At 38.2% G+C, this 144,179-nt stretch overlaps 2 protein-coding genes and 1 long non-coding RNA gene across 3 annotated transcripts; 1 reads left to right on the forward strand and 2 right to left on the reverse strand.

Moving 5' to 3' along the window:
• Positions 1 to 32,833: 32,833 nt before the first annotated feature.
• LOC117064623 (zinc finger protein 474-like) lies at positions 32,834 to 59,635 on the reverse strand. The gene is made up of 3 exons (XM_033178641.1): positions 59,547 to 59,635; positions 35,753 to 35,933; positions 32,834 to 33,001 (listed from the first exon to the last, which is right to left on the reverse strand). Exons 1-3 carry the CDS (start codon positions 59,577 to 59,579, stop codon positions 32,850 to 32,852), a joined length of 366 nt encoding a protein of 121 aa, XP_033034532.1. The 5' UTR covers positions 59,580 to 59,635; the 3' UTR covers positions 32,834 to 32,849.
• Positions 59,636 to 59,785: 150 nt separating this feature from the next.
• Positions 59,786 to 71,383, forward strand: LOC117064624. The gene is made up of 3 exons (XR_004429560.1): positions 59,786 to 59,922; positions 69,905 to 69,985; positions 71,086 to 71,383. It is a non-coding gene; the product is annotated as an uncharacterized LOC117064624 (long non-coding RNA).
• Positions 71,384 to 72,455: 1,072 nt separating this feature from the next.
• On the reverse strand, positions 72,456 to 96,853 carry LOC117065962 (zinc finger protein 474). Its single transcript, XM_033181448.1, has 2 exons — positions 96,132 to 96,853; positions 72,456 to 74,239 (listed from the first exon to the last, which is right to left on the reverse strand). Exon 2 carries the CDS (start codon positions 74,025 to 74,027, stop codon positions 72,939 to 72,941), a length of 1,089 nt encoding a protein of 362 aa, XP_033037339.1. The 5' UTR covers positions 74,028 to 74,239; positions 96,132 to 96,853; the 3' UTR covers positions 72,456 to 72,938.
• Between the last annotated feature and the right edge of the window lie 47,326 nt (positions 96,854 to 144,179).

Genomic DNA, 144,179 nt, shown 5'->3' on the forward strand with positions numbered 1-144,179 from the left:
ATGCTAACTCTTCTAAAAAATTTCTCAGGATGGGGTGGCAATGAAGTTTGCCTGGCGACAGAGTGATTTAGGAACAATGCATGGGGTTTTCTTTCTGCTTGGAAACTGGAAAGATTGTTTTTCTTTATTTTTTCTGTTACTGGTAAATTTTATTAATAATATCTAAAGTATTAGAAATCTTTGGATCTGATTATGATTCTGGTCCAGAAAATGTGTAATCCCCAATGAAGAATATGTTAAAAGAGCCCACTCCTTTCCAAAACTGAATTCATCAGATGTTAGCATATGGACTGGCTAGGAAACGTCCCTTCACCCAGCTTTTTTCACTTAAGTCATACTTTAAGAGTAACTTGTTTCCTTCATCAGTCACGGTCCTTGCAAGAAACAGCTGCCACATCAAAGCATACAATTTGAGGATTGTTTAAAAAAGAGACCATTTACAAAGATATAGGTAAGACACAGAGAAACCACAAGGGATGGTGTAGTACTTGGGGTAAATGATAGTAGGTAACCACTTTCACCCTAGTCCTAAGGGGTTCAGGGGAAGAAACTGCTACTGGAACAGAGAAGAAGAGAGAACTGGGTGAAAGTCTCCCCTTAAGAGCTGGGATCCTCATTTAAAGAAAATGGCCAGCCCACCGCAACCAGCAAAGAGGAAATATGGGAAACAAATGTCTGGACCTCATTCTCCTCCTTCCCTGGGTCTCCTACTAGTGTCCCCACTGGCCAACCCTACCAACTCTCCCAAGGCCAGGGAGCCCAGTGATCCCGTGCTTAAGAGATGTAGCGCATTTATTTTAAATCAACTAGTATTTATGCAACAGCTACATTTGAGGAAATTCCCATTTCCATAACTTTATCATACACATGAATCGAAAGCCAAGGATAATTGTCCCACAGAAATTTCATCTCTAGGTTGTAAGGGGTTGCTATGATGAAGTGTAAATAACTTGAAATTTGCAATCATAACGTGTGTATTCCAATATTGGCTTCATCACGTTTGAGTCGTATAACTTTGAATGAGTCACTTCTGATTCCGGGTACTCAGTGGTATGTATCAGAATGGTGATGATAGTCATACGGTTTTTTACTTCTGTCACAGAATCGTTGCTAGTACAAAATTATCTAGTGTATATAAAAATACTGTATGAACAATAATAAACTTTAATTTTAATTTGCTTTGGAAAATTTCCTCTGAATCTATGACATCTTTCCTTCTTTACAAGTCAAACTTTCTTTTTTTGAAAAGGAGATACTATTGTCAAAGTTGTTTGGTCATTTAATAGTTTACAAATCTGTATTTTATGGAAGCAAATAAGTGCCCAGAGTGTATACAAAGACTTTCCCCAGGGAATTTTCAATTTCTTCCCTTACATCAAGTACATCTTACAAATAATGTCATATATAGAAAGAATGCTTTGCTCATTAATTACATGCAGTTACCTTCAGAGAGAGGGTCTGACTTGCCAAGTATACTACAGATCTGGCTTCAGTTGGGGAAGCAAACTGATGATGAAACAGGCATTGCATTAAGGACCTTTGGGCATTGTCTTCCCAGCTCTCTCCCTCTGAAACTCTGAGTTGGTTCCAGAGGTTATGGAAAGTCATGGAAAGTGCAATATATAGGTATTTTGGGATGACTGTTCTGGGAGTAGTCCAGCAACAAGGGAGGATTCTAATTTGGGAGACTTTAACAAACCTCTCTCACAAATACAATAGATAGACAAAAAAAAAGTATGATTATATAGAAGATATGGAAAAAACAATACATCTAAACAAACAAATATGCATTTGTAAAAAGAACTTTTTTTTTTTCAAACAGAGAAGGTTCATTCAAAGTAGTTGATCAGGTATTCAGCTAAAATAAAATTTTAATAAATCCCCCAAATCAGAAAGTATAATGTCACATCTTCAAACCGGAATGTAATAAAATAAAATTTAAAATTCCTAAAGGATAGATAAAAAGAGAGAAACCAAGATGAGAAAGTCAATTCACTTAGAAACTTGAAAACACACACAGGATAATAATTTTTTAAAAATCTAGGTTTAAAACTATATAGTAAAATAGAAATTAAATTTAAATAAACTAAATGTTATAAGCTCATGAGTGAATGGAAAAAAATACACCTAAGGAATGTAAGAGAGAACACAAAAGATAGAAATATGAACTAATTAAATAGGAAATAGAACACGATAGAATACAGAAGTAACGTAAGTAAAGTAAAAGGTTGCTGTATTAGTTCGTTCTTACCATGCTATAAAAAGCTACTTGAGACTGGGTAACATATGAAGAAAAGAGGTTTAATTGAGTCGCAGTTCCACAGGCTGTACAGGAAGTATGGCTGGGAGGCCTTAGGAAACTTAAAATCATGGCAGAAGGTGAAGGGGAAGCAAGCACATCTTCACACGGCATATCAGGAGACAGAGAGCAAAGGAGAAAGTGCTACACACTTTTAAACAACCAGATACGCTAAGAACTCACTCACTATCATAAGAACAGCAAGGGGGAAATCCACCTTTATGATCCAATCACCTCCCACCAGGTCCCTCCCTCAACATTGGGAATTACAATTTGACATGAGATTTGGGTGGGGACACAGAGCCAAACCATATCAGTTGCCTCTTTGAGAATGCCAATAAAATAACAAACTTTTGGCAATCTGATTAAGATTTTTTTTTTTTTTTTTTTTTTTTTTGAGGCGGTGTCTCGCTCTGACGCCCGGACTGGAGTGCAGTGGCCGGATCTCAGCTCACTGCAAGCTCCGCCTCCCGGGTTCACGCCATTCTCCTGCCTCAGCCACCCGAGTAGCTGGGACTACAGGCGCCCGCCACCTCGCCGGCTAGTTTTTGTATTTTTAGTAGAGACGGGGTTTCACCATGTTAGCCAAGATGGTCTCGATCTCCTGACCTCGTGATCCGCCCGTCTCGGCCTCCCAAAGTGCTGGGATTACAGGCTTGAGCCACCGCGCCCGGCCCTGATTAAGATTTTTTTAAAAAATTAGATTAATAATAAAAACAAAACTACTAATTCAGGAATTTGTAAAACGATAAGAGAATATTTTTACACAAAGTAATTTTAAAAAACCAAAATAACTGACATTCCTAGAAAAGTATACATTAATGAGGTTTGCATCAAGAAATTAAAAATCAGAATAAACCAGTACCACAGACAAAATGGGAAATATAGTCAAAAGCCAGGTGCAGAGTATTTTATGAGTGGATTCTTCAAAATCAGACCAGGATACTAAAAGAAGAGAACACAATAGACTTCTTATAAAACTAGATGCAAAAACATTAAATAAAATATTAACACTTTTAATGGAGAATTTCACTAAAAAATAATATATATCATGATCGAAAGGGTTTAAAATAGTACTGCTAAATATTGAAAAATTAATAAACAAATAAGTCAATAGAAGAGTATAGAGCATCCAGAAATGCGTGCATGGGTATAAATATAGTTTATATTAAAAGAAGCGATTTCAAATCTGTGAGAAAATGATGGGCTAAGCAAAAAGTTGTATCAGAACAACTGAATAACCATTTTTAAAAGTTAGATTACTACTTCATACAATATTTACTTTTTCAAATTTTGTTTTATTGTGGTAAGAACAGTCAAGGTGAGGTCTACCTTCCCAGATTTTTAAGTGTACAATGCAGTGTTGTTGGCTATAGGCACAATGTTACAAAACAGATCTCTAGAACTTGTCTTGCTTAACTTAACTGAAACTTTATGCCCGCTGATTAGTCATTCCTTATTTCTCCTTCCCCCAAACTGAGCCCCTGGCAACCACCATTCCACTCTTTGATTCCAAAAATTTGTTTATTTTAAATACCTCGTGTGAGTAAAATTATGCAATACAGCAGATCCCATGAATGTGGGCTGTCTTTCCATTTGTTTGTGTCTTCTTTCTTTCATCAGTGTTTTGTAGTTTTCAGAATGCAAGTCTTTAACCTTCTTAGTTATGTTTACTCCTAAGTGTTTTATTCTTTTCGATGTTACTGTAAATGGTATTGTATGCCTAATGTCTTTTTCAGATAGTTTATTAGTGTATAGAAACACAATTGATTTTTGAATGTTGATTTTGTATCCTGCAACCTTACTGAATTTGTTTATTTTAACAGGTTTTTAATTGAGGATTATTTATACATAAGATTATGTCATCTACTTCATTACTTGCAATTTGCATGTCTTTTATTTAATTTTTTCTTGCCTAATTGTTCTGGCTGGAACTTCAACACTACATTGAAGAAAAGTGGGTAGAGTGGGCATTCTTGCCTTGTTCTTGACCTTAGAGGAAAAGCTTTTAGATTTTTGCTGCTGAATTGATGTTAGCTGAGGGCTTATCTTATGTGGCCTATGTCTTGTTGAATTACTTTCATGCTATTCTAAGTTGGTTGACAGTTCTTATCATCAAAGAGTGTTAAATTTTGCGACATACTTTTTCTGTATCTATTGAGATGATCTTATGATTTTAATCCTTTTTCTTTTAATGTGGTATATCACATTAATTTGTTTTCATATGTTAAACCATTTTTGCATCCCAGGAAGAAATTCCACTTATTCAGGGTGTGTGATCCTTTTAACATACTGTTGGATTAGGTTTACTAGTATTTTGTTGAGGAGTTTGCTTCTATATTTACCAAGAATATTGGCCTGAAATTTCCTTTTCTTGTGGTATCTTTGTCTGCTTTGGTGTCAGGGTAATGCTGGCCTCATAAAGTGAACTTGAAAGCATTCCCTTCTCTTCTATTTTTTGGAAGACTTGAGAAAAATTGGCATTAATTCTCCTTTAAATGTTTTGGAAGAATTCACCAGTGAATCTATCTGGTCCTGGATTTTTCTTTGTTAGAAAGTTCTTGATTATCAGTTGTATCTTCAAACTAGTTTTAGGTCAGATTTTCTATTTCTTCATAAATTAGTCTTGGTAAGTTGTATGTTTCCAGGAATTAATCCATTTCTTCTAGGTTAACCAGTTTGCTGGATATATTTGTTCATAGTAGTCACTTATGATCTTTTTTTATTTCTGTGGCATTAATTGTCTTGTCTCCTCTTTTCTTTCTGATTTTAAGTATTTGAACCTTCTCTCTTCTTAGTTAGTTTGGTTAAGTGTTTGCAAATTTTATTTTATCTTTTCAAAAACCAACTCTTAGTTTTGCTGATTTTTTTCTATTATTCCTCTATTTCATTTATTTCTACTCTAATTTTTGTTTTCTTTCATCTCCTAATTTTAGGCTTAGTTTGTTCTTTTATTTCTAGTTCCTTATAAAGTTGGCTTGCTTGTTTTCAATATTTCTAGTTTTTATTGTAGATGTTAATTGCAGTAAATTTCCCTCATACTATTGCTTTTGCTGCATCTCATATTTTAGTATGTTGTGTTTTCATTTTTGTTTGTCTCGAGGTATTTACTTTTTTTCTTTTTGATTATTTCTCTGACTCAATGGTTGTTGAAGAGTATATTGTTTAATTTCTACATATTTGTGAATTTCCCAGGTTTCTTCCTGCTATTGATTTCTATTTTCAGTCAGAAAAGATATTTGGTGTTATGTTAATCTTATTCAATTTGTTAAGAGTTGTTTTGTGACCTAACATGTGCTGTATGCTGAATAAAGTTCTGTGTATGATTGAGGAAAATTGTATTCTGGTGATGTTAAGTGGAATGTTTTCTACATATCTGGTAGGTTCATTTGGTCTATGGTGTTGTTTAAGTTATCTGTTTATTGATCTTCTGTCTGGATGATCTATCCATTATTGAAAGTGGGGTATTGAGGTCTCCTACTATTATTATATTACTACTTATTTCTTTTTCAACCTGTCAATATCTGTTTTATATATTTAGGTGCTCTAATTTTAAATGCATATATATATTTATACTGTTATAACTTCCTGGTGGTTTGATTCTTTTATCATTATATAATGTCTTTCTTTGCCTCTTGTGACAATTTTTTACTTAAAGTCTATTTTGGATAATTTAAATATAGTCACCTCTACTCTCTTTTGGTAACCATTTGCATAGAACCCCTTTTCTCATTCCTTCATTCCAGTCTATATTGTCCTTAAATCTAAAGTGGGTTTTTTAATAAATAGCATATAGCTGTGTTTGTTCTCATTTTTAAAAAATCCATTCAGCTATTCTGCATATTTTGATAGGGGAGTTTATTTCATTTGCATTTAAAGTAATTATTGATATGGAAGGATTTACTATAATTATTTTGTTAATTGCTTTATGTTTGCCTTATTTTTCTTTCATCTGTCTTTTCATCTCTTGTTGTCTTCCTTTGTGTTTTACTGATTTTTTTGTACAGAAGTGCCTTGAATTTTTCTCTTTTCCTTTGTATAATTTTTATTTAAACATATTTTTATTTTAATTTTTTAATTTTTATGGTTACATAGTTTCGTATAGTCTATTCTTTGTTTTGTCATTACCTTGGAGTTACTTAAAATATCTTATAGTTATAACGGACTATTTTAAGCTGATAACTTAAATTAAATCACATACAAAGTTGATCAACACATCAAATTGATCAATAGAATGAAATGCAACCCTGAAATAAATTCATGTATGTGTAAATATTTAAAATAAATAAATAAATATATAAATATATATTCGATTTATACTTAAAAGTGGCACTTCAAACAAGTGGAAAAGTTATGTACTATACAATAAATGCTCCTTGGACCATTCATCATCTATTAAAAAAATCAAAGTCATCCCATGACAAAACCAAAAAACAAAAAACGAAAAAGAAATTTGAGAGGAAGAAGTAGGTAGTTGTGGTTTAACGGGTATAGAGTTTCAGTTTTGCAAGACGAAAATATTATGGAGAGTGGATACACAACAATGTGAAAATATTTGACACTGTGACACTACTAAGTTGTGCATTTCAGAATGGTTAAGAAACATATTTTATCACAACTAAAATTTTTTACAAATAAATTGTATTTGGACAACTAAGTAAACTTAAGATAAAATAAACAAACAAAACCAAAGAACTTTGAAAGTGCCAAAAGAGACTATATATAATAAATAAATGTGTGTGTGTGTATGTGTGTATTTCTCCTACCTTGTGGTGAAAAAGACCTTATTGAACAAAACAGAAAATGTATCCTGGTGAAAATACTAAAGTTTTTATCTATATAAAAATTAAAAACTTTTTGGGTTTTTTGGTATTGGCATAGCACATAAATTCATTATATTTTGTTCCTCCCACTGATTACAGCTTTAAAAACTCTGTAGAAAATACGAAAAACAACTACCTGTAGCCATATTTGGAAGAGAATCAAATCTTGGAGAAGCGGCTACACAGAGACGGTTCTCATTTTTTTCTCTTTCCTCTTGTGGGTCTGCCCTATTGGTAGGCTCTGGCCATGATCTGCTGTGGCAGAAGCAGTAAAACGCCAAGAAATATCCCACATTTCTGGCCAGAGGAAGGAGGAAAATGAGTTTCCAGAAGCTAGAGAGTGAAAAGAGAATTTCAGAATGAAAAGCTGATGAGGAGCAAAACAGTAAGCAAGCTATGGATGATGAGAAAATATTGGCAAAACATATATCAGACAAATAACTTGTATCCAGCATAATGAAAGCACTCATACATCTCAATTATAAAAACTGAAGACCCAATAAGAAAATGCGCAATTTGAAAAGTTACTTAGCAAAAGAAGCTACACAAAAAATGGCCAATAAGCACATGAAATGATGCTCAATATCAATGGTCATCAGAGAAATGCAAATTAGACTCACAATGAGATACAACTATGTACTCACTAGAATGGCTAAAACTAAAACTGACCATACCAAGTGCTGACTGAGATGTAGAACAACTGAGACTCTTAGACTACTACTGGCAAGCACATAAAATGGTATAATTACAGTTGAAAAGATAACTACTGAATATGAACCTTCTCTGTTGCCATTTATAGTAATAGTTTTTAAAGAGTATATGTTTGCTCTCCAAATACTCAGTTTCCATTCCCACTCAAGTCAAGTTTTTTTTTTTACCTTTATACTTTCACCTAAACCTTCCTTGCCAAAATGACCAATGACCTTCACAATGGTGAAATTAGCAGTCAGTTTTCCGTCCTCATTTTCATCAACATCTAATTTGACATACATGAGCACTTCTCAAAAGGTTTTCTTCACAAGGTTTTGGAATACCACACTCACAGTTTTCTCCTACCATACTATTGTGTTAGTCTGTTCTCACACTGCTGATAGACATACCTGAGACTGGGTAATTTAAAAGAAAAAGAGGTTAAATGTACTCACAATTCCACATGGCTGGGGAGGTCTTACAATCATGGCAGAAGGCAAGGAGGAGCAAAATCATGTCTCACGTGGCAGCAGGCAAGAGAGAGCTTGTGCAGGAGAACTCCCATTTATAAAGCCATCAGATCTAGTGAGACTTATTCACTACCAAGAGAACATGATTCAATTATCTCCACTTGGCCTCGCTCTTGACTTGTGGGGATTATTATAATTCAAAGTGAGATATGGGTGGGGACACAGACAAACCATATCAACTGTCTTCTCCTACTCAGTGTCCTTGCAGGGTATTCTCCCATCCCGAGCTCCAAAATGTTGGAGGATGCCAGGGCTCAACCCTGGACCTCTTCTCATTTCTATTTCTAATTATTTCCTAAGTGATCTTATACATATCTTGGCTCCCTAATTTAAAACTTACCCCAGACTCTCCTCTGTATTTCAGATTCATATACCCAAACTTGAATGTGTAATGGGTATCACACATTTAATTTTTTCAAAAATTAACTTTTTATCTTCCTCTACCTCACCTCCAAGTTCTCAGCTCAATAAGTGGACTTCTATTCACCCAGTTGCTCAGGTCAGCATCCTAGAAATTTTCCTGACTCTTCTCTTCTTTCAGAACTTACATCCAATCCATCAGGAAATCCAGACAGCTCTATTTCTACAATATATTCTCAAAATGACTACTTCTTGCCACTTTTACTACCATCAACTTGGTCCAAGCCACCAACATTTCTCTTTCTAACTACCTGCAATGGCCTCCTGGCTGATCAGGTCACCCTCTTCCACTCCTTTTTTTTTTTTTTTCTCAGAGAGGGTCTTGCTCTGTCACCCAGGCTGGAGTGCAGTGGTGCAACCTCAGATCTCTCACTGCAACCTGTGCCTCCCAGGCTGAAGCGATCCTCCCACCTCAGCCTCCTGAGTATCTGGGACTATAAGCACATGCCACTGTGCTCAGTTAATTTTTGTATTTTTGTAGAGGTGGGGTTTCACCTTGTTGCCCAGGCTGGCCTTGAACTTCTGAACTCAAGTGATCTGGCTGCCTTGGCCTCCCAAATTGCTGGGATTATAGGTGTGAGTCAGTGCACCTGGCCTACCTCTGTTTCTTTATAGTTTATATCCAAACAGGAGGTAGAAAGATTCCTTTAAAATGAAAATATTATCATGTCCCTCCTCTGCTGAAAATTCTCCAGTTGTTTCTCATCTCATTGCAAAATAATTCCAAGACTTTACCATGGTCTTCAGGGTTCTATCTAATCGGATTCCTGGTTCCTCTACTGTATTTCTTTCTTCCATAGGCTCACTCTTTTTCAGACACTCTGACCTGAGAGTTCCTAAGTCAGGCCACATGTGTTCCTGTCTTAGAATTTTTGCAATTGCTGTTTTATCTCAAGGTCTTTTCCTCCCGGTCTTGTAGCCTTCTTTCTTTTCTTTATATACTATGCTCAAATATGTCTTCTCAAGACACTTTTCTAATGAGCCTGTCTAAATTGAACCCTCAATATCCCATCACTCTTAGTCCCTTTTCCTATTTTGTTTTTCTTCAAAAAAATTTATTTTTGTGTCCCCCTTCCATCCCTTCAATGAAAGTCCCAAGAGTTCTAGGATTTTCTGTGTTTTACCTACTGCTATATTCTCAATATCTAGATAGTGTCTGGAACATGGTAGAATTCAAGAAATACTTGTTTTTTGTTGCTTTAAGAACAGCACTATTAGGCTGGGTGCAGTGGCTAACACCTGTAATCCCAATACCTGGGAGGACAAGGTGGCCAGATCACATGAGGCCAGGAGTTCACAACCAGTCTGCCCAACATGGAGAAACCCTGCCTCTACTAAAAATACAAAAATAAGCCAGACTTGGTGGTGGCACACCTGTAATTCCCGTGACTAAGGAAGCTGAGTCACGAGAATTGCTTGAGCTCAGGAGGTGGAGGTTGCAGTGAGCCAAGACTGTACCTCTGCACTCCAGCCTGGGCTACAGAATGAGACCCTGTTTCAAACAAACAAACAAACAAAAAGAACAGCCTTATTATTTTCTAAAAAGTATTATATGGTGCACTTTCATTCTGAAATATGTACTATCTCTCCCTGTTGGGGTAGGAGTATACATGCTGCCCATGGAATTCAGGCACAGCTATTGTCACCTTCTCTATGCAGAAGCTTTAAGAGCCTAAGCATGTTTCACCATGTCTTCTTTGCTCCTCTGCCACAATAACCAGCAATGTTCTAAAGAGAGGCTTCTTGCAGCCTGAGCCTCATAGAAAATGCTATGGATCAAAGCCAAAGTCCATCATAGCATGTGTGGTAAATAAACTTTGCTGTATTAAGCCTTTGAGATTTTGAGACTGTTCATTTTCACAGTATAATCTATCATTAGTAGTCCAGACACCCAGACAACTATGGACAAAGGGAGGGTCTGAGAGTACCTAAGACATATTTGACATATTACATGTTTGCCTGAGCTGGCTTTCCCCTAACAGTCTAGTGTTTGCCACCATAACATTTTTTTGAAAAATAAAAATTATAAAAAGCACTGGGATATTTATTTGGACATGATCAGAGGTCAATATTTTATTTCCTCATGTTTTCAGGAAAACGAGGAAAAAATAACCAAAGTGTCTTAAGAATTTGAAAACTATTTATCAAACAGGCACACCTTGCAATTAAATGCAAGTCTTATTAACAACACTGATTCCAAAGTTGTGTCTCAGGCTGATGGAACCTGAATCCTTGAGACTTCATATCTGTGTCTTCAAATCTGCATTATTTTAAAAGTTTCCCAACTGACTCTGATGAAGCCTGGTCAAAAATCAGTGGTTGAGATAAACATCTCTCTACTTAAGACCCTGGGAGACACAGAGTGACATACACACCAACAAAAGCCCTTAGTCTACCCTACTGAAAAACCCATCTAAAGATATTCTTTCATAACCTCTCATTGGATCAAAACACTTCAAATTGCCAATGGAAATTTTTGCATATGTAGGATAACTTTCTCTAGAAGATGTCTTTGCTTTACTTTCAGTTGTCATTAAATGGAAATGGTTGACTCTATACAAAATTCTCAATGCAGTTTCACCTAGATCCATCTTTGTAGAAATAGGACTAAGAATACCCTCACAATATAGTACGATTGTTCTCTGTTTGGGAAATGTGAGACTGACTTTGACTCAGGAGAACTTCCTTCATTAATACAATATGAGGCAATTGCTTATATTATTTTATAAGAGGTAATTCAGGTAAAGTAGTAGCAATCACCAAGACTCCTACAGGAAACACCACGATTTTATTGCTAGATGTCAGAAATAGCCAGTGTTGGATGTGAAGAAAGAAATCAAACACCCTGTGGATATTTCTAAATGTAGACAATATAATCAATAAAGTCTTGCTTCTGTTATACAAAATAGCTTTTTTACCCAATCCATATCTTGCCCATAGTTCTCTCCCTCATAGGATAGAGAAGTGAAAGAAAAGGCTGCAGACGTTTGAACCTTTTATTTGACCTTGATGGCAGGAGTGAAAGTCTCGTAAAGTCAACATGTTGAAGGAAAGGACGATTAGAGCGTTGGAGAAAACATGCTTCTCTAACAATGCTATAAAATAAAATCAGAAACCTTATACTAATTTGTAATGTGTTTGCTTTTAGGAACAAGAGAAAATAATATTGAACAATCCCTCTCCAAAATGAGCTGTGTAGTAAGGGTCACCAAGTCAGAAGCAATAGCTGAAAGCAATGTGGTTTGCTGGATTGCAAGGATCAGTTCTGTATGCCTTGGCAGCAAGCCTCAACCTCAACCAGATATACATGCAGCATTTAGAGGGAAACAGATAAACATCTACCATCGCTGACAGATGAAGAGAACTGGTCTACCACATCTTGGCTTCTTTACCTTCATTTTCAGTAATGCAAACACAAATGAGACTTTTCTTTCCCATGAAGTAACTAATTACTAGGTAAGTTATTTCAAGTCTTAGCATTACTACAAAGAAAAACAAATTCCTTTCTGGCACCACCTCAAAAGAAGAATTTCAATTGGATTAGTTTCCTTTAATCTAGATGAACATAATAATACCTTTTTTTTTTTAAACATCCTTTCGTCAGATCCATTCCTCTCCCATCCTTTCTTCATTCTCACTTAAAAATAGTCTTTGTGACTCAAACACTCATGTTTGAATTATTTGGAAAACTAAGGCAATAAATACAAATCGCTTTACATGTATACAGGGAGAGAAAGGTATGATAAACAGAATATTCCCTAAAGATATGATAAACAGAATATTCCCTAAAGCTCTCGAATACCAGTTGATCCTGTTTTGTAAATTTTTTGCTCAAATCAAACCTATGAATTGAATGAAGTGAGAGTTGCCTGTTGAAAGTTTTATTTAGATTCTAACTAACCATTGCTTTATATGTGTTTTTCCCCCTCCCTTATTTCAACTGGCTTATTTTATAAATTAACAGATTAGGCATTTGTCATTGCAGGGTGTAGTCACCTAAATGCAGTCTAAAACATTGCTTGGAAAAGTGAGAAAATTATTCCAGGTATTAAGTCTTTCTTGTAAGTAAAGCCTGCCTCTTTTTTTCTCAGATTCCCTTCAGCTTCTAATTCCTACATAATAGCCAATAAACTTCTCAAAGATTGTCACTGAAGCAATTTTTTCTTTCTCTAGAGATCTTCATGAAACCTTTCAAAAATCCAATTTACCCAGGGTAAATGTTCTTTTATTTGGGTAAAATTGTGAAGAACATGTATTTTAGTTCTTATTTCTTGTTTACCTGCTAGATACAAGCCAAAAAAAAAAGAAAGAAAAGAAAAAAAAGCTTTACCTGCTAGATCCAAGCCAAAAAAAAAAAAAAAGAAAGAAAGAAAAGAAAAAAAGCAAATGAGGATCTCAATTTCTCAGTTGTTCAAAAATTTTGTGTTATTTGCTAACTTGTGCTACTTTTGATATTTGATAATAAAAAAATCCCCCATTACATCATTTTGTATCATGCTTCATATATTTCATAATATTTACTTCCTTCATAGTATTTGTGACGTATTAAGTAATTTTATGTAATTATTTCTAATATTTTCTGCCCTAGTAGTCTATAATTTCCATAAAGACAAAAGCTATGTTTATTTTATTCATCTCTGTGAAAAATATTTTTAAAGTTAATGCATAAATTGATTGGCATAAGTGAATGTGTCAGAATGACTGGCCCAATCTGTACAATGGGAGCAGACACACCTTTTATGTTATTGCTAAACAAAAATGGTCCTGGTCATTTACAGGGTCTTAATCCTTAGTCTATGGATCAAAGGTGTGATAACATTTAGAAAGTTGTCTGAGGGTTGCTTTTTTGACATCTTTTAAGAAAGTTTCAGAAATAATGATTCAAGGAGAATGCTGATGGAGTGCAGCTATTTTTGTACACACATGACAGAATAAGTTTTTTAGAATTTGAGAAAGCTGAGGGACAGGCTGAGCATATATAGCATTGCAGTGGTCAACACATTCAGAATGCTGGCAGAAGACACAAGACTCCTGCACAGAGGTGAAGAATAGTTTATTACACATAACAATAGCAGTAACAACATTTCTGTGCTGGTCCTTGAGCCCCACTTCCTGCAGGTCAATGTGAGAAGAGCCATAATACACCCACACTCACCGTGGATTATATTACAGGATGGGAATCTCGAGCTCAGGGAAACGGAATCTTCTGTAATGGCAGTAAGCATGCCTGCCCTTTGCTTTAGAGGGAAACATTATATAAACATTTAAAAAACTGTGGCCAGAAAAAAAGACAATCAGTACACCTTTTGCAAGATGTTCAGACAAGTGAGACACATGGAGAATTGTCCCCCAACACCCTATCTCCGGAAGGTGTTCTCCCTGCCAAGGGCCTTTATTAAATTAACTGATACCAAAGATGCATACAGAGATATCCTCTAGTATCGACTTGGCTCTCACACATGCTGAGTCAGGAGGGTGGAATAAGGTGAGCGAAGACTTAGAAAGCACATGTCCAGCTAAGAAAGAAAGGGAGCTGGTGAATACCCCTTCTATCACCTGGTTCTAATGCATTTGGTAGGAGTTAAAGATTGATGCAGAAAACAGGGCTGAGAAAGACCCCAAAGATGCTATTCTTCTCTCTTGTCAGAATATATTATCATTTGGGGCAAGCTAAATCACTTCTCTTTCATTCCTTCTTATCTGAAGCTTATGAAAGCCAAAATAACCCTTTCAAAGGCTACTTAATCTCTGCTTAATATGCAGCTTCTTTGTTATCCTCAAAAGCCGAGAAAACACAAGAGCAAGAGTTCAGATATGTCAGGGGTTGCAGGGGTGAAGGAAAGCAAAGGAAAGCCATTTGTCACCTGTCATGTAGGGACCCAGCAGTGCTGACACAGAAGTCCTGTGAATCTGGCTTACTCCTGTTCTTGCTAATGCATTTGTGCTAAAATGAACAATAGTTTCAAGGTTTGGAGTAGAAGAGAGCCTTAGTTGTCCAGGACAATTATGCTTGTTATTTTTATTTTTTAAAGCATTGTCTGCCTTTGTTCTTTAGAGTGAGGACCCTTTCCATAAAACAGGCCCTCAGGGCACAGGTAATAAGTGTAAAGGTTTGTTTTGCAGAGAATAATAAAAAGATCTTGAGGATTTATAAACTGTTCCATCCATCAGAAACTATGTAGACCTGGCATTTAGAGTGAATTATTCTTATTAAGCAAAAACTGAGAAAATTGCTTAAGTCTCACCAGAAGGTACCTGCAGTCTATCAGATACTAAGACACTCTATAAGCTGTAAACTTAAGAGAAAAGAAATTGCATGTCCGCGTGGATGTCTGCAGCAAGATGAATGACTCCAAAGAGAATGTATCCCAGCTTTGCTCCTCGGTCTGCTTGTGCTGGGTGGTTTTTTTCCATTCTTATCCTCTAGAGAACTTAAGGAGGGCTTTTGCAAGGGTTACAGCCCAGGAAGAGGTGCCCCTTTTCATTTCTCTGGTGATATCCCTCCCAGCACCATTTCCACCATCATATACCACATGCAAATATATTCAAGGACTTTTATAGAGTGCCAGGCATTTTGTGGAGCAGTCTACATGAATTATTTTTATGAATTTCTAGTAACAATCTCATGAGGTAATGTATTAACCTCGTTATACGGATGTGGAAACTGAGAGGTGGGGAAATTAAGGAAACTAGCCAAAGTCCCATAGTTGTAGTGATAGATATGGGATGTAAACTCAGAAAGGCTGACTCTAGAACAGATTCTTCTAACCCCTTCATAGTGCCACAACGTAGCTCTGCTCTCAGAAGTCACAGGATCACCTTAATTAGAGTTACAAAGGACTTTTAATGAGCAGGCTTTTCTCATTATGGCCACTTGGTTCTCCTAATTTTCTCAATTACAAATTTTAATATTTTTACCCTTTTCTCTTTTACATTTTTTTCTTATATGCCTGAATTCACAAAGCCTTACCATTTCTAATTCTTAATAAATGTGCCAATACACCCCTTGCAGTATTTGGCACAGGGTAAAGGCTTAAGAAATGTTTTTTAGCTGAGCTTAGAATGCAGATCATTCCAATCTTACTGGGTTCATTTGTGCCAAAACCATTCATTGTACACATTCTGCCTTAGGATGTTTCACCTTTCTTCTTTCCTCTGAACAAATTCCCACATTTACACTTTATAGCGTCTGTTCCGTCAGTCTGGGAGCACCAGTATAGCATGCCAAGCTCACTTGAACTAGTGGCACTACTATACAAACATGTTGGAAGAGTCATCTTTTTTTTCCAGAGTTTTTATTTAAGTGTTCAATCAACACTTCCAGGACAGCTCCAGCCAAAACAATCATTTCCTAAGACTCCATTGACAATATGTATTAGATTTTCCTATAGTTTTTGTCAAATGAATATTATCATAATAGTAACTGGCATGTCAGACATTATATCCTGGTACTTCCAGTGTCACGAAAACCGTCTTTAAGACGATAGTTAAGAAATCAAAAGAAAGTTGGGAAGAAAGAAAATGTCTTACTATTATTCTAGAGAAAATATCTTAAATGTTATGTAAGTTCTGCCTAGAAAAGTTACCATGTCAATAGTCAACAATTTTCACTGATCAGTATTTTCTATAGTTTGGGGCAGCTGTGCTCATCTCTTCAAATGAGGATGAAGTCTTCCCTTCAGTTGCCCATTCCTTCACAATCCCAGTTTTGTATTGTAAAGGATTACAAAATGCTGAGATTTTCCTCCAGAAACCTAGAAATCACCCTTACCTCTGGCTACTCCTGAACTCATCTGTAGTCAAATAATTCTACTTTAAGTTGAGCCGAAAAAGGAATTTCACTTTCTTTTATTCATCAGACTTGTAGTTTAGCATCTAAGTGGACTTCGAAATAGCAGACACATTCCAGGCAAACGTTCTGGGGTCTAGATAGTGGCATTGCACTGAAGTGCTGCATAGACAGCAGCACTGGCAGAATTCTTGAGAGCAATATCTGCCTTTCCAAATATAGTATCTTTGCCTCTACCTAGCCTTGATTCCATTACCCAGCCCCAATCCTTCCCAGACTCTCGTTCTCTTTTGAGAAGTCATTCGTGACTCTCTTTTATTCCTGCCCCGACAAGTCGAAGATCTTCCTGGCTTCTGTGACCCTCGATTAATTTGTTTCTTCCCTACTATCTGTTGCAGAGCAGACTTTGAGGTGGAAATTTGCATGCAGTAAGTGTTGAGCCTACTTTGGGAATCCATAGCTATGGAGAAGTGATAGAAGCAGATTGGGCAGTGAGATATGTTAGGCTGTGATGCCATCACAACAGAAATTTCTGATTTATTCTGTAGAGTGCCCTGAAGCTGGGATGGTCTTGCAGAACCATTCCTCTATGGAAGCAAGAGGGCCCAGCTTTTATAACTTAGTATCAGTCAGTCATCGGATATGGCTGTCTCTGGAATGGAGATGAGACCTTGGGCCAGGTGGCTTTCTTCAGCTGTGGGCAATTTCTGGAGTGGTCACAGCTGAGAGACTTCAGTAGGCACCAGTCCCAGCAGTTGGGAGAATGAGGACTTTAGTCTCGAAGGGTGGATACTATGACATCCACTATCCACTTATTTTTCTTTCTCTTCTCCAACATATGTTTTTCTTCCAGTCTGACCTATCTCACTGACATTTATAGTCTTACATCCGGAACTCAGGACCCTGAGTCTTTATGACAGCTGTTTCACGGGCCTTTCTATCTAACACTGACCTGGGTCTCTTTCTCTAACTCTTGAGATATTATCTCTTCCTCCTGTCCCAGTGGTTTGCAGCCCTCTGAGCGCTCTGTTATCTGAATGCCTTCTGTATGTTGCCTACATTAGAATTGAAATATAGAATTTCTTAGTTGAAGCAGCAATGTCACTGGTTTGTGTACCAGGGGATAGGTGTGGACAAGATAAGAGACAGGTGTATTTGTTTCTTTATTTTGGTTTATATTCTCCTTGCGAGCAAAGACCATGGTTTTAATCTCCTATGTTCTCCACAATGTATGCAGAGGGCTATGCATCTTGAAAATGTGCAGTATCTTTACAAAAATATGTAAGCACTTACTTTGCGCCACGTAAAATTCTAGGGATTGACATTTCAACGGTAAATAAGATAGATGAAGACTCGACTCTCAAAGGAGTTTACAACCAGTTTATTAAAAACTAGAAGTCAGTCTGCTACTTATTTTATCTTGACATTTGATTAGTCATTATCTAGAAATAGCAATACCATATTCATAAAGAAACTCTAATAGTCAACTGTTAACATCTTCCTTACATAATGAAGTTATGCTATGGCAATAAATTGGCTCTGAAATCTCAGCGACTGAACACAATGTATGTTTGTCACCCTCATACCCTGGTGTGGGCTGGGTGACTCTTCTGCATCTTGGAGGTATACCATTTGAAATACGTGGCCCCCAAGTTTTCCTCATCAGGGAAAGAGAGAGCTCAAAGGCACACTGGCTCTTAATTGCCTCCATCCCTCTGCTCCAGTTCATTGGCTATAATTAGGCACATGGTCTGAAACTAACTTTAAGGGAAGCTGGGAAATGTAAACGAACAAATAAATAAGCAGTGAGCACTAATTGTCTGTGCCATAATAGGCAATATTTGTTGAGTAGTTTTTTATGGCAATACTGTTCTAAGTGCTTTACATGTATTACTCACAACCCCATGAGGTAAATATATCAATCTCATTTTACAGATTTAAAAAAAAAAAACTGAGGTACAAAAAAGTCAAGTCATTTACTCAAGATCCCACAGGTAGTAATTGATGGAAGTGGAATTTTAAACTCAAGCTCTAAGCTCTAAAGACTATTGTTTCCATTAACTATACTTTAAAAATGAAATTTAAAAAAACCCAGTAGAAATTCCTGTCTCCTTTCTGGACAGATCTTTGAGAAACATTGTATAGAATAATCTCTTCTTTCGGTTGGTATGATCTGGAAATACTAATCCAACCTAGTATAGAAGTTTTCCTCTTCCAGATTCTCCTAAGTTGATAGAGAAGAAGTTCTTCTTATGAGTAACATCTCAGTTTTCTCCCTGCTCTGCATGAAAACACTTGGTATTTTAAATTTTTCAATCTTTATAACAGTCATTAATCGTTCAAGGATTTCAGTGAGCTCTCTTTGAACTAATAAGCTGGATGAAAGTCAGCCAAAAGCCTTACTATTAAGCTGAAAGCTATTGGTGATTAAAATTGTATTGTCACTCCCCACCTAAAAAAAAAGATCCTTACAATTAGCATATTCAGAGCCTACTAAATCATATGTGTTCTTTCTAAATAGGCATCTTTAGTGATGTGGGAAAGCAAAGCCCTTCTCAAGGGCTCAGATTTTCTGTACAAGCTTTCATTCCTCCTACTCCACCCTGAATCCTCTCATCCTTATTTCCGTGAAAACAAGGTGACCATAGATAATTGAAATTAGGTTTGCCTTAATGATGCGTTAAGAAGAGAGATGACTTAAAATGCCTGGACAGAGGGAAGAGAAGAGCCTCTATTGCCACCTACTGGGCTCCTTGTTTTTATCAGCCTATCCAGTCTACCATCTCTGGTTTCAAATCTCTGGCCTGGAGCTTCTTTTGCAAGCTAACTGCCCTCTGACACATGTCAATCTTTCGGTTTCAGTTTGGATGGAAAAATGTTTATGAAAAAGAAATTAACATTTTAGCTTTCAGCATCAACTACTCTTTAAACTTACGTTAATTTATAAACAAGGATAATAACTAACCACTCCTCCATAGCCCTCAGTTGCTTCCAAGTGTTTTTCATTAAACTTTTTTTTTTTTTTTTTTTTTTTTTTTTTTTTTTGAGATGGAGTCTCGCTCTGTCACCCAGGCTGGAGTGCAGTGGCCGGATCTCAGCTCACTGCAAGCTCCGTCTCCCGGGTTCACGCCATTCTCCTGCCTCAGCCTCCCGGGTAGCTGGGACTACAGGCGCCGCCACCTCACCCGCTAGTTTTTTGTAGTTTTTAGTAGAGACGGGGTTTCACCGTGTTAGCCAGGATGGTCTCGATCTCCTGACCTCGTGATCCACCCGTCTCGGCCTCCCAAAGTGCTGGGATTACAGGCTTGAGCCACCACGCCCGGCCGTTTTTCATTAAACTTAAGTGAAAACATTTCTCAGGATGCAATTTTAAGAGACTGTTATTAATCATATGCCTTGATTAGCCTTGAACAGTGGAATAAGTAAACTGGCTGAATAAAAATTATTTTCTTCTTTCTGAATATCCTTATTTTACAAGCTGAGTATGGCTGAAGGTTTTGGTTGCCTTTAAAAAGTGAGCTATGTGAAGTGATTTTCCAACTGTATATTGATTTGCAATGATGCCTAGCATATAATTTTATATGGCTTTATATTTTAACCACTTGATTATAGGGAAGATATTGATATGGACACCTTCAGGGTCTAAGGCAAAATGTTTCAAATCTTTTCTAGAGCACTTAAGAGAATAAACAATTTGATAGCAAAGATTTAAGGAATGAACAGAAGCCCTTAGCACTTAGAAAATTTCATGATATAAAGGTTTTACTGTTCTCAAATTCTTTACTCTCTATATATTCATGGTTGCTCAGAGTTATCTGAAAAACACACATGACTTTTAAAAGGGAGATGCCAAGGGTCCCACAAAAATGTGCAAAAAGATTGAGTTATTGATAAAACAAATTAGCATGAGTGGATGAGCAGAATTCAAGATTGAAGATTTATTATTTAAAACATAGATTACATATTGTGTTCCTGAGTAGAAAGAGTCCATATTGAAAAGATGCTGATTATTACTAAAAAGAATATATTAATATGATTCAATACAAATCAATATACTAGAAGAATTTTGCAATGTTATTTGATGAGCTTGATTCTAAAATTCATCTAGAAGAAAAAAGGAGTAAGAAGAGCCAAAAAAAAAAAAAAACTTTGAAAAAGAAATTGGACTTTTCTACACAATATAAAAATGTACTCTAAAGATATAATCATGTAAGCAGTGTAATAATGTTGTGGACTTGGGAAAATAGATCAAAAGAACAGAATGGAACATCCAAAAATGAACCTATTTATATATAGGATAAATTAATAAATTATACTAGAAAATTTCATTGGGGAAAAAGTTAGATCCCTAATATGCACCTAATAATAATAATAAAATTTCAGGTAGCTAAGATCTAAATATAAAAACTAAAAATTGTTAGAAGAAACTTAGGAGACTACAGTTTTGGAAGGCTTGAAAAGGCTCTTTAAGCTATACATTATAATCAGAAAGCAGAAAACCAAAGTCTAACATTTTACTACATTGAAATGTGTGATTGACTCTAGGACTTCGGTTAAGACAACTTGTCTTCCACATTCAAGGTTACCTACAGTGAGATTGGAGGCTCCCAAAGCTCCCTTAATCCTGCACCACACTTTACACTTAAGTCTAGAAAGGAAATGATTAAGCACCAAATGCCCCTGAAGCTAAGTGAGGCCCCAAATGCTCTTATTTAAGCCTCCCTGTTACTGACCCACAGAATAGTAAGTGCTCTCTGAACACTGCCTCCCTCCCAGCATCCCTCCTCTCAACATCTCCACCTGGTCCTAGAAGGAAGCTTCAGTTAGAACTGAATAAGCATTCCTTAAAAGACCCCCAGTACTAATCTCATTGGGAATTATATCCCCATTTAATTCAAGTGCCACCAGAAATTCTGGCTTCCCGGAGCATTATGAAGCCTCATATCCACAGACAGATCTGTAAATTCTCTCGTCTTACATTGCTCAAACTTCTCCCTTACCTCCAGCTGTGTAATTTGCAGAGCCTAGTGCAAAATAAAAACGTCGGTCTCCTCGTTAAAAAATTATTAAGAATTTCATGATGGTATCAGCAAAACATTAAAACCAGCATGGGGCCCTTCTGAGCACAGGGCTCTGTGTGATTACATAGGTTATACACTCTGAAAACCAGCCACGCTCTCTACTCCCAACCCCTTTCTTTATTGCCTTACGGCCTGTCATCAACCAAATCTCCCGTGTCCTCAATTTCTTCTCTAAATGTTTGAAAAAATTATCTTAATCTAAATAAAACTCAGCTTTCTTTTGAGGACACTGTTGAGTTCCCATATTCCACACCACAGGACCGAGGGATGGAGTGGGTACCCTCTTTAGTCCTCACTGCGTTTCCTTTTTGGAACTTTTCCTTCCTTCTTCAAAGATCGTTTCTTTCAAGTCCATGCCACCATCTAGACCCACTATCTCTCCTTGTTGAAGTCATCAACACATCGCTCCATTGTCCAGCTAGTACGTGACACCTCATAGGACCTCCGTAAATATGTATTGAGACAGTTAACACTTTCTTGTCTTAACTTGTACATTTTTTTAAACTTGATAGAACACAAATTCTACTCGTCCAACTGCCTAGTAGGAGCAGGCATACTCTAAGCAAAGTATCTGTTTTGCCTGAATACACCGTATACTTTCTGTTCACAGTATGTGAGTATTTGCATTCTATATGCTGTGTAAGTTTCTCATGAAACTAGCCAAAATGTGGCCTGTTATTAAGTCAACTTGATATTTATATCTTAAATATTTATGATTATTTCTTTAAAAAGTTGGGAGTGGGGAGATGAAGGAATCATTTGATATAACTTCAGAAGAAATGCATGCTCCTTTTACAGTTCGCTGAAGTCGTATGAAAAAAAGAGAACCCATCAGCTTGTTAATGCCTGTGCCTGCACCCTGAGGATTTCTATTTCAACACTTCCAAATACTGCCCTCTTCTGGCTAGAGAGTGCTTATTATTAGAGTTGTATGAAACGAGCCTGCTTCTGAGAAGAGAAATGGAATGAATGAGGATAGAGACAATGCGATTGTGAGACAACGAAATTAGAAAAAAAAATATGGGAGCAAAAATGGGAAAGGTAGATTTATAAACTTCCTAATCTTTAGGCCCACCCACACTATTCCTGTAGCGGTCATCTTGTCCAGTGATCTCCAGAATGAAAACAGACAAGTCAAACAACTTGTCTGACTTGCCTTAGTACCTGTGGAAAGTTAGGGGCTTGAAAGAAATGAAGCCATAACTGCTCTGATCTTTTTGTTGTCGACAGCCCTATCCTTTCCTGTATACAGACCTTGTTCCTGCCCTTCATCCCTGCTTCAGCTGTTTCTCTGATCTGCTGCCCATTGTTCGTTGGGCTTCCAGATAACCTGCACACACAGCATGGCCACTCTTAGATACCCCAAGAGCCTCCCCTTATAACCCAGCTATGTATGGGTTTTCTTTCTATCCTTCATTGCTAAAAGGTATATGGAATTGCTTCAGCATCTTCTGCATCTGGGTTCCTCAGCTCTCTGGAAAATACTGCATTGGTGATATAAGAGGAAAATGAAGCAAGTAAAAAAAGAGAGGAAGAGAAATAACACCTTTAACTAGAGCGAGTAAAACATTAATATTGACAACTTTTTAAAAGTTGATCCCACGTGCATTTGGATTGCACATTCCATACAGTCTAGAATACTACTATACTTTTCCTCCCCATGGTCAATGTCACTTACCAGCATGTAGGCTGCAGAGCGTCCCACCATGTTTCACTTTACAGCATCTAATGTACATGCGAAGATACATGCTAGTGTTCACCAAGAGGCTGCTTATAGCCAGAGGTGAACACCACAGGTCCTGGAGGACAGCCTGGAGAGCCAAAGGGATTAATGTGTTAGCACATCAATAATGGGCACATTGGTTAGGAAATTGTGGTCTAGAAAATACAACAGATTAAGGCACAGTAACATGCATTATCAAATTATCAGGAAATCCTGTGGACAAACCCAGAGAGTTCCAAAGAAAAACAGGCCAATTAGAGTGGAAACAAAACGTATCCAACCCTGCAATTCATGGAGTATCCCACAGTTTCTATGGGTTTTTTCCTTGGGGTGTCTTCTAGCACCCCTGCTGCCTCTACCTTCTCATCCTTTCAGGGTCAGATCCAAATTCCCTCTGCAGTGAGGTTTTCCTAACAATTTCAGTCCTCCTATCTGCTTTGGCTGCAGGAAGTAGAGCCCTTACAACACCATTTGGTACAATTACACTAAGTCTTGGGTTGTTCATGGATTTTTTTTTTTTTTTTTAAAGACAGGGTCTTGCTCTGCTGTTCACGCTGGAGTGCAGTGGCATGATCATGGATCAGTATAACCTCCAACTCCTGGGCTCGAGAGATTCTCCCACCTCATCCTCTTGACAAGTGGCGACCACCACACTTAACTAATTTTTTAAAAAATTTTTTGTAGAGACAGGGTATGACTTTGTTGTACAGACAGGTCTTGAACTCCTGGGATCAAGTGATACTCCTACCTTGACCTCCCAAAGTGTTGGGATATTTTGTTTGCACATATTTAACCATATATCCGTGTTCTTTGGCCTTCCATGGTCAGATACACCTTTACTAGCCAAGAACAACAACGACAACAACAAAAACCCACCAAGATCCAAACCCTTGTTGGATGATGTCAGGAATCCTAGTTCTCTCCTCAGGTGACTCTGAGGATTTCTGTAGAGGATGCACCTACCTTGGCTGTTGCTTGCCATCTGTTGCTTCAAACTGCTTTTTTGCATGTTTCATAAAGTTTCATCAGCATAGCTAATAATAGGCCAGAGTGAAAAATAAAACTGTACTGAGGGAGTAAGATAATATTCAGAATTAGAATGCAGAAAAGGAACACTTAAAACTTGGTAATAATGACCACTGCTCTTAAGTCTACTGGTCTTATCCCAATGTAGAGTCCCACCTGCTGTCTCATCTCAGTCTATATTGCTGATATGTTGCTATGGCTTATGGTTTCAGTCCCTTCTCATATAGGTGGACGTTCCTCTTGATCTTGTGCTGAGTCCAGAGCTCCAATTTCTTTCTGTCAGACTCCAGACAGAGGACGAAAAACTAATTTACTTCATAATAATTACCCAGAGTTGGAGCTCTTTCCACTCCAAAGGTGGCCATTCGTTATTCACATTCTTTTGCAAAATTGTCTCTCTCATCTTGGCCCCAATGAGACTTCTCATTTATGAGACTAAACCCAAGATTAAACTTTGCATAACAAAACACCCCTAAAAGTGTTTCCTCAAACAAATACATTGATTCTCTCTTCCAAAAAAGAAATGATGCTCCTATGCCTAATATATGAAAATGGCTGCAATTTTTTAAAGTTTCACACTTTTTGTCTTTATTTGCCAAACTTGTCTGGCAAGACAAGTTGTTCTTGATGGCAGGAACAATGCCCAAATATTATTGGTTTTCTGTAAGAGGGAAAGTGGTCCCTAAACAAGAAGCCAGAAATAGATTCATGTTTGAGCTGCTTGGAGACACCATTAATTAGTCCCCCAAATTCTTGTGCACCACTCCTTCCTACGGCTGCAGAAAGAACACAGTTCTCATCCTTTCTTGCACTTAGGCACTACCATGTGGCTGAGATTCAGCCAAGGAATGTTAGTGATATGAGGAGCATTTCTTCCAGATTGGGCCTGTACAAAACTGCCAAATGGTCAACTCCTTGATCTTTTCTTCTGGAAAGGCTGAAAGGAAAGCCCTCCACCTCCCCCACTCCCCCACAACTAGGGCAAGTTTTGAGTGCCTCATATGGAATGTTGAAAATAAAAACTTCATCAGCCTAGGACCCTGACTGATTTTATGAGAAAGGGATAGCTTACTAAACTGCTCACTTGCCCAATGCTCTTTTTAGTGCAAGAAATAATTTTTTATCTTCTTTAAGCCATTATACTCTTTTGATCGTATTTATTGCAGCAACTAGCTTGTCTCAATACAAGCTATAAATGGATACCCTATAGTCAGAGAAGCCCCTACTGAGATGGAAAGTTAGCACAGGTCTGTGTGGTGGGATAAGGCACACCAGTGATTAAGGAGAGGCTCACTCCCTATGCCCTCTCAGCCTCCATTTCAATACTACGTCTAAAATTCCACCACATGGATTTCATTACTTTGGATAAAGACATAATACTTCCAGGAATCTTCTTTTAAAATAACTATCACCTGAAAGAGATAGCACATTCAACCATGATCTTCCATGAATCTATTAGCATAGATGAGTTTCTCAGATGTCTTTGCAAGGAAATACCTAGTGAAAAGTTGACAAAGGGATACAGGCAATAAAATGTTAAAGGGAAGATTAGGGGAGATGAAGGAATATCTTTATCATGGAGCGCTTGAGTTTTTGCTCCAACAGAAACAATGGAGCTGTTTTTACTCCACTGCGCAGAGGTAGGCAGAAGGTGGCAATGGAAACTGCAGAAGAAACCTTGATGGGGAAATTGATGCAGAAGGTTCAAAGACAGGAGATGAGGGCATTGAAGGTAAGTTTGATAATATAGATGAACTCTGGTCCTCCAATCAGGTGCTTTTGAATACCCTTTGTCTACCCTGTAAGCAGTTATTTTGATGGTCCAGGCTACTTTTTAGAGCTGTAAATGTCTCCTTAGGAAAGCCCCAGTGAAAATCTTAAGAGAATTTAGGAATTTGCTCAAAACATATGTGCATTTCCAGAGCTCAGATGTTTTAATTATTTTTCAGTCAGTGCCTTATTGAGAGGTTCCTATAACTGCCTACCATTCCTGATTATGCAGTTATTATCTTCTTTCTGTAGCTAATGGAAAGGAATATGACTTCTAGTACAGACCGGTGGGCAGGGTAAGGCCATGGAGCTATTGGTGCCAATAGTCAATCATCAAATAATTCAACTGCATTTGTCCATTTATTATTACTTTAAAAACAAGTATATACATATGACAGAATCAGCTTTGTGATTAAGAATATTAAAGTCAGTATTTTTCTTTACCATAACATCAGTAATCTGCAACCAAAATTTATATACACTGCAAAATAGTTGTGTATTCAATGGTGGCAAATCTTGGAGCCAGTTTTTAATAAGGGTATCTGCCCCTCCAGAATGTTGTCTAGTTGCTCTCTCACTAAAACAAGCTGTGGAGGTAGCCAGTAACCTTTATGGGCTTGAGAGCTCTATGCCTCTGATCAAGAGGAGATTTTATTGGTCTTACTTTACACCACATAGATGCATCTTGCACTCATTGTCTGTGGTTGCCATAAAAAATTACTACAAACTCAAACAACACAACTGTGTTGTGGCTCAAACAACACAGATATTCACACAGTTCTGTAGGGTTAGAACTTCAGTCCTAGGCTCACCTGTTGCAAAACAATGTGGCATGGCTGCATTTCTTTCTGAGGCTCTGAGGGACCATCTGTTTCCTTGCTCATTCCTGTTCTTAAAATAATTTAGTTTGCCACTTGTGCTTGTGGAACTGAGGCTCTTGTTTCCTTGCTGGCTCTCAACTGAGGGTGGCCTTTAGCTCTGAGGGGCTTCTCTTACTTCTCATACGTAGCTCCCTGCAGCTCAGAACCCGCAACAGTGTTAAACCCTTCTTATGCTGCCATCTCTCTCACCCACCTTTTGCCTTCTTTGACTTTTTAGAACTCATATAAGGTTTCCGCATCTCAGGGTCCATAACTTAATCATATCTGCAAATTTTCTTTTGCCATTTAAGCTCCTGTGTTCACAAGTTTTAGAGACTCTTATCTCACTCACAGTAAACTTATGACCATGCTGGCTTAATTTCATGTTCCTGTAAGTAGGACTGAAAGGCATTGTCAGAGATACCCTGGAATCTTGGGATCCCAGCAACCCCTCCCTGCCATCTTCATCTTCCTTTTAATTAAAAATAGTAGTAGTTGGAATTTAAACCATTCAAATTCAACCTCAGTGGATGTCAACAACTAAGTTTACCTGGATGTAGAGAACATGAGACTTCATTATACTTTTCTCAATGAGTGTATCTGTTTTATAACAAAATTTTAAAAGAACTTAGCAAAAAGGTCAACCATCCTGTGATAACCCAGCAGTGTTTTTCCTGGTATATATTCTCTCCACAGCATCCAGTTTGGCCTCTACTGGAAACTTCACTGATTCTCATTTGCGTGGTTTCCTCCAAGTGCAGAAAAGCTTCGTTTTTCATATCTCATCACAGTGCTCACAGAGAGCAGGCAGGGCTAGCAGAAACAGGCACAGCAGTTTGAGTGGTCCAGACAGTGAGTCAATATGAAAGTCATAAATGATAAGGGAAGTGGGACCATTGCCAGAGGAGGGAAAGGACCTCTCAGGAGTGGGGAAGGAAAGGGCAGGACTTCCCGCTCTGACCTGATATGGGATTTAAGCCATATGAGTTGGTCTCAGAAAGGAGTATAAAGAAGAAGTGCTACTCATGCCAGAAGTAAATGAATACAGAAAGATCAAGTGCTGTTATAAGGTTTGCAAAGGAGAGGACTGGATATTTATTTGCCATATATATATATAGCTTACAAATGGTACTGATTATCAATAGGAGCTTCCTTTTTCATAAAGACTCTCAGACTCGTGTTCCCCAAGCTGTTAGAGCAGTGCATCAGGGAGCCATCCTTGAGACCTCACTTAGAAATACTTGTTAGAGCCGGGAGTGGTGGCTCATAGCTCGCGCCTGTAATCCCAGCACTTTGGGAGGCCAAGGTGGGTAGATTATGTGTGGTCAGGAGTTTGAGACCAGCCTGACCAACATAGTGAAACCCTATCTCTACTAAAAATACAAAATTAGCCAAGTGTGGTGGTGCATGCCTGTAATCCCAGCTACTCGGGAGGCTAAGGCAAGAGAATCGCTTGAACCCGGGAGATGAAGGTTGCAGTGAGCCAAGATTGTGCCATTGCACTCCAGCCTGGGCAACAAGAGTGAAACTGTCTTAAAAAAAGAAAAAAAATACCTTTTAGAAAATACTATGATATATGGAGCCAACAAAGAGTCCAAATAGCCAAGGCATTCTTAAGCAAAAAGAACAAAGCTGAGGGCATTGTGCTACCTGACTTCAAACTACACCACAAGGATACAGTAACCAATACTGTATGGTATTAAAACAGACAAATGGATGAATGAAACAGAGAGAGAGCTGACAAATAAGTCTCCACACTTACAATCATCTGATCTTCAATAAAGTCTACAAAAATAAGCAATGGGGAAAGGATTCCCTATTCAATAAGTGGTACTAGGATAACTGGCTAACCATATGAAAACGATTGAAACCGGACCTCTTCTTTACATCATATACAAAAATCAACTCAAGATGGATTAAAGACTTAAATGTAAAACATAATACTATAAAAACCCTGAAAGATAACCTAGGAAATACCATTCTGGACATAAGACCTGGGAAAGATTTCATGACAAGATGCCAAAAGCAATTACAGCAAAACAAAAATTGACAAATGACACCTAATTAAAAAAGAGTTTCTGCACAGCAAAAGAAACTATCAACTGAATAAACAGAATCTACAGAATGGGAGAAAATGTTTGCAAACTATGCATCCAACAAAGGTCTAATATCCAGAATCCATAAGGAACTTAAACAAAACTATGAGAAAAAACAACTCCATTAAAAAGTTAGCAAAGGACATGAACAGATACTTTTCAAAGCAAGGCATACATATGACAAACAAGTATATGAAAAAATGCTCAGCATCATTTATCATTAGAGAAATGCAAATCAAAATCACAATGAGATACCATCTCACACCAGTCAGAATGGCTATTATTAAAAAGTCAGAAAATAACAGATGCTGGCGAGGTTGCCAAGAAAAGGAAATGCTTATACACTATTGGTGGGAATGTCAACTAGTTCAGCCATTGTGGAAAGCAGTGTGGTGATTCCTCGAAGAACTTAAAACAGAATTTCCATTCTACCCAGCAATTCCATTATTGGGCATATACCCAAAGGAATATAAATCATTTTACCATAAAGACACATACACATGTATATGTTCATTACAGCACTATTCACAATAGCAAAAACCTGAAATCAACATAAATGCCCATCAACAGTAGCATGGATAAAGAAAATGTGGTACATATGCACCACGGAATACTACACAGCCATATAAAAGAATGAGATCGTGTCTTTTGCAGCAACGTAGATGGAGCTGGATGCCATTATCTTAAGTAAACTAATGAAGGAACTGAAAACCAAATACTACATGCTCTCACTTTTAACTGGGAGCTAAACAACAAAAACACATGGACACAAAAAGGGAAACAACAGACACCAGGACCTACTTTAGGGTAGAGGGTGAAGGGAGGCAGGAGGGAGAAGATTTTAAAACACTATCTATCAGATACTGTGCTTATTACCCGGGCGATGAAATAATCTGTGCACTAAACCCCCATGACACACAGCTTACTTATATAACAAATTTGCACATGGATCCCTGAACCTAGAATAAAAGTTTTGAAAAAGGAAATACTATAATGAAGCTACCTAAAGAGCCCCCATAATGGATCTGAGAGATTGACATGCTCACTCAGAGTAAGAGATTTCCCCTCTCCATGCCCCTGACTAGAACATTCTTGTTCAGCCCCCTTCTGGTAGGACGGACACTAAAAGTTTGATGTTAATTGAATGCAAATGAGCATCAAGAGATCCTGGAATTCTTCCTATAACTTTGACTAGAGGGGAATTCAGTTAAACTTTGCTCAGTGCCAAGTAACAGAATGGCGAGGAAATTGCATTGTTGTTGATGCCTGTAACAGCATTACATCCCACACCCACCAATAATGGCCTGGGTTAGTGTAGACTTCCTAGTACCTTCATCTAGTATCTGCTCTTTATAATCTAAAACAGTATCTATGGGAACTATTTCAAGGTTTGAATTCATAGTTCATGGAGGTGCCAAGCATTGTTAAAGAAATTATTTTGAGAGTTACAAAGAGCTGTGCAGATGTGAACACACTGTGGGAGGGACATTGGCAGAGAAGGTGAGTGCTTTCCCATTAATAGAGAGACTTTAATGACTTGCCTTGATCACAGACCAGAACTCTTGGGTTGATGTCATTATAACTGAGCTTGCTCCAGATTTAATTCCATGGAACATTTGTAGGCCAGCTGAGGTGGAGCCATCATGGAATCTCCATACTCAGCACCTTGATGTGTCTCAAGCTGGCTCACAGTTCCTTGTGGATATGATGATTTCTACAAGAGCTTGTTCTTTTCAACCACTTCAAGAACTCACAGACTTAATGCTTCATACACATAAGGATGTTGGGCTTTTAATTTTTATTTTTGTCACGCTCAAAAGTCACTTATTATGACCTGAGTGGCAACTCATTTCATGGGTGAGGCCAGAATTTTTTATATTCCCTGCTACTTGATTTCTGAACATCAGCAAAATGTAGAAGTGTCTTTTGAAAAACCTAACACTGTCCACTTCAAGCTTGTTTTCACCTCAGTCTAAGTTAAACCCAAACCAGCAGCAGAACTGCACATAGGCTAAGATTCCCATTTGCCTTTGTTACTTAAATAATGTACAAAATGTTTCAGATTTGTCAGCTCAATTGTGTTAGTATGGATAATCTTATTAGTGATGAAATCCAGCATACATACAGCAATGGATGAGTGTGGAATTGGAAGTCCAGCACTCCTGAGTTTGCTACCTTCACTATTCCTTAACTCAAGCTCAGTGTGACCTTGAGTTAGCTATTTAGACCAAATATCAGTTTTCTGATCTGTAAAATAAAGATAATGATATCCTTCTGTCGGCTTGACATGAGGTGTATATAATGTAACATATATGAAGCACTTAGCACAGTGCCTGACCCACAGTAAACTCAACATCTATTTGATGTTTTTGTCATTTTGGTTAATAAGGTAAAACAACTAAATCATCAACTATGAGTCATTAAATGCCATGATTTTTCACAATATTTTTATTTGAGGGTATCTAAAGACTTTTAAAAAGTTCATCTCTTGCTTCCTTTGAAGCAGGCAGAAAAAGGAGAAAGATTTGCCCAATTATCCTAACCCAACCCTGTGTAATAAGTAGAAGTATGATCAAAGTATTAGGTAGAATAAATTTGCCTGTGCAATTTGGATGTGACTATGCTGTGTAAAGTCATGAATGTGAGGCTTGCAGGAACCCACTGGATCCAGAATGGCCCTGGAATTCCGCCATAAAATGAACAAAGATCTCAAGCAAAACCACTGGGAGTCCAGGCAAAGCAGCACAGCCTGGGGGAGCAGAATTTCCTGGGCAGAGTCCCTCCCTGACCCTGGCGTCCTCCCAGGAGAGCCCCACCTCGATTAATACACATTCAAGGACTCTAAAATACTAAGCAGTTTCACAACCCACTTACCGTGCATGAGCCTTGGGTGGGGAGGCACAGAACTTTCTGGCAGGCATTTAGACCACAACAATAAAACACCTATAAACCCCTATGACCGCATAAAGAATTCATGCTGGACTTCTAAAGAAGGAGGGAGCTAGCCTCCACCTATTTTGATGAATTGTATTGCAGCAGTCTCCTGACACATGAGGCTGGCAGTGGCTCTGAAATATCTTGTAGCATTTCTTGCCATTTGAAAGCGAGAATGAGTTAGATATGGTTCCGGTACTTTGAGTTCTCAGCGATGTTTTGAATGTCTCTGCTGTTGAACAATCTTATAGAGAAAAGAACTGCCCCAATCAATAACTCAAAAAATGTCCCTGGATAAAAGGACATGTGGAATGACAGGTTATTTCAGAAAGCTCAGGGAGAGGAAGGAATCCAGTTCTTCCTGGGATTAAGGAGTTGCCTGAAGTTGCCTTTGGAGCCCTTGTGCACTGAATAAGAGCCCTAATTGTGAAGTTCAAAATCTTGTTCAGGAAAGAAAATGGAAGAAAAACGGGGACGGTTGGCTCTGAAATTTCTTTTAGACAAAATCTCAGCTCTGATGAGAAGCAGCCTGCTTGTAAATCTGCCTGACAGAAGTGTGAAATGGTCCCCAGCGTGCCTATGCACATGCAGCTGCTTGTTAAAACCAGAGCATTTGCCCAACTGTATAATAGTGAGCAACGCTTACAACACCAAAGCGCTGAGCTGGGCCTCCCCTGCTAGACCAGCCCTTGGTCAATTGCAGTTTTCCTTGTTTCCCTTCGTCACCTTCTTTTTCTCCTTCCCACCCTATCCCAATCTCTTTCAAAGGGATTAATTCCTGTAACACTTTAGTAGAGAGAAAAGCGCTTTACTTGGCGGCTTTGGGTTTACAAGATCGTTGGTGAACAATCAGTCTGTCTGGCAGGAAGGTACGCCCACAAACATTACAGGGAACCAACTGGCTCTGGGCACTTGTCCAAGCAGCTTCATTTAAAGCATCAAGATCATAGAAGCCTTTGGCTGGAAAGTTAAAGGGAAAAAGCAAAAGGAAAAAAAAGGGGAAAAAAATACCAAAAACAAAAAGGAAAGAAAAAAGTAAAATGGATCAGTTTTTATTCGGGAGAACCATATTCTAATTTCTATGGAAAATATTTTCAGGAAATACCTGTTCACTGAGTATTTTAAACAAATCATATTACTTTTGCCTCCAAAAAAGAAAGGGCTGCTCGCTCTTTCAAGGGTTGAGTAAAGTTAGCTGGGAATCAGACAGAGGTTTTCACTCTTTGGATTTTAAAAAGGAAAGACATTGTTTTACATGTTATGATATGCATTCTTCACTAATTATTAACATCTTTGCATATACATCATTATTTTGCAAATATAACTTTTGGCCTTCTTTCAGTTGACTCTAAATATAAGCTTACAAAGGGGAATCAGCATGTATTTGTATTTTCCTTTTCTGTAATTCTTCAGTGGAATGTTTTTAGAAGCCAAGACTGACAGTTGAGAGTGAATTTAAGATGAATTGTATCTTAAACACTTATCATCTCTTCATGGTCATAAACTCAGATATTCTTTAAGTAATCAAAGTGGAGAATGCAAACAGAATAATCTGACAAAAAGATGTGTCCTTAAGAAAATAACAAAGACAGATGAGAAATGTATGATCTTCATTGGCAGAGCATAGGGAAAAAAAAGCATATGGCTTTATTTTAGAGAAACAATGTGGGATTTAGCTTTAATAAACCTTAGTTAAAATAGAATGACTTTAGTACATTAAACTGACTATATCTTAGAACCACTGAAAATAGGCCCCCAAAATGTAACAAGGCACTCAGAAACATATTACTTAGTTTTTATCTTTGGCAAAGCATAGATTACTTCATTAAAGCTTAGGCAATTCACATACTATTTCTATCTAATGGTTCACACAACCACAGTGAACCTTAAATTTTTTAACATGTCTGCTCCTAATTCTTACTTTTCTGCTCCATGGGAATTTAAATCCCAGCAAAATCTAGTATTTCTTCTTTGGATAAAACATACGTCACTGTCTATGTGGGATATGAATGTGTATTTTGAGTGCTTTGAAAAATGAGAAAAGAATGATGCTGACTTTCTCGTTACTCATATGAGTTTTAAAATGAATTCAAAAATTCCAGAGTAGTCATTGACTCTCACTTGAAGGTGATTCATCACATTTCTAAGTGTTTTTGCATAGGGCTTTGATTTCAGATGAGGAAGAGGGGTTAGTTGAACCCCATGACTATAATGAGTTCATGAGATAAAAATGGTAATGTGAATTATTTTTACCTAGAGAGAAAGGGTATCTTCAGAGATAAATAACATGGGACTGAGAGGAAGACAATGCAGTTAGAGGACCTATCTTTTCCATCTGTAGGCAGTAACAGAATGGTGAACCACCAGGGCTTTCAGACTAATCATTCCTCTTACTTCTAGCCTTCTGGTAGTTATGGTCAAGCAGAGAAAGTGATAAAGATCAGAAGGGAAGGAAACAGATTTTGACACCAAGTGAGAAATGCTGGAAAGAGAGTTTCAATGAAATAAACAACCTGTTTGTGGAAAATTCTCTTATTTCAGTAGCTGGTTGTTTTCATCTTCAGCTCTTTTCCCACCTGTATGTAAAGTCCTCTTTTTGGCAAGGACTGTGAATAGCTAGGATCTAGCAGGATCTAGAACTTATCATACAATCTAGGCTCTACTTTGTGGGTTGTTATAAAACTCTCCTTGTGTCACATCTCTGACACAAGTGCCTTGGACTAATTGACATTAAATGACCCCCCAAGGTACTTTTCAGCATTGCAAATCTATGGTTACATAGGACAATGCATAAATTGAAAGATACTCCTCTTAAAACCAACATCGTCCTATGAGATGGTTTAGGGGATCTACTGAGAAAATGACAATGGTAAAAATATGATAAGTCTGAGCTTGCATAGCAAAAATATTTTCTTAACTATTCTCACACCCTAAATGAATAAGCATGAGGCTTTGTGATGAGGCCAAACATGGCAGTGTAGTTTCAGTTTCATTTGGTTTGCACCAGGCTTTACAAATGATTAAATGCAAAAAATTCTGGAAACTTAAAATAGATGTCTGGATTTCTAGTTTGTTTTGTGTCATTGAAAGATATGAGTACATTGGACTAAATTTCTTAATGATAACACCAGCTGGAACTGGGCAGCGGCTTGTCTCCTTTAGAGTGATCTGATGCTCCACACCTCATCATAGTCCTTGCCTCCCCTTTGTTGTACACACGGACCAGTTTACTCAATGTCATAACCTGACTAGTGGACCTGGTGAAAATTCAAGTTTCGTACCCCTGCTCTATGAACACCAAGACACATTCATATTTGGAAACATGACTTTGGATGTTCCCAAAGGTTTTTTTTAAGTTTCATATTTTTTTAAGTTTTATTTATTTTTATTTTTAAAATATTTTATTATTTATTTTACATTCAAAGGGTTTGATGATATATGAAAGAAACTTTTGGGAAATAGAGCAAATTCCTATAGGTCTCTCTCATGCACAGTGTTGCCAGGACATAATGTCTTTATGTCTCAGCATCGGAAGATAATACTTTGGATAGGCATTCCACAACTGTTTTTCTTATTTGTCTTTAACCAAAGCAGGAAATGTTGCTGATTTTGGTCGTTTGAACAAGTAAAAAAAGAGAATACTTCTGCTCTTATTAGTTTAGAGAGAAAAGTCTCCCCTTATGCACTCAAATATTTTTTCTAGGAACTTACCAGTAATGGTCCTGACTTCTGGTTTTTTAGGTACTGGTCTCCTTAACTCTTTAGGCAACAAGTTGTTTTCATTATGCCATTTTTTCAGGCATTGTGGCTCATGAATGCTAATAGATTTCGTTCCATATTCACGACCACAAATGTAGCAAACAACTGTTGGTGGACGCCGTATCATTGTTGGCTGTAAGTAACATAAAATAAATCATGAGTGAACTCCCATTCACAATTGCTACAAAGAGAATAAAATACCTAGGAATACAACTTACAAGGGATGTGAAGGACTTCTTCAAGGAGAACTACAAACCACTGCTCAGGGAAATAAGAGAGGACACAAACAAATGGAAAAACATTCCATGCTCATGGATAGGAAGAATCAATATCATGAAAACGGCCATACTACACATACTACTAGCATTTATAGATTCAATGCTATCCCCATCAAGCTACCATTGACTTTCCTCACAGAATTAGAAAAAAACTACTTTATATTTTATACTGAACCAAAAAAGAGCTCATTAACTAAGACAATCCTAAGCAAAAAGAAGAACAAAACTTGAAGCAGCATGCCACCTGTCTTCAAGATTACAGTAAACAAAACAGCATGGTACTGCTACCAAAACAGCTGTATAGACCAATGGAACAGAACAGAGGCCTCAGAAATAATGCCACACATCTACAACCATCTGATCTTTGACAAACCTGACAAAAACAAGCAATGGGGAAAGGATTCCCTATTCAAGAAATGGTATTGGGAAAACTGACTAGCCATATGCAGAAAACTGAAACTGGACCCCTTCCTTACACCTTATACAAGAATTAATTCAAGATGGATTAAAGACTTAAACATCAGACCTAAAACCATAAAAACTCTAGAAGAAAACCTAGGCAACACCATTCAGGACATAGGCATGGGCAAAGACTTCATGACTAAAACACCAAAAACAATGACAACAAAAGCCAAAATTGACAAATGGGATATAATTAAACTAAAGAGCTTCTGTCCACAAAGGAAACTATCATGAGTGAACAGGCAACCTACAGAATGGGAGGAAATTTTTGTAATCTAGCTATCTGACAAAGGGCTGATATCCAGAATCTACAAGGAACCTAAACAAATTTACAAGAAAAAAACAAACAACCCCATCAAAAAGTGGGCAAAGGATATGAATAGATATTTCTCAAAAGAAGACATTTATGCAGCCCAAAAACATGAAAAAAAGCTCATCATCACTGGTCATTAGATAAATGCAAATCTAAACCACAATGAGATACTGTCTCATGGCAGTTAGAATGGCAATCATTAAAAAGTCAGGAAACAACAGGTGCTGGAGAGGATGTGGAGAAAAGGAACACTTTTACACTGTTGGTGGGAGTGTAAATTAGTTCAACCATTGTGTGTGGAAGACAGTGTGGCGATTCTTCAAGGATCTAGAACCAGAAATACCACTTACTCAGCAACCCCATTACTGGATATATACCCAAAGGATTATAAATCATTCTATGATAAAGACACATGCACATGTATGGTTATTGCAGCAATATGCACAATAGCAAAGACTTGGAACCAACCCAGATGTCAATCAATGATAGACTGAATTAAGAAAATGTGGCACATATACACCATGGAATACTATGCAACCTTAAAAAAGGATGAGTTCATGTCCTTTGCAGGGACATGGATGAAGCTGGAAACCATCAATGTCAGCAAACTAACACAGGAACAGAAAACCAAACACCCCCTGTTACCACTTATAAGTTGAACAATGAGAACACATGGATATAGGGAGGGGAGCATCACATGCTGGGACCTGTTGGGGATGGTGGACTAGAAATACCTAATGTAGTTAACGGGTTGATAGGTGCAGCAAACCACCATGGTACGTGTATACCTATGTAACAAACCTGCACATTCTGCACATGTATCCCAGAACTTAAAGTATAATTTAAAAAAAAGAAAAAAATCAGTTAGATAAAGCTTAGATTTGGAAATCATATTTTAAAATTATATCACATTTAAGTTAACTGGAAAATCAATGTGATTAAAAAAATCTCCACTAGTCGGGTGATGTTATCTTTTTGGCAATTAAAAGATTAAACTATATTATTTGAGTACTTGGGATTGGGGTGAGGACATGGGCTTTGGAGGAAATAAAAAAGAGCTAACCAGAATTCTTCATATTGATACTATATAAATTATATTTTCTCATTTAATAAATATTGATCGATTGCCTTCTGACTATTATATACAAGTTACTATGCCGGGACAATACAAAGATAAATCAGGCATAACTCCTCTTCTCAATAACACCAGGCTCTAGTACACCCATATATCTGAGAGGAAAAGTAATAAATGTCAGTAGAAAGTTTATAACAGACATTGTTAACACTATTATGCCTGCCCACGTTGGGATCATGTCAACAACTTTCTACTGCAAGCACTTGTGATTCTTTGCTTTTTTTTGATCGGGAGGAGGCTCTGCCCACAGCAGAGCAGCTCATCAATTGCCGATGAGACTCAGCGAATATATATCCAGCTTCCTCACCAAGGTTGATTCCATATAGTTTTCCAGAAGTCCCCAGAGTGACTGGACCACAGTCACTTGTTAACACACTAGCTGGGCTTTGTTCTCTTCACTGTCTCTCTTCCTATTCCTTTACTGTGGTATCCTGAGATCACCTCCCAAATAAACTACTTGAACTTAAATTCTTAGTTTTCTTGTTCTTAGGAGAACCACATCTATGAGAGAGTTAAGGATAAGATGCAATAGGGAAATTCAGTTTCTGTCTAAGATATAGAAAAGCACAAGAATCATTGTTTCCACCTAAACAATGAGAACAAATTGAATAGCTTACAGAATCATAATTTTTGAGTCCCCTGGAGACTCAAAGTTGCAAGATAAATAGAGGAATTAAAAGGCCTACCTAAGTTTGAAGATAGATCAATAGTACCAAGAAAAAGCCTCCAAGCTCCAAACTTTATATGAGACATAATTGTCTGCCACAAGAAAAGGGCAGAGTAGCTGAGTGTAAGCCCCTCTAAGGGGCAGGCATGCAGGGACCGTCTGTGTATACTCTCCTACCCACCAAGTCTTACACCCAGTGATAGGAGGTAACAATCTGACACTGGGGAGAGGATTGGGCATTGACAGAACCCTCTACCATTTTAGTAACACAGGGCCTGTCTAAATCTGAGGATAGAGCTATAGAAAAGCATTGCACAGAGTACAAATAAAATTTATAAATCCAAAAAGGTAATTTAGGGAAGGAGAAAAACATTGATTTTGTTCTGGATCTGTTGAGTTTGACATAATTGTAGAATTTAAATAAATAAATCCAGCCAAAACAGGAAATACAGGCCTGCAAATTCAGTATTCATTTATTTCAGAGCTATTCACACAGAAAAAAAAAGTTTAAAACCATGAAAATTCTATAAATAGGAGTATATAAAGAATATATGGAGAAAAATTATTGGGAGAATAGTTATAGTAAGGATATTGGACAAGGGAAATTCTAGCTAGAAAACACAGAGAAATGTTCAAATTTGCAGTTAAAGAAGCAGGGCATGCAGACAAAAGATTCCATTCAGAATTCTGGAAACATTTCTGGTTTCCAGAAATATGTTGTCATCAACGCTGTCAGATGCTACAAAGAGTAATGAGGGGCTGAGAAAAGGCTATTAGATGGAGTTATCAGTGGATTCCATAGCAGGGACTTTGAGAGATTAGTTCCAAAGGAGTGGTCATGGTAAAGGCTAAATTGTTAGGAGTTAAAAATTATGTCGAGGAGAGAACAACACACTTTCAAAAAACTTGCAGAAAAGAAACTTGAGAGATAAGCAAAGTAGAAGAAATGTTTGTTTTGTAGTTGTTTATAGAATAGGGATGCCTTAGGTAGAGAGGAAAAGATTATAGGTCCCCAATAAAATGGGATAATTAAAAATCACAGAGGAGGCAGTAGAAGATGAGATTAAGGGCATAATTGGAGGTGTTAGCCTCTGAGAAAAGGGAAAAAAGGAAAGCTAGAGAAAGGGAAAACGTGTTTGCAGAGAAGTGAGGAATTGGTGGAGCTCACATAAGTGGACTTAGTCTTCTAAGTATAAGGCAAAGTGATCTTCAGAGAATGAAGAGATTTGAATTCTGGGAAATAGAATAGTGAAAGATGCTGGGATTATGCACTCTGGGGAATGTAGTAATGATTCAATTAGGGAAGAATATTCACTGAATAATGGAAAAGACCTAGTTACCTGAAGCTGCAAGAAACTTTGTAGGAATTAAATGACTTTTTTTCAATATGCTCTTTAGTAGCACCAGGTGACATGAAAACAGAAACAAATTAAGCTGATTGTGTGGTCTCCTTTGGGGAAATAAAACTAGGTAAATGTGTATGTCTTATGATCAGCCTACTTTTAACTATAACTATTGAGACTTTCACCTTGCACAGAGCAATATCAAAACCAAAAGGAAACACATTTATGATTTCTGCTTACCAGACATAAAAAGAGATGTTAGGTGAATAAATCCACAGTTACATAGACCAAGCAAAAAGGGAAAATAAAGTGACTCCCTGGATGATTGAAGTTTTATAAAAAGGGTATTATTTAAAGTGGAATATTTTATTCTATTATTCTATACTAACTTATGCCAATAAACTGTCTACATTTATCAAAATAACTAAATAGTTGTTTATCCTTCTTTTCTTAGCCATATAGTGGGTTCTAACAATTGAAAAGTGACATTAAAAATATTTGAGAAATTCAAGAAAGACCTAACAGAAAGTACAAAGCATAAGCAAAAATTTTCAAGACATTTAAATGTTTCTTACTATTTTTTTTACATGTTTATTTACTGGAAAGGTTAATTAAATGCAGATTTTTAGTTTAAAATGAGAAGTTATTCTTTTTACTTTGAAAATAGTGAATTTAATAAAATTCCACATGGAAAGTATGAGCCAAATCCAGTATTTAACCAAGCATATAAGCAAAATAAACGGCATGGGTCAAAAACGAAGACATTTGTGTCACCCTGTCAAAAGATTTCCTTTGGAAGGAAAGTTAGAAGAAAACAGGCAGACACAGAGATCAGAAGACATCTACCAAACAACTGAAAGGGATGTGGGAGAAAATTAATACCATGAAAAGACGAAGATGGTCTATAGTATATTTTCTAAAGCTTGTCCCATGCTCTGTATTTGTGGTTGAACTTCAGTTGAACCTGCAATATACTCCGTATTCTTATGTTTTAAGCATCTTCCTCCTAAGCCATGCTCTAGTGAAGCACAAACAACCCAGCCACAGCAGAAGAGAAAAATACATCCACATGGGTCTGAACAGCGATAAGAAGACCTATTTTATTTTTCACTGATTTTACAATTGTCAGTCTGAAACTTCCAGGGAAAGCTGAGCAATCTCCAAGTTGTGGTTATTGCCACTGCCCCAGCTGCCAAGGTTTTCCTGTTTGGCCTCTTTCTCCAGTCCAGGGGTTTCCTATTTGGCGTTTTTCAGATAGAAGTGGATATGTGGGGGATGGAAAGAAGGAACAGAAAGAAGGGACTGTAGCTCTGGTAGAAACAGCAGAAGGCTCCCTCTCAGCAAATGCGCAGTCTGTAGCTTTCAGTGGCATGGCATAACAGAGTAAGGAGGGCAGTGGAAGGGTGGCTGAGGAGGTTATGTGAGAGCAGGGGGCCCTGTCTATGGAGGCCCTTGCCAGGACCAGCCAACTTCAGGAAAGTGTTATCAAAGGAAGGCACAGAGGAAGTCGATAAGTCTGAGGTTGCTGAAGAGCAAAGAATTAGGTCAACAGTTTTCCTGTAACATTTCAGATAATATTTTGCTGGTGTGGCATTACTTTTCGAACACCAAGGTAAAAGACATTTTTTACAAAAAGTTAATCACTAAATCTATGTAAGTGTGCATAAAAGTCTATCAGGGCTCATTACAATTTTGTTTTGGTCCTCTCAGTTTCCTGGGAAAATTGATTTAGGCTAGATATAGGCAGGCACTTGAACACTTTAGGGAAAGCTTTTGACTTGAATCCACTAACTTTTCATATGCTTTCAATTATTTTGCTGGCCACTATTGGAATTATCATATTATTTTCCACACAGCATCTTTTTCTTTCTGTTAATGTCTTTTCTCTGTCAGGAACACTTCATGTTCAATGTTTTAGGCCAGGTTTGTGTAACACAGAGGGAAGTGGATATTTAACTACTTTTATCCTAATTATTGTATATATCACCTGGCATCCATCCATTCATTGTTACTGTTTGAAATTGTCATAGTATCACTATTGAAGCAGGGGAGAAAGATTAAGGACCAAGAAAAGAGACTGAATTGTTGGAGAACCTTAAGAGAGGTTTGGATAAAAGAGGAATGGACATAGTTTTTTCAGAAAACCAAGACTAGAATACCTATATTTCAGATAGGCTCAAATTTCTCTAGATGACCTCTCTGATAGTACAGGCTAGAAGGAAACCACTGTGAAATACACAATTCAATAACTAACAGAGTTCACAGAAAGAACTATGACAACTGGTCAGAAGGAAAAAAATATTCCTAGCGCTAAATTTATTGCATGAATTTATGAATTTTAATAAAAGATATAATGAAAACTAAAATGGAAGTCATTACTAGCAGTTTTACAAAATATCAGAAACACTCCACATTTGTTTATTTCTTTTCTTTTCTTTTTTCTGAGACGGAGTCTCACTCTGTCGCCCAGGCTGGAGTGCAGTGGCGCGATCTCTGCTCACTGCAAGCTCCACCTCCCGGGTTCACGCCATTCTCCTGCCTCAGCCTCCTGAGTAGCTGGGTCTACAGGCGTCCGCTACCACGCCCAGCTAATTTTTTGTATTTTTAGTAGAGATGGAGTTTCACCGTGTTAGCCAGGATTGTCTCTATCTCCTGACCTCGTGATCCGTCTGCCTCGGCCTCCCGAAGTGCTGGAATTACAGGCGTGAGCCACCGCTCCCAGCCCACATTTGTTCACTTCTTATACTAATTATACAGAAGATACGAAGTGATAACTTATAGTGTGAAAGTATAGTTCTGTGATGTTATTTACAAGGGAGTTCAGAGAATGCGATCCAAGCATCACCTTATGAAATAGAAATTGGTAAGAAATGTGTATGGAGCAATAGTCTTTGAAAATCTGATTAGTGTCACAGTGATCTCCCCGGAAAAATGCACATGTATACAGAATTGTGGATATGATTTCAATTGATTGGTAGATTCCCTAAAACCCATCTATTAGCCCCAGGAAATGAGCTACTGGGCTTTTCGCCAGAGCCAAACTTTTTCTTCCAATAGATAATTCATTGCTAAAGGGGCCATTTGGCACTGTTTAAATGGCTCAGAAAGTTCTAAGTTGAAGCATTAAAGAACTTATAAAACACACCATATCTGGCTTTAGGGTGATTCTAAGCACTGTTTTGCCTAGAATAGTCTTATTATATACCTGCTGTCTTGGCTAATATTAATAGCTCTTCTTTTACTCCCTAAAATGTCCCTGTATAATAAATACATGATATAGCCACTCTACCTCTGATTCTCTTTGAAAAAAATTAGTTAATATAAGAAATCAAGGATGAAACAACAAAAAAGCTAAAAAATATAGAGATTGTGACTAAAAGAGTGGCAATTAATCCACTTGAATCATGGGAGGCAAAATAACTGTAGAAATTGTAGAGGCTGTGCCCAGTGGCTCTTATCTGTAATCCCAGCACTTTGGAAGGTCAAGGAGGGTAGATTGCTTGAGCCCAAAAGTTTGAGACCAGCCTGAGTCTGAGCAATACAGTGAGACCCCATCTCTACAAAAAATGTAAAAAATAGCTGGGCATGGTAGCACGTGCCTTTAGTTCCCAGCTACTAGTAGCCTGAAGTGGGAGGACCACCTGAGCCCGGGAAGTTGAGGCTGCAGCGAGCTGTGATTGTGCCACTGCACTCCAGTGTGAGCATCAGTGTGAGATACTGCCTCAAAAAAAAAAAAAAAAATTATAGAGAAGAGGATATAAAATTATCAAAATTAGTAGGGGAAGAAGCAGTACAAAGAAGCTAATGACATTAAATTCCTCAATTTTCATGTGAAACAGTCAATTGAAGCAATGTAAAATTAAAACTTGAAGTTAATGTTTTGCAAATCCTTTAATAATTACTTTTTTTTTTTTTAGTGGGTCCTTTTAAAAACTAAACTTTTAGTAAAGAAATATTATCCTAAAGTTCAGCAAAATTATTAGTTTCACTTTGGTGTCTTTTTGTCAAATGCAAGTAAATTAAATTTATCTCTGCTAATAATTTCACTTATATGAAAACATATACATGTCTACTTATGTATGTCTGTGTACACAGATGCCTGGAATGATATCCACTAAGGTCAAATTAGGGGAGTCTGGGGTAACTTTTATACTTTCCTAATGGCTTGAATTTTTATAATGAATTTGTATCATTTTTATAATAAAAAATAATAAAAAAGAGTATCAGCTCTGGAGTTAAAAGTTAATCTTTTAACTTTTAATTAAGGTAATAAAATCAGCCTTAGAGGTAAAATAATGCAGTCTAAATTACTTTCTGAAAATTCCTGAAATAACTCATAAAAGATATTCCAAGATTATGTATATAATATAGTTTAGTATTATAACAAACTAGTAGTTGGAATTAGAGTTAGTATTAGGAATGAATACAGTTTTGCATAGCATAAAATTACAAGGCTATGGCATAATAAGAAATGCATATTTGATCTCTGCACCTACTTCCTGACACAGAGCTCTCAAAACCCTTGTAACTTCTTGAGTGATAGGGTTGATAGGAGCTTTTAAAATTGTATTTGGTCCTTTTCCCATTTCTGAAACAAGAGCTTCTAAGACTTTTGGAATCCCTGGGAGTGGTGAGTGTCTTTTCGCATGCTAATGAATGACTGGTGGCTGGGACCCGCAGACAGCTTAAAGATTAGGGCTGGTTGCCAGAATGACCAAGGCCTGATGAGAGGGCTGGAAATTTCTGCCCTACTCGCTGACCTCTGAGGAGGGAAGAGGGGCTGGGGATTGAGATAATCACTAATGTTCAATGATTCAATCAATTATTTGTATGTAATAGAAGCTCCATAGAAACTCCAAATGAAGGGTTTCAAAGAGCTTCAAGGTTGGCAAATCCATTGAGGTGCTGGGAGGGTGGTGCCCCCAAAGGTCACAGAAGCTGCACACCACCCCCAACCCCATACCTTGTCCTATGTACCTATTCATCTGACTGTTCATCTGTAATCATTTATAGCAAACTGGTAACATAGATAACAAGATAAAATGTTTCCCTGAGTTTTGTGAGCTGTTAGAGCTAATTATTAAGCATGAAGGGAGGATCATGGGAAATTCAGTTTTTAACCAAGTTGACAGAAGTGTGAGTAACCTGACTTCCCAGTAGTTGTGATTGGCTTCTGAAGCTGGGGAGCAGTCTTGTGAGACTGAGCCCTCAACTTGTGAGGTCTGCGCTAACTCTGGGACAACACTTAGTTGTCTGGAGAACTGGTTGTTGCCGTGAGGGAGAAAATCCACACATTTGGTGTCAGAAGTGTTGTCAATAGAAAACATTTTCCTTTTAAATACAAAATAAAAATACTTACAGTACTTTAAGTTGCATTATTCCAATACTGTTTTATTTTGCTTATTGTTTATAGTTGAGTACATATCAGTTAAATACTTGTATGACGAAACATAATTGCAATCCTAGAATTCTGCTCCATTACTTTAAAGAGCAGTAACAAATGTCTGGAAAAATAATCTGAGAACAAGATTTAGCATGAGTCCATTTCCACCATAAGATAATCCTAAATGCAACTCTTACAGATGTTTTAATTTTGTCTAGGCTGTTTCCCGCTCCTGATCGCATTAGTCAAAAAATGAACTCATAAGCAACTAAGTGGGGCTGTGTGGTACTAGTCATCTTATTTTGAAAAGTGGCAGTCAAAAGGATAATTTGGTGGATGGATGAACCAGGCCATCCTTTGGATCCTGTATTGCCCATTCTAGCTGGATTGACATATCGCCATATAATTTTCATCTTCTCAACTATCTCCGCCCCCACCCCACTTGACTGTTTTGTGCAAACTTGGCCTATCTAACATGATCTCAGTGATTTTGTGGTTCTCTGTGGCTACAGAGTAAAGTCCAACACTTCATACTGACTTCAGCCATGGCCAATCTTAGCCCCACGAAACACATCTTTGAGCCACACCAAACTGGACACTATTCCCTGAGCTAGAGGCCACAGTCCTCAACTTTGCTGTCTCCATGCCTTCATTCATCTACTTCCTCCAGCACCAAGCTGGAGGTTGTGGGGAATCCTAATCCTTAACTCTCCTTAGTTATGGAGGCAAACATATAAACTATTAATTTACAAGCCAAAAGGTGTAAGTATCATGATATGGGGACATAGTGCCACAGAAGTCTGAAGCAGGAAGAAAAGGAAGTGTTTTGATCAGAAGCCAATGAAGTGGATAATATCTGAAGTGAGTTTATTGAATGGTAGAACTGTACTGGAGAGAGGAGAACTCCTTTAGGCAAGCTGCTAAACAACATGACCTTTTCAACAACTGTTTAATAGTACTGTAGTATGTGAACTTGAAAGCCCTAATGCCCATAATGGAAACAAGAAGGCTGCTTAGAGGAAGTATACAAGTGAAGATCAATCTGTTCCACATAGGGTGGAAACACGAGTGGTTAGATCTTGAGAAAATAGTTGAAGGTCGCGACCTTTTCTAAATGTCTCCCGTGGCCCTCTGCCTTTCCACCTTAGTCCAGATCCCAGACTTCGTCCTACTGTCGGAATAGTGGGGTAGAGATTTGACAAATAACACTTGAAAGGAAGGGCTTTCTATAATAAGAGCTGCATCAGTCAAGTTAAGGTGTTGTGCTGTTTTGGATAAAGAGAGGGCAATTTGGGGGATTGTGTTGAGCCCTGAATGCACGGATGAGGACTTCATATCTTTGAGACACAATCAGATTAAGAAATGGGCCAGATGGGACAATTTATAATTTTTATACACTAAACCATCTTGGTTTTCCCATATTGGAGAAATGCAAATTGGTTCTGCCTGCACTAAAGCTCTGAAGTCACAATAAAAAAACATGAATTTGGCCAGGTGTGGTGGCTCACGCCTGTCATCCCAGCACTTTGGGAGGCTGAGGCGGGCAGATCATCTGCGGTCAGGAGTTCAAGACCAGCCTGGCCAACGTGATGAAACTTAATCTCTACAAAAATACAAAAATTAGCTGGGCATGATGGTGGGTGCCTGTAATCCCAGCTATTAGGGAGGCTGAGGCTCCAGCCTGGGAAACAGAGTGAGATTCCGTCTCAAAAAACAAAAAACATAAAACAAAACAAAACACGAATGCAACTTGAAACATCCATAAATAGAGCAAGAAAGTTGAATACAGTCTTTCAATGCTCTATTACTGAGCAATAAAAAAGAACTACTGCCACTCGCACCAGTGGATGAAACTCGGAATCATTATGCTGAAAGAAACCGAACACAAGAGTGCACATGGCATGATTGTATTTATATAAAACCCAGACCAATCTGTAGATTAGTGGTTGCCTGGAGGCTAGAAGTGGAAGGTGATAAAGAAATATAAGACATTTTGGAAGGTAATGAAAATGTTCTATGTCTTGGTTATGGTGGTGGTATAATAGGTTTCTAAAACCATCAAAATTCATTGAATTGCTCATGTTTAATGGATACAGTTTATTGTTTGCAAATTATTTCTCAATAAGGCTGGTTAAAAACACTAGTGCAGATACAGTTTAGTGGAGTATTTTTGCATTGCCATGCCCATGAAATGCAGTCAGTTCAAAGTCAGCATTACACATTGTAAAAGAAATTCCAGAATCAAGTAATGTATTTTAGTTATTTTTTGCCAGGACCTAGGGAATATGTCAAATGATCTCTATTCTGAACTCTTTAATTTGTCTCCCAAGAAGTTTTCCTAGTTCAAAAAACAAAGCATATAACCACAAAAGAAAACAAATAAAAAGACCAAATTAGAAAATATTTTATCAAGCCTTTTTTTCAGGACATTACATTTTTTTGTAGGACAAAGTCCATTAAGAAGCAACCCCATTTACATAAGATTTCATCAAGAAAAGCTCAACCCTAGAGTTTCAGGACCTGAGCCCTGCAGCCAGAGATGAATAACATAAAAGCAGGACTGTCCCTTTGCATCCACGTGCATGGCATCTTGTCTGTTTGAAACATAACCGACCAGTTTCTTGGCTAGCCATATGTAGAAAGCTGAAACTGGATCCCTTCCTTACACCTTATACAAAAATTAATTCAAGATGGATTAAAGACTTAAATATCAGACCTAAAACCATAAAAACCCTGGAAGAAAACCTAGGCAATACCATTCAGGACATAGGCATGGGCAAGGACTTCATGTCTAAAACACCAAAAGCAATGGCAACAAAAGCCAAAATTGAGAAATGGAATCTAATTAAACTGACAGTGTCATGATTCCTAAAGGATCTAGAGCTAGAAATACCATTTGGCCCAGCCATCTGATTACTGGGTATATGCCCAAAAGATTATAAATCATGCTACTATAAACACACATGCACACATATGTTTATTGCGGCACTATTCACAATAGCAAAGACTTGGAACCAACCCAAATGTCCATCAATGATAGACTGGATTAAGAAAATGTGGCTCGGCCGGGCGCGGTGGCTCAAGCCTGTAATCCCAGCACTTTGGGAGGCCGAGACGGGCGGATCACGAGGTCAGGAGATCGAGACCATCCTGGCTAACATGGTGAAACCCCGTCTCTACCAAAAAAAAAAAGAAAATGTGGCACATATACACCATGGAATACTATGCAGCCATAAAAAAGGACGAGTTCATGTCCTTTGTAGGGACTTAGATGAAGCTGGAAACCATCATTCTGAGCAAACTATTGCAAGGACAGAAAACCAAACACTGCACATTCTCACTCATAGGTGGGAATTGAACAATGAGAACACTTGGACACAGGGTGGGGAACATCACACACTGGTCTGTCGTGGGGTAGGGGGAGTGGGGAGGGACAGCATTAGGAGATATACCTAATGTAAATGATGAGTTAACGGGTGCAGCACACCAACATGGCACATGTATAATATGTAGCAAACCTGCATGTTGTTCATATGTACCCTGGAACTTAAAGTATAATAATAATAAAATGGAGATATAGCTGACAAGTTTCTTATCTTCCAACATATGAGGAACTTCAAGGTTCATTGGTATATAAGTGTGTGTGTGTGTGTATGCACAAAACACACACAAATTCAGTTAGTCCTCATCTACAGTTGATTTTAGGGATACTGAAAGGCTCCTCTTGTGTCACACTATTTATTCCTTTATATTTTCCTTGTGCTTGCCCTTGTATACTCTCCAGCCTACAATTATTTTCTTTAGGGTCATTCAGCTCGGAAAGAGACAGCTGAGAACTTTGGCTCTAGAAGGGCACAGGAACAATTACCCATCTGCTACCAGGGAATAGAGGAAGCCTCCTGCATTCACACATTGGAAGGCAGTAATTTGCTGGATTTATTTGTAACCATTACAAAAACACTCTGCTTTTTTGATGAGGTCATTTTAGTGGGCCTTTGCCAAAGAGCCACATCAAAATGTAAACTATGTTACTACTAAATATGTATGCAAATGAAATGCCTGTGTCCTTCTCCCAAGTAACATGCTTTGTACATTACTTGGAAATATTTTTTTAAATGCAGAAAGTTTAATGGTCTTTTTTTTTTTTTTTGTAGATTGCATCATCCCTACATCAAACCTACATTTTGTAGGCTGCATCATCCCTACATCAAAACAGTCATATTCCCTGTGTTCATTTGAGGTTATTCATTAACCTAAGAATCAAAGAGAACTCAGGGAACTCAGAGGTGAGAGAATATCCTGCAAGGGAAATAGACCCTGTAAGCCTGAACCGCGACTTGGAGCAAATCAGAAAAAAGGCACTCCTACCTTCAGAAACTTTCCAACCATACAGTTGTAATCACTAATCTGTAATAAGACAAGTCACAACATATAGAATTAAAAAATGGTGACCACGGGGGAGATAGACATGACAATCCTTACCCTATCTCACAAATGGGCCTAGAACTGGCCATATATGTCAATGTGTACTTTGTCTCTCAGATGGAGTGTGACTGGTAACCGGTACAGTATGCTAGTCCATAAATGTCTGGGATGAATCAGACGCTTTTCAATTTCAAAAGCCAATAAAACAATAGGATTCTAGATTTTGATACTGCATTTCCATTGTGAGCAGAAATAAACCAGAGACATCTGCTGGAAACAAAGCTGAGACCCACACTAAATGGAAACGCATGTGGAGGAAGGGCTGTCCCTCACTAGGTGATTTAATTGAAGCCCAGATATTGTTGCTCAGAAGTATTTTCTGATTACGGACAATGTGCCAGGGACTGTGCTGGATGCAGAACTGAGAACAGGCCCTAACAGTGGGAATGACCATCTTGAACTCACTACTTTATTTACTTTCTTTTCTTTTTGCCCCTTTCCTCTCAATCCAACCCCTTTATTTAGAAAATATTTTTTAGCTTTGTCCAAAGCTCTATCTCTGAGACAGTATCAGGTTGACAGATCCCTGTTTGGCATGTGCTGAGCCCATTCATTTGAAATTACTCAAGATACAAGGGCAGGGTGAGAAGGGGACCTGCTGAGTGGAGGAAGCATCCTGACTTCTCTGCCCACTAACATGTTTGAAGTCAGACTGATTAATTTTGAAAACTAGTCTCCAGATGTGCAGCCTCTCTAGCATCCTTGACTTTTGGTCCTTAAAAATTATCAGAATTATCAGTTTGGCTCCAAGACTTCTGATCCAGAAGAATAGCTTCATTGTTCCAGAGACTCCCACAGGTGATCCAAATGGTAGTTGGCTGCTGGGGTGAGTTACCCTATGGTCAGGTATGAAGTGTGTATGCCCCGGTCCCTGCACACAGCTATCGCACAAACAGCTTGCTCCTTCAGCATCCGCAGCTGTCTTCTCCTGGCCCAGGCCTGGGTCTTTACAGCATCTCACCTGGACTACCCAATGGTACTGCCTCCTCTTGGCTTTATGCTCTGAATTTCAGGTTGCAAGCAGATGGACCAACAGTCATTTTAATCAACAGCATGTTTTAATTGGCCAGCACAATGTTCTTAAAAGTTTTAAATGTGAATATCTTTAGGTGAGGCTTACTCTCTAGTATACCACAAGCTCTACCACTCCCCGTTGCCCTCTATGCAGCCTGTTCTGCCCCTGAAAGCATTTGAGCTTGTGACTCTGAGCTGCCTATTTTTCCAATTCCTCTCCTCAGTCATATCGCCAATAAAAGGTATTTTCCTTATATCTCATTTCTAAGAAATGAATGTGCCAATGACTAAAAAGGGTTGGTCACCTATCAGGGGAATTTTTGCATTTTTAGCTGAGATCTCCTATAGAGTCAGTGTTTTCACTCAAAAGCTGAATCATTGACTGAGGAATTAAAACACAACTTGCCAGGTAGTAGGATAGTAGGAAAGGTACTTTAGAGCAAAAAAAAAAAAAAAAAAAAAAAAAAGCATAGTGACACGGAGATTATCACATTGAAGATTCCTTGTTCTTTTTGAATTTAAGCATGACGATGATTACAACAGAACTTGACAGGAGGCTTGAAGCCTATCCTTAGGCAAAAGAAACTGTACTTTAAGGCATGAGACTGATTTCCAAGACGCTATGCACACAGTAAGCATGGGTAATCCTTGAGTCATTTACTCTCTGGGGGATTTTTGCTTTCTCTGCTCCCAGCTGGATCCCAGGCTGTCATAAACAGGGCACATTTTGCCAAGGTCTGAGGGAATTATGTGATTGTGTAGCTATTTGAATGTGTGTCATTCCATCAACGAGTGTTTCTCTTTCTCCATGATAAAATTAAACTAAAAATTTGGACCTTAGCTTCTGTTTTAGATTTTCCACACTCCGGATTCCTTCCATTAAGCCAAATAATTGAGATTTCTGTGGTAAGTGCACAGGGCATATCATAGAATGCAGGAAGTTTGGATGGAGGAAGTAAGAGTGAGCGTTCTCCTCCCTCCATACTTGATGAAAAAAGCTAAAACCTCTTTTATAAATCCTTGTGTATATTGCAATATTAAACATGTCTGAACAAGTGGCATAATGGCAGCTAATTACCAGCATTTGCTAAGTAACAGGCCCTGTACTAAACACTTTACATGCTTTATTTCATTTATTCTCATAATAACCCTCTGGGCAGAGCTCAATGCCCCTGCTTTATAAACCAGGAAACTGAGGCACACAGTGATTACTAAGTGGAAGAGTTGGTTTCTATTGCAGAGAGTTGGGTCTTCTGTAAAGCGGGCAGGGAGAAGCCCACAGATAAAGTTTTGTCAAGCACCATCCCAGGTCCTTTGTAGGCATCCTCTCATTTCAACCTCTCATGGTGGAAACTGAGACTTGGGGAGGTTAAGTAACTTGTTCAAAGATATTTAATTTAATTGTGCATCTGTGATCTGAATCTAGGTCTGTCTGATTCCAGTTGCTTCTAAAAACATGGGAGATACAGTCATCAGTGGTCAGTGGGGTATCATGCCCTGCCTTACATGTCCAGAGTCAGCCATAGGACAGGACTGGGGAAAAATTAGCAAAACTCCCGCCTTTGCTCTCCCAACTATCTCGAAAGTTTATTCCTTTGGGTCAAACATTATTTTCTCCCAGATAGGTTTTCAGAATGCAAACAGTCCTATGAAAGATGGTTTTCTGTTAAGTTTATAAAATTATCTTGACCCCCTTCCAACAATACCAAGGGGTGGGGGTGGCAGAGGTAGGGAGAGTGCAGAAGGTGCTAAAATGCAAAGGAGATTAGAATATGAGGCGAGGCCACCAGAGACTCATTTCTCCAAATCAGAATTTTGCCTTCAGCCATTTAAAACATAATTTCAACCAACCTGACTGAGTCTGAATGTATACAATTAAGTTTCTACTCTCTTAGTCGTGTCTTAGATACAAAGTATAAATAATATTGTAATATATAGGAGTAACTGCATAGTTCAATCCCAAACCTTAACAATTGGAGAGTTTGGTTGTTTAGAAACCACTGGTTGTTCCTTTCCATGTTTAGGGCTTCCTTCAGGGTCTCTTGTAAGGCAGGCCTGGTGGTGACAAAATCTCTAAGCATTTGCTGATATCTGTAAAGGATTTTATTTCTCCTTCACTGATGAAGCTTAGTTTGGCTGGATATGAAATTCTGGGTTGAAAATTCTTTTCTTTAAGAACGTTGAATATTGGCCCCCACTCTCTTCTGGCTTGTAGAGTTTCTGCCGAGAGGTCTGCTGTTATTCTGATGGGCTTCCCTTTGTGGGTAACCCTACCTTCTCTCTGGCTGCCCTAAGATTTTTTCCTTCATTTCAACTTTGGTGAATCTGGCAATTATGTGTCTTGGAGTTGCTCTTCTGGAGGAGTATCTTTGTGGCGTTCTCTGTATTTCCTGAATTTGAATGGTGGCCTGCCTACAAGCGGTTACCAGCCATTGCAAAAACATGCCAAAATGTAAAGACCATCGAGGCTAGGAAGAAACTGCATCAACTAACGAGCAAAATAACCAGTTAATATCATAATGACAGGATCAAGTTCACACATAACAATATTAACCTAAATGTCAATGGACTAAATGCTCCAATTAAAAGACACAGACTGGCAAACTGGATCAAGAGTCAAGACCCATCAGTCTGCTGTATTCAGGAGACCCATCTCACATGCAGAGACATACATAGGCTCAAAAAAGGGATGGAGGAAGATCTACCAAGCAAATGGAGCAACAAAAAAGCAGGGGTTGCAATCCTAGTCTCTGATAAAACAGACTTTAAACCATCAAAGATCAAAAGAGACAAAGAAGGCCATTACATCATGGTAAAGGGATCAATTCAACAGGAAGAGCTAACTCTCCTAATATATATGCCCCAATACAGGAGCACCCGATTCATAAAGCAAGTCCTTAGAGACCTACAAAGAGACTTAGACTCCCATACAATAATAATGGGAGACTTCAACACTCCACTGTCAACATTAGACAGATCAACGAGACAGAAAGTGAACAAGGATATCCAGGAATTGAACTCATCTCTGCACCAAGCGGACCTAATAGACATCTATAGAACTCTCCACCCCAAATCAACAGAATATACATTCTTCTCAGCACCACATCGCACTTATTCCAAAATTGACCACATAATTGGAAGTAAAGCACTCCTCAGCAAATGTACAAGAACAGAAATATAACAAACTGTCTCTCAGACCACAGTGCAATCAAACTAGAACTCAGGACTAAGAAACTCAATCCAAAACGCTCAACTACATGGAAACTGAACAACCTGCTCCTGAATGACTACTGGGTACATAACGAAATGAAAAGAAATAAAGATGTTCTTTGAAACCAATGAGAACAAAGATACAACATACCAGAATCTCTGGGACACATTTAAAGCAGTGTGTAGAGGGAAATTTATAGCACTAAATGCCCACAAGAGAAAGCAGGAGAGATCTAAAATTGACACTCTAACATCACAATTAAAGAACTAGAGAGGCAAGAGCAAACACATTCAAAAGCTAGCAGAAGGCAAGAAATAACTAAGATCAGAGCAGAACTGAAGGAGATAGAGTCACAAAAAACCCTCCAAAAAATCAATGAATCCAGGAGTTGGTTTTTTGAAAAGATCAACAAAATTGACAGACCGCTAGCTAGACTAATAAAGAAGAAAAGAGAGAGGAATCAAATAGACGCAATAAAAAATGATAAAGGGGATATCACCACCGACCCCACAGAAATACAAACTGCCATCAGAGAATACTATAAACACCTCTACGCAAATCAACTAGAAAATCTAGAAGAAATGGATAATTTCCTGGACACTTACACTCTCCCAAGACTAAACCAGGAAGAAGTTGAATCCCTGAATAGACCAATAGCAGGCTCTGAAATTGAGGCAACAATTAATAGCCTACCCACCAAAAAAAGTCCAGGACCAGATGGATTCACAGCTGAATTCTACCAGAGGTACAAGGTGGAGCTGGTACCATTCCTTCTGAAACTATTTCAATCAATAGAAAAAGAGGGAATCCTCCCTAACTCTTTTATGAGGCCAACATCATCCTGATACCAAAGCCTGCAGCAGAGACACAACAAAAAGAGAGAATTTTAGACCAATATCCCTGATGAACATCGATGCAAAAATCCTCAATAAAATACTGGCAAACCGGATTCAGCACATCACATCAAAAAGCTTATCCACCATGATCAAGTGGGCTTCATCCCTGGGATGCAAGGCTGTTCAACATTCGCAAATCAATAAACGTAATCCAGCATATAAACAGAACCAAAGACAAGAACCACATGATTATCTCAATAGATGCAGAAAAGGCTTTTGACAAAATTCAACAGCCCTTTATGCTAAAAACGCTCAATAAATTTGGTATTGATGGAACGTACCTCAAAATAATAAGAGCTATTTATGACAAACCCACAGCTAATATCATACTGAATGGGCAAAAACTGGAAAAATTCCCTTTGAAAACTGGCACAAGACAGGGATGCCCTCTCTCACCACTCCTATTCAACATAGTGTTGGAAGTTCTGGCTAGGGCAATCAGGCAAGAGAAAGAAATCAAGGGTATCCAGTTAGGAAAAGAAGAAGTCAAATTGTCCTGTTTGCAGATGACATGATTGTATATTTAGAAAACCCCATTGTCTCAGCCCAAAATCTGCTTAAGCTATAACAACTTCAGCAAAGTCTCAGGATACAAATTAATGTGCAAAAATCACAAGCATTCTTATACACCAGTAACAGACAAGCAGAGAGCCAAATCAGGAATAATCACTTCCATTCACAATTGCTTCAAAGAGAATCAAATACCTAGGAATCCAGCTTACAAGGGATGTAAAGGACCTCTTCAGGAGAACTACAAACCACTGCTCAGTGAAATCAAAGAGGACACAAACAAATGGAAGAACATACCATGCTCATGGATAGGAAGAATCAATATCGTGAAAATGGCCATACTGCCCAAGGTGATTTTAGATTCAATGCCATCCCCATCAAGCTACCAAGACTTTCTTCACAGAATTGGAAAAACGGCTTTAAAGTTCATATGGAACCAAAAAAGAGCCCGCATTGCCAAGACAATCCTAAGTCAAAAGGACAAAGCTGGAGGCGTCACGCTACCTGACTTCAAACTATACTACAAGGCTACAGTAACCAAAACAGCATGGTACTGGTACCACAACAGAGATAGACCAATGGAACAGAACAGAGTCCTCAGAAATAATACCACACATCTACAGCCATCTGATCTTTGACAACCTGAGAGAAACAAGAAATGGGGAAAGGATTCCCTATTTCATAAATGGTGCTGGGAAAATTGGCTAGCCATAAGTAGAAAGCTGAAACTGGATCCCTTCCTTACCCCTTATACGAAAATTAATTCAAGATGGATTAGAGACTAAATGTTAGACCTAATACCATAAAAACCCTAGAAGAAAATCTAGGTAGTACCATTCAGGACATAGGCATGGGCAAGGACTTCATGTCTAAAACACCAAAAGCAACGGCAGCAAAAGCAAAAATTGACACATGGGATCTAATTAAACTAAAGAGCTTTTGCACAGCCAAAGAAACTACCATCAGAGTGAACAGGCAACCTACAGAATGGGAAAAAATTTTTGCAACCTACTCATCTGACAAAGGGCTAATATCCAGAATCTACCAAGAACTCAAACAAATATACAAGAAAAAAGCAAACAACCCCATCAAAAAGTGGGGAAAGGATATGAACAGACATTCTCAAAGAAGCATCCATACAGCCAACAGACACATGAAAAAATGCTCGTCATCACTCGCCATCAGAGAATGCAAATCAAAACCACAATGAGATACCATCTCACACAGTTAGAATGGCAATCATTAAGAGTCAGGAAACAACAGGTGTTGGAGAGGATGTGGAGAAATAGGAACACTTTTACACTGTTGGTGGGATTGTAAACTAGTTCAACCATTATGGAAAACAGTATGGCGATTCTCAAGGATCTAGAACTAGATGTACCATATGACCCAGCCATCCCCTACTGGGTATATACCCAAAGGATTATAAATTACTCTACTACAAAGACACATGCACACGTTGTTTATTGCGGCACTATTCACAATAGCAAAGACTTGGAATCAACCCAATGTCCATCTGTGACAGACTGGATTAAGAAAATGTGGCACATATACACCATGGAATACTATGCAGCCATCAAAAAGGATGAGTTTGCGTCCTTTGTAGGGACATGGATGCAGCTGGAAACCATCATTCTTAGCAAACTATCACAAGAAGAGAAAACCAAACACCGCATGTTCTCACTCATAGGTGGGAACTGACAATGAGATCACTGGACTCGGGAAGGGGAACATCACACACTGGGGCCTATCATGGGGAGGGGGGAGGAGGGAGGGATTGCATTGGGGAGTTATACAGATAAAACGTCATGCACATGTACCCTAGAACTTAAAGTATAATAAAAAAAAAAAATAAATAAATAAAAAAAAACAAAAAAAAAAAAAAAAGAAACCACTGGTATTTCACATTTACTTCTGGTGTTTTAAACAATTCTCCCCAAATGTCACATCTGGAAGGATCGTTGTTTGAAATTAAATTGTTTTTGGAAATCACTGGATGCCGCGTAAAAGAATTTCCCAATCCGGCCTGTCTATTGGCCAACTAAAAGAGGCTGTTACTTGTGATTTGGAGTTTTGTTTTGCTCCTTTTAACATAAGAAAGATTTGACATTCATTTGGAAATGTTGTTTTTATTAAATTATCTTTATGTATTTTTTTAAAAAGAACTATTGATATTTCAAATTCGTGCTTGACATTTTAGTTATTTAATTGTCAATCTTGAGCTACAAAGCTGAAAAATATAGGTCAAAGAATGAATTCCAAATTAGGCTCTAATTTAGTCTAGGTTTCTGAAAGAAACACAATTTCCTAGCTGAAGGTTTTTTTTTTTTTAAATTTTCACTTTTGAGATAAGAACCGTTTCTGTTTTTGTTTTTCTGATCTTAGAAGAACATAGTTGGAAGGTGAAGTATTTGAGGTGTTGATTAAACGTCTTGCCAAATTCTTGTCTGAAATAACTCTCCTTGAAGAAAATGGTTGGAGAATGTTCTTGGTGTTTGGTTCTTGTGCTCTTCGGTTTGGATACAGGCCTGACTCAGGCCAGTTGGCTTCCAGGTCACAGAGTAAAATGGAGAAACAAGGGAAAATGAAGGAAAGACAAGAAAGACCCATGGGCTATGGCAGACACTCAATTTGTCCAGTGCATATAATTAAAAAGATGAAAAAAAATGCTCTCTGATCTGAACTTGGACGTTGGGTTATTTCTAGTGCCTGATTTGTCTACAGCTTATGTGTTAGAGAGCATACTGCTCGGGGTGGAGGCCAAGAAAAGGAGTTTTCCTATAAAAAGAAGACCATCGCCTTGGATAGGCCAGAAAGAATTCTAACTTTAAGATATTTTTTAAAAATTTTCCTATCAGAGTTGACCCCGATCTCTCCTTATCCTTTGCTTCTACTCTCTGCCTCCAATTACTTGAAGTTTTAAGATGGGACCAGTGATACCTTTATGTTCCCACCTTCTCTGATTAAATGTAACTGGGGATATGACAGCAGTATGGGAGATTTTAAAGATGGGATCATGGCATCAGAGCAGGTTCTTGGGCTGAGAATACTGGAAACTTATTGAGTTCCTGGATTTACTAGCCCTTTCTTCAATTTGTAGGTCATTTCTTTCTATGTATAAGACAACCTCATAAAGTAAATGTTAGAAAGAGACAAGAGATGTAAGGAAGATCAGCACTGCACAACATAATGGGAGAGAAGAAGATGGAGTCTTAAGTTATCTCAATTCCCCACCTATCCATAAGGCTGAACTTATGCCTCACATTGAGCAGTGAGATTCTGTTTATGGGACAATCACCTCTGTTTCAGCAAGGACTCCTTACAGATTGCATTGCACTACCTTGGTTGGAGTTTCAAGAATTTTGGGAGAGATTGTAGTTGTTGACCTTGGAATTTGGATTTTTAAGTACTGGAGCTATATCCATTCACTCACTATATAAAGATTCAGTATCCATGATCCATGATCACTAGGAAATGTGGATGTACATGTGTTTGGGCCGGAAGCAAGCGATGGGGAAAAAAGGCTTTGAAGACATACGAAATTAAGCTAGATTAACTTTTTGAGAGTATAACTATGTTATGGTTTTTGTTCATTTTAGGCCTAAATAATATTTGCATTTATAATATGTGATCCTCTCCGCTCACAGAAGTTACAGTCAGTACTTTTCTTTCTAGAGAAGCAGAAAGCCACATAAAGAAATGCCAGTGCAAAGGAAGAGCACCTATTTTTGCTTTGAGCTTTGGGCTCTGGGAGATGTAATTGTATCTATCACAGTCTCTCTACCCAGCAATATGTGATATATAATTATAAGTTAAGGATGAGCTTTTAAATGATTAGATTAGACTGTGATTTGTACAGGTGAGTATTATCCTTTAAATTTTTGCATTAGAAAGCTATACATCAATTTCACTGATGAGGCTGTTGCTCTAAAATGTGTAACTCTCCCCACCTTCAACACACACATATTCCACACATGTAATACATATACACAAATTCCCTTGGGTTGGCTTCTGGAGCCAACAACGTAGAAGAGAACTGGTCCTGTTACCTTAGTGTTGTGGTTTGTTGACCTGAGAGCCATGGGATCATGGAATGCTGCCCTGATATGCAGGCATGGTTGGCACCAAGGAAAGATGAAGAGACGGCACAGCAAGTTGGGTATTAGTAGTCCAGCTGTCAGCATCATCAAGGGGTAGTTTGTGAGGTCGAGGCTGGTTTTCATGACATCAGCACAGCTGAGGAGGTGAACTAGGACCACTGAAGATTATTAAAATGGTTGGATCTACAAGTAGGATCCTACTGAATATTTCATCTACCACCTCCAAAGAAGCGGAGATCATAGACAGAAATAATTCTAAAAGACTTAGTCTTGATTTCAGGAGCTCAGTTTAACAGAAGGCATGGAGAGACAAAGGACTAAGAAGGTTCTTAACACTAACTTTTTTCCCTCTCTTTATACCTCTCTCTTTCTCATCTGATAGGCTTGGTAAGATTGCCTGATATTTCATTGAGAAAATATGAGATACAAGCTAGCAGATAGTAGTTACTTTATCTCCCTACTAATAACCTACAGTCTTGCCTTCATCTGTATTCATCATTCCCCTGAAACAAAGAAGTGCCCTCTCCTATCGAAGTCCTTCCTTCCACACACATTGGTTATCCCATCTCCTGGTGCCTATTTTTTCTCCAGGTTTTGCACCATCTCTGATCACCTCTCTTGCTTCTTCAACCTCCTTTTCTCCACTGGATCATTATCCTAAGTATTAAAACATAATCTAGACGCTCCCATCTTTCAAAAATACCTCTCATTCCAATATCTCTATTCCTAGCCTACGTACTGTTTCTCTTCTAGTCTTCAAAGCCATACTTCTCAAAACACAACCTATCTTTATTCTCCATACACTCTGCAGCTCTCACCACTCCACTATGTTCTTTCCAAAGTTAGCAGCTGCATCCACACTGCCAAATCAAATATTTTTCGGTCCTCATTCTACTCAACCTCTTGGCATAGAACACTGTTTTCAACACCCTTATTTACAACATTTGTCGGATCTCAGTTTTCATGGCATCCTACTCTAGGCCTTTCTCTTGCATCTCCAGGCCTTCGTTCTCCAGTTTCTTCCCCTCTAGTCCCTAAATATTGTATCTCAGGACTCAGCCCTGGGACTGTTTTTCTATCTGACTATTCATTCTGATTGCTTTAAATATATGGTTTTTTTTTTTATTATACTTTAAGTTCTAGGGTACATGTGCATAACGTGCAGTTTGTACATATGTATACTTGTGCCATGTTGCTGTGCTGCACCCATCAACTCGTCAGCACCCATCAATTCATCATTTATATCAGGTATAACTCCCAATGCAATCCCTCCCCCCTCCCCTCCCCATGATAGGCCCCGATGTGTGATGTTCCCCTTCCTGAGTCCAAGTGATCTCATTGTTCAGTTCCCAACTATGAGTGAGAACATGCGGTGTTTGGTTTTCTGTTCTTGTGATAGTTTGCTAAGAATGATGGTTTCCAGCTGCATCCATGTCCCTACAAAGGATGCAAACTCATCCTTTTTTATGGCTGCATAATATTCCATGGTGTATATGTGCCACATTTTCTTAATCCAGTCTGTCACTGATGGACATTTGGGTTGATTCCAAGTCTTTCCTATTGTGAATAGTGCCGCAATAAACATACGTGTGCATGTGTCTTTATAGCAGCATGATTTATAATCCTTTGGTATATACCCAGTAGTGGGATGGCTGGGTCATATGGTACATCTAGTTCCAGATCCTTGAGGAATCGCCATACTGTTTTCCATAATGGTTGAACTAGTTTACATTCCCACCAACAGTGTAAAAGTGTTCCTATTTCTCCACATCCTCTTCAGCACCTGTTGTTTCCTGACTTTTTAATGATTGCCATTCTAACTGGTGTGAGATGGTATCTCATTGTGGTTTTGATTTGCATTTCTCTGATGGCCAGTGATGATGAGCATTTTTTCATGTGTCTGTTGGCTGTATGAATGTCTTCTTTTGAGAAATGTCTGTTCATATCCTTGCCCCCTTTTTGATGGGGTTGTTGTTTGCTTTTTTCTTGTAATTTGTTTGAGTTCTTTGTAGATTCTGGATATTAGCCCTTTGTCAGATGAGTAGATTGCAAAATTTCTCCCATTCTGTAGGTTGCCTGTTCACTCTGATGGTTTTCTTTGCTGTGCAGAAGCTCTTTAGTTTAATAGATCCCACTTGTCAATTTTGGCTTTTGCTGCCGTTGCTTTTGGTGTTTTAGACATGAAGTCCTTGCCCATGCCTATGTCCTGAATGGTACTACCTAGATTTTCTTCTAGGGTTTTTATGGTATTAGGTCTAACATTTAAGTCTCTAATCCATCTTGAATTAATTTTGTATAAGGAGTAAGGAAGGATCCAGTTTCAGCTTTCTACTTATGGCTAGCCAATTTTCCCAGCACCATTTATTAAATAGGGATCCTTTCCCCATTTCTTGTTTCTCTCAGGTTTGTCAAAGATCAGATGGCTGTAGATGTGTGGTATTATTTCTGAGGACTCTGTTCTGTTCCATTGGTCTGTATCTCTGTTTTGGTACCAGTACCATGCTGTTTTGGTTACTGTAGCCTTGTAGTATAGTTTGAAGTCAGGTAGCATGATGCCTCCAGCTTTGTTCTTTTGACTTAGGATTGTCTTGGCAATGCGGGCTCTTTTTTGGTTCCATATGAACTTTAAAGCAGTTTTTCCCATTCTGTGAAGAAAGTCATTGAGCTTGATGGGGATGGCATTGAATCTATAAATAACCTTGGGCAGTATGGCCATTTTCATGATATTGATTCTTCCTATCCATGAGCATGGTATGTTCTTCCATTTTTTGTGTCCTCTTTCATTTCACTGAGCAGTGGTTTGTAGTTCTCCTTGAAGAGGTCCTTGACATCCCTTGTAAGTTGGATTCCTAGGTATTTATTCTCTTTGAAGCAATTGTGAATGGAAGTTCATCCTGATTTGGCTCTCTGTTTGTCTGTTACTGGTGTATAAGAATGCTTGTGATTTTTGCACATTGATTTTGTATCCTGAGACTTTGCTGAAGTTGCTTATCAGCTTAAGGAGATTTTGGGCTGAGACAATGGGGTTTTCTAAATATACAATCATGTCATCTGCAAACAGGGACAATTTGACTTCTTCTTTCCTAACTGGATACCCTTGATTTCTTTCTCTTGCCTGATTGCCCTAGCCAGAACTTCCAACTATGTTGAATAGGAGTGGTGAGAGAGGGCATCCCTGTCTTGTGCCAGTTTTCAAAGGGAATTTTCCAGTTTTTGCCCATTCAGTATGATATTAGCTGTGGGTTTGTCATAAATAGCTCTTATTATTTTGAGGTACGTTCCTCAATACCAAATTTATTGAGCGTTTTTAGCATGAAGGGCTGTTGAATTTTGTCAAAAGCCTTTTCTGCATCTATTGAGATAATCATGTGGTTCTTGTCTTTGGTCTGTTTATATGCTGGATTACGTTTATTGATTTGCGAATGTTGAACCAGCCTTGCATCCCAGGGATGAAGCCCACTTGATCATGGTGGATAAGCTTTTTGATGTGCTGCTGAATCCGGTTTGCCAGTATTTTATTGAGGATTTTTGCATCGATGTTCATCAGGGATATTGGTCTAAAATTTTCTTTTTTGTTGTGTCTCTGCCAGGCTTTGGGGATGATTCCTTCTTTTTCTATTGATTGGAATAGTTTCAGAAGGAATGGTACCAGCTCCTCCTTGTACCTCTGGTAGAATTCAGCTGTGAATCCATCTGGTCCTGGACTTTTTTTGGTTGGTAGGCTATTAATTATTGCCTCAATTTCAGAGCCCTATTGGTCTATTCAGGGATTCAACTTCTTCCTGGTTTAGTCTTGGAAGAGTGTAAGTGTCCAGGAAATTATCTATTTCTTCTAGATTTTCTAGTTGATTTGCATAGAGGTGTTTATAGTATTCTCTGATGGTAGTTTGTATTTCTGTGGGGTCCATGGTGCTATCCCCTTTATGATTTTTTATTGCATCTATTTGATTCCTCTCTCTTTTCTTCTTTATTAGTCTTGCTAGCGGTCTGTCAATTTTGTTGATCTTTTCAAAAAACCAACTCCTGGATTCATTGATTTTTTGGAGGGTTTTTTTGTCTCTATCTCCTTCAGTTCTGCTCTGATCTTAGTTTTTCTTGCCTTCTGCTAGCTTTTGAAGTGTTTTGCTCTTGCTTCTCTAGTCTTTTAATTGTGATGTTAGAGTGTCAATTTTAGATCTTTCCTGCTTTCTCTTGTGGGCATTTAGTGCTATAAATTTCCGTCTACACCTGCTTTAAATGTGTCCCAGAGATTCTGGTATGTTGTATCTTTGTTCTCATTGGTTTCAAAGAACATCTTTATTTCTGCTTTCATTTCGTTATGTACCCAGTAGTCATTCAGGAGCAGGTTGTTCAGTTCCATGTAGTTGAGCGGTTTTGATTGAGTTTCTTAGTCCTGAGTTCTAGTTTGATTGCACTGTGGTCTGAGAGACAGTTTGTTATAATTTCTGTTCTTTTACATTTGCTGAGGAGTGCTTTACTTCCAATATGTGGTCAATTTTGGAATAAGTGTGATGTGGTGCTGAGAAGAATGTATATTCTGTTGATTTGGGGTGGAGAGTTCTATAGATGTCTATTAGGTCCGCTTGGTGCAGAGATGAGTTCAATTCCTGGATATCCTTGTTAACTTTCTGTCTCGTTGATCTGTCTAATGTTGACAGTGGAGTGTTGAAGTCTCCCATTATTATGTATGGGAGTCTAAGTCTCTTTGTAAGTCTCTAAGGACTTGCTTTATGAATCGGGGTGCTCCTGTATTGGGTGCATATATATTTAGGATAGTTAGCTCTTCCTGTTGAATTGATCCCTTTACCATTATGTAATGGCCTTCTTTGTCTCTTTTGATCTTTGATGGTTTAAAGTCTGTTTTATCAGAGACTAGGATTGCAACCCCTGCTTTTTTTTGTTCTCCATTTGCTTGGTAGATCTTCCTCCATCCCTTTATTTTGAGCCTATGTATGTCTCTGCATGTGAGATGGGTCTCCTGAATACAGCAGACTGATGGGTCTTGACTCTTGATCCAGTTTGCCAGTCTGTGTCTTTTAATTGGAGCATTTAGTCCATTTACATTTAAGGTTAATATGTTATGTGTGAACTTGATCCTGCCATTATGATATTAACTGGTTATTTTGCTCGTTAGTTGATGCAGTTTCTTCCTAGCCTCGATGGTCTTTACATTTTGGCATGTTTTTGCAATGGCTGGTACCAGTTGTTCCTTTCCATGTTTAGGGCTTCCTTCAGGGTCTCTTGTAAGGCAGGCCTGGTGATGACAAAATCTCTAAGCATTTGCTTATCTGTAAAGGATTTTATTTCTCCTTCACTGATGAAACTTAGTTTGGCTGGATATGAAATTCTGGGTTTAAAATTCTTTTCTTTGAGAATGTTGAATATTGGCCCCCACTCTCTTCTGGCTTGGAGAGTTTCTGCCGAGAGGTCTGCTGTTAGTCTGATGGCCTTCCCTTTGTGGGTAACCCGACCTTTCTCTCTGGCTGCCCTCCAGATTTTTTCCTTCATTTCAACTTTGGTGAATCTGGCAATTATGTGTCTTGGAGTTGCTCTTCTGGAGGAGTATCTTTGTGGCGTTCTCTGTATTTCCTGAATTTGAATGTTGGCCTGCCCTACTAGGTTGGGGAAGTTCTCCTGGATGATATCCTGAAGAGTGTTTTCCAACTTGGTTCCATTTTCCCCCTCACTTTCAGGCACCCCAATCAGACGTAGATTTGGTCTTTTTACATAATCCCATACTTCTTGCAGGCTTTGTTCATTTCTTTTTCTTCTTTTTTCTTTTGGTTTCTCTTCTCGCTTCATTTCATTCATTTGATCCTCAATCGCTGATACTCTTTCTTCCAGTTGATCGAGTCGGTTACTGAAGCTTGTGGATTTGTCACGTATTTCTCGTGTCATGGTTTTCATCTCTGTCATTTCATTTATGACCTTCTCTGCATTAATTATTCTAGCTATCAATTCTTCCACTCTTTTTTCAAGATTTTTAGTTTCTTTGCGCTGGGTATGTAATTCCTCCTTTAGCTCTGAGAAGTATGGACTGAAGCCTTCTTCTCTCATCTCATCAAAGTCATTCTCTGACCAGCTTTGATCCGTGGCTGGCGATGAGCTGCGCTCCTTTGCAGGGGGAGATGCGCTCTTATTTTTGAATTTCCAGCTTTTTTCCCTGCTTCTTCCCCATCTTGTGGTTTTATCTGCCTCTGGTCTTTGATGATGGTGACGTACTGATGGGGTTTTGGTATAGGTGTTCTTCCTGTTGATAGTTTTCCTTCTAATAGTCAGGACCCTCAGCTGTAGGTCTGTTGGAGATTGCCTGAGGTCCACTCCTGACCCTATTTGCCTGGGTATCAGCAGCAGAGGTTGCAGAAGATAGCATATTGCTGAACAGCGAGTATACCTGTCTGATTCTTACTTTGGAAGCTTCCTCTCAGGGGTGTACTCCACCGTGTGAGGTGTGGGGTGTCAGAATGCCCCTAGTGGGGGATGTCTCCCAGTTAGGCTACTCAGGGGTCAAGGACCCACTTGAGCAGGCAGTCTGTCCATTCTCAGATCTCAACCACTGTGTTGGGAGATCCACTGCTCTCTTCAAAGCTGTCAGACAGAGTTGTTCGCGTCTGCACAGGCCTCTGCTGCTTCCCCTGTTGTTTTTTAGCTGTGCCCTGTCCCCAGAGGTGGAGTCTACAGAACAGACAGGTTTCCTTGAGCTGCTGTGAGCTCCACCCAGTTCGAGCTTCCCAGCAGCTTTGTTTACCTACTTAAGCCTCAGCAATGGCGGGCGCCCCTCCCCAGCCTCGCTGCTCTGCCTTGCGGTTAGATTGCAGACTGCTGTGCTAGCAATGAGGGAGGCTCCGTGCCCGTGGGACCCCCCGGCCAGGTGTGGGTATAATCTCCTGGTGTGCCCGTTTGCTTAAAGCGCAGTATTGGGGTGGAATTACCCGATTTTCCAGGTGTTGTGTGTCTCAGTTCCCCTGGCTAGGAAAAGGATCCCTTCCCCCTTGCGCTTCCCAGGTGAGGCGATGCCTCGCCCTGCTTCAGCTCTCGCTGGTCAGGCTGCAGCAGCTGACCAGCACTGATTATCCCACTCCCCAGTGAGATGACCCAGTACCTCAGTTGAAAATGCAGAAATCACCAGTCTTCTGTGTTGCTCGCACCGGGAGTTGAGACTGGAGCTGTTCCTATTCGGCCATCTTGCTCCGCCCCCTTTAATATTATGTTAATAATGCATAAATGTATATCCCAGCCCAGTCCTCCTTCTGTGTTCCAGACTCGTAGATTCAGCTTACTAAAAAATCTCATAAGCATTTTGAATTTGATATGGCCAGAATTAAACTATAGATTTTTTTTTTTTTTTTTGATCTTGCTCTGTCACCCAGGCTGGAGTGCAGTGGTGCTTCTTGGCTTGCTGCAAGCTCCACCTCCTGGGTTCACGCCATTCTCCTGCCTCAGCCTCCCGAGTAGCTGGGACTACAGGTGCCTGCCACCATGCCTGGCTAATTTTTTTTTTTGTATTTTTTAGTAGAGATGGGGTTTCACTGTGTTAGCCAGGATGATCTCGATCTCCTGACCTCATGATCCACCCGTCTCGGCCTCCCAAAGTGCTGGGATCACAGGCATTAGCCACCGTGCCTGGCCTAAACTATAGATCTTACTTCCCCAAATCCAACCCTTCCACAGTATTCTTCATCTTAGAAAATGGCACTACTAGTGCAGTTACTCAAGGTAGAAATCTGGAAGTCATCCTTGACCCTCTTTCTTACCCTCCACATCCCACCTATCACCAAGATCTACCCATTGTACTTTATCTTTATCTCTGCTACCAACATGATAGGCCAATCCATCACCAGCTGTCACCTGGGTTCCTGCAGTAACCAAACAACTGATGTCCCTGTGTCCACAGAGCAGATGGAGGAAACTATGCTACCTCTTCAGCCTCATCCATGTGCCTGTTCCCTCTCATATTAGGCCCTGGCCACATGTGCACTGTTTCATTTCATTATAAGATCTTCCTTACCTTAGAACCTTCATACATGCTGCCCTTTATCCGAATGTCTTTTTCTCTAACCATTCCCTTCCTCCACGTGTTTCATCTTGGCTAGTGCTTTCACACCTTTTATGTCTTAGCTGAAATATCTTCCTCCCATAGATTTTCTCTAGCCAAGATCTTGAATGTCTGTCTTCCACCATTCCACACCGTCATAACACAATTTTAAATTGTATATTTTTTAAAAATTCCATACAATTTCCTCAGTAGGACTAAAAACTCCATGAAGTCAAGAACTATGCCTATATTTTTATGACTCTATATTTAGTACTTAGTCCAAGGCCTAATGATAAGTATTAGTGAATGAATGGAATTCTGTCCTCTTTTTCCTAACACTCACAGGTTGGCAGGGTAGCAATACCCATTTTTTATGTCACTTCTATGCCCCTTTCATAGTGACATGAAAATATATGAATCTATGGAATTAGACAGAATGGCTCTGACAGCCACTTTCAAACTCAGTGTATGACTTTAAGCAAGTTGCTTAACCACAGTCTCCCAACCTAGAAAATCAGAAAATAATGTTTATCTTATAGTAATATAATGAGAATTAAAATGACATCATGTATATAAAGTGCTAATCATAAAGTGCTGCAGTTTCAATGGTGGTGTCTCCTCCAAAATTCACAGTGGATCATATTTCCCAGTGCAACAATGTTAAGAGGTGTGGCCTTTGTGAGGTGATTAAGTTGTGGGGATACCACCTTTATGAATGGGCTTAACACCCATAAAAAAGGGCTCAAGGTTAGAAGAGGGAACACCCTTCTTGCATTTCCATCCCTTCCACCACAGCATTTCTCCCCTCTGGAGGATCTAGCAACTAATTACCATCTTGGAAGTAGAGCATTCCTCACAAGTTCATAAAAATCCTGCTGGTACCTTGATTTTGGACTTCCCAGCCTCCAGAACCGTGAAATATAAATTTCTGTTTTTTGTAAATTACCCAGTCTTTGGTATTTTGTTATAGCAACACATATGGACTAAGACATAAAGTTATTCAGTAAAAGTTAGTTCCCTGTCTTCCACGCCTTCCCCTAAATTCCAAATTCTTCTTACCCAATAGATACACATGCACACATACAGAATTTGAAAATATGAGAACATCTATCCTGCCCTCCTGGGTTTTTCTGATTATGCTCTTTGTCCTGCGAGTTTTGCCTGTAAAGAATAAGATACTTACCCAGAGAAGAACATTTATAGCTTCAAATCAAATATGTAACTCTAGCACTAAATAACTGGAGTTTATCTAATAAGGGCACCTTCTCCAATCCATTTGGGGATAACACAAAGGAGGAAAAAGTCAATAATATTATTTGATAGCTCAGAAGGCATTACTTTAAAAGAAAACACCAGATGGCAGCACCAGATGCTGGAGATGTGTCTGATGGGGCTTTAGCTCAAACCTGAGCATTGAGGATGCTGAACGTAGCTTACAACAGTGTTCAGAGAGACAATCATTATAGAAAAGATAGTTCCCCTTAAGAAAAACAATACATATTTTGCAATATAGAATAAAGTTTTTAGGAAGAGTGTTTCATATGTTACAAGTGAAATCCTAGGAAAATAACCCCAAGCCTTAACTAATAAAAACGTATTAGGCAAACGTTTCATTTTGGTTTATAGTTATATTTAACTAACTCTGTTCTGTTCCAATTAGCTTGAAAGGGCCTAAAGCTAAAGAATGAATTACAATCAGCTTCTAAAAACAGATGAAATTTTATCAACTATTAAATGCAATTATTAAAATTTATTCATTCATATTAAAATAAGAATAATTACTTCTATTATTATATTCCTCAGTATAGCTGAGAAAATCATTTACTAAAATAGACATCAAGAATCTCATTAAATAGATACAACATTAAAATTTAAAATGTTAACATACAGTTTGATCCATATTATGAATCACAATTTTATCTGGAATTGACAGCACTTTTAATTTTTGCTAAATTGGGTATTACCTATCCAGGCTTTTCTTTTAGAGGAAAGAAAGGAAGTGTAATGCTGCTCATTACACCATGAAATACGTATACACAGTCCCAGGACCGTTCCATCTTTTAATGAAAATCCACACCGAAGGTTTTATTCCTCTTAAATACTGTTTAGGGTCCTACACAAGTTTCCTGGGAGATCAGGAAGAGTGAGTTCAGTCCTATACTTTGGATGTGAAACAATGAGACAATTCGAGCCAGCATATTGGTTAGAAGGCAATGCAAAATGCCCACTGAGATCTTGGAGCAGCACTTGTCTAATCGGTGTTTGTGTTTAGATTTGACAGAAGGATCAAAGGAGCATCTGTGCCATAAGGGACCTGAGCCAATCTATTTTGGAGAAACATTCCGAGGGAAAGGTAATTCATTCTGCCAGAGAAGCAGTGACTGTGAGGTCACTGGAGTGAATTGTTTTCCAAGTACTATGATCATAGTTCTGAAACTATTTCTCTCACCTGAATTCACTATAAGATTGAACCCCGTGAGAACATAAGGCAAGATAGCTGATTCTAATCTGAAATGAGACCAAGGATTCCGGAGGGAAATCTGAATTGTAAGAAGGAATGTATGAGTGTCACAGGCTGCCAAAAGTCAGCTTTCACAGACAGATGAAATTCTGAAATCTAATAATCATTAGAGTAGTGTTCTTTATGGAAAATGAGTAATTCATAGCACTATCTAAAATTTAAATGATAGAAAGAAAAATATCCATAGGCAGGATCAAATCATAACTAAACTACACAGTGAAGGAAAGGCTTTCTGCTGAAAGCACTATGGAATGGTAAATGTCTTCTCTAAGGAAGGACTAAAGCCCACTGCTTTGAAAGTTCTCATGCTCCCTGGAAGCCTAAGAGTTTTCTCCTTCATAACTAACCCAAGCTTGTTTTAAGTCTGGCAGCCAAAGGGACCCTATGTTGGATGACCTTTCTATGCCCTCTACTGAATCTTGTGTGGTCCCCAAACAGGCCAGCACACATCTGACAGTGGTCGGGGCCAATTTCCCATTCACATGTGTGTTCTCAGTTCTGAGAGCAGGGTTGGGTGTGCTCTGATATAGCCATGTCCTCTAGACCACCACCCCCTACTCTCGTCTAAATGCATAAGTCAAGTCACTGAAGGACCATCGCTGGCCTCTCCTGACACTCTCCCCTCCAGATGACCGGGTGAGTCAGGAAGGTGTCTCCTAGGGAAGCTGGGGGCCCAAGCCAGCCACTTGCAGCCATCATGACTGAGTGAGAACATGCTGTGCTCAGCCTGTTGGCTCCACTCTTGAGCACAAAGTATGTGTTATAACAACAAGCACAAGAATCCTGACCACACGCTTCCCTATCTCTAGATCTGTAATGAGAACATTTGAAGTAAATGCATACAATCAAGAAACAGTGCTGTAAGGCAGAAAGTGAACAGAGTTTCTGATTTGTGACCCTGAGACACAGATTCTTGTATTCTCTGAATCCAGACCCCACACGTTATGGAAGAAAAGCAACAGACAGAAGATGGGAAAAACAGGTCATGTTTATGAAACCAGCTTGAAGACCATGCCACACTGAGGAGTTTGGTTTTTCATTAGGCAAAGAAACGAGCTGTTTTTTCTTCAATGTTCATCGGAAAACTTGCCCAGCAGCTGTGAGTGACTCTTCAGCTTTCAAATCATTGTCTTGGAATCTTCTAAACCAGCAAGACCATACTCATTTTATTTTAACATAGAATTTAGGAGCAAAGGACTAGACAGTCCTCAAAGTAATAAAATAAAAGAAAGAAAAATCAAATTAGAAATAAAGAATGCCCCTTACCCAACCAATTCCTTTGGTTCAATCTTTTACAATAGCTTGTGTAATCTTAGTTCTCTTCCTTTCCTCTCTCTTTCTTTCTTTCCTTCCTTCCTTCCTTCTTTCTTTCTTTCTTTTTCTTTCTTTTTTTCTCTCTTTCTCTTTCTCTCTCTCTCTCTCTCTCTCTTTCTCTCTTTCTTCCTTCCTTCCTTCCTTCCTTCCTTCCTCCCTCCCTCCCTCCTTCCTTCCTTCCTTCCTTCCTTCCTTCCTTCCTCCCTTCCTTCCTTCCTTTTTCTTTCTTTCTTTCCTTCCTTCCTTCCTTCCTTCCTTCCTTCCTTCCTTGTCTCACTCTGTCAACCAGGCTAGAGTGCAGTGGTATAATCTCAGCTGACTGCAACCTCCAACTCCCAGGTTCGAGCAATTCTCCTGTTGCAGCCTCCCAACTAGCTGGAACTACAGTCATATGCCACCATGCCCAGCTAATTTTTGTATTTTTAGTAGAGACATATTGGTCAAGCTGATCTTGAACTCCTGACTTCAGGAGTTGGCCTCCCAAAGTGCTGGGATTACAGGCATGAATCACCGCACCCGGCCTAATCTCAGTTTTCTTAAGAATTCATTATCTCTGCAGGCTGGAGAAAAGACCTTTACCACTTCCTGTTTCTCATGATTTGATATTCTGTAAGGCTGACACAAGACAAAGACAAAGCATCCACAATCTGGTTTAATGGACAAAGAACATGAACCAGGCCCTATCTTGCAGGTAGCCACCCTCGTAAGCATCTCTCTCCAATCCTTGCCCATGATGAAACTTTAGATAAAACCCTAAAAACTCTTTGCCATTCAAGCTGGGGTTCCTGGGGTCATGCTTGTTCAGAATGGCCCATGTGAGGGGTCAGGGCCTTGTCTTCAGCCTGAACACAGGGCACAGAGCAGCAGCAGGAACCAAGCACCTCCCAAAAAATAACCTAGTTGCTTCCTTGTCTACACCGGGGTTAATTTACTACTTACTACAACCATATAAGTGTCAAAAGAAAAAATACGTTGTATTTACAGACTGTGTATTTTTGCAAGTTCTTCAGTGTTTAATTGTTGCTAAAGTCATTTGGGGTTTTTGACACAGATTCTATTTTAGTAAGATAAACTCAGCTTAACCCAGCAGTGCCAAAAATGAATTCCTAAGGTAGATGACTAAAATAAACCGGCAATAAATATTGGCTGTTGGAATGGGAAGTATATCTCTGTAATGTAGACACAGCATTAATGACTCATTTTCAAATGACAGTCTCCTGGGGATTATTTGTATCAGGGATCAGGGAAGAAAGAAGTCCATCTCTTCTTCTTTTAGACAGCAGAACTGAAGAGGAATATGAACCCATCAGGCAAGGATGTTCTTTTATCTATTCAGCCAAGAGAGGTACAGGCCCTGGAGTTCCACAGAGAGTTAACTTGAACAGGCTGCATTGAGGCCGAGTAAGGCGTTGATAGAAAAAATACTAGGGGCTGAGGTGGCTGATTCTAGGGATAGTTTTCTCTCGTTCTCCTACAGGCAGAGGGCGCCACCAGGTTCACCTAAAGCCTCTTGTGTGGCATGAATTACCCTATCAGTTACACTGGGTGCTCCCCTGTTCCTTTGCTGCTTGGAATTAGTGGACTCTTTTAGGCCTCCTTTACTCCCTAAGGTCAAATTCTGATCTTTTGGCCTCTGAGGTTGAGTTTTACAACTTCTCTGGTGTACCAGAAGGCGGTCTGAGGTAAAGGTTAGGCTACAATTTGGGCAGGACACAAGCTGAGCTTGACTTGGTCCCGCTTGGCTGGACTGTGCAGTCGGAAGGGGCTGAGGCTTCCGTGGGAGTGGCTGGTGGAGCTCCACAGGGAGCCGGTCATTTTCTATTTTCCACTTTTCCAGGCATTTGGGCTCATGAATAGGAAGGGACAGGGTGCCAAATTCCCTACCACAAATGTAGCAGATAACAGTCCTCGGTCGGACTGGGGTTCCTCTACGAGCTTTCTTGAGGTCAGTAAGATGATGAGAACTGTTTGGTGCTCTGGGACCCTCACCCTTTGGCTTGCAGCTTCTCTGATGAACAAGAAGATTATCTGGCAAGAATGTGCGGCCACAGGATTCACAGGGCAGCAGCTGAGCCTGGGCACTCTGAAATGCAGCCTCATTACTTGCCTGAAGACTGGAGGACCCACTGCCGCTGAGAGACTCTGGTTTGGAGGGTTCTGGCCTCCTCAAGTGCTTGGGCAACTTGCTGTTTTCAATATGCCACTTCTGCAAGCACTGAGGTTCATGAATGGCAATTGACTGGGACCCAAATTCTCGACCACAGATATAGCACACCCGGAATCCAGGCCTGCGGGCCGGGATTACAGGGGGACTAAGCTGGCTTTCCGATATAATTCTTCTACTTGGCGGTTTTGATAGTATCACAGTCCCAGGTCTCTTTTTCTGAGTGTCTGTCTTAATCTTTTCACCAGGATTAACACTCTCTGTTTCTGGCAAAAGGCTAGAATAGGAGTCACTAGAGAGAAACCCAGCTTGGTTGATAAGGAAAGTGGGTTCTTTAGAATGGTGAAAAGTTTGTTGTAACTTATTGGAAATTCTTTTCTTCTTTCCTCTTTCCATTAACAAAGATGCCTTTCTGTAGTGCTTGCTCTGATTTCAGGTCAGACTCACTTTGGGCTTCTGCTTAGAGTGAAGGTTAGTGAGGTTAGTTGTCCCGGGGTTCACACTGTTGCCAGTACCTTAGCCCCACAGACCATGACTCAGAGCTTCATTGCAGGACATCAGTCTGGAATGTTGGAAGGTCCTCATTAAAGTTGATACGTCTCCAAGATCTGTGGAGGGGTGTGGGAGACATAAGAAGTTATTATGTATACACACACATACACACATGTTTGGGCTGTAAACTGATAAGGGGCCGTGGATTTTTTGTGTTTTTCTTTTTTCTTTTTGCTTGTTTTAAATATTGACCTTGTATACTTTTTGACTAGCATAATAACCAGCATATGGGATTTGGTCAATAAACTGACATAAACCTGAGGAGATCTTCCATCATCAATTGCACTATCGCTGTATTAAAAATCATGTTCTGCCCAAAAAGTTAACCTGACAACGACAGCACATCATAGATACAGATGATGCAAACCTACAGAGGCTGAGACCAGGGTGGTAAGACCATAGAAGAGAAAACTGCAAACTATGAAAATTAGATTAATGAAATCAGCAGGTCATATAAAAAGACCCCCTGGGCCCCACAGAAACTTCCACTACATCAGAGATCCTTAACTTGTTAGTGACATGGATTCCTCTGACATTTCCGTGTAATATGTTTATAAGCAAAAAGTTAAAATTGTTGCTATCACAGGTGAAATCGATTTTACTGAAATAATTTGTCAACTGTTTCTAGTTGTGATATACATTTTAATTGACATAAAGTTGTGTCACAGACTTCTTGAGTGTCCATGGACCTGAAGATAAGAACTCTTGCAGAAGAAGTACTTCAAGAATAAATCTTAAGAGGATTATCAGGATAGCCCTCAGAGGGACATACACTTCTTGTGACACATCATGTATTCACTTTTGTTTATTATGGAAATAGAGTATTAATAAGTGGAGCTATAATTCTCCAGCAAAGAGTACAGCCTAGGCTGGCACCCATCCTGGTGAGTTATCTGCAGATTTTTCATGGAAAGATGATACACAGATGCTGCTTGAGGCTCTTTTTTCTTAAAGGTGTCATACCTACTTTCTTGTTTTATGTATGTATGACTTCCAAATATTTTTAAAATATAAAACAAAGGCACTGGATTCTCCAAGAATCCCCACCAGAAGAAGTGGCAGCTTAGATATCCATTTATGGGAAGAATCCTAAATTTGTATGTTGGGAAAAGTCATGAGTAAATTTTGCCATGGGTTAATAATCTGGCTCCCCAAAACAATTATCTTCAGAAGCCTCAGGACCTTTTTCATTTCCTGAAGGATGACCCAGATCAGGGTGATAAACTCTAAAGCATCCATTCTTAACCACAGAAGGAGCAGCCCCGGTGTGAAGCTGGATCCTGCACATCACAGCAAACACTTCAGTTTGGGCAGTGCAAGGCCAGCAGTCCTGGGAATATGGAAACCCCGGGCACTGGATTTGATAAAGAACAAAAAGAGCTGTGATCTCTGTGCCCAGCTCCTGCACTTAGGTGCCAAGAAAGGTCTGAATCCTTGCCTTTAAGAGTATCAAACCAAGTCTGGCACAGAGAAGGAAGTCATTCTTTCTTTTGACAGCTTTTAAGACAGTAATGTTAACAGATGTGACAAAAGTATGTGTTGGCCCCAGAGTGGCCAGCATAGAAAATAAAACAGAGAAAGTTATCACTTGATCAGTACCATCTAAAAGAGAAAGTAGATCTATGGAACATAGGAATAGGGTAAAACTATTTCATTAGGTTTTTAATCCAGCCCACAGGTTATTTCCACAAACCACTCTGCTTCATTGGCTCTGTTCACCGAGGAATTTTAGTTTATCGTTTTCCTTGATACTAGGAAATTGCAGACACTAATATGACTTAAGAAGACAGATTAGAAAAATCAATGCAATCAAATAAGCCTCCTTCCCCTAAGTTTTCTCTGTCTCTGTCTCTCTTCCTCTGTCTCTGTCTCTCTGTCTCTCTTTCTCCCTCTCATACACACACACACCACACACACACACACACACGAGTCAATTCTGTTCCCAGCAGATTAGAATACTGAGGAATCTCCATGACTTTCCATAACAACCCCTCTATCTCCCTTTTGATAAGGTAAGAGAGGTAATATTTATTGAATACCAATTATGTGCCATATATGGCACTGATGTTTTTGTAAACATAATTTTAGTTAATTGTCAAATGATTATGAAGCAGGTATTATTATTTCAATTTTATAAGTAACGAAAATGACTCAGAAAAGACAAGTAATTTGCCCAAGGCTGTCAGTGTCTGAATGACAGAACTGTGAATCAATTCCAGCCCTCTTTGGCTCCAGTACGTGGCTCTTTCCATTATTCATTCTGCCTAAATTCCTCCAGCAAGAGCTTCTTCCCTTTAGTTTTCATCCCTGTTTTAATGTACTATCCATATGCCTCAGGGAAAGGTAACTAAGCTCTCACCAGCTGTTATGCTTCCTTTTAGGAGAAAGAAGAGGCAAAGAAGATGGAGGGCAGGCAAGGCACAGAGGAGAAACCTCTGAGAGGGACAAAGCAGAAGAGGGAGACTGGGGCTGTGGAACACAATGTTTTCAATGTTAAGTGACGGGGCCATTTTTTTTCAACCTTTTTTATAGGTTTGGGGGTACATGTGCAGGTTTTGTGTATGGGCATATTGCATAATGCTGAGGTTTGGACTACACATGAATCTATCTCCCAGGTAGTAAGCATAGTACCCAATAGGTAGTTTTCAGTCCTCCCCTCGCTTGCACTCACTGCTGTCTGTTGTTCTCATCTTTATGCCCACATGTAATTGACGTTTAGCTCCCACTTATAAGTGAGAATGTGTGGTATTTGGTTTTCTGTTTCTGCATTAAGAATCACTTTTGCCAGGCCAGGTACAGTGGCTCACGTCTATAATCCCAGCACTTTGGGAGGCCGAGGTGGGCAGATTAGCTGAGGTCAGGAGTTCGAGACCAGCCCAGCCAACATGGTAAAACCCCAAAATTTCTAATAGAAATTTTGTATTTCTATTAGAAATACAAAAATTAGCCTGCTGTGGTGGCGGGTGCCTGTAATCCCAGCTACTCAGGAGACTGAGACAGGAGAATCACTTGAACCCGGGAGGCAGAGTTTGCAGAGAGCCAAGATCGCGCCACTGCACTCCAGCCTAGTTGACAAGAGTGAAACTCCCCCCGCCCCAAGAAAAGGAATCACTTTTGCCATATACAGTTGTTTTCTAGATGTAGTTTTTCCTGAGTGATGTGCAGTACAGATTCTTTTCTTAATTTCACCAATATCTTCAGAAAAATCTACATAACCAGCAGAGGAGCAGTTGGGGGAATGGGGCAGACCACCAGTGAATGATGTGTTTTGTCTTTCTTTATCATGGGCACAGGGTAAAAGTGAAGGCTGCCCCAAGAGGCTAAGTAGTGCTCAGTTTGAAGCCATGTCACCATCTTGATTAGGGATAGATCTTACCGCACACAAACATTTGTGCACTGCAAATATTTTCTCTGCAGCAAACACGATGAAACATCACAAAACGTCCATTTGAATCTTCAGCTTTTCTTTTTCTACCATCCCTTTCCTCCTCCAACGTTCTCCTGAAATTTTTCCCTTATTGTGACTAAAGGTATGAAAATATGAAAGATGAGGTAGCTGGAAGCCAGTGGAATTTTTGGGAACGGAGGTGTCTTATGGAGAAATGCATAATGTTTCCGCCAGTGACTGTGCAAAGGCAGCATGCCATGGCACAGCAGTGTTGGTTGCTCTCCCTTTATAAGTTAGCTCTAAAAGCAAAAGTACTGGAAAATACTAAATACATATACTTAAATCACCTAAGAAATTGGCCTGTCACCCAAAACATCATAAAGCAATGTTGCTGGTTTATAAAGAGAATCACTTTGCAAAGCCAGACAGTTTTACCTCAAGCATCTCTGGAGAATGTTCACTTAGTTGGCCTGGATTATTCGTTTTGACCATATCTGCACATAGGACATTTAAAGAATGTCCTGGAAGGCATCACTTTTTATCAACATGATGCCATTTTTCCATTCTCTTCAGGGTTCATGGGAAGGGGAGACAAACACACAAAGATGAATGTAATAACCGTGGAAATCCAAAAACCATCTTGGCATTAGAAGGTGTCTCTCCAAAAGAGAGGGAACAGAACACAATCAAAAGTGTGATCATATCTTTTAAAAAATAAGCTAGTCCTTTGAGGATGAGTTCATGTCCTTTGCAGGGACATGGATAAAGCTGGAAACCATCATTCTGAGCAAACTATCACAAGGACAGAAAACCAAACACTGCATGTTCTCACTCATAAGTGGGAACTGAACAATGAGAACACTTGGACACATTGCGGGGAACATCGCACATGGGGGCCTGTTGTGGGGTGAGGGGCATGGGGAGGGATAGCATTAGGAGAAATACCTAATGTAAATGACGAGTTAATGGGTGCAGCAAACCAACATGGCACATGTATACCTATGTATCAAACCTGCACGTTGTGCACATGTACCCTAGAACTTAAAATATGAAAAAAAACTAGTCCTTTGAAACAAAAGAAATATAGTTGATACATGATATGACCCCTTCTCTATTAGTATTGAATTCAAATTCTTTAAATGAACAAAAATATAAATAAGAAAGATGGAGTTGGGGCTGATGGTGGCTCTGGCAAGATTCTAAAAGAGAGGAGGTTCATCTTCAATATTCTTCACCCACCCCATTCAGTGGCCTCCACTCTCCAGCCTGGTATTCTTGTATGCTCACAGTCTGTCTTACCTATGAAATCTTGCCTTCAAAAAGGAGCTGATGGACTCATTCACACCAAGGCTTATAATTGATGAGGTAATGTCCCTTCCAATGTCTGGCAGAGACAGTTAGTTCCTTACCAATAGCCATTCTACTCAACACCCTCAATTAATAGACCCCAATTTTCAGCTGGGCACATCTACAAGCTCCTTTGTAGTTAGTGAAAATATTGTGTGGAACTTGTAAGAACAATTCTTGAAAAGGTAGAAGAGAATAACTGCTTCTCTTACTTTCCTTTTTATTGATGCTTAGAAGATGGATGTGATGACTGGTGCTTTAGCAGCCAGTTGAGAACAGGTTTCATCTATGTAAACCTTGATATGACAGAGCAGAGACCTGGATGGACTTGGGTCCCTGACAATGCTGGAACCATCATAGAATCCCTGGAATGCCTTCCTTGGACTTTATTTACATAAGAAAAATAAATTTTTATTTTTATTTTAGCCATTTTAAAAAGTCTGTTATTCACATAGAAACCTAACAGTAATTGAGAGATATCTGTATTTTAATAGTGGTGATTAGCACAATTAATTCTAATAATGTTATTTCAAATTTCAGAATTTTTTGATGAAGGAATTTTTTTTGAGGGAGTAGAGGTTTGGGTGCAAAATTGACTTATTAAATATGTACTTCTTAAAAATCAAAAATTAAAATTGATACTATAAATACTGGATCAATGGTTCTTATGAAATTGATCACAACACTTCCTTTTTTAGAGATTCTTTTAAGTGAAAAAATTTAATGACTATTTTTAGCCTATTTTTTCCACAAGCTTCTTTTTTTTTTTTTTGAGACGGAGTCTTGCTCTGTCACCCAGGCTGGAGTGCAGTGGCCGGATCTCAGCTCACTGCAAGCTCCGCCTCCCGGGTTTATGCCATTCTCCTGCCTCAGCCTCCTGAGTAGCTGGGACTACAGGCGCCCGCCACCTCGCCCGGCTAGTTTTTTGTATTTTTTTTTTAGTAGAGACGGGGTTTCACCGTGTTAGCCAGGATGGTCTCGATCTCCTGACCTCGTGATCCGCCCATCTTGGCCTCCCAAAGTGCTGGGATTACAGGCTTGAGCCACCGCGCCCGGCCTCCACAAGCTTCTTAAAGAGCTAGCAGAGAGCAATATTGTGCCAGTTGTTAACTTATTGTCTCTATACTCCCAATCTTCTTTATTTAGCTTTATGATATGGGTACTGGGACTCTGCACAGCCCATTTCTGCTTTGCAAGCTGGCTCTGTGTTATGCTCTGCCAACAGGAATAATGGAAGGAGAATGCAAGAATTGGGGAGCAAGAGGGCATTTAATCCTTTTAAAGGCTTCCTGTGTGTGTGTGGTCGCTGTGAGCATTATTCCAGCAACACTTCTCTACTCTTGAAGCAGCAGTACTTTTCAATACCAGCAGCTGAATCCAACCAAGTTTGTAAAACCAGATGAACTGACCCTTCCCCACCAGATGCAATCACCAGACAGTCTGTGTCCCCTTCTTGGAGATCTGATTTTCAACTCCATCTTCTAAGTTTCTAAATTTTAATAATTCAAACGATGTAACAACCCTCAAAATACAAGTAATAATAATCTGTGATATTCAATCTGCATATTACTTAAATATTGCAATAAATATAAATGCAAATTAATTCTTTCATAGCATCTTACAAAATAAGATGCTTATCTGAACATTTAATCCTCAACTCATTCAGACCACTGAAAATGCATGTTTGTTATTTTTACACTATCACCGTGCTTTAAGAGCTAGAAAGTATTGTTCTTCCATTTTCCAGTAGCTGTACAAATTTCATAAGGGGAATCTGCTGTTCTAAGCATGCTTGTATTTTGCTAAATTTTATATGACACTCTTCACCTGCTGACCCCCCAGCCATAAGGCCACCACTGCCACAGAGAGAGCCACAGCAAAGCAATCCTACTCATAGACCAAAGATGACCAGGAGTGTTGAGGGCAGCTGTGCAGCTGGTCTGGCTCATTCTCACTGGTTCTGCACACTCTCTTCTAGGCAGCATCTGGTCCCGTGGCATCTGCAGACCTTACCCAATCTGATGTGAGTGGGAAAGGCCATGTGAGAGCAGCTGGAACCTAGAGGCAGTATGGTTTAAGAAATATAGGAGCAGCATTTGAAGGTAAAACGTGGAAGCATTTTCATAAAAGCCACTTAGCCTGAGGCATGGCTTTGAGAAAATATTGGCATTTCTAGACTGATTATAAATAACTAATGAAAAAATTCCTTTTCTTTGTCTCTCCCTCACTATGAATAATTTTAAGCCAAGAAATAAGTTCTTTCACTATCATTCAATCTAATTATCAAGTATGAACATAATACTCTATGGTGTTAGAAAAGCTATGAAAAAATTAGGAGAAATACACTCTTTGTGCTTCTAACTAGAGCCCTCTGCAAAAGGCATTTTATGTTGTTAAGGCTCATAATATCACTCTATGGAAACTATTGTTAGATCAAGCCTATAATTTTCACTCTATATTGAGTATCCAAATTACAGAGTACCCAAGAGTCATGAATGCCACACAGGTATGATCATATAATTGTAATATTGACATTTGCAGTGGTGGAGCACTGGTTCTACAAACTGTCAGTAGAATCACATTAGAGGCCTATAATACATAGAAATTTAAAGGATAGCCCAAAAAAGAAAAAAGTGGAAAAAAGAAAAGAAAAAAGTCTTCAAAGGAATTTCACATGCCATATTTTCTCACATTTAGGATAATTTTATTCCAACAGAAGAGCTCTATACCAATATGTTTTTTTCAAGATTTTTTAAGCATTGGCTCATAGGCACATCTGGTCCATAGCTATGTTCTTTTTAGCCTGCAGAAAGTCAAAACTGCTTGACTTAGTTTCCATTATTTTAAAATTGGGAAACGTCACATAAAATAAGGATTTTTGGTTTCTCTTGAAGAGTGGAAGAGCTGGCTGAACAGAGCCCACCTTCCTGTGTGGCAACATCCAGCACAAGCTGATGGTGAGTAAGAGCTGTGCCTGTAGCTCAGAGAGCCAGCCTTTACTCTTCCAAAGCTTCTCACTAGTCGGATTCACTAATTTATAGTTCATGCTTCTTGCTTGAAAGTGTCCTGTGGGGACATTTTTCTTCTTAATTAAATATTGAAAATCACTTCAAGGAACTGAGAATCCAACTGAAGTCTTATAGGATATAATTGTTATAAACACAACATATTTATTTTTAAATATTTAGAATATTTAGAAAGGAATCTTCCGACTGAAAGTAGATTAGGGCTGAAATGCTTCGGTCTAGGAGGGAGGGTAAAATCCAAGAAGAAAAGACAGAATCAGTGACCTAAGAAGGAATTTTCATAAGTTATCAAAGGGTTATAAAAGATGATATATACATAACTTCAGAGGGAAAAACTAAAGCAGTCAATGTTTAGAACAGCTACAGGTGGGATTATAGAAGAAAAAAAAGAAAAAAGGAAAACACAAACAGACAAAATTGTGTTTTGTGGACCATCTAAACTTTTTAGAGGCATTCCCGTAATGATCTATTGATTGGTTGATATCATAAGAGCTACTCTTCTATTTAAGCCAATGGACTTTGCTTCACCATTAAATGACTCCCCAGATGAGGACTGTTAGATGTTTTATATTATTAGTTTAAAGAACTAATCAGCCAATTAAAAGAACCATAAATAAGCTATTAGCAATATAGACCATAGTTGGATTGTAAAGATTTGCTCTGGAAATACTTTATAAGAGAATTATGCTTCCTCATGGGGCTTACAGGATTTGGTATACTTTTTCTTTCTGCCAAGCTGTCCATTTTGTCAAGAAGTAACTATAAATTAGTTTGAACTGAAAATGTATAAGAACAGCACAGTAGCCTTCTCAACCTAGAATGAGATCTATAGCCATCAAGTGTCTAAAATGGATCTATTATGGTTTTTAAACATTGGATGGAAAAACCCACAGATAACCATATTTTAGCATCTATGTTTTAAAAGAATTGCAAATAGATGCATATGTTTGCCAGCCCCCATTATGTGATATGCTTGCACAGAGTTCCCACTGTCTTTATACTCTTGATTTAGTTGAACTCAGTGCGACACTTTTGGCACAGACTTCTGAGCCACACTGTGTTAGTATCAGAAGTGTGGTCACTTCTGTGTGTCCAGGTGGAAACAAACACAATGAAGAATATAGTTGTGCATGAACGGAGCTGCTAGGCCAGGATAAATTGGCATAAGAGAGATGGGCTCACTGAATCCAGGAGGAACCTTTCTACCACATCACGCACTTACCTTACAGAGGTCTCAAAGTTGTGCCTTATTTCTGTCCTCCTCCAGGAGGTCAGTGCCTCCTGGAGCCTGGCTAACACTTACACTGATTATCAATACCATTCACTACAGACATCAACACCCTTTGTTAATAATGTGCTCTGCACCCAAAGCTGTTTCTGAGGAAAATGCCTGGGAAGGAAGTCAAAAATAGCAGAGTCCATAAGGCAGGTGGGGCTTCTGCTGTGTGCACGAATGAATGTGCCTCTCTTTTCCAATATGCTTGCCATGACGTGCCTGGTGGTGACGCTGGAGACCTGGTAGCTTGTATGTGCCCACAAACTGAAGGCTGTTTCTGAACATGGGCTTTTGGTTGCTGTTCTCCCCACATCTCTCATCCTTCTATGTGAATAAGTCATCAAAATACTATTGTCATACCATTTGACATCGCTGAATCATGGCAACAAGGCACTCTTTCATGGGCCACATAGTTACAGCTTACTGATGGTTCAGAATCCTCAGCCCCACAAATTCTCATTTCCCAGGAAAGCTTATATAAAATATTCCACCAGATGGAGAAAACCACCAGAATGAGTCTCCTGGTGTCTGGGGGAAACTTGCTCATTCTTCGTGTCCCCAGACCCAAACAACCATGCAATGTGGTGATGGCTCATTTAAAAACCTCTTCGGCTTCTAGTTTAAATTTTTTTGTGGTTCAACATTTATTGAAAGCCTCCTTCCTCTCCATGACCGATAACTCTTGACTGCCTTGTTCTGTTTGCCTTTAGTAAACACAAAGGTCACATGTATATTTTAAGTCACACATAAGATTGGAAATATTAGGATATTGGATGGGAAGAGTTTAATTTAAAATCAACTTTGTGGATGTTGATGTTTCCTATCTTCTTGTGTTTTCAACAGGGTCTTTTTTCCCACCTTCTGTGTTCTATTTCACTTTGTTTCATTATTTCCACTATCTATCTGAGCTTTAAGTTTAGGACAACCCAACAAGAATATCTAATAAGGAAAAGATGCCATTAGAAAGAGAGTGAAGAATATAGCATTCCATGGTTGACACCACTGCTAACGTTCTCTGGATTTTTCCATCTGGCTGGAGAGATAAGGCAATGCCAACAATTCCAGCTCACTAGTAGGAAAAATGTGGCTTCTATGTTAACTTCGTTATATTCTGGAGAAAGCAGCATTAGAAGTGAGGGGCCCAGTCTAATCACATGAGTCATCAAATGTGGAGAACTTCTTCCCCAGTCAGTGAGAGAGAGACAGCAGCAGAAAAAATTTGAAGTGTGAAAAGGCCTCAATTAGCTGTTCAAAGAAGGAGTCTAGAGCCAAAAAAATGCAGGCACCTCTTGAAGCCAGGAAGACCAAGGAAACAGATTCTCTTCTACTGCCCCCAAAAGAAAGATGATCTTGCTGTGATCTGGGTGTAGTGGTTCATGCCTGTAATCCCAGCACTTTGGGAGGCCGAAGTGGGAGGATCACTTGAGGTCAGGAGTTCAAGACTAGCCTGGCCAACATGGTGAAACCTCATCTCTACAAAAAATTAGGCAGGGCTGGGTGCAGTGGCTCACGCCTGTAATCCCCGCACTTTGGGAGGTCGAGGTGGATGGATCATGAGGTCGAGAGATCAAGAACATCCTGACCAACATGGCAAAACCTCGTCTCTACTAAAAATACAAAAATTAACCAGGTGTGGTGGCATGCTCCTGTAATCCCAGCTACTCAGGAGGCTGAGGCAGGAGAATCGCTTGAACCCAGGAGGCAGAGGTTGCTGTGAGTCAAAATCGTACCACTGCACTCTAGCCTGGCAACAGAGGGAGACTCCATCTCAAAAAAAAAAAAAAAAAAAAATAGCCAGGTGTGGTGGTACACATCTGTAATCCCAGTTACTTGAGTGGCTGAAGCATGAGAATAGCTTGAAACTGAGAGTTGGAGGCTGCTGTGAGCCGAGATCACACCATGGCACTCCAGCCTGAGCAACAGACTGTCTCAAAAAATAAAATAAAATAAAAAATAAAAGCTGAAAACACATTTCCATTTTGTGGTGTCATTTCCTATATGGAATCCCAACCTAAAATTGATCCCCCATCCTGCTGTGCCATAACACTTGTGTATAACCCCATTAAATGTCCCCTTGGCATCAGTAGCTCATGGTCATTGCTGTTTATCTAGCTCATACCCATTCCGTATGCTCTACATAAATATGAGCAAAGTGAGGACAAAATTTGGAATATACTGTCAAATAGCACAAGAACATTGGAGGTGCTGTCTGTGGTATACACACACATGAGTACAATACATACACGTAAGTGCAAATAAAATCGAGGTGTCAGAATCCTCAATTTTATTTGTACTCATATGTGTGTATTAAGCTCTATATAATTGTATCAACTGTTTAATAAATATCCACTACTTCTGTTTTTAATGAGAATTTATCACATTGGTAGCATCTGAATTTTGGTTGGAATTAAATTTCAACATGAATTTTGGAAGGGACAAAACATTCTACCATAACACCTAGGGTTTCCAATTCCAGGGTCCAGAAGAGCGCTTCACCTGTGGGGGTTTTCTGTGATGGTTTGAGGTTAGCACAGCTTCTAGGTAAACTTTGCAGAGAATTCCACTGGCCTACGTTCATGGGACATCAATAATAGGCATCAGGAACATCCTCTTTTTTCACTCTTCTCCTTTACCTTTCCTGTCCGTTGTGCTTATAAGTGCTCTCTTCAAAGGCCGCTCCATTAAATGCAAATATGGCAAATAACTCCAAGCTGCCTTAAAAGGATTTTTCTTCTCTACCTTGAGAAATAATGAGTTTACTCTGGATCCCAGGGCCGGAACGTGCAGCTGTGATGTCATGTCCTTATTTCCTTTCAACAGGCATTAACGATTTCTTAATGTTTCACTTTTATTCAGTCACTACTCTTTCTTCCCAATGTACGTGTTATAAGCTGGTTTTCGTCTGCTTGTTCATCATGTTCCTTGTTTTCTAGTTTTTCAAACACCAGAATCTTATAGTACCATAGTTGTATGGAAAAAAATGCATAGAATAGGCTGAACTAGCTGAAGATATTATGAAATCAATATTCGAAAATTCATACATTTAGGATTTTTCCTGTAAATGTCATGAAATAATGGCAATTTTTTAGGTCACAAATCTTATTCCTTTTTAGTTGACTGTAAAAGTCCAGGTACAAAATTGGCAATAAAATAAATTTGATTACATGAAAGATCATTACATTTTTAGGGAATGATAGTGAAGCCTATTTCATATAGGCAAGGAATGGATAGTGTTCATTTAAGTAATTTTAGCTAAAATAGCATTCCTGTGCTACTTCTGGGAATCTCTGTTGAAAAATTTATTTGGAAACTGCTTAACACCCATAAGTGCCCCAATAGTTCAAATAATAAAACTCTGTTTGACATGGTGATTTACATCAGAAACAGGTTAACTGAAGGGGAAAATGTGGTTTTAATTTTTGTTGATGAAATGTCATATGTTTCATATATAAGATAGTTCACTTGGAACTGAATAGATAAAGCAATCCAAGATTTATCTGATTTTAATGTTTCACAATCATTTAGTATTTCTGAGTGGAAATGCCATGAACGGATTCAAGGAATGTTATTAACTTTTATTACCCATTAATGATTTTTAAATGAACCAAAATGGAAAAAGTGTTTCACAAAATAATTAATATTTTTCCATTCTTTCAATGGATATGTATACTTGATTGTCAAGAAAATAGAATGTTATCAGTTATATTTATTATCACTTTACTGAGGACTCTGCTTCCAATTGTTCACACACATGAATACACATACACACACACACACACATACATCACAGACTTTATACATTCCTCTCCATATTTCTGCCGGGTCAAGGGGATGCATTGATAATCAATGTTATAATCTTCATTTAGTAATTAATCCATGCCACAATACCAGTCCATCTGACACTTATGATATATGGTGATGATATGCTGGATTGTAACTAGGTCATACAGTACTAATAAGGACAATTGTTGGCTGAGAGTCTAACTGAAACTCGAGATTCGAGTCTTTGCCCAATTGTGTTTTTCTTCTATTTCCAGTCCTCACTACTCTTATTTTGTTCTCTGTTCATTTCACAATAATTTCACTAAAATAACCTTTTGAACATATCTTTGAACTTGGGAGAAGTCACACTGATGGTGAGGCCAGGCTGAGAAGATCATGAGGATGTTTGCCTTTGCCTCAGCTCTTCAAGTAGATTCCCCATCTTATTGTGGGTTTGCATGTGAAATGTAAGGTAAGGAATTAGACAACGAGGGAAAAGGGAAAAGGCACTGACAGACACTCTAAACAATATTTAGCATGTTTTTGTTTCCTATGTGATTGCCCATTAATAATTTGGCAGAAAAAAATCTTATCTTATTCTATCATCTTCTTATATTTTCCTTCTGCTCCCCTTCTCATCTTAGTATTTTCTGCCTTTGCATGTTAATATATCTCCTTTCCCATGTTTTTTTACTCCTGTCTTCATTCTACCCATCTGATATTGGATAACCTCTTGTGATATTACATCAATTTATGTAGAAGCATTTCCACATCTAGCATTGAAGTGGTTGGTTATTCTTTTCGACTGTTTTGCCTGCACTCATAAATCTAATGCCAGGCAGGTGAATGGGTGTGCCTCCCATCTGTGGGCTGTTTCAACCATGTAGGTGAAGAGCCACTTCCGCTCTCAATCCCCATCTATCTTTTTCAGAGCAGTCACATTTAACTCCTTAAGCTACAGTCACAACTTAAACCTCTGTTGCCTAGCTGCTCCATGGTTGTCCCACTGCTCTCAAAATAAAATCCAACCTCTTGACCTTGAATGCCCTCTGTAACTTTGTACCTATCTCAGTTTCTGCCTATCTCCTTTTGCTCTCCCCTTTCTGCATCGTGCCCCATCCATGTTCACCTCTCAGTTCCTCAGACAAGTCAAACTCTCTGTCACTCTGGGGGAGATTCGGGGAGGGACTGGACAAAGGCTTTGCACATGCTCTTGCCATTGCTTAGAATCTTCCTCCAGTTCTTTGCTTGGCTTTCTTATTTTATACTTCAGGTCTCTATTTAAATATTATCAACTCAGGCCTTTCCTAACTACTTTTTTTTGGGGGGGAGGGGGACAGAGTCTCACTCTGTTGCCTAGGCTGAAGTGCAGTGTTGTAATCTCAGCTTAATGAAACCTCTGCCTCCCAGGTTCAAGCTATTCTCCTGCCTCAGCGTCCCAAGGAGCTATTGCAGGCACCTGCCACCACGCCTGGCTATTTTATTTTCAGTAGAGACAGGGTTTCGCCATGTTGGCCAGGCTGGCCTTGAACTCTTGACTACTCTTTTTCAAGTAATTTCTCTCCCTCTCTCCCAAGCACACACACTTACACATCCACGTGCACCCATACATGTGGACATACACATGCCCATTTATGTTCATTCATGGAACCAATGTCACCATCACCATCATAGTTATGTTCAGCGATGCCACTGTTTATCATCTTTATAGCACTCAGCACCTATGTTTTCCTTTTGTTTGTTTGCATGTATAATATTTGTCTCCTTAAATTGCATGTAAACTTCAAGACAACAGAGGCTTACTTGCTCTCTACATAGTTATATCCCCAGCACCTAGCCCAGTGCCAGGCACATTGTAGGTCATAACAAAATAAATTTAATGTTGACTGAGCTGAATGAGATTAGCTTGATTTTATATTAAATTTTTAAACAAAACTGAAGTTCATTGTTTATATGAGGAATAAAAAACATAAAGGGGCTTTTGCAAAAGAAGTGTTAACAGACAGCTTTGTAATATTTTCTCAAGTCTTACGCATATGTGATCATTTAACTCTTGTTCATTTTTATAATACTATCTCAAGGAATTAGCATAATAATAATATTATAGCTTTGAAAACATAACTATACTGAATCTAAGAGAAATGAGAATCTCTCCAAGGACCACGAACTAGACCAAGCACTATACCTCATGGTAAAGATTATCAAGTAGTGAGCAACCAGAATAGATGGGCTGGTGCTCCCTAGAGAATGGACCCAGACAGGCACACCAAAGGTGGCCATATGAGCAGCTAGTCACATGTGCTGGGGGCACTGCCTAACTAGGTAAAAAGCTGAAGGAGAATCACAGAGTTTGACTTCCCTGAGCTAAGTTTATTCATATGTTGTTTTTCTTGACCACATATGTTCTGAGTGCTAATGACTTTCAAAATTTAATTCCCCTTGGAAGTCAGATCTCTTCTTTTTTAAATTTTTAATTATTATGAATACATAATTGTTGTACATATTTATGGGATAGGTATGATATTTTGATATAAGCATACAACATGTAGTAATCAAATCAGGGTAATTGGGATATCTACCTCCTCAAGCATTTATCATTATTTTGTGTTGGGAGCATTGCAATTCTACTATTTTCATTATTTTGAAATATTTACAATAGCTTATTGTTAACTATAGTTGCCCTATTATGTTCCTGAACATTAGATCTTATTCTCTCTAACAGTATTTTTGTGCTCATTAACCAATCCCTATTTATCCATTTCCCATTACCCTTCCCAGCTCTGGCAACCATCATTCTACTCTCTACCTCAGTGAGATCTAAATTATTTTATCTCCCACATTTGAGTGAGAACATGTTCTACTGTCTTTCTGTGCTTAGCTTATTTCACTTAACATAATGTCCTCTAGTTCAATCCATGTTGTTGTAAATGACAGGATTTTACTCCTTTTATGGCTGAATAATATTCCATTGTGTATATATGCCACATTTTCTTTATCCATTGATCCACGGGTGGACACTTATCTTGACTCCATACCTTGGCTCTTAGGAATATTGCTGCAATAAACATGGGAGTGCAGATATCTCTTTGACATACTGATTCCCACTTTTTTGGATATATATCCGGCAGTTAGTTTGCTGGATCATATTGTAGTTCTACTTTTAGTTTTGTGAGGAACTTCCATACTGTTCATAGTGGCTGTACTAATTTACATTCCTACCAACAGTGTACAAGGGTTGCCCTTTCTCCACATCCTCGCCAGCAATCAATATTGCCTGTCTTTCTGATAAAATCCATTTTAACTGAGATGAGATGAAACCTTGTTTTAGTTTTGATTTGCATTTCTTTGATGATTAGTGATGTTGAACATTTTTTTGACTGTTTGCATGTCTTTTGAAATATCTATATAGACCTTTTGCCCATTTTTAATTTTTTCTAATTAAAAAATTTTTTTTGAGATGAAGTCTTGATATGTTGCCCAGGCTGGTCTCTAACTTAGGGCCTCAAGTGATCCGCCCACCTCAGGATCCCGAGTAGCTAGGATTATAGGTGCATGGCACCAACCCTGGATTTTTGCTCATTTTAAAAATGTATAATCTGGTTTTTCACTATTGAGTTGTTTGGGCTCCTTACATAATCTGATAATTAAACCCTTGTCAGATGGGTAGTTTGTAAATATTTTCTCCGATTTGTGGGTTGTCTCTTCACTTTGCTGATTGTTTCCTTTGCTAGGTAGAAGCTTTTTAGCTGGCTGTGATCCCATTTGTTCATTTTTGTTTTGGTTGCCTGTGCTTTTGAGATATTACTCAAGAAGTCTTTGACCAGACCAATGTATGAGAGTGTTTTCCCAGTGTTTTCTTCTAGAAGATTTATAGTTTTATGTCTTAGATTTGCTTTAGTCCTGTTTTATTTGATTTTTGTCTATGGCAAGAGATAGGGATTTTGTTTCATTCTTCGGCATATAATTATCTCTAGTCATCTCCCTTCTAAAGAGACCCCCCCAAGTACCAGGCACTCAAGAAGAACATTTTCAAGGCCCCAGGCCTTTCAATATCAATGTATGATTTTTGGAAGGTATCTCATCAGAACTTCTTGAACATTGGAAGGGCTGACAAACTATGGCCCCCAGGATAAATCTGGCCATCATTCAGCTCTTTTGTAAATAAAGTTTTATTGAAACACAGTCATGTTTATTCATTTATATTTGTCGTTGGCTGCTTTTGCCCTACAATGGCAGAGTGTATGACTTACAAGCCCTTAACTTTACCATTTGGGCAAAGACAAGAAAATTTTCTAACCTTTCCATTAGACCATTCAAACTAGATTTCATTTTAACATTAAGACATCAAATTATTAATCAATGTGAACTTACAGTATTCAATGCAACCAGAATCCTACTAAGTGCCATCTGCACAGAACTCCATAAGGCTCCTGTTAGATTCTTCTCTCAAACAAATGCTTGGCTGCATTGCACCTTGGACGTTCTATTTGCAGTTTGCCATCCTTTTTAACCGATTAACAACTTGGCTTCTTTACATTCTCCCTCTCTGCTGCCCCCAACATAGTGTATTCCTATTGCCATATTTGTGTGCTATGATATTTAGAAATTGCTTCTTCAAGTTTGTAAGACTCCACAGAAATCATCACTGATTCCTCAGGAAGGGTGTTTTGGAATGGTTCCTGTTCCTCACCATTTACAACTTACATCTAGAATTGCATATAATCCTGAAAATGTATCATTCACCAGATACACTGAGAAAATGAGTTAAAATAATATTGCATATTTATTCAAATTATGTAGACCCAGAGAAGAAACAGTCATATGAAGGTCTGGTTGGTAAAACAAAAAATTCTCTTAAAAATATTAGATAATATTTAAATTCTAAAATAAGCTGGAGCTGGGTGCTATGGCTCACGCTTAAAATCCCAGCATTTTGGGAGCCAGGGTAGGAGGATTGCTTGAGCTCAGGAGTTCAAGACCACCCTGGGCAATATAGTAAAATCTCATCACTACAAAATATAAGAAATATTAGCCAGGCATGGTGGTGCACGCCTGTAGTCCCAGCTACTTGGGGGGCTCGGGTAGGAGGATCACTTGAGCCCAGGAGGTCGAGGCTGCAGTGAACTGTGATTGTGCTGCTGCACTCCAGTCTGGGTGACAGAGCAAGACCCTTTCTCAAAGAAATAAATGAATGAATGAATGAATGAATGAATGAATAAATAAAATAATCTGGAAAATGCAACTAATAGAAATAATAGTTTACATTTTAGGCTCAAAAGAAATAGGTATTTTATGGAAGTGATAGAAAGATTTGGAAAGGCTGGAAAATATCTTTTCTTAGTTAACATTTGAATGTTTATAATTTTCTGTCAATTTGTAAGAATATGTGATGACATTTATTCTGATGTTTATTTTACTAGGTATATATTTTTCTCTGTAATTGTGAGAAATATACTGTTAAATAGGAAACAGAGTTGATGTTATAAATAATGTTTTCTTGCAGAAATTATGAACCGATAAATATCCTCCTTCTGCTTTTTCCTGTCTAGAACAGTGTCTGGAATACAGTAGACACTCAATAAATTATGGAATAAATTAATAAATAAAAATTAAGTTGAAGTCACATTCTATATTAATGGGCTTGAAAAATGCTTATTTTTTTCACTGGGGTTATGATTCCTGAATAAGTTTGTAACTATATTTTTGGCTTTCGCTTATTGCAGAATCACTTAAAATAAGGTTGCCGCCTGGGGAAACATTTGGGCAACATGCAAGGAGGATTGCCCAACCTGATTCTAATTCTTGTGTGTGGTTCACTAGTAAGCAGTCATGGAAGGACTCAACTTCCATATTTATTTTGAACACTTGCTTCAAGTATTCAAGTAATATAAGTTGGCTTATTAAAATTAATATGCCAATAAGGATAGACAAATAGATTCATGTAACAGGATAGACAGTCTGGAAGCATATGGTCAATTTACATACACGATCAATTCATTTTTCATGAAGATGCCAACACAATTCAATAAGGAGAGGAAAATCTTTTTAACAAATGAGAGTGGAACAACAGGATGCACACAGGGAGAAAATATCAACTCCTAACTTTCACTGCACACAAAAATTAACTCAAGATGGATCACAGAACTTAATATAAAAGCAAAAATGATAAAACTTTAAGAAGAGAATATCTATGATCCTAATATTTGCAAAGATTTGTTAGACAAAACACAAAAAGAACTAAGTATAAAAGAGAAATACAATAAATTATACTTTCTCTTAATTATAAACTTCTGCACATTAAAAAAATTAAGAAAATTAAAAGGCAAGACATAGATTGGGAAGAAATGCTTGCAAGACATATATTTAAAAATTGGATTATCTAAAAATTTAACTTGATAAAGTTAAACCTATGCCTACCCAATGATATTGACATTTTAAATAATTATCTAAGAAAAATGAAAGTATACATCCACAAAAAGTCATTTACAAATATTTACAGTAGCTTTACTCATAGTAGTGAAAAACTGGGAATAACATAAACATACATCAATAGATAAATGAACACATAATTATAGCATATTCATACAGTAGAATGTTGTTTCACAGTACAAATGAATAAACTACTAATATACACCACATGGATCTCTTTGAATAATGTGCTGCTAAAAAAGTCAAATACAAAAGAAGTATAGGTACCGAATTATTCCATTTATATGAAACCCTAGAATAAGCAAAGCTAATCTGTAGTGACAGAAAGCATATCAGTGATTGTTTGGTCGGTAGGTGCATGAATGGAAAATTGACTACAAAGGTTATGGACATTTTCTTTTATTTATATCTTTGTTGGTGACATGGATATAATCATTTGTCAAAACTCATCAAATTGTGTACTTAAAATGGATGCATTTTATTGTATGTGAGTTATACATGAATGAAAAAGACATTAAAAAGAAAAAAACTGTTAGATGGGTAAAAGGTATGAATAGATAATTTTTAAAAAGATACAAATCTCCAAGAAGCTCATGAAAAGTACTCCATTAGTCATCAGGAATATGCAAATTATAACCACTGTGAGATGTTATTCCATATGTATCACAAACGTCTACTCTATCACTCATTAGTTTCGCTCCTGGGTCCGAATCCAAAATAAATAAGGACATATATCTACTAAGACTTGTGCAGGCTTCCTTTTCCCCCCACATATAAGTGAGATCACATAGTGTTTCTCTTTCCTTATCTGGCTTATTTCACTTAGTATAATGTCCTCAAGATTCATCCATGTTGTTGAAAATAGCAGAATTTTCTTCTTTTTTAAGGTTCAATAATATTCTATTGTATGTTTATACCACATTTTCTTTATCCATTTATCTGTTGATAGATAATTTGTTCCCATATATTGACCGTTGTAAATAATGCTGCAGTTAACAAAGGAGTGTAGATATCTTTTATATACTAATTTCATTTTCTTTGGATGTATACCCAGCAGTGGGATTGCTAGATCAGATGGTAGTTCTCCTTTTAAGTTTTTGAGGAACTTCCATATTGTTTTCCATAATGGCTCTATTAAATTACAATCCCACAGACAGTGTATAAGGGTTCCCTTTTCTCCACATTCTCACCAACACTTGTTATCTTTTGTCTTTTTAACAGCCATTCTCACAAATATATGGTAATATCTCCTTGTGATTTTTATTTGCATTTATTTCCCTGTTGATTAGTGATGGTGAGCATCTTCATATACCTACCTGCTGAGTGCAATAATGGTTACCATGAGTGGAGGATGAGGTGAAGGGAAGATAGGCAAAGGGTACAAACCTTCAGTTATAGGTGAGTAAATGCTAGAAACCTAATGTACAGCATTGTGACTATAATTAAGAATTATTATAATTAATAATTGAAATGTGTTAAGATAGTAGATCCCAAGCATTCTCACCACACCCAAAAAAGGTAACTATGTGATATGATGAATACTTTAATTAGCTTGATTGTGGTAATCATTTCACAATGTCTACATATATCAACACATTTCACGATAAACCCCAAATGTGTGATTTTTATTTGTCAATCATACCTCAATAAAGCTGGAAAAAATATTAGACATAAAAAATAAAATTAGGAGAAAAATACTTTGTGCAAGAATGTTTATACCTGCTTTAGCTATAAGAGGCCCAAACTAGAAAAAAAAATCAATATAATAAACAAATGTAAAATACGCATAAAAAATGCAATTATACTTACCTTTAAAAAGAATTGTACTACTGACTTAAAAAGCCACATTGAAATGTTTGAAAAAACATTCTGCTAAGCCAGAGACGTCAGTCCAACAGTATAATATATATGGTATCATTCTATTCATATAAAGTTCATGAATGGCCAAGTATTCTTTGGGGATAGAAATCAAAACAGTGGCCACCTATGGAGGGAAGACTGGCTGGAAAGGATGTGAGGAAACATTCTGGGGTGAAAGAAATGTCCCTTGCCCTGACTGAAGTGACCATGACATGGTTGTATATACCTGTTAAACTCAATGCTTTCAGAAACTTGAATTTAAGAACTCCAGATTGGTTACAATTTACTCCACATCGATTTTATCTCAAATAATTAAAAAAAAAATAGCCAAGACAATTGAGTAATTATAGCCTTTAACACCCCTTTTCTGTCACGGATAATCTGGCTAAGAAGCATATAGTTCTGAATTAACGTTAAAACCCTACTTCATCTACTTTTCTTTGAAGAAAGTTATTTTAAAAATCATTCTTTTAAATACAATTGTATTATCTTTTAGTATTAGAACATTTAATCCATAGTTCATTCGTCATTGCCAGCATCCAAAGAAGTAAAATGACATTTATTGTTTTGTTTAGTAGTACTTGAGATTTTTCACTTAAGAACCAATTATTATTATTATCATTTGGATTTATTTTCTATAGCAAGGAAATATGTACTGAATACTGGTGAGAAGCCAATGGAAGAGACCAAGAATATCTAAGAGAAGCAGTTGTTATTAGTTGAAAGGTTTGAGATTTAAGACCTACCAGACAACAGAGAATGCACACAGAGAATGCAACAGAGAATGCACCAGACAACAGAGAATGCACAACAGAGAATGCTCTCCGCGAGAGCCTCACCTTTTGACGTTTGTTCTTTACCTTTTTAGTTTGGTTTTTAGCATGGCATGCTGAGCACCTCTGAGTTTTCAGGGAAGGAGCTGATGGAAACAGGAACAGAATAGCTGGGAGTGCCAAGATTCACATTCCTTGCAGGAGTTGGTGTGAGTTTTTGAGCTGCTGAGTAACAGGAACCGCAGCCTTTGTGGCCTGGATGTATCCTGGCAACCTGTCAACAAAAGGGACGGAACTGAGTTCTCTAGTAACTGATGGGAAACAGAGAGCAAAGTAGGTATGGATTTCAGCTTTCTTTTAAATTGACTTCAGGAACTTTACCGACGGACTGAGCAACCAACAGGGACAGATAAATTTAAGTCACAGGCTCTTCTTGCTGTAGAAACACAACATTTTATTTTAAGGAAGAAAAGAAAACAATATTTACTGATTATCTTATTGATCTTGTCTAGGGACTTTAAAAATACTGTGACAGTTAATACTGACTGTCAACTTGATCGGATTGAAAGATGCAAAGTATTGTTCCTGGGTGTGTCTGTGAGAGTGCTGCCAAAGGAGAATAACATTTGACTCAGTGGACTGGGAAAGGCAGACCCACCCTCAATCTGGGTGGGCACCATATAATCAGCTGCCAGTGCAGCCAGAATAAAGCAGGCAAAAGGTGGAAGGACTTGACTTGCTGAAGACTTGACTTCTGGTCTTCAGCTTTCTCCTGTGCTGGATGCTTCCTGCCCTGGAACATTGGACTCCGGGTCTTCAGCTTTTGGACTCTTGGACTTACACCAGGGGTTTGCCAGGGGCTCTCGGGACTTTGGCCACAGACTGAAGGTTGCACTGTTGGCTTCCCTACTTTTGAGGTTTCTCTACTTCTCAGCTTGCAGATGATCTATTGTGGAACTTCATCTTGTGATTGTGTGAGTCAATACATCTTAATAAACTCCCTGTCATATATACACCTATTCTATTAGTTCTGTCCCTCTAGAGAACCCTGACTAATACTAATACCATCTATATAGAAGAGCTTCGGTGGGCACAGTGGCTCACACCTGCAATCCCAACACTTTGGGAGGCTGAGGCGGGTGGATCACTGGAGGTCAGGAGTTCAATACCTGCCTGGTCAACATGGTGAAATTCAGTCTCTACTAATAATACAAAAATTAGCCAGGCGTGGTGGCACACACCTGTAATCCCAGCTATTTGGGAGACTGAGGCAGGAGATTCGCTTGAACTCTAGAGGTGGAGGTTGCTGTGAGCCGAGATTGCGCCACTGCACTCCAGACTGGGCGACAAGAGCGAAACTCCATCAAAAAAAAAAAAAAAAAAAAGAAGGAAAGAAAAAAGAAAAAGACGATGAAGATCTTGTTCTCCTCTAAAGATGGATAATCTCCGTGACTCTCAAAGCGTGTTCTATGCTTTGGTCTAAAATGCAAGCAACTACAAGATGCAGAAGCTATGCTTTCTATTTTCTACCATGTCCTAAGACATAGAAAACATTTTAAAAACTAAAGCCAGTATTTAAAAATACATCTGAAGTAGTGTTTACAAGATTCATATTTTAAAATATTCTGAGATATTAAGATAATTGTAGTACAATTCCACAATGAAATACTCTGCAAGCATTAAAGCTTATGAGGCAATAGTTTATTGTCCTGGGAAAAAGTTTACAATATATTGCTAAATGAAAAGGAGAAGCTACAAAACAGAATAAATAGTATAATCTCATCAAATTCTTTGTGTGTGCTCATGTGCACACAAACACACAATTAACTCAAAGAATATACATCCCAATGTTAACAGTGGTTACCTGTGAGTGGTGAGATTAAAGAACATTTTACTGAATGTTCCTTACTGGTTAGCAAAAAAAAAAAAAAAAAAAAAAAAAAAAAAACACAAAAACTTGACCTCTAATATTCCCCAACCTTGCCCCGTGTCCCCAGATAATGTAATTGGGATGTGGAGGTAATTCACAGGACTCTTAATTCTACTGAAGTGACTCTTCAGTCCACACAGTCTAGAGATCCCAAGGGACAGTAACATTTCACATCCTAACTTGCAGTAATGCTCTAACTATTCTAGATATCTAGTTTATGATATAATATAAAATATTTCTAATTTAGATGCTTCTGAAATCATAAGATACCATATACAAATAATAATACATGTATACAATGACAAAGAGCTGATATAATATCAGTGAGTAAATGTTGAGATAGGGGCAAGAAAACCGTTTTACATGTTGCCTTTTACCGACCTGTAGGCCCCTAGTTAACACACTTGTCACTTTACAAAAACTGCATGTTTTATCGGCCCTATTGTGAACTAAATGTGATCTTTCTCAAAAGAAGGTGCCCAATAAATAAACATTATTTCAAATGCACACCCAATATTCAGTCCAGTGGCTGGCTATTTGGGCCAGATGGCAGAAGAAGAGACAGGAAGTGTTGGCCTATGAGAGGACAACCTCAGGAAAACATCACGAGAGTGGATATTTCTGAGCTAAAGCAGGGCAGAGTCTCTCTCCTGGCTGGAGCAACTCTTAGGAGGCCCAAGAATAACAGAGCTTGCAGGCTTTGTTAGCTGTAGCTAAAGGTGCACTCACGATCCGCTCTTCCCTGGTGCAGTGGCTGAGTTGCCAGCTGCTTTTCTGTATTCATCGAAGCTGCTTCTAAAACTGGCTGGAGAGGAGCCTTTGTTTCTCAAATTCTGGACTCATTTTTAATTCATGGGTTTGTAGTTTCAGTCAGAATTGAACTTCCTGGTGTTCAAATGTATTTCATCTTGGCAAAACAGGCATTCCTAGGTGCTCTGTCTCTCTCTCCTTCTCCCCGTCTCTGTGTCTCTCTGGTCTTTTTGAGGGACCAAAACTTTTAAGCTGCTCTTATTGTTTTTTAAAGCATGTGCAGAGGCATCTTGGACATCAAATAGCTCTTACAACACACAACCTTTTGATGATCTAAGTGTAAACGAAGCAGAAACATATGGATTCTATTTGCCATAAATCACACGCGTTCCTAAAAAATCAAGGAGGGTATGTGTTTTACACGATGTATTCTGTTTAGTTGAACCCAAAACATCTGAAGAATACTTGGAGATTGATGAATCCAAAATATTTACCCATCCCTATTTATAACATTGTGGGGGAACCCTTGATTTATGGTGACAACTAAACTGCTTACATCTGTTGGGTGGGCAACCAGCAACCAGTGTGAGCTTCAAAGATAACCATGTTCCTTCTTCTGTTCTGGCTCCAGGCATTCAAGTCAGCCTTAGATCAAAGACACTGAAGCCTTTACTTGAGCTGGTCTGGTTTGCTCTTGCTTGAGCTTTTCTCACCTAAAACAATTGCCAGTTATTTCAAGTTATGTGATATCCAATCATGCTTGTGTCACTGTGGGATGATGCCAACCTCCAGCAATAATCCAGATCTGACCCCTTGTGGCAGCAGCCCCACCATAAGGAATTCTGGATTATTTTCCCTTCATAAAACCACAGCTGTTGTGCCTGCACAAGCCCCTGACTTTTTCATTAAAGGAAGAAATCTCATTTTCATGGAGCAGGAGAAATGCTTCTCCTTGCTGGTATCTCTGCCCATCCTCAAGATTCTTCATTGATGCAAAGTCCAAATCTTACTTTGCAAGCTACTAATAATCCTTTGGAGTTTATTTAAACTTGGCAGAGACTACATTCTGTGAGAAAAAACAAAAAATTGCAATGGCAGCAGCAGGGATCCAAACAGGATGTTCGTGAAGTCTGGCAAAATAGGTCCACTGAGTGCCTTGTTCTCATCCACCCAATTATTGTTTACTTCATTCTTATCACCTAACTCAGAAGCAGCAGGTTCCAGCCACCTGACATCTGTTATCTCAAATCCTTTAACCATCCTACAAGGTAGGCATTAGTATCCTTGTTTGACAGATTAGAAAACTGAGGCTCAACAGCATTAAGCAACTTGCCCCATTGGCAAGGCTATTCCAAAGCAAATCTGAGATGGACGTGTGTGTCTTTCTGGTGCCCAAATGGCTTCCCTTCGCTGCCTTCTGCTAGATCTTGCTGCCATATTCCCATGCCCAGCTCATAGAAATAATATCTTCTATGAGTTGCCCAGACTCAGTAAACATTTAAAACCTAGACCCTCATATCTCTGAAACAGGATGCTTGCAGAAACACTGGAGAAACATTATATATAACACTGAAGAAACATTCCCTGTCCATAGGAAGGGAGATTAAAAGACAGAAATCCTTCTATCTATCCTGGCAACGTTTTAATTATGAGTCCGACCTCAAAAGAGAGAGTCATTTTTCAAATATGCCTTTTGTCACAAGAACAGTCTTTGTGTAAACTGAGTTTTATATACTGTACTAGACCGAACTTTAAAATGTCTAAATTTAAAATAGTGCAAAAAGTGTCTTGTGGTAGATTCAAAGGAAAGGAGGAGAGGGTGCACTTTAAATACTTTAAAACTTTAAAAATGTATTGTATTTGGTGCACCGGAGTCCTGTCCATCAGATCTTAAATCCTCAAGGAATCCTTGCCCTAAGATAGTATTTCTCAGCCTTTTTGTGTTAGTGTCCTTCTGCCACAAAGACTTTTAAGGTTTATTTTCCTAATCTTCCTTCATCCACTGTGAAATTTTAATATATCACAGATATACCTTATATCTATTTATGTACTGTGGTTCTTTGGCCCTCCACAAACAAATGCAATATCTAAGATTATGTCACCCTTGAAACCAGTTTTCACTGCTTCCATGGGGAATGCATGCTGAGGGTCATATATCCAGAGAGCTGACAGTGTTGGCCTCAGATGATCTCATGGCCAAGCTGATGTACAGAAAAAGTGGCCAGGAGGCTACAGAAACCATGGTAATCCTCCACAGATTGCCTAAACAAAAGAGAGCGGCAAACTTTCCCTTAAGTGTGTTCAAGAGAAAAATGGACTTGTTTGAAAAAGGGCAATAAATTTATGATATTTTCTATGTATTTGAGTGGTTTTATCATAGAAATAGAACTCTTGGAGCTGAAGTGGACTTCAAAATTGCATCAAGTCCAGCCAACTGTCCTCAGGCAAAAAGATATTTTTGGTCTGACTTTTTAAATTGATGAAGCATTTAAGTAGAGAATATTAAGCTATTTGTTTATGTGGCACAGATTTAAATTCTGACACCAAGAAAAAAAATATTATCAGAAGACGCCTTTGCTTTATCTTTGCCATAAGAAAAACAGTGCCAGGAGAGATAGAAAGATTTCTGTATTTTGATCTCCCTTCCTATGGACAGGAAATGTTTCTTTAGCATTGTATCTAGTGTTCCACAGATAATAAAATATTTTGCATATAATGTGTTGTAAAGCCTCCTGTTTCAGGGATGTGAGAGTCTAGGTTTTAGATGTTTGCTGTGAGTCTGGGCAACTCATCACAATCCTGGCTCTCCAGGCTGCCCTGGCTCAGTTTTCTACCCTGGTCTTCCACCTCTTTTCCTAACTTTCCCAGCACCCCTAAATCAGGACCCAGAGCAGCTTTACATAGTAGATTCTCAGTGATTATTTGCCTACTATGCTGGGCACACACCTTATTTTGTTAAAAGAGATAATAGTGACAAGTGGGTTGAAGATAACCAAAGTTACAAGATGTTAAGAACAGATTCACGTTTAAAGATTTTTACCATATAATGTTAACATTTTGAAACAATTTTGCATCTTTTTAGAGATTTGGCAGAAGTCCAAGACCTTATGGCATGTGAACAATAAATATTTAATCAGTAGTTATCACCGAAAGGTTTCTAAAGCCGGTTTAAATTAGAGTGTTCATGGCTGATAATAGTCTAATATTTGACGTTTTCATGTGTGTTTTATGAAGTACTTTTCAACTCCTTAATTAAAGATAGTAAGTTATAAGGAAATTCCTTCTAATTGTCCTTCTTTCCACCAGTCTCAGAGAAAGGGATATGTTTCTTTCCGGTAATTTGCCCTAGTTAGCCTCTCCTCTCTAGCACCTTTAGTTTCTTCTATTCTGTTGGCTTCTTCCCCTCGACTTTTAAACAGACTCAGCTGTCCTCTATCTTAAAAGAAAGTAATCTGCATTTGCTGTGTGTTTCTACCTACTTCTTGAGTAGGAGTGATCCAAGCCCCTGGCTCTATTTTATACACACATACACACACACACACACACACACACACACACATATACATTTAATCACCTCTCTACCCCATCATTTGGTTTCTATTGCTTCTCTCACTGAAGCGTCTTCTGAGAACATCACTGGTGTGCTCCCAATCGGCTCAGCCAAGACCTTTTCCTGGTTTCCATCACCCACCATGACTTTGATACATTTAACTGTTGCCCTCCCACCGACTAGAAATTCTCTTCTCCTTTAAACACCTCATTGATTTTACAGGCAAAAAAAAATGTCACAAGTTTTTAGACTGACTTCAAGACCTGATTAGTGTGAATATAATCTATCCAAGTAGTAAAGAGTTCAAGACCTAAGTTACAGCCACAGTGCCTGGTGTGGACGCTGTCTGTCACCACTGTGAGTGAGTGGGGAGAGAGATGACAGCTGGTTAGCAGGGAGCACTTTATTCTGAGATGTGGAGATTATTCTTGCTGCATGCCAAGTCTCATATCAGGCAATTTGCTATTGGGATCACCCTTTGCTATGATAGGTGGAGTGTTCTGTCTCTCTTCCTTTCCTAATTTCCTGCAGATCTTTGCTAAAATAGAAACTTGGTTAGAGTAATAACACATGAAATTTTACCAAGAGATGATCAATATCAGCAAGACTAAGTCTATTTACCTTTTAGAGGCTTTCCTTGAACCCTGAAAGCCCTAAGCTGACTCCGGTAAAGACCTGTACCATGCCCCTCTAGTCCTTGCTAACTACCTAATGAGGCTGAATTCAGGGCCCATGGTAAGGAATGAGGATGCTAGAAAAAGAAAATACTGTACAGACACCCCCTAGGCTGACTTCATATGAACCAAAATGAAACTTAATAGGAAAACATCCTCTGAATCAGTGATTCTTAAATGGTGATAATTCCTCCACCCCAGGAACATTTTGCAATGTCTACAGACATTTTTGGTTGTCACATATAGGGTGAAGGGGAGTGCTGCTAGTGGATAGAGGACAAGATGCTGCCAAACATCCTAAAAAGCACAACTAACTCCTCCACACACAAAAAATTATCTGGTCCAAAACATCAGTAAATGCTAAGGTTGAGGCTTGTGCGCTGAACTCTCAGGTATAAAATGGACTCTGAGTGGCAATGTTTTCTTTCTAGAACAGGCAGAGTCAACCGGTTTTTTCCAGATTCATGGTTCATAACCAAGGGATTTCATTGCAAACGAAGCAGCAGGCACAGAGAGTCTCTATAGCTTGTTCATATTTCTACAGCCAATATGTGAGGACACCTTGGAACTGTGCACGCTGGCCCTGCCTGACTCACTTCACAGCCCACGCTTTTTTCCATATCACCTGCCCCAAGCAGCTGAACTGCAGACATTCAGTTGTATGTGACTAAGGGCTAAATCACTTCTGCAATGCAAAAATTAACTAGAGAAAATGCAAAGGCAGAGAACTGAGACGAAGTGTTCCCTGTGAAGTTTGTAATGGAATTAGAGTGGGACAGAATGAAGCTAGTGGGTATCTGATATGTGGGCAAGTACAGACTCTGAGGTGTGAGGTCACAGCCAAGTTATAGGAAAATAAGATGAGGTCAGTTGGCTCCTAGATAAAGCAAATGACTGGTAAAGGCTTTTACGAAAGTGATGACCCCAGCCAGGTGAACCTGGTCTTTACCAGATTCTCTCTTGCGTATGCCCTATTTGTTATATCCTGTGGACCTGGAATCACCCAGCTCTCCTGTCCTCTGCAGTTTCCACCACAAGACACCTCTCCTTTCCCTTTGTTCTCCTCTAAAGCTCCTTCTCAGAGCAGCTCTTCGATAAACAACCATGAATTTTCAACTTTTTGGCTAGTAAGATAGTGCTTATGCTTCACATTGTTATTATTAACAATATATTATCTCTCCAACATCAGACACGGAATGGAAAATTTTATTTATACTATTGTAAAGTCAATGCTTTGGGAAATATTAGCTATTTTTGCAGACGAAACTCTATTCCATCTTATTTTGGAAAAGAAGCATCTGAAGTCCAGAGGGGAAAAAATTATCCACCCAGTTTAAAGTAGAGCCAATGAAAATATGGCCTTTCTCACTCTGTCTTTTGTTATTTATTGTTAATTTTCTTGGATGGGCAGTATGTGCACACACACACACACGCATATATATACACACACATACACATACACACATATATATATACACACACAGTACAAAACTGAAAATAAAAAACAAATTCTATTTCCACCCCTGACTCACCAGGTTCCCACTCCAGGACCCTACTGTAGCAGCAGCTTCCGCTACCAGTTTCTTGTGTATCCTCCCAGAAAATCTATGCATTTACAGATGTGTGAATATTGCCTCCTGGCCTGAAACCAGTGCCCTTCCCATTCCTCTTTGTGGCCACCACAGCTTCTATTGCTCAAGACAAGCCATGACAAAACAGATGACACATTTGTGCTGTTGAAGGAAAACTCAGTGACTCAGATAGACACAAATTGTTCCATGTACCTTTCATCCTCATTACCAGGTAACTTTGCCAAGGTCAAGTGGTGACATTCTGATTTACCACTGAACTGACTGGACGTAACTCACATTTGATGAGAATATGAAATTCAGATATCAAAAAGGAAAAAAAATGCTTAGATTTTTGAGTTTCATAATTAAACTTGTTTTTATTGCTTTGTTGAGAATATTATTTCTCGTTTAGTTCAATGGATGCAATCTATCTGAAAAGCTAAAAATAACATTTCTCCAAAATTGCCAATTAATACCTAAATCTTTAAATTTAAGGTCCAGAATCATCACATTTCTGAAATTTTCCTTTAGCATCTCAGGTAGAAGAGCCAAAAGGGTCTCATTGTTTTAACTGGCCAGATTAGGCTGAGCTTAATCCAAGCTCCTGGTATGAAATGCAAATTTAGCTCACCGTGGCTGTGCCATTTTTAAGAATCTGCATTTGAATAAACCAGGAATACATTTCTCTTGGCTCTTATAGAGCCCTTTTGATAATGACTCCAGCCCTCCTAAGGTTTTTATCCAGGTTGCCTGAAAGTGGACAATTTTTACAAGTTTGCTTTGGCACCCATGGCATGGATTTTTATGGAAAGTCAGTTGTTTTAGTGGGCGCCAGTTTGCCAGCAGATCTCTGTGGGAGCCTCCCAGCCAGTTTGATGAGAAGTATATACACCTAAAACATGCCAAGTGATGTGAGGAGTGACCTGTTCCCAGTTCTTTGCTCTCCTGCATAAGACCATTGATGCATCTTTGCTCTCAATTTAAGGACACACTATTGAGTATGTGCAGTATTTCTGAAGTCAAACAACCATTTCTATGTGGATACCTCCTCTGCTTTTTCTCTGCAAACATGTCTGTTTCTCCGGGATTCGATCCAATTTATTCTATCATATCAAACTGTTGAGGCAACAATGATACATGTTCATTGGGAATATATATGCTTCATGAATGAAACAAAGTGAGGATTTAGTTAGGAGAAGGTGGAAACGTGGCCCAAGATTAATTCTCAATATGCCTTTTAATAACCAGCAGGAAAAATCACTCATTTAGGAGACTTCTAAATGAGTGTTCAGATGTATTTATGCGACCACATGTATATCATGATGTAATCACCGGGAAGTCAAACTGAGATTGACTTAGAGTTTACAAGGTTCTTGCCCCAAAATTAAGATGTGTCCCACATTTTTCCTTTATTTTATTATTTTTTCTATCTGCCATTTTACTCTCATGTTTTATTACTTTGTATTATTGGAAAGCTTACTGCAGTTTTACTTTATGAAACACTTAAGAAGACTAAGTTTATTAACGGCTTAATTTAGAAACAACACAATTCTCATTTAATAAATTAAACTAGAATTCTGTAAGCCAGTTATTTCATATTCATAAACAATCCTCTTAGTACATTTTTTTCAATAAGGCCAGAAAACTAATGTATAGCAGAGAAAAAAGTGTACATGAGAGTAGATTTTATGTTTCACGCAAACCAAAACTCAAAAGTAACCTGTTATTTTACAATCTTCACCTTCCCTTCAATTATACCAGCTTTAATATTTTTCCTTTGAATTCCCCTGAGTCAAATGGTTCTCTTAAGCTTCAGGATTATAAAAACAAGAAACCTTTCCAAAATCATATGGTTAAAGTCTCAATCTGCCATTAAAAATACTACTGGTGAGGCCAGTGCTGCATTCTCTGGACAGCTTTCATAGGCTATATGAACTCAGAGAGTCACAGCGAACTGTAGGGAGCATGGCATTCTGTACCACCCTGTCCCTGGAAAAATACCATGGCAGACTCTGGGAATTGTCTACTCAACATCTATTTCCTACCTCACTGGCCCTTTTCTCTTTCCAGTAAAGAGGCTGAAAAAAGATTACTTTCCCATCTTCCCTTCCATATGGGGATAGCCTTGTCACCAATTTCTGGCTAAAAAGACATAGGAAAACATCATTAGAGTAGTGCATTTCCAAATCAGCTGTGTATAGGCATCATCCGGAGACAGTGCCAAAATGCTGAATCGGAATCAGGCAGGGCCAGGGATATGGCATTTTAATAAGTTCACTAGTGGTGGGTGATGCTGTGATCTGAGGACCACAATTTGAGTAACAAAGTCTTAATGGGCTTCTAGCAAGGATTTTCCTTCTTGATTTGGGCAGCAGGGAGAAAAATTCCTCTTGTTCTCCCTTCTGGCTTCCTGCTTTCTAATAGAATTGAAGAAGGACATAAATGTGCAGTGGGGTGACCCATCTTATATCCAAGAGTAATGGAAGCTAACATGCTGAGAGTAGCAGAATAGAAGAATAGAACATGTCTAGGACTTTGATGATGTCACTATGCCACTGAAGTCAGCTGATCTTGGCACCTTCTACTTCTAGACTTTTTAAAAAATGGAATAAGAAGTATCATTATGACCTAAGCCACTACTTGTAATATTTTCTATTATATGTAACCTAACAGTTCTTATATATTACACAAACTAACCTGGTACGTCCAGAGCTAAGTTTATAACCTATCAGTCCTGAGGCAAATCCCATTTCTTATAGTCAGTAGCCTACAGAGAGTCACTGGGCCTGAGGAATGGTAATTCTTTGGCTGCCAAGTCTTCTGGGAGCAGAGAACATTCACTCATGTGCTGCTAGATGAAAAAATATATATATTCTTAGGATTGTGGCAATTAACCTGTGGCACAAAAATGGGGAAAAAGTGAATGGAGAGAGGCATAAGATTTGGAAGTGTTTCTTGTGTTTTCTCATTCTCTAATTAAACTATTCTGAGGAATGACAGAACAAGTGGTTTCCTATGAGTGAGCTCATAAAGTGAAGTTTGCTGCTGAAACTCATTGGCATCCAAAGGCATTTTTTGGTATCTAATACTGAAGGTATGGGTTGCAGAATTATAGTAAATTAACTAATGTGTACTATTTTGGAAAAGCATGACACTTGCTTCTCCTAATATTAAACAAATACAGGGTGAATATAACTTTATTAACAATGCATTTTGAATTTGTTTGCTCTATCTTTAAGAATATTTTACCCCCAAAGTTCTGATAGTTCCAATTCTGTCCAACTCTTTGATAGCTTTCTCTCACATCTTAATTTTCTCCTAGTATTAGTTAAGTTACAATCTTATCTGCTGTGAAAAACAAACAATAGTAGCTTAAATTAGATACAAAATTATGTCTGCCTCATCTGACATCCAAAGACAGATATGGAACTTCATGGTCAGCTGCTTACATTTCCACATTCTCCATTGGCTATTGAATGGATATGGCTCAATGCAAGTCCATTGGATTTCATCTTCCACTGGCTAATGTTTCCACATGGAAGAGATAACCATCACTTTCCTTTTCTTCCCATTAGCCAAAGCAAGTTACAACTTTATGAAAGTTAGGGAATCACAATAACCACATGCCCAGAAGGAGGAGAATGAAAATATTTTTAAAGAGCCAAATAACTGCCACAGTATTTAAACAGTGAATTGCAAATGCCATGTAAGACTAGAAATGCTAGTAATCATGATTGCTAGAACAAAGTCAAACTTAAATTACTCCCCCTAATTTTGCTGCCAACAACTGTGTTAATCGCCATCCTCCCTACTTTGTGCAGTTTTTTTTTTTTTTTTTTTTTTTTATGACTTTCTCAGATACAGGTCATACCTACTAATGTATGGCCTAATAGCCAGAGTAGAAAGGAAACCATGATTCTGTTGGTCTATATTACATTGAGAAATTGGTCATGCAGCTAAAAGTTATCACCTTTGATGTTCAAAAAAAGTTATCTTTCAAAGCTATTTTTCATATTCCTCTAGAATTACTACTTTGGACAGTACTGGAACTAGGAAAAATTGTGAATAGTGTATGATTTAGAGACAGTTTATAACATTTTGAGGGTAATAGCCCCTTTCTACTCTCTATCTTGCTTTCCAAGTCTTCTGCAAGTCCAATACTAACACCTAAGTTTTCACTTTCCAAGGAGAAATTCTTATTTGGACTCAATTCCATGTCAAAATTTATGATCAAAATTTAACTCCACTGTGATCTATTCTTTAAAGACAAAGGTCTTTGCTAATCAATATGAAAAAAAAAAGTATTACAAAGTGTTCGTGGTCAAAAGGAATTGAATATGTAATTATTCCTTTCCTGAATATGTAATATGTAATTTGTAAATTTACAAGGGCCTTCAATACCTTAAGCCAAAGGAGAAAGAATAGGAATCTCAGTGTTCAGGAAAAGAATTATAGAAGATCTCTTTGAACAGATCTTCCCTGGGGGTTTCCCTTAAATCACTCCATAGGCCTTAAAATGCTTGTCATAAACATGAATGATATATCTTTTTTATTATCCTGCTATTAAAGTAACCTGAATGATACCATCTGATGTTGGCGAAGATGCAGTTTAACTGACCTCTAATACATTGCCTTGTATTGGAATGGGATGACTTCTGTTGGGAAGGCAGTTTTGATGATAAACTCAATCAATTAATCTAAGATTATGCATTAAATGTGATTGCTGATGAACGTTAGGCAAAATGCAAAAGAAACATTCAGTGGTCCTATACACAGTCTCTTCTTCTGGCATACTGCCTTCTTTGAGTGCCTCTAATACATATACGCCCCTTTGCTTTCATGTGCCATTAGGTTTCCTGAAATGCGCTCATCCCCCTTTCTCTATCCCATCTTACAGTTTTGCTGACTAATTCCTCATTGATTATGCTTTATTTCAGTGCTACTTCCTCTAAAATGTCATTCAAGGCTCTATGAGGAGGGGATTCAGTTTCTTCTGTGTTTCCATAGGACCTCTGCTTCCTCAAAGTACTGGTCACTCAGTAGGCTAGTCTATACTACCCATAATAAGGAAAACCCCAACAAGGCAGAGACAGTGGCTCCCTTGGTGCTATGGTTTGAATGTTTGTGTGTCCTACCTCCCCCTTGACCTACAAATTTAGGAGGTTTGGGGCCTTTGGGGAAGTGATTAGGTCATGAGGGCAGAGCTCTCGTGAATGTAACTATTGCCCTTATATTATAAAATAGGCTTTAAAAAGCTTGTTTGCTCCTTCCACTCTGTGAGGACACAATAAGAAAACAGCCTGCAACCCAGAAGAGGGCCCTCACCACAACGTAAACATGCTGGCACCCTAATCTTGGACCATCCAGTCTGTGATATTTTGCTAGAGCAGCCCAGTATACCAAGGTACTTGGTCACTCTTGCCTTCTTGGTACATCAAGAATAGTATCCGTAGTACTGCTCAAAAGCATATTTTGAATAAATTAGTTAATATATTTAGCATTGTAGAAGATTGTCTCTTTATAATGTACTTACTGGTTTTACCATTGCCTGATGTTAGGGTTTCAAAATTTAACTGTTGTAGGAAAGCAATAATAGATACAGAGAGATCTGCTCTGTTATATATAGATCTAGGTAGATTAATACATTACCTAGAAATATGTAGACAATTTCACGATTAGGTGAAACAAAATATGTAAAAAACTATCAGCACAAAGATGTACCTAGCAGTCTTCTTTATCTTATCAAATATCAGTGTATTCCAAATGTTCCTAAAAAGGGGAATGTTTAAATTAATTATAGAATTATGCTTGAATGGAATAATATGTAGCCACTGAAATGATGGATATAAAAAAGGAGGGTTGGGGAGACTATGTCACAACATGGAAACTCCTTATAATAAAATGTTAGTCGATCACAAAGTAAGATACTAAATCATGTGGACATCATTATTGTAAGTATGTGAAAACGTTTGTATGAAAATAAATAATGATTGCATTTAAGTAAAGAATTGTGGATTTTTTTGGTTTATATTTCTATTCATGTGATTATGTTACTTTTATATAAAGTATGTAATAATGATATTTGTAACTTTAAATGCAATAGAATCTGCATTATGGGTGACAAAATAAGAGTTGGTCTAACCTTTGTGATCCAAAGTTTAAGAGATAAGATACAAAGAATGAAAACCAATATTGACTGGATCAAAAAAGAGATTTTACTTCATGTGATTAATTAATAGGAAATAAATTGCTGGTTCAATAAAGATTGTTTCTTTTGCAGAACTCTTTTTGCCCGACAGAATGCGGACAGCAGAACTGTTTCACACGTGGGGAGGAAGGCCCACCTGGAAGGTGGTGATGCTGGCGCAGTGGGAAATGCATCAGTGTGTACAATTCTTCTCTGGTCTTTGTAAGTAGAAATGCTCACTTTCTATGTGAAACACCTAAATCATTCGATGCGAAATGCAGAATAAATTTAAAGGTAGAACAAGCAAATAGCTAAACAAAGGAGTGTTTCAGAAAGGAAATATATCAAGCCTTGGCTCAAAAGCAAAACAATCTTTTCATGAAGGGACGTGTTCACAGCCTCTATTAAATGCATACTCAATCACAAAAATAAAGCCCATCTGCTTAATATTAGCTTTTGTAATAAACATTTTAAAGAAAGGGATGTAGAAGGCAAATATGTATTGTAAAACAAAATGTGTACTCTTGGGATAAGTAAAACTTCCTCTGAAAGAACTCCAAAGCTTGTTCTTTATACCAAAAGCAGTAACAATCAGTTGCACGACACCACAATAGCAGAGGCATATTCTACTCTTTGAGAGGAAAGGATATTCAGCTGAAAATTAAGCATATGATCCCATAGGATAGAATATGCCAAACTTCCTTGGAGGCAACTTACCAAAGCAAAATGATAGAGCTGAAGTGTATCCTAAAATTTAGAGACAGAAATGATATATTTTAAAATCATGACTTAGATATACTAAAGTTTCTGGCTACATTAAGAAGTTAATTGTCATGTACTTCAATACAGAATCAAGATGTACTAATTTTTATTGGTACACTGGCATTAAATGAATATATAGCATATGTTTAAAAGGATGTATCTGAGAAAGCAACGTTGAGGGGAATAGAATACTAAAGTCTAAACTGAGGGTCGTTTCAATATTTTATTAGCCATTTTATGCATATGAACACAGACCATATTAGATATTTAGCAAGCAGGGGGGAAAAACCTGTTTCTGTCAGGGAAAGAATTACCTCTATTGAGAAACACATGTGAATAGGTCTGTCTAGTTCGGAAGAAGTTACCTCTTTTGGTCAACATTGGATGGTATGGAGCTATTCTATCCAATGTAATAAGCACTAGCCACATAGAGCTATTGAAATGTACATGGTAAATTAATTAAAATCTAATGGCACGTTTAATTCATTAAGTGCTTAATAGCCATATATGATTAGTGGCTACCATATTGTGTAGTGCAGATTACAGAATATTTCCATCATCATAGAAAGTTCTATTGTATAGGACTGGTCTGGGTAAAGTATGAGAGATAGATAAACTACTCCACGGGAATCTTGGACTTAGAGGTGAGTAAAACTTTCACAAAGTGGCAAGGGGATCTGAACAGAGAGGTGAAAATTGCAGTGTGGTGAGAAGCTAGACTCTTGTTAGAAAAGAGGGACTCTTGACTATAGAGATGTCTGAAGTGTTTTTTCAAAAACGAATACCTAATATTCAATGCTCCACCTCCTCCCACTGATACCTTTTGTTACAAATCTTCAGGAAACCTAGAATGGAACAACACAGCAAGGGCTGCTGCCTGGGCATTAGAAATAGAACACCACACCCAATGGCTAAAGCTGGTGGCCAGAGATAAGAACTTAGAAGCATCTCTCCTGCCTACCAGACTAGGCCCCCTGTTTTCCCGCCACTTCCTTTAAATAAACGACTCAGGCATTTGCCCATGAACTTAAAGTGACCCATATTCTGCTAGCTGCCACTCTCTCTTTCTCTCTGCTTGACCTTTCATTCCTGCCTTACATGATCGAGGGACAGAGAGCTGCCCTCCAGATTCATGGCACCCTCCCTGCCCAAGGTGTGTGAGTAAAAAGCTCTGACTTTGTTTCTTTTTGTGTTGGTGTATTGAATTTTCACCTTCCATATGAAGAACCAGCGGCTACCCTAGACTGGATTTTCCAAGGGAGGCCAGGACGAACACAACAGCAGGCTCCCAGTGCTAAGGCCATGGTCAGTAGGCATAAACTGGACACAGGTCAGGCAAGAGTCTCAAGGATGTCTGGCAATATAACCAAGTTCCCCATGTGAGGGACATCCTGGTCTCAGGTCAGACAGCTAGGCATTAAGCCATCTGGTGGGTGAAAGAAGTGTTCTATGAAAGGCTCCTTTTCATTTCCTGTTAGGGCAGGATTGCTAGCCTTTCTGGTACTGGAACCACAGTTTAGCTAGGGGCTCTGAAACAACTCTCCTCCACACATAGCCGTGGGTCAGCGGTATCTGGGGCAGTATGGGTCAGTATTATATTCAGCAGATGGAATGAAGCATCGAGATTAGAAATTCAACAGAAATAGCAACTTAAGGTCAGAGGTGACCAGGTAAGAAAAGTAAGACACCGGCGCCACCTCCGTACCCCAACATAGCCATAAGAAAGGATCCCCAGAGAGCTGTCTAATGCAACTTGTATTAAATTAATCTAAGGCGACTCCAGTTGATTGTAGAATTATTTCAATTCTCCAACTGATACAAGTTACACACATGTGAAAAAAATTATAAATTACTGTTCCTTTGTCTTTATTTCCTGACAGGCAATAAACATTTTCTTAGGCATTAAGAAGGATAAAGTAAAGAACCCAAATGCATTCTCCTCTATTTATTCAGGCTTAAGTTAAAAAGACCTAGAGATAATTTTTATGAGGTGGAAATTTCTTAACTGACAATGAGAGATTGATCATGGAAAGTTCCTCTCACCCTTCTTTTATCTTTGTCGGCTCTTTGCTGCTGCTTTCAGATGTGTTAGGAATAGAGAGAAACTTCTGGCAGGCCTATTTTGTGAGGTAGATGTTCTAGCTCAGAATAAAGTAAAGGCTTATGTCACCAGATTTCTTGGTCAATAGCAGGAAGAAGTTTAGCTTCTTGGTTGGGTGCAAGAGTAACTGACTGTTCTTTTGTTTTCCAGAAACCAGTAACATCCACCGTATTAAACAAGAATTTGTTGTTTATTTGTGGATTTTTTTAAGTCTTTTGGTCAGCCCTGCAAATAATAAAGACGTCTAAAATTAAATGAATACCAAAATAACTATGGCATTTCCTTAGTTAAGCATAATGGCTTCTTCAGAGCAGACTCACTGCATAAACACTGAACATTTTCTTTCCCGCCAGTCACATCTGTGAACAAGTTTACCACTTGGGAAAACGAGAGACTAATAACTATGTCCAGACACGGGTGGGCACAGGTGCTTCAACAAACCATTCCACAAACACACCCCATTTCCAACAAGTGAGCTATTTCTTTCTGACTGATCCTTTGAGACTTCCAGTCACACTGTGTGTTTGGCCTGGGAGCAGGGTGACCCCCTGGCAGGGCAGTCAGCATCATCAGCTCAGGGGATGGACTTTACTGGCAGAGTGCCTTCCCTGAACATATTGACTCTCCCAACAGAGAACGGCAGCCCAGCGATTTATTAAAAGCAATTGTGTGTTTCCTTGGTCTAGCCAAACATTTGGTGCATGTTACACAACCCTCTAAGACCAAGCTTCAGTCTGACTCCGAAGAAAAGCTTTCCCCCCCAGTCCCAGTTATAATGGACCTCTGATCTCCCACAGCGGCCATTTTCTGGGATGTTCATTGGATACTTAATCATGTACTGCCTTGTGAGAGGTACTTCTTCCACTTGTAACGAACATTTTTTATTTTTCTCATTTAAAATGTTTGCAATTTACCCGTTAAATTAAATGTATGGGATGGCATTGTATTGAACTCAGCTTGTACACAAGGCCCCAAGAGACCAGCCCAACCCGGAATGGAGTCATGCGTGCTAGGTGCCACATATTCAAACTGATCATGGCTTTTAAAAAGCCAGTTTGAACAACAACAACAAAAACAAACCAGATTTTCAGCAACCAATCCAAACAGGTCCAGTCACCCTAAGCTGGCATGATAAGGAAACTCTCTCTTCCTTAACCCTATAAGGAAAGTAACTTTTAAACAATGAATCCACATTTTGTTTCTTGATTTATGTTCTTCAGCCTTTCTGCCTATAAAGCCTACTCCCTCTGCTCAGCTCATTCGAGTGCCTTTCTGTTTTGTAGATGGAATGCTGCCTGATTCACAAAACACTAATAAAAAACAATCTGATCTTTTCAACACAACTTGCTGGAATTTTGTTCTTTTTCACCCTTAACTAAATTTCATACTCTTTGATGGTAAAGACATTTTTTTAAAAAATTATTTGATTTGTAATAGTATTAAATGTGACAGCTTATGTCTAATAGGCCTTAATCTATTTGTGTGAATCTGAAAATAGATTTTAACACTGGAATTTAGAAATAAGCATAAACTCTTAACCCCTTATAAAATTGTTTTGGGTAGCAAAATGTCATTTATCTAGCATTCTAGTAGTGTCAGAGGGAGAGAAATTCTCTTTTATTAAAGTTGGGGATTGGTGAGTGTGTGAAGAGAAAAGGCAGAACAGATACTCTAAGGCTTGGGAGATCCAGAGTCATTATTCAATGTGCTAGCAGAAGGAAATCCGCTGAATCAATTAACTACTCAAATGCATACTGCCTGTCTCTAGAATCATCCAGATAAAAATCAAATGCTCTTCTCTGCTTCCTAACACCCGCTCTATGGAGGCTGGTTATTTTATAATAATGATGATGTTCTGGTCATAGACACAGAGTATCTGGATTTTGCCTATAAGTGCCACATTGTATGCTCACATATTGAATGCATCAGCTAAAACATGTTCAATGTTTAGCAAGTCAGTGGTTTTAGAATACAAAGTTAGCAAACAAGCTCTTTTTTCAAATGACATTTTACTTCAAAGACCTGTGAGAAGTGAACACAACCTATTATTCTTGAATACTCAAAAAAAAAAAAAAAATCCTAGAGAATTAGAATTATTTGGCCTGTGCAAAAGACAGAAAGTTTTGAGAACAAATTAGCTGTTCTCAACCTTTTCAAAAAACAAAGAGGAAATGCATAAATAAAATACCTTTAATACATGTATAGCAAGAGGGGATTTTTCCTTACTTTCATTTTTGAGAATGGCAAGCATGTGTGTTTTTATTAAACCGGAGGCAGACTTTGTTATCATAATGGTGCATCAAATGTAGATACACATGAAACCATACCATAATCACGATAGTGAACACATCGATCACCTCTGAAAGTTTTGCCGTGCCTATTTATCTCTCTCGCCTGTCTCCCAACCTGACCTCACCATCCCCAGAGGGACACGGATAGCCTTCTGACACTATAGATTAGTCTGTATTTTCTAGAATTTTATATAATTGGAATAATATATTATGTAATCTTTTTTGTTTGGCCCCTTTCACTTAGCATAATGATTTTATGATTCATCCATGTTGTGTTCGTTACTTTTTATTGCTGAGTAGTATGCCATTGTGTGGCTATATCAAAATTTGTTAATCCATTCACCTGTCGACAGATTTTGGGGTTGCTTCCAGTTTTTGGCTATTATCAATAAAACTGCTAACATTTGTATCTAAGTCTTTGTATGTAAGTCTATGTAGGTCTTCATATGCTTTTATTTCTCTTGGGTAAATACCTAGGAGTGGAAAGGCGGAATCATATGATAGGTGTATGTTAATCTTTTTAAGAAACTACCAAATTGCTTTCCAAAGTGGTTTCCATTTTACATTGCCAACAGCAATATATGAGAGCTAAATTTCCTCTACTTCCTTGCCAACATTGATGTGATTATACCTGTAATTCTAGTTATTCTACTAGATGTGTAGTAAAGTTTTGTGGTTCTTTATATTCAGCTTATATGTTCAAATGCCAATTTATGGAATGATATTCTCAACTCACTATGTTTTGAAACTACATCTTTACCAGTAATAATCACAGTGTCACTGGCCATAGGGGCCTGGTAGGATTCAAAACCATAAGGCAATCAGTATCCAAGTGGAGGCATCTCATCATCTTGTTGACTTCATGGTATTTGTAGTTGAGGGAATGCTGGGTCGGTCACCAGTGTGTCTGTCAATTTCTCTTTGGAAAAGACCCAGTGAAATTGTTGTCATATTATATGGGAAAACACCCATCTGTGGCACTGTTTTCTTTAGGTCTGTAATTTAATGAGCAAGAGAGACAAAGAAGAGGTTCTTAAGCTACTTTGTGTTTGACACTTGAGAGAGATGTGTAGGATCAGGGAGGGGATGGACTGAGCATAAAGGGCCACACTGCCCTGTTTTCCCAGTCCTAGAATAAGAAAGCTTATGTCAGAGGTAATGCTTTCAGAATCCATCAGTCATATCTCACATTGGATAGACTCTACCTTCTGGTGTTTTTATCACTCACTGTGTCAGTTCCCTTTTAGCTCACTCAGGAACCCAGTTTCCTAGGGATTTTTTATTGCTGTACCTTGGACTAGAACAAAGCATGATTTGGGGCAGTTGTGTAGCCAGATAGAAACAACAGGGCTTGAAGAAGGCCGTGGGTTGTATCTCACCAGGGAAGAATATATTTAGTGGGAATTTTAATATTTGATAGATTTTCCCTTACAGTAATACAGTTTTCCCTTTTCCCTTACTGCTCTTCAACAATTAAGGCCAGACTCAGAGTTTTATTATTCCAGGAAAATAATGTATAGATATTCCCTGGATCAAAAATGCCACTCCTCAGATTTGAGTCTAAAATCAGATTTTTAAGATATTTTGTGAAATAACAGCATTAAAATTCAGACCCTGTTGAAACAAAAACTTTTCAAAAAAAGAAATTCCAAACTTTTCTTTATATATCAAGATCAAAACATGGGAGTGTGAACCTAAGTATTATAAGCCACAGTAAAGAAAGGAACGAAGATACGGTGTAGGGAGACTCCATCTAACAGAAATAAAAAAAGATTTTTCTAATTGCTGTGAAGCAGAGCCAAGAGAGGGTGAAGGTTTGGCAAGAGGTCATATACAAGTGTCCTAGCTCCTCTCTTAGTACCAAAGTCCCTGTGATGATGAGTAGAAAGATACCAAACAGGAACAATTCAAGGGCATTGGGGCTAATGGACTGTGTCCATAGAACCAGTCTGCGAGACTACATTCCTTAGCAAAGACCTATGTTCTGTTTGGTCTTGGTGTCTGAAGAGAATAGCAATCACTGAGAGAAAGGCCTTGAACTATCTCACAGAATCCTGCATGCCACAGCAAAATGTGGAGGAAGCAGGCAAATGCGCTGGGCTTCCCCTTGGGGCACTGAGGTACCGGACCTGCCGCCCAAGGAAGTCTGTGGTACAGGGGTTAGTGCACAAAAAGGCAATGATGAAGTCCATGGCCAGTTATGTGTGAATTTCAGTACAAATGCATAGCACCAGTCCCAACAAGGACCACTAGCAGGCGTCTGCCTATCCCTCCCAGTAAGGACAAAATAGGGCATCTCAGAAAATGCTGAAGACCAGAGGATGGCATGAGGAAGAGATTACCCTCCCCAAATGCTATAAAAATGCATTTGCTTCCACTTATATCCAGAGGTCAGTTTGGACAGAAAGAAAGGGAGTAGAAATTTTGAAACTGAGAACTAATCCTGATAAGAAATTAAAACTAAGAGAATAATATACCTTTGATTGGCAAGCGCAATTATTTTTTCTGCTATCATCAGTAGGAATGGGGTTTCCAAGATAAGATGAGATCAGTTTCCGGATATAAAGAAACTACATTTTGTTGCATATTTGAATTGTGCTGTGTGCTTTTTACCAGCTGCCCCGACCCCAACCCCCAACAACCACTGCACCACACGTTCCTATGTGTTAGCAGTGATCCCAGGCAGAATTCTCCAGGGAGAGCCTGGTCCCTTAGCCTCATGCAAATGCTTCTGATCTCCCTGAGTCCCAGTCTAGAGCACCATGGCTACTCTTTTCTCTGAGAAAATGATCCTGTTGCTTTGTGCAGAATACAAATCTCCTGGAATAAATAAACACATATAATGATGCTTTGTTGATTCAGGTCATCTCACCCTTTCTCCTATAGAGGGGAGGACAAGCGAATTAGACACTTGTTTTGACTCTTCCTCAAACATGGATAGTGTATATGAAAAGGAGACACAAAGCAGGTTTATACAAGTCTCTTTTTCTATTCTGTTAGTCTTATATGTAGTTCTGTAAAAAACACATAAAAATGACAGAAATAATAATATTTAACTTCTAATTGATTCTAATAATCACATAAAGTAGAAAACTTGACACAATCAGGAATTATAGTTGGTCATTAATTAAAAAGTCAGTTAAAACACCTACTTATGAAAGTTATACATACCTTTCCCTTTTAAATTAAAATATGCATTTATTCACCATTATACAAATTATACAAATGAATGCACTTTTGCTTACCAATCTTTTGATTTAAAGCCAATAGGTCAAATGATTAAACACATGCTGTTATTCTTAATAAACTACTTCACTGTGTATTATTTATAATTTATAATTTTTATTTAATCCACTTATTTAATGTGGATTGAGCTCTTGAAAATACTTGTGAAACAATTTCGGTGTAAAATCATTCTAGAGTAAGATGATTCTCCACTCTATTTTTTACACTAACTATCCACAGGTAATTCATTGGTAATTTTTAATTACTCATCTCTATCTGATCTTGAATAAGTTTTCCACTTAATTTTCACAGAAGCAACTTTTAAAATGTTTTCATTCATAGTTTATTGATTTATATAACATGTGTTTAGTTTACACATTTAATGTTGTAAGTACAACTGGCATAAATTGATTTGGAAATAAACACAACTGGTTATGGTATTGGTCAACATATATCTCAATTGGTAGGTGCTTGCCAGAATAAAGTCTGCCAAGAGTGAACATTCAGCAAGCCATGGGCAACAGTGTGCTGGAATGGAAAATACTGGTTAGTACGGAAAGTTGATGAATTGGTCATAAAGTAATAGAGTTTATTACAAAACCATTCCCAGCAAATTCATATTGCGTTACACAGCAATTTTTTACAAAGTTCACCAGAAGCATCCTTTATCAATGAAGTCAATCAGTTTTCATGTGCTGCTTTGTAGTGCTCAGTAAGGCACTCTCTAATATGATCTGTTATTTTTGTCTTCATACAGGTTGAGCATCCCTTATCTGAAAATCCAAAATCCAAAACTAACTGAGCGCTGACATGACTTCTCAAGTGGAAAATTGCACACATAAGTATTTAATACAAACTTTGTTTCATGAACCACATTATTTAAATAATGTGTAAAACTACAATAGATCAGGCTATGTATATAATAAAGGGTGTATAAATTTCATAATAAATATGAAATAAATTTCATAAATGAATAATGTAAATAACAAATGAATTTAATGTTAAGAGGGTCTCATCCTCAAGATATCTTATTATATATATGCAAATATTCCAAAATCTGAAGAAATCTGAAATCTGAAACACTTCTGTTCCTAAGCATTTTGAATAAGAGATACTCAGCCTGCAATCTATTTATTTCCTACCTGGTCCTCTAGCTTTGAGATATTGAGTAAGTTCTGGGTTTTTCATGTACATAGGAAGCTCCTACCTTGGCATTTTAGTTAGTTCTATTCTGCTTTTCTGCAATTATTCCTTATTTCTTGCCACTGTTTTGCCTACTTTTTATCAATTCCCAAGATCAGTTCTATACCATGTTTTAAATAAGCAGTTTTTCAAATTGTTTACCAATCAATAAAGCCGGGACAGGGACACTGTGATGGTTAATTTTATGTGTCAACTTGACTGGGCCATGACATGCCCAGATATTTTGTTAAACATTTTGTCTGAGTGAGAGTTTCAAGAAAAGATTACCATTTGGATCAGACTAAGTAAAGCAGATTTCCCATCCTACGATGGGTTGGCCTCATCTAATCCATTGGAGGCTTGAACAGAACAACAGGTCTCCAGTAACAAAGAGTTTGCTAGCTCAACCTGTTTTCAAGCTGGGGCATCAGTCTCTTCTTGCACTCAGACTGGAACTTATATGATTGTTTCTCCCGTTGTTTAGGGCTTCAGACTTGGACTGGAGCTACACCCCCAGCTCTCCTGGGTCTCCAGCTTGCAGAAGAAAGATTGCAGGACTTCTCAGCCTCCATAAATGCATAAGCTAATTCCTTGTAATAAATCTCTCTCTCTCTCTCTTTCTGTCTCTCTCTCCTCTAGACACACACACACACACACACACACACACACACACACACGTATCCTCCTATTGGTTCTGTTTCTCTGGAGATCTTGACTAATAAAGCACCTTTCAATCAGATTGGAGGCTGCCTAATGCCGGAAGTGGGCCATCCATCTCTACTGTGCTAAATTTCAACCTTTTAGTTGCCTGATCATGGAGAGGTCTAGGTGGCCTAGGTAGCAGAAACACAGTCAAAGGCTTAGAACAGCAGCTATTTGTCCTCATGTATCTTAATATTTTAGCAAGTACAACTCTATTTGTGTGTGACAACAAACTACAGAATTCTCTTATAATTCTAAGGCATTTTTACCGTGTGTGTGTTTGTGTACACAAATGCATATGCATACTAACATAACTCCCAGAAATGATTTCCACTGACAAGTCATAAAGAGTTGCAAAAAAACAATATGACTAATTTAGTACATAATACTAATTCTTTTTAGACTTTTCATCACAGGGGGTCAAATATTAATAATTTTACCATAAAAGTGGAGGTAATCGGAAAATATTCTCACTTCTGACGGAATACTTTCAAGTTGAAATGTTGTTATGTTTCAATTAATAGCCTGGATCTCGTTAAGTCATTAACACATTCCAAATTCAGGGACACAAATTTGAAGTAAAGCAAGCAGGAAGGAGGCGGGATCTTTAAGCTTTAAAATATGTCCCTGCTTTAAGCTGAAGTTAAAGCTGACCATAGAGAAGGCATAAAGTACTTTTTAGTGTGAAATGACGTTTGTGGTTATGTTTCTATTTGATGAGAAATGTTGTTTGTGACAATCATCCATCCTTACTGTGAAATTTTATTTTTATTAAAAATGTGGGTATTACTCAAGTATTCATAGGTAAACTCATATGCTATCATGAATTTGTTTCAAAAGAATTCAGTGGACAGGTGGAGGAGTAGGAAGTATGGATAAAATGAGATTGGCTGTGTCTGATAATTATTAAAGCTGGTGATGGGTAAATGGGGGTTCATTATATTATTCTATTTTTATGTATGTTTGAAGTTTTCCACAGTACAACGTTTTTTTCTCTCCATTCTCTATTTTGTTACTTTAACCATAATTATACTTGTGTCTCTAATTCATATTTTAAAATGTAAAATAAAAGATCATTAACATGGTCTGTATCCAATGAAAATTAAAATAAATCATAAAATAATGAGCCCTTGTTCATAGCCATTCCATTATTTGTCTTTTAATCATGATAGTGTTCTTTATGGAAATTGGAGAAATTACTTTGGGTTCATCATTACAGAGTTAATAAAGTTTAGAGAATTTCTGTTTGTTAATGCATTTAACAAATATTGAGTACCTCCTTTGTACCAGAAACAGTGTGGGAGGGTTATCTGCACTGAGTGAAAATACATTTTTTTCATTCCCCTCCAACAGACAATTATCAAATCTATGCTGCATTTTAGCTATTTTCTTGTTTATCAGCTCAAGGCATATAGCATCCCTTATGAAAATATTGCTGAGTTTTGCTTTCTGCTAAGAAACTTACTACTTTTAGAAATAACATGTTTTCATATTCTGAGTATTTTTTAATTTATTGATTTCTATAAATAGCCCATCATCAAAGTGGGATAGATCAATAAGATAAATTAACTATCTTTTGGAACTGGCCTGGTATCTAACATATGAAGAAGGTAAAAATACTAATTATAGAATGGTACAGTGAAAAAGAATACAACCTTGTGAGAGGCTAATGTCAGGTCTGAAATTTTATTTTACTCTACTTACAAACTATTAAGTCAGCCTGTTATGATTTCATATGAAGTCGTAGACCCTTGGATCAAAAACACAGGAGTTTATTAAGCATAACACAGCAAGCAGTGTGAGGTTCTTCCTGCTTGAGTCACACCAGCATGACTCAATGTGTTCAGATGTTTGGGACACACAGTGGGTTTGCATCGCAGCTAAGGAACACTGAACTTGGAGAATCCACTTCTTTTATAGCAAACAATAAGCAAGCCCATTCTTTTTTCAGTCTGGGGGAATATGCTTACCTCATTGCTCAGAAGAGATTAAAAATATTCAGTGTATCCCAGATAATCTGGGATATCCTAGATATCCCAGACATCTAGGAACCGGGCTAGAGGACATCTATAGTCACTCCCATCTCTGATGTGCTAAGCAGTAAGCTGTGTTCTGCAGCTGTGTTTTTCTGTTGCCCATTAGACATGAATTAGACATGAGAATCCCTAAGTCAATCATTCAATAACAGTTGATCTTGCTCTGTAGTCTAGGCTGAAGTGCAGTGGCATGATCATAGCTCACTGCAGCCTTGCACTCCTAGCCTCAAACAATCCTCTCACCTCAGCCTCCCAAAATGCTGGGGTTACAGGTGTGAGCCACTGTGCCTGACCTGACTTCAGTCACAGTTTTTAAACAGATAGAAAAAGATACAATTTTTCAGTAATAAGTTTCTCCTTCTGGGACCCCATTCTTTTATGCTAAATACTTAAGATAAAATAAGTAAAATTCAGTGATTTCACAGCTATTTTGGTTTTAACCTTCAATGATGTTGGGGCCACTGCTTCTCTGGGGTTTGACGCTCCTAGGACTTACATAAACTAATGCTGCTATGGTGGGAGTGAGGATGAGGAGAAAGGAAGATGTTCACCCTGGTCTGCTCAGGTTCTAGGCTGTACTCTTGTTTTACACATCATTTCTGTCGTGTACATACAGGCCATTTGCAGGACTTTCTTGGATTTGTGGTAAGTCATAAAGAAAAAAAGGAGTACATCAGTTAACAAAGTATTACCTCCACCACACCAAGCTAATCAAACATTGCTTGATGACTAAAAGCATCTATGTGTAGGATAAAAGTAAGAGTCTAACTCTTGTAAAGTTAAAAGCCACTTGTCTTCAGATTTTTCTCCCTCCTATATGAAGCCTAGCATGGAGTATATGTACAATTGCACACATGTTTCTTGGCAATGTAGAATCTAGAAAGAGTAAGCAACTAAACGTTACTCACTATGACCAGGAGAGGGCACCTAGCACAAATGAATAAAATAATTCAGTCAACACCAGGTTTTATTTAAAGATTCCTTTTGAACTCTACCATTTGCATTTTACAAACCAATTTATTTTATGTGTCCACTTTAAACTGGTTTTGATCTAAGGATAACTTTGATTACACATTCTTCCTGATGACAGTCTCCTACAATATGTTATCCCAGGTGGCTGAGATACTGATTTTTCTACACAGGATGCAAGAACAACAAGTCCACACAAATAGGAAACAATTATAGAGGAAAAAAATTATTTTTATAGATAATTTTCAAAAATTAATGCTCTAGAGGAATTAAAATGTGTTGAAGCAATCTTTCAGAAGAGGAGAAACTCGTACATTTATTGAAATCTTGTAAGGAAAGATTTCTTGTTCTTTTTCTTTCCTCTATTTCTTATGCATGTACGTGGTTTGGTCTAGATTGCAAACCATGTTCAAAAAATTACCTTTGAACACTCTCAAACATGGGAAAGAATGTTATTCTGTCATAAAACAAAATGGAACACTGTATTTCCCAGAAAAAAAAAAAAAAAGAAACTTGAATTCTATGTATTTCCTTTCTGGCCTAGCAGACATAAACAACAATACATTAGCCAACCATGTTCTTCAGGCATATAATTTTCTTTCTTCCTACAGTGGACATGCCCTGGGAAAATACAAATAACTTCTAATTTCAAATCCTTTCAACACAAAAAGAAAGTAGGCCACCTTGACCAGAGCACAAAATAATCTTTTCCAAGAGGACTTGAATGAGTACCTCATTCTCCAAGGGAAAAATACATACCAGGAGTTTTTACTGCTTTATTTTGTTTCATTTTTAAATACTTTTTATAGCCATGAAAAAAAAAAAACATATTGATGAATTGATTTTTCCAAAACAAAATCAGCATGTCTTTTAAATTTAGCATGAAAGTGGCTTCCCAGCTCCAGTATTTTTGAGAGTGGTTAAGGGACTTGCTTGGAGGGCGTTGCCCAATGTTTTCAGTTCAGGGGTAATAGTTCCACTCATGAAGCATTGATCTTACACTCTAAAGTCACCTAAAAATACCAAACTGTTTCTGTCCTACTAGAACAGATTATAGGGATAAAGAATCCCTGCAATTCAACAGACTATGGTTTAATTTACATGATAGTAACTATAATCAGCTTTAGTCCAGGAACCTAACTACTTCCCATTCAAAGGAAGTACATTTTGCTTTTGGCTGACAATTCACTTTTAATTCATTAATAATAATAATCAATATCTTTATTGAATGACTGCTATGTGCCATTATCCTCTTAACTATCTTCCAAGATAGGTTTTGTTATTCCTATTTTACAGAAAATTGAGGAGGTTCAGAGAAGTTAAGGAACTATCCCTCAGTATAGATTAATTAGTGACAAAAGCAGAATTGGCATGTCTGGCTCCTAAACCTATGCGGTCTCCACTAAACCTCACTACTTAATTGCATAAATTATTTTACCAAATTGAAACGCAAATCCCACTTTCTTTTAATAGCCATGGTAACTGCTTTCCCACTTTTCTATTTTTCAATATGGAAGAGAAAGGAGTTATGAAGCAAATTAATGTTTAGTTCCCCTAATAAGAAAGTACTATGAATTCTTATATATAACACACTTAAATTACTAGGCTGAGTACACAGTATAATATATATTTTCAGAGATCTTGTTATTAATAAAATATTGTCATTTTTTTCTATTTACTCACATATTTTGTTTTAAACCCAGGTATAAATCCTGTTGTTAGATACAACACTTAATGATCTAATAATAAAGTTCTTGAGACAGCAATATATAGTTATCTGTGATAAAATATAGATTTTAGCAAGTTTAAGTAGATTCTAATATTCTGTCCATGTGCAACTCAGAGTCTCACACAAATTTTAAAACTGCTTTCATAAAGACTTTAGAAAATCTAGGACTTTTTTTTTAAAGATTAGACACCTAAAATCTCAGAAGCACATACAATTTTTCCAAACAGTTACCAGCGTTCTGAGAGTCATCAGTGTCAAAACAACAGGCAGAATTTTTCATGTGGTTACTGACAGCCTGACTCATTCTTTGACAGGAGTGTTCAAGAGCAGTTGAATCTTGGGGAAAATATACAGAAGATGAATAGATAGACGGTAAAATTCTGAGGGCTCCAAGCCCTGCCTCTGGCTCCTTCCTTCTCCCCTGGTTTGTAGCAGTGACTCCCCAGCGTGACCTCTACGTCTGTAAGAGTCTGTGTAAGGGCTGCTGTGTGGTCAGAGTGCTAGTGTGCCCAAGTAGATGCAGGGGTCGGCATTCCCTGTATGTCTCCCTGCCCTCCTGTGGACCTGGATGAAGTCCTGGTCTTCCAGCCAGGGCCTGGTCCAAAGGCTGCTTAGCTGGTGACAATAGTGGGATCTTGCATTCCCTTTTACCAGTCAGCCTATTTGTCCTTTTCCAGTGAACTACCCTAATGCTGTGAGAGAATCTATCACATTTTATCCTGCCGCACCCTACCCTGGCACTGCTGTCTACACTGGGGTTGCCTTACAAGTGGGAGCAAGAGAGATAGCTGGCTGTGGGGAGGTGGGGTCCAGGTCACCTGAGTGGCAGAGTTCTCCTTGTCTTCTCATTCTACTTCCAGCCCAGCTTGCTCAGCCCTGAGGCCTCTGACCTCTGAAGCCTCCAGTCGTCGTCCTTTCTAACAGTCAGCATGGTAGAGTTGTTCCAGCTCCTGCTTTTGCTCTCACTGGCTGTATGACACTGGAAATCGGTTCACCTCTGAGGCACTTTTCTCATTTCTAAACAGAGGAATAGTGGTTCCTACCTTCCTGGCTTGGTGATTATATGAGGTACTGAATGTATGTCACTTGCCATAGTTCTGGGCAAAAATAAGTTCTCAATCAATATTTAGTTTTACCTCCTATCATTTCCCATTTAATTTTTTTTAATGCCTACTTTTGTTTTCCCAGCAATCAGCTATGCATGGTCCTCACATGGTCATGGATTCTTGCATAGCATTGGCTGCAGCAGTCACATGAAACCATGAACACTTTAACCTGCAGGAAGCATTCATGAGTGGTTTATAAACAGACTTGATAATTCTGATTTTTTAGGAAAATTGGCCTCAGAAAGCAGCCGACTTTTTATTGACTCAACAACACCCTGAGACTTCTAAAATAAAATAAATAGCAATATATTTACTAATAAAAAATATTTTTAGGCTAGGCCTGGTGGCTCATGCCTGTAATCCTAGCACTTCAGGAAGCCAAGGCAGGAGAACTGCTTGAGCCCAGGAGTTCAAGACCAGCCTGAGCAACATAGTGAAACCTCATCTCTACAGAAAAATAAATAAATAAATAAATAAATAATTAGCAGAGCGTGGTGGTGTGCACTCGTGGTCCTAGGTACTTTGGAGTCTGAGGTGGGAGGATCGCTTCATCCCAGGAGGTTGAGGCTGCAGTGACCCGTGATCATGCCCCTGCACTCCAGGCTGGGTGACAGAGCAAGATCCTGTCTTTATTTATTTATTTATTTATTTTTTGAGACAGAGTCTCGCTCTGTCGCCCAGGCTGGGGTGCAGTGGCCAGATCTCAGCTCACTGCAAGCTCTGCCTCCCGGGTTCACGCCATTCTCCTGCCTCAGCCTCCCGGGTAGCTGGGACTACAGGCACTGCCACCTCGCCCAGCTAGTTTTTTTTTTTTTTTTTGTAGTTTTTAGTAGAGACGGGGTTTCACCGTGTTAGCCAGGATGGTCTCGATCTCCTGACCTCGTGATCCGCCTGTCTTGGCCTCCCAAAGTGCTGGGATTGCAGGCTTGAGCCACCGTGCCTGGCCGATTCTGTCTTTAAAAATAAAAACAGGCCGGGTGCAGTGGCTCACACCTGTAATCCCAGCACTTTGGGAGGCCGAGGCGGGTGGATCACCTGAGGTCAGGAGTTTGAGACCAGCCTGGCCAACATGGTGAAACCCTGTCTTTACTAAAAGTACAAAAAATTAGCTGAGCGTGTTGGCGGGTGCCTGTAATCTCAGCTACTCGGGAGGTTGAGGCAGGAGAATTGCGTGAATCCCGGAGACGGAAGTTGCAGTGAGTCAAGATCACGCCATTACACTCCAGCAGTTGGGCAACATGCCGAAACTCTGTCTCAAAAATAAATAAATAAATAAATAATTTTAAACAACTATTTTAAAGCTTATTATTTTTGAACCAAAAAAATGAAAAGCAGTTAAAAGAATATTATTTTTAACTTTCCTTTACATACACAAAAGGGTTTTTTTTTTGGTTGATCATCAACTGAATTACATTTAAAAAATACTGTTGCTAATATAATTAAGTATAGCAATCCATGCCTGTATTACCCACATGGGATACCAACTCATTGAAGCAGCAATGTTGCAGGTGTGAGTAGCCCTACACCCCATCAGATTGAGGGCAGCATGAGACTTGGTAAAAACATAAGTTTCTCTTGGTGGTCTTCCTGCCTCTACATGATGTGCAAACTTCAGTGTCTCTCAATTACAAGCTGTAATAAAAAATAAAACAAATCCCAACTGCGAGGCAGCAGCTTGAAAGGCACTTAGGAATGACTGGACCTGTGGGGCATATGGCTAATAGAACAGGTAAGATGTTATCTGTGAGAAACTTCTCAAGAAAGCAATCTTGAATACTTGTTAAAATTGTGGGTTTTGTCATCTGGATGGGAAAACAAAAAGAGATTCTCATCTCATTCTTTACACAAAAAAGAATGCCATACTTTCAAATACAACAGTGGAAACCAGAAACATACAAACATTTCTGGAAACCAGGAAAAAAATTATGGGAGAATATTTTTGCACTCTTAAAATAGGAAAGGCTTTCTTAAGCCTGTCAGAAAAGTAAAAGACCATTAAAAAATAAAAAATAAAAAATAAAGTCACTCACTTAAAAGTTAAGTAAACTTTACTTTCTGCCTGGAGTAAAAGTACTATAACCAAGTGAGAGCAATATTTCAACATACAAGACAATAATAAAAAGCTTATTCCATTATACAATTAACTACCATAAATCAAATGGAAAGGGCTGGCAATCCAGGAGACAAATGATATCAGCGCTTAACAGGAATAAAAATACAAATTACATTTACAGTTAAAAAGTGCTCAAAATAACCCATAATAAAAATGCAAATTAAAGCTATAATGAAACATTCTTTCTATTTTTCTAGTTGATGAAGATCAAAACATCTGACAAAACCCTAAATTGAGAGGGATATAGAAAATTGGTGCTTTCGTATGCTGTTGATGGGTGTGCAAATAATTCTTTTGGAGGGCAATTTGGCAGTGACTAGCAAATGAAAATTGTACATATATTTTTATAAAAAAATCTCTTTCTAGGAATGTATCATACTTAGATGAGCAGGAACTCAAAGCTACATATACAAGTGATACAGCTCGGATGAGGGGAGGAACACCAGGGTTCTAGGTCCCCATGCCGGTTTAGATAAAAGGACATGGACATACGTGGAGTGGTTTAAGGAGCAGAGCGCTTAATAGACAAGACAGAAAAGAGAAAGCAGAAGATAGAAGCTCCTCCCTGCAGAGACAGAGGGAGCGGGGCTCCAAAGCGAAAGAGGAGACCCCAAGTAGGGCAGAAACCAGCCAGGTGATTCAACAAGCCATAGGGACAGATTTTGTGATTGATTTTTGGCTACATTAGCTCAGCAGCCACAAGAAAGAAGATTCTTTGAAGGCTAAAAATTCCCTGGCTCTCTCACCACATTGAGTGGGCAATTTAAAGCCCTGAATTTCTCATTTCTTTTTAAAATCTCTCCAGCGCAGTTTGCAGCAGCCAGTTTACCCTTATTCATCATATCCTCCTGCTGTGCCACGACCATTATCACTCAGTCCATCAAAGCCTGGTTTTCTATAGGCACTCATTACAGGTGATACACCACCAGCTGCCAAAAATTACTGTTTTACTGTTTCACCACCTGCTGCCCAAAATTACAATTATCCTCTTATTTAAAGATAAGCAGGGTGCAGAGGCTCACGCCTATAATCCCAGCACTTTGGGAGGCCAAGGTGGGTGGATCACCTGAGGTCAGGAGTTTGAGACTAGCCTGACCAACATGGAGAAACCTCGTCTCTACTAAAAATACAAAATTAGCCAGGCATGGTGGCGCATGCCTGTAATCCCAGCTACTCAGGAGGCTGAGGCGGGAGAATTGTTTGAACCCAGGAGGCAGAGGTTGCGGTGAGCCGAGATCATGCCATTGCACGCCAGCCTGGGCAACAAGAGCGAAACTCCATCTCAAAATAAATAAATAAATAAAAAGGTAAGTACTTCCTCACTTGCCTCAATCACAAGTAGGTTAAATACCTAACCTATTGTCTCAAACATTGTTATCAATCAAGATTCAGTTACAGATAACAAAAAAACACTCTATTTTAAGCAGAAATAATTTAAATTGAGAAATGACATTCTTATAAAATTGTTGAAAGAGATGGAGTATTGGAGTCTAGCCTGCTCTCCAGAAATAATTGCAGGAAGATTCTGTAACACTGGCTTACCAATGGAGCTGCTACCTCGGCCACATTTTCAGTGGAAGTTGGGAATCTGGAAGCCGCCCCTGGAACTATGGCTCCAGTAACACATACTTTAGCTGGAATCCAGGGATCTGGAAGGTGCTACTGTCAGCTCCAGAGATGTCCTGCACCTCCTAGACCCTGCAGTACACCCTAGACTCATAAAGCTATTGAACGCACCCTGGAATGTCCTCTGCAGCTGAAAATCTCAATTCCCGCACAATTGTGCTTGTCAGCAAAATTAGCAAAAACTGAAAAAGAAGAAACTCCGTCTTACTTCAGTTTCAAATTTTGTACATCTCGTTTGATTTCAGAACCTAATTATCGAACCCTGGCTTCAGGGCACTCTGAGAGGTGTCGATTTTAGCTGTCCTACCTCTGCAGTTTAGGAAGGCATGCGAGGGGAGACACGTGACCCACAAAGTCTCAAATCAAAATGCTAATATTTTGTTTAAGCTAATTTTAAACTCAAAATTTAGCTTATTAACATTTTGTAAATACGAAGCATGCAAGAACCATGTTTATTACAAATCCAAGCTTGTTAGAATTTTTCTATGCACTTGGGCACATCTTAACTAACACTTTGGAGATGAACCAACTTATTCACAAACGATTTTTAAAAGTTAACTTTTGTACTTAGGGTGTCCCATTTGCAATGTATTTGCTTGCATTTAGGTTCTGCATTTCTACAAATTGGTTCTACCCATTTCCATCTTGGAAAGAATAACAAGGACATTCAGTTTCAACTCAAAGAAAGAAGAATGTCAAAGCCTAGGTCTGGGCATTGTGGCTGAGAACTGTGCCTGCTGTGGTGTTTGGTTGAGCAGTGATCCTGTGGCCCTCTGCTCCCTAAATTTATCTCAGTTCCTCATAGCTTGGTGGTGGTTTCCAGTACATATGTGTTCTCAAATAACTGACAACTCCCACCCACTTCCTAACCTGACTTGAATGTGGCCTTTGCATTTATATATTCTAAAGAGTATAATTTAATAGATGGTTTATCACCATGGTATTTTAAAAAGCATGAAGATAAAAGGAAAAAAGAAACAAACGGGCCTGGTATAGTGGCTCACACCTGTAGTCGCAGCACTTAGGGAGGCTGAGGCAGGCAGATCATCTGAGGTCAGAAGTTCAAGACCAGCCTGGTCAACATGTTAAAACCCTGTCTCTACTAAAAAAATGCAAAAATCAGTCGGGCGTGGTGGTGGGAGCCTGTAATCTCAACTACTTGGGAGGCTGAGGCAGGAAAATCGCTTGAACTCTGGAGGTAGAGGTTGCAGTGAGCCAAGATTGCACCACTGTACTCCAGCCCGGGTGACAGTGAGACCTTGTCCCAAAACAAACAAACAAACAAACAAAAAAACCAAAAAAAAGGAAAGAAAAAAGAAACAAACCATTGGTTAGGAGAAAGGGGGAAAAATAGTACAGGTTAATGAAATTTAATGTTCAATTTGAAGAAAACATACACCCTGTGTTTCTTAGATCTGCCAAGTGAATCCACCTACAAATCTCTTCTTATAGCATATAGTCTTGAACTAACCCACCAACTTTCCAACAGACTAGTGTCTCCACCCAGCTACTCATTCCAGAGTTATAGTTATTGAGTCAAATGTCTTGGCCATTCTAAGAAAATTCCACAAGTAACAATTACTGTACTTGGCAGAAAGCCTGGTAATACCCAGCTAGAACTTTATATTTTTGTTGAATTAAAAATACATTTCTAAAATATTTTTCAGATTTATTGCTACTTAGGAAATTGTATTATCCAAATATAAAGCGAACAAAGAGCTAAAAGAAGTAATTTAGGATAACAGATAATAACATTCCAAATCATTATACTAGATAATTGTATTCTAAAGATAATTAAGTTCCTGCCCCCAAATGGCCTATTCCTCTATAGTCAATAAAAGCATTTGGAATCTTTACTAAGTCTCTTGGTGGGGAAAATGCCTGAAAACAGACAGCATATTGTTAATATAAGCCACATGACTTAACATTCTTTGCTGGATAGTTTTCTTATTCCTCATCTCTTTACAAACTCAACTCGGTCCTCTAAAATGATCCAATCACTGGCACCCTTTCTCTCTCATCTTCCTTCCAGAAGTGTCCTTTTACTAAGACCACTTCTTTCCCAATAGCTCCGGCTGCCCACAGTGACTTTCCTTGCTATATGCAGCCCTCTGTCAAGTCTATTCTCCTCCTATGCTTTGATTTTTTTTCTCATACAAACCATCTCATCACCCCACATTCTTCATGGAAAATGAAATCCAGCCAGTAAGATTTTTTTTCTCCTGGAGGAAAACAAAGGGGCAAGAGAGACTATAAATGTTTGCAAATTAATACTCTTTCCTCTGTCACCTTTTTCCCCCATTAGTTCTTCATGCAGATCTACCAAGAAGAAAATGTCGTATGTGTTCAGACACCACACTCCCTCCTCTCAGCACTCTAATATGATTTTTCTCTTCTTCACCTAGGTTAGGCAGGCTAACCAACAGGTACCCTGGAAAGCCACCACACCTATGTTAGTCCAAGTTTCCACTAGAACATAGGAAAGGTAATATAGTCATCCCTTGGTACCTATGGGGGACTCATTCCAGGACCTCTTCCAGATAACAAAATCAGTGGATACCAAGGTCTCTGATATAAAATGGCATAGTATTGGCACATAACCTGTGCATAGCCCCCCATATACTTTAGTCATTTTTAGATTCTTTATAAAATCTAATACAATGTAAATGCTACCTAAATAAGAAAAAAGAAGTCTGTATGTTCAGTACAGACACATTTTTTTTTTCTAAACATTTTCCTCCATCAGTGGTTGTTTAATCCATGTATGCAGCACCCATAAACAGGGAGGGCTGACTGTATATCAGCATTGGGATTTTACTCCCCACTCACCCCGGGTCCTTATTTTCGTAATATGAGGATGAAGATAACTTCACAGAGTTCTTTCTATTATCTGAGCAGTTGACTGCTAGATGAGCTGCACCAACAAAACTAAAGCAACATGACACAGGTCAAACCACCAAAGTTTTAGGAAATCCAAAGTGGCCTAGGAAAAGTTTTTCTCCCATCCTGGGTACTATAAAATGTAGAGAACTGAAGAGCTGAAAATTCATACTGAAATTAAATAAAAGCACACACAGTCCCTAATAAGTCCCTGGCAAGATGGGCTCCTCAGGGTCAGCAGCTTCACTGGAGAGCATCCCACTTCAAGAGCCTGAATCAGCCTTGCTGCATCCATTCCTCCTCTCATCTTCCCCAGTTCTGGGGTTCAGGCTCCATTCATTTGTAATGCACCGGCAGGGCAGTTACACTCATCCCTTGGTCCACCTCGGTGCTGTTCAGCCTTACCACAAAAAATCAGGGAGATTCTTAAGGGGCTGTAATAAAGTTGAACCAGCCGAATGTTTTGTTTCAACTGTAAGACAGTTTAAGACTTCTTCATGACCAATCCTTTCCTCAGGATTTTGATCGCGACAATTCAGAGCCTAAGTCATACTCTATTGCCCCCTAGAGGATGACTCATTTTTGTCGTTCACTGTAGGAATTTTAAGTAGAACTTCTACCCACTCAGTTATGACCTTGACATATGAATTCCAGTATGTCTCCATCCTACCATACATTCCTTCTAGAGAACTGAGGAAGTCCACCATGAAAGGAAAGTATTTCGTGGTTTTGAGTTCACTAGACCTAAAGGGGATATTTTTCTGTTTCCGAGGATTTATCCCAATGCAGTTTTAAGTTACTTACTACCCACATCAAAAATTCCATTTTTTTGGGTTCCTGGTGAGGCACCTCCCATGAATTTCTCAGATTCATACTAGCAAGCAACCTCTGTCAGTAAATCCTAAAACCATTTGACTTGAAGTTTCCCAGTGAGGAGATATGGGGCTCTCGGAAGGGGAGTAGAGACATTAAACTTATAATAGTATGTTTACCAAGATCCTCTTTCCTCACATTACCGCCTGAGCTCTGCTTCCTGTCAGATCAAACATGGCATTCGATTCTTATAGGAGCATGAACCCTATTGTGAACTGTGCATATGACGGATTTAGGTTGCGCGCTCTTTATAATAATCAAATGCCTGATGGTCTGTCACTGTCTCCCATCACCCTCAGATGGGACTGTATAGTTGCAGGAAAACAACTGATTTTACATTTTGGTGAATTGTATAATTATTTCATTATATGTTACAATGTAATAATAATAGAAGTAAAGTACACAACAAATTTAATGTACTTGACTAATCCTGAAACCATTCCCCCACCCTAACCCTAGTCCATGGAAAAACTGCCTTCCATGAAACTGGTCCCTGGTGCCAAAAATGTTGGGAACTGCTGCAATGAACAATAGACAATCATCCTTATAGTAATTAAGCAATTAGAAACTTCACTCAGTCTCCAAGAAAAATACCAAAATAGACTTAAGCATGTCTTCATTCAAAATGTCTTTAGACATAATCCTCAGTATCAATCTCTAGCTAATGTGAAATAAACATTGCATTTTTAAAACAGATCACTATTCTTTTACAAAGTGTTATGGCCTAGTCTCTCAGAAATTAACATGGGGGCCATTATGAAAAACATATTTTTTAAAAAAGATGATTATGATTGTGTAATATACTATAGCAATATTTTATTTTGTAGTTACTTAGTATTATTAGGAAAATGTCATTTACTTCCAGAAATATCAACTTGATAATATCCATTAATAATAAGGAAATTATTGAATTGTATCAGTTTTGTTCTCACTAATCACTTGTTTATATAACTGGTTATTAGTACAGGGTTATAGCATAACACAAATGTGTTAATAAAACAGTAACTTCTGTTTCTGTTTTTTGTTGCTGTTCCTATAGCTAGTCATAGGTTTTTTTTTTTTTCTTTCTTTCTTTTTCTAAAAACCTTTCATGGAGACACTTAGGATAAAAAGTCTATTTGATTGTGTGCATGAGTGTTAACACAAACAAAGTGTGCTGTAGTAATTTGTGGATTTCCTTTGTGGTTTGCTTGAAAGATTACTAACTGTTCATTAGCACTTCACATATGAAAATATCACCATTTGGACTGCAGCTGGAACTGCTTTTAGCTGGCGCCCTGTTATCTCTCAAACTGAGTCACAGCATTTTGAAGAACCCTATCTCAATGCTCACACATGTATTCTGCCACATAAACCTTAGAATTTAGTGTTAGATCATCTTAAAATATTTCCTCTCATCTCATTCACAATTTGCCATGCAGTCATTGTGGAAATACCTAAACACCATTCTCAACACAGGATACTTCATAAAAAAAACAGAGTCCTAACAAGATGTAAAAAAGACTGCTTAGTTATGTTAATTATTCAATTTACAAATGAAAATTTTCAATGGGATAGCCCTAAATCTATTTACTGTACCACAAAACTGTTTTGTTTACAATGAAGTTACCTTAACCCCTTTCAAATTAAGAAATGTAGATTTTTGGTGCATGTAAATGTGAGGGCCGACTAAAGCCAGATTGGTGTGGTCAAGCATTGGGCAAGATTCCCCATTAATTTCTGCCAAGACTGTCATTTTAATGAGATTAAGGTTTCAATTGCTTCAGCCCAAGACCTCTCTGGAGCACACGCTCTGCTATTCTGGTTAAATTATGCCTATGTCTCTCCAAAATGAGTAAATACTTAAGTTCCCATGCTGAGAGAGCTGAAGTGAATTTTCATTTGGCACACAAATTCTGAGAGTGTAATGCATGTTTGTTGAAACCATGCTGAGCTGGAACAAAGTGTCTTTATGATTACTACTTATTAACATGTATTAAGAACAGTTATTGTACTTGGTCTGCACAGAATACATAAAGGAAGTCATCATTCCTACAGATGGAAATATACAGCTTGGATGAACACGTTACTGATAAAATTTATACCCTTACGGAAATTACAACTTAGTTGAGAAGAGAGACATTGAATACATAATTACAGGTGAGGGTGGATTTACAAAGAAGTGCAGTATGCTATGTATGGGTGAAGAGAAGAGGCTGACTTTGTCTCCAGGAAGCAATGACATTTAAACTGAGGCTTGAAGAGTGAGATGAAGTTGGCTAGCAAAAGAGCAGAGGAAAAAGTAGTTCACGAAAAGGGAATAGCAAAGGAAAGGCCCTGAGGCTCTCAAAGAACATGACAGTTTGGTCTGGAATGTGCAGTTAGCAGTAGTGTAAAGGAGGTGAGGCTGTGTAGGGAGATGAGGATGCTGGTGGTATTCAACCTGCAGAAGTAGTCAAGAGTGGGGTGCATTAGATGATAGTACAGATTGTTTACTTTACTCAAAGGTAGTGAGATTCCCTAAATTGTTTTGATGACAGAAGTGGCACGGTCAGATCTGTGTTTATGAAAAGATCATCCTGGGTGCAATATGGAGTATTTGAGGGGTGGGTGGACATGAGTGGATGTGGGGAAATTGGTTAGGAGGTTATTGTCTAACGGAGCGATGGCTGGTGACTTGCACAGGGGCGTTTGAAATGGAGACAAGGAGGAGCAGAAATGTCCAAGAAATATAAAGGAGGTGCAATGAACCGTATTTGAAAATGGATTGGATGTTGGGGTAAAAGACAGAGTGACCTGAGCAATGAGTCTCAGGTTTCTGAAATAGTCAGCTGGGGTTATGGTTACTAAAATAAAGAACAACAAAGAAAAAATCTTGGTGCAGGCAATCAGTTTGGACATGTAATGTTGCATATTAAGAGTTTTAAAATACACACACACAGAGCTGTATGTTTGTATGAATGCACTATAATATTTTATTTAAAATTATATCCCTTTCATCTATTATTAAATGAATAATGTTTTCATATATACAAATATTTCTGTCTTCTATGAAGCAGCTCTGTTACTGATTCTATGACAGGTTAACTTTATTTAAAAAACAAATAAAATATGCTATATTTTTTGCTTTTAGTCACCATAATTGATGCAAAAGTATTAATCTTTTAGATTAAATAGCAACTGAATATTTTGGAAGTATCTAGTTATTTCTAATATTGTGAGATGTAAAAGAAGTTATTCATGTTCTATTCAATGGGCATTTTTGTGGTCAAAATTATTTTCCCCAATAAATTGATCTACTCACAGATAGAAAAAAATGTATATCACATATAATTCTGAAACAAAGCTATAGCTGAATGTAGCTATATGAGGGAGCCCAGGTGATAACAGCAGAAGAACCACTCAGCTAGCCTATAGGATTGTGAAATAATGTGTTTTAGGCACTAAATTTTGAGATGTTACATAGCAGCAGTTAACTATTATGGCCCTGTTTTTTTAATTGTCTTTTTTCCAAAAGTTTTTATATAGAATCATTCCTTGTGTCTCTTAATCTTGTTCTCTTATTTGTGTCCTTCAGCTCTCTTTTGAGGTCTTGTATTATTCTCCTCCTTAAATTTTGATGAGAGAAAGTTTTTAAGAGGATATAAAGTCAATATATAAAATAAATTATCTTTCTATAAACTAGAAACAAACAACAATAAGCTTTAATTTAAACATTTTCCTCTATGATAATTTTTAAAACAAATAAAATACTTAGAAAAAAATTAACAAAAGACATGCAAGCTTTCTAGACTGAATACTTTAAGATATTGCCAAGAGAAGTTAAAGAAAACCTGAATAAAAGGAACAATATACCATGTTCATGGATTGGAATATTAATATTGTTAAAATGTAAATTGTCTCCAAATTTACCTATAGATTTAAGGTAGCCTGAGTCAGAATTCCAGCAGTCTTTTAAATGGAAATTGACAGGCTATTATTAAAATGTATACAGAAATGCAAAGGATCTAAAACAGAATACTTTTAGAAAAAAGTATGAAGTTGGAGGATTTTCACTACCTGATTTCAAGACTTACTAGAAAGCTACAATAAACAAGACAATATGGTATTGGTACAGGAATAGGTAAATGGATCAGTGAAACAAAATAGAAAGTTCTCTTTCACTGATTTTTTATATCAATATTTGTTGTAGACCCACACATGTGAAGTAAATTGATTTTTGACAAAGGTATTAAGGAACACCTTAGACAAATACTAAACCTTTCAAAAAATAGTTCTGAATCAACTGGATATTCATGTGGAAACAGAAAAACCTCAACTCCTACCTCATACAATATACAAAGTATTTTGAAATGGATCACAGACCTAAACATAAAGCTAAAATTAGAAAACTTCTAGAGAAAAATATGGAAGAAAATCTTGTGGCCTTGGGCTAAAAAAAGATTTCTTAGGTTACAAAGAACACTAATAGTGAAAGAGAGCAAATTGATACTGCATATATCAAAACTACAAACCTATTCTGCAAAAGACATCATTAAGAAAATGAAAAGTTAAGTCCACAGACTGAGAGAAAATATTTGTAATGCATTTATCTTATATAAGTCTGATATCCTGAATGTATAAAAAACTTTTACATCTCAATAAGAATACAAAAAATATTAAAAATTGTGCAAAAATTTGAACAGATATTCCATAAATGTGTGAAAATGAAAAAAAATGCATAAAATCTTTAATCATTAAATAAATTCAAATTAAAATGACAATGAAATACCATTTCACACTCAATGGCTAAAGTGGAAAACACTGTAATACCAGAGGTTGATAAGGATGTGAAACAACTAGAACTTTATATGTGGCTGGTGTGAATGTAAAAATAATACAATTAACTATAAAAAGATTTGACAGTTTTGTGTAAAATTAAACACGTACCTACTCTAAAGATGCAGCAATTCTATCTCCATTTACAAAAAGGAAATGAAAATATACATCCATAGGATAATATGTAGATGAATATTCATCGCAGCTTTATTCATACAGGCCCCAATCTGGGGGGAAATTCTTCCCCCCGCAAAATGAACAAATATGATATGTTCATAGCATGAAATACTACTCATCAAGATTGAGCAGCAACATGGACAAATCTTACAGACATTATGCTGAGCAAAAGAATAGACACAACAGAAGAACTACTGTAAAATTCCTACTAACTTGAAGTTTTAGAGCAAATAAAACATCCAGGTGAAAAAAAATCAGAACTGTGGTTACCTGGGGCAGGGGTAGAGTGGGCTCTAGAAGACTTTGTAAAATTGTGGAAAGATTCTGTATCTTGCTTGTGGTACTGGCTACAAGGGCATATACATTTTAAAAAATTCATGAAACTGCACACTTGAAGGTTGTATGTTTTATTTTGTATAAATCATATCTCAATAATTGCTTACTGATTTTTTTTTTTAAAAACCTGCCTGTCTCAAAGTAGTAAAATAGGCACGTTAAGAAGTAAAGAATGTTCCTTTTTCCTTGTTTATAGAAAATGCCTTTTTGCATAATTGTATACAATTGTCTTTGTCAACTTTTAAATTCTAATGTCCAAGTACCAAGTAGTAATTACTACCATTTATTCATTGCCTAATATAAGCTAGATGCTCTGACATGCACTTACAAACATTTAATTCTCACAACAACCCTAAGATAGATTTTATTATCTTTATTTTTGGTGCTGAAACCCAAGTCTCATAATAGTTAAGTAATTCATCCAAGTACTTATTGTTAGTAAATAGTAGAGGTGAGAGTTATCCAAGGACTGTCTGTCTCCATTGTCAACGTTCTTTCTACTACTTGTCACCTTCCCAGCTAACTTGTATGTCACACGTATCCCACAGCCATTTACCCCTAGGCACTAGGATGACAGTTACTGCTAGTCTAATTATTTAATTGGTCTGGTCACAATCTCCTTGTAATGTAAACTTTAATGAGTTACTCAGCTTATTTTTTCCAGTAATTAAACAAAGAAAAGAAAATGAAAGAAACAACTACTTACCTTCTTTCTGCTTCACATAAGAGTTAAATATGGTGCTTATAACAGGTTAGTCCCGGGTTCAAGATCCAGCTCTGCCAAGTTTTAACTGAGCATAATACTTTATCTCTCTAAGCTTTATAGATATGTTCCTTATCTATAAAATGAAAATATTAATAACCACCTGATAGGGTTATTGTGAACTTAGAAGTGAGGTAATACATTCAAGCATGTTGTATAGTTCCAGGAGCATAGTAAATGGTAATAAACAGAAATGACTATTAGTAATGAGAGGACAGGTATTGTCCTGTTAGAGAGGGAGATGAAATTGGGGGAGTTTTTATAATTACGTGTGTTTGCTTATTCTTTAAATTATTTCTTTCCTTGACTAGGCTTCTATTTAGCAAACTGGAAAAGACCCTGTGTATTCAACTCAATGATTCAGGCATTGGAGACTCCTTAACCACAGACCATTTAAAGCTATATAAATTCATTTTGATGTTTTCACTTAATATTTTCTTTTAATCAATGCATTTATTATTTTTCAATATGCCATTGTACTATAGGCTCTTATGTTAACCATTTCAAAAACTTATGTAGACCATTGAGAATAAAGTATAAAAGATATCTCACTGGCAGACAAGCCTGTCTTATTCACATAAGTAGCCTAGAATAGTGGTTAAAGGGTCCAGTGCCATTATGTGACCTATGGGAGACACAGTTCCCACAGACTTCATGACACAGGGCTTAAGTTTTTTTCTCTGTGCCTTCTGAAAGAGATAACTGTGATCCATAAAACAGTTGAAATATTAGAAAATAAATAAAAGCCAGAGAAACCCATGTTGACTGCAATATAGTTATAGGACTAATTATAACTAACTGAGCCTGTTTAAAAGACTCATGGCTTCAAGAGCCATTGTCCCGTCCAGCGGGATCGTTAACACAGACCTTGGAGGAGGGGGTGGGAATTTAGAGAGACAAGAGACACAAGAAATGGAGACAAGACAGTATCCTGATTAAGTCTCGTTTAATGGCGGCGGTGCAATGCTTTATATAGGCTGGCAGGGAAGAGGAAGTGTAGCAGAGCAGGCGGGGAGGAGAATAATGAGAGATGTCACCAGGCGCATGCTCGGTAGACTTAGTCTTTCCCGGGCGCAGGAAGTTATCTACGGGGGGGCAGGAAAAGTTGATGATGAAGAACCAGGAAGTGCGCCATCTTGTCTCCGCAATGCGGAGCTTAAGCAACAGAGGCCCCGGCAATTTCCGGGCCTCACGGCTCCGGACAAGCCATTACATAAAAAAAGTTCAGGCCAGGTGCAGTGGCTCAAGCCTGTAATCCCAGATAGCACTTTGGGAGACTGAGGCGTGCTGATCATTTGAGGTCAGGAGTTCAAGACCAGCCTGGCCAACATGGCGAAACCCCGTCTTTACTAAAATTAAAAATAAAAAAATTAGCCGGGCGTGGTGTTGCCCACCTGTAATACCGGCTACTGGGGAGACTGAGGCAGGAGAATCACTTGAACCTGGGAGGCGGAGGTTGCAGTAAGCTGAGATTGCACCACTGCACTCCAGCCTGGGAGACAAGAGTGAAACTCTGCCTCAAAAAATTAAAAAAAATTAATTGTTTGATTAAGGTGCTATATAATCAAGAGTAGCATTCTAATCATAACAGAAAGAAAAAAAAAACGATTCTCAAAGTTGACCTCAAGCATAATTGTGAAATAAGTTTTCACTTCCACAGCCTCATCAACATTTTCCTTCCATTCTGCCTTCACTCCAAACACACATAACACCATCAAATATTCTGAGATCTATCATTTTATAGGAGAGAGGGACAAAAAAAAAAAAAAATCTCAGATAATTCCCATTAGGATGTTAGTCGTTCATCATCTTGTTTTCCCTAGGCCTTAAGAGAAGGCAATGCACATTGAGTTAAGTTAAAGCAGAGGAATGACTGTCTAATAGCAAGATTGCAATTGCTGCATGCGATAGGCAGAAGAATATAAGTCAGGAACCTCCTGACTTATACCCCACTATTTTGGAGGATTATGCCCAGGTTATTTTAAATGACTTTTAGGGTATTGGGACAGTGAAACTGAATCCAGCAAGAGCTTAGGAGCAGAAAATAAGCCCAGAGGTAGAACTAGGAGCACACCTCATTCTATCAATTAATAACAAAAATGACCCTATACACCCCACAGCATGAAGAATGTTGCCATTTTGCCATTGGACTGTCCATCAGAACCAATTAAATCATGTGGACTTTACTTGTAAGCAATTTTGCCAATTAGCTGAACCCTTATTTTTATTGTTAATAAAATTAAATTACTCTGAACTCTGATTCTCTGTACTTCAAAGACCCATTCTCCTATCATATCACCTGTTCTCATTTTCCCATTCTGTTTCAGTAACTAACATTCTTTACTTCATCCCATATGAACATGCATTAAGGACACCAGAATGAAATACTTTTCTATTCCTTAGAGTTAAATTCTGCTTTTCCATTCCTTAGGTGGCCCAAAGGAATGGGTAACCAAGCCAGATATATTTAAAAGTTATTATTTCTGGAATTCTTCTACTCAGTTTGTTTATACATTTTTTTTTTTTTTTCAGTTCGGTCTTGACACACAGACAAGTGTGTACCCAACTGTCTACTTTTTATATTTGGGTGAATACCTGGAAGTGGTATGTGGCAGAAGGCAAGGATGAGTAGTAGAAGGGAACACAAGCACACTGTTAACTTTAAGGCTGACTTACTTCTCTCCTCCATTTCACTCCAAGTAAAAAGATTTCTAGTTCTGTATTTCACTCTGTTACATTTCTTAATTACTTTTTAAGTATCCTCAATGTCCTAATTCAACACTCAGAGTGTATTCTCCTTTGCGTTAGATGGTATTCTGTTTTCTCAATCATTTCCCCCTTACACATCTCCAACTTTCCACTTTTTAAATTTTATTCTCTATGCTGTTTTGTTTTCAAACCACATGGAACCAAAGCACATACAACTATTAGTCTTTAACAAAAAACAAGATTCGTATGAGCTTCTTGAGCCCTAAACAAAAGAATTTACACTTGAACCTGATTGCTTTGACTGTGGCGTTACTGTTCTGGCTTTTGCAGTTCAGAGGCCCTGCTTTATGGTTTTGGCTTTCTGTTTTCCATTTATATGAAATGTCCCACAAAAATAAATGCATTTAACAAATACCAGGAACATGGCATTACAACAACTTTCACTTCTTGACCAATGGGCCATACATTGCAGTTTAAAGATTTGATATTGATGGACAAGAAACTCAAAAAAAGAATTAGCAGCATTCCTTCTTTTCTCTTGTGGCACATACTGCAGAATTGTTCACAAGAAGAAAATCTCATGGTCAAAAGTGCAATCACCTGTGGATCTTATCAAAGCAAAAAAGCTGTTTGTATCTTGATGTAACTGTGGTTTATTATTATTATTCTTATCATCATTATCATCACCGTTTTGAGTGGAAAGGACCTATGGTTTCTCCAATTTTTTGAATAACAGTTTTGCTATTGAACAGGGAACACAGTGTGTGGCTAGTTTATCTCCCGCAGGGCTTGCAAATACTGTGTTGTCCCCAAATGTGGTAGCCACATGTTTGTTTTTCAGCTGGCAGAGTCCTAAGCCAGAGAGATTTTAGAGGAAATGAAGGAGAGTGAAAATCAACTAAACTTTTCATTAGCATGTGTGACAAAGGGCAGTGTGTTTTTCTCTTTTGGTAGTGTGTACATGTTTTAAATAATAAATATTGCACATCATTACTGCTCTAGTCAGTTATTTATACTCTGATAAGAATTTTAAAGTCTGTTGGAACACATTTGAAAAAAGAATCAAATTCGTTCAGCTCTAAATTTTGAGTGCTCA

Source organism: Trachypithecus francoisi, unplaced genomic scaffold (genome assembly GCF_009764315.1).
Source record: "Trachypithecus francoisi isolate TF-2019V2 unplaced genomic scaffold, Tfra_2.0 Lachesis_group2, whole genome shotgun sequence".
In the NCBI taxonomy this organism is placed as follows: Eukaryota; Metazoa; Chordata; class Mammalia; order Primates; family Cercopithecidae; genus Trachypithecus; species Trachypithecus francoisi.

What these genes read in the sequence shown, in the direction of transcription:
- LOC117065962 (XM_033181448.1), bottom strand. Translation starts at nt 74,027, where the DNA reads ATGGAAAGAGGAAAGAAGAAAAGAATTTCCAATAAGTTACAACAAACT.
- LOC117064623 (XM_033178641.1), bottom strand. Translation starts at nt 59,579, where the DNA reads ATGGCTCTCAGGTCAACAAACCACAACACTAAG. An exon ending in CAACAAACCACAACACTAAG is followed by an intron (nt 35,934 to 59,546) that starts GTAACAGGACCA and finishes TGTTACTTACAG; the next exon opens with CCAACAATGATACGGCGTCC. An exon ending in AGAAGTCAGGACCATTACTG is followed by an intron (nt 33,002 to 35,752) that starts GTAAGTTCCTAG and finishes TTAACTTTCCAG; the next exon opens with CCAAAGGCTTCTATGATCTT.